The following is a 121,896-nucleotide window of genomic DNA, read 5'->3' as shown; positions in this document are numbered from 1 at the left end:
CTCGTTCCTTTATTCTCGTTTAAAATAATAGCTAATAATAATAATAGCTCACACTTACCCAGAAGTTATGTAATAGGCACTGATTACTTTACAGTTATCATCCCATGTGTCAAGTGCGCAGTGCCTGTGACAGCTCCCGAGGGTGTCAGTGACATCTCCATGCCGACACCCCACCTTAGCTCTGCTTGGCCCGCATCCTGGACCCTTATCCTTCTCAACTCTGCCTCCCAGCTTTAAGTCCGTTCTTTGAGGAAGCCTTCCTTAATTCCAGTGCCTTCTCTCTGTTAATTATTTCTTTTATTTGCCCTGTACCAAGTTTTTTGTATATACGGGTTTGCATTTATCTTCATCATCAGCTTGTGAGTGCCTCAAGGGTAGATTCTGCCTTTTGCCTCTTGGATCCCCACTGATTAACATAATAGGTTTGTGGCGAATGTTTATTGATTGATTAATTCGTCAATCAGTCAGTTTGACAGAGGAGGATGGACTGAAGTGTGGAAAGGATATGAGCAAAGTAGTAGCTATTATTACCCCACCTTACAAATGATGAAACTGAGGCAAACGGAAGTTGATTACTCCTTCAGAGTCATTTAAAACCCTCTGTGCTTACTCTCTCACCAGCGCTCCCTTCCAAAAGGACAGAGCGGGCAGCCCTCTTGTCTCAGGATGCGGAGAATTTCTCATCTCTGTGGAAGGTCTCACTCCCCCAAGGCTCATCCTTGGGCTTCCCAAGACTCACTGTGGCCAACCAGGTGGAAAACTTAGCTGTGCTGAGGCTGGCTGGCCCTCGAGCAGCAGGTATCCAGTCCATCACGGAGGGGAGGAAAGTCTGGGGTCACTGCTGTGCACATGGCTCGCAGGGTGACTTTAGGGGGCAGTTCTCTTAACTACCCGTGATTCCTCTTCAAGACATTAATCCTTTCTAGCTTGCTAGCACCAGCCACACTCAGTGGTCATGGGCTTTTAGAATCAACCGTAGTAAGACATGACGAGCAAGACAGTTTCAGAAAAACCTGGATAATTTACGTGAGCTGATGCAGAACAAAGAGAGCAGAACCCGGAGAATGTTGTGCACAGTAACGGGACCTATTATAGATATGGCTCCTCAGCAATTCAATGATCCAGGACGATTCAGAAAGACACGGTGAAAAAATGCTGTCCATCCCCAGAGAAAGAACTGTTGGAGTCCAAGTGCCGATCAAAACTTACTTTTGTTCACTTCCTTTTTAAAAAGTTATTGGTCTGTGTTTTCTTTCATAACATAACTAATATAGAAACATGTTTTGCATGACTGCATATGGTATAAACTTATCTCCCCTCAGGGAGGGGAAAGGAAAGCAAATTTGGACAATTATGTTTTAAATGGGTGTTAAAAGACTGTCTTTATATGTAATTGGGGAAAAGATCATTAAGAAAGAATTTCAAGTAGTTTCAGTTGCTCAGTGAGAAGGATGTGGGTAGAGACTATATCTATCTTCAAGAAAAAAGACTTCAAACCAGCCTGTTGCCGTTGCTCATTCCCAGTACTCCATTGGCCAGCTCAGTGCTTTTGCTTGCCATGATCTTTGCCTCTGTCTCTCAGAATTTATGGTTTCCTTCAAAACTCAATTCAAGCACCATTTTCTGCTGGAGCTCTTTGCTGGGTCATTTCCCCTCTCTGCCACTTACTAGTGCCTTCCCTTCTCCAATTATTTATTTTTGGCTAATATTCATACAGCTGTTCACGTTGCCCCCACCCACTCTGTCTTAACTTGTGTATTCCCCTGTTAGAATGCAATCCCCTTAAAGGTTCCTTGCTGAGCTTGATTTCTCCAGTTCAGAATGTCTGAGCAGAGCTCATTTTGTACACCCGCCAGCCTCCCACCAGCTGGGCTCACAAACCGAACTTGTCCCTCACAATGACCCCCTGCTTCTCGTCTGTGCCAAATTTTGTACCTTTTCCTTCCACGTGCTTTCTGTTGGTTTTAGATAAATACTGCTTATGATTTTAAGGCAAGCTCCCTTTATCCCTGTGCTCTACAGTGTTTTTAATTGGAATGGGTGTTTTATTTTGTCAGAAGCCTTTTCTGCATCTATTGAGATTATCATATGATTTCTGTTGATTTTGTTCTTGAAATGGTGGATTGTGGTAATAGTTTTCCTGATAATGAACCAATTGTGCATTCCTGGTATAAATCCTACTTGGTCATAATGTATTAACCTGCTGATAAGTTGCTGTAATCTCTTTGCTAAGATTTTATTGAAATTTTTTGCATCAATATAGTAATTATCTGTTTCAGCTCTTCCAGGTTTAGGTATAAGTACCATATTTGTGTCATAGAAGCAATTTGGCAGGACTTCTTTACCCATTTATCCAAATAGTTTACATAGTAGTGGAACTAATTATTCTTTAAATGTCTGATAGAGTTCACTTGTGAATCCATTTAGTCCTGGAGATTATTTTTAGGGAGTTCACTAATGGCTTCAGTTTCCCCCCCCCCCCAAGAAATGGGACTATTTAAGTAATTTATTTCCTTTTCTGTTAATCTGGACAACTTATATTTTTGTAAAAATCCATCCATGTTGGTTAGATTGTCGGATTTGCTGGCAGACAGTTGGGCAAAATAGCTTGTAATCAACGCTTTAATTTCGTTTCCATTGGTGCTGTTTCTCTTTTGATTTTTTGATGCTGTTGATTCATTTCTTTTCTTTTTCTAATCAAATTAACCAAACGTTTATCTATTTTGGTCCTCCCCCCCCCCCCCCAAACCAACTCTTTTTATTAGTTCAATTGTTTTTTAGTTTCAATTTTATTCATTTCTCCTTTGAGTTTCAGAGTCTCATTTAATGGGCCTCCTTGACTCCCAGACAAGCCTCCGTTGCCGCCTCTGTGCCTGCAGTGCCCCCCCTCTTCCCTTCACCTTGGAGCAACCCCATTTCTCTTTCCGCTCTCCACTCTCGGGGGGGGGGGTTCCTGGATTCCCTGTATCCGTGTCCTTATTATGACCAGCACAGAATGGGAAGGCCCCCCAGAGCCCCCAGGCGGGCAGGCCCGTCTCCAGCGCCTCCGCCGGGCTGCCCGAGAGGAGGGCCCTCCCACAGGTGCAGTTGGAGGGTCGGGAGTAGCGCTCGGAGGGAGCTGCTGCCCAGGCGGCGGCCCTCTCTGCCCAGAGGACGGAGCCCGGCGGCTCTTGCCTGCCCTTTTCCAACCTGCCATCCTTGAGCTAGCCTCCGGGCGGACCTTCCCCCGGGAAGTCTCTGGGCACGCGGCGCTTTGCTTTCCTCGCCCAGACTTCTGCAGCTCTGACCGCCCCAGGCAAGCGCGGGCCGCCCGCCCTCTCCAAGCGGCCCAAGGATCTAACCGTGGTTAAACCAGAGGCCCTGATGGTGCCTCCTGCGGGCGGCCCTGGACGCCCGACACCGCCCTCTCCGAAGGCCCCCCTGCTTCCCCGGGTCCGTTCCTTGCCGTCTCCAGCGCCCCCCCCTCCCCCGGCCTCTCCCTGCTCCCCGGGCCCGACGCCTCTGCTGCATCCGCTCCCTCCGGGCTCCGCGCCTCCTCCCAGGCTGCCTGCTGCCGGTCCCCGCCCTCTCAGCGCGCCCCCGGCTGGGGGAGAGGCAGGAGCTGCCGGCCGCGCGGCGGAGGAGACGCAGGCTTCCCGGGGAGGCTTTCCCTCTCCCTCGGCCTGTGGCCGCCCCACTCGGGCCCCAGGGGAGGCCAGGGCCGCAGCCCGGGAGGAGGCCGCCGCGCCCGGCCCGTGCCGCTGCCGCTGCCGCTGCCGCTGCCGGTGCCGAGGGGACTTGGTCCGGGCCATGGACCCTGAGCGTGGACGGCGGGAGCGTGGCCCAAGGGGAGGCCGGGCCCTCCGCACCCCCACGCAGCCTCCGGGGGCCTCCATCTTGCCCCGCCCGGCTCGCTCCCTCCTCATGGTGGGGAGGGCCCCCGGCGGTCCCGCCGCCCGCCCAGATTCGCGACCTGCCTGCTCTGCCGCCCATCCCGGCTGCCCGAGGGCCCTCCTTCCCAGCCCCCCCCCCCCCCCCCCCCCCGGGCGCTGCCCCGGGCCCCGCGCAGGGCCCGACGCCCAGGGCCCAGAACGCAGCTGGCGCTTCCTCGCTGCTGTTTATCCTTCGCGGTCAGAGCTCGCTGACGTCAGGGAGCAGAAGGGAGGGGGCTGGGCGAGGCCACCCGCGCTCGGAGCCACCTGCCCGCAGGTGGGAAGGTGACATCGCAGGAGGAGCCGCGCCTCCCCCGCCCGCAATGTGCGGATTCCTGTCCCTTCCTGGCTGCCTCAGCATTCGGGGGTCCTTCTGGGAGCCGGGCCAGCCGCAGGAACCTGGCCCAGGTAAGGCTGGTCTCCAGCCTCGGGGTCTTCCAGCTTCTGGCGGCCCAGCATGGGCAGGTGCGCCCGGGAGGAGGGCGGAGCCAGGAGAGGAGCGCGCACGCGCAGACCCCGCCTTCCCTCCACGGCTGTCAGTCGGGCGCCCCGCCCCCTTCTTTCCCGCGCACGCCCCGCCTCCGCGGCGCCACCCGCACCCTCCATTGGTCGACGCGCCCGTCGCTCCCGAGCCGGGGCCAATGAAGGCGCGGCACCGGGGGGCGGTGACAGGAGGCGGCGGCGGTGACTACGGAGGCTGCTCCGAGGAGCTGCGGGAGCGGAGGCGGAGGCGGACACAGACGATGTGAGCGGGCGCCCAAGCGGGTCCTGTCGGCGGCGCCATGGGGGCGCCGGGCCCCGGCCCCGGCCCCGGCCCCGGCTCCGGCTCTGGTTCCGGGTGGCAGCGGCGGCTGAGACGGCCTTGAGCCCGAGGAGCCGAGCCCACCCCAGGGCGCGCCCCGCCCACGCCCGCCGGGCACGCGCCCTCGCTCCCGCGGCGCGCCCTCCCCTCTCTCCTCCTCGCCCCCTCCCCTTCCCGGGGCCATGTCGGCCGCGGCGGCTGCTGGGGGCGCAGCGGGCTCGGCCGGGGGTCCGGGCCCCGGCCCCGCGCAGCCCCCGCCCCCGCCGGCCCCCGCGGGGCCCCGGATGCGGCGCAGCGCCGCCAGCTCCCCCACGGCCCCGGGCGCCGGCCGCCTGCTGCAGCCCATCCGCGCCACGGTGCCCTTCCAGCTGCTGCGCGGGGGGCCCAGCCCTCCGGCCCCCGACCCCCCGAGGCCCCAGGGCCGTCCCCGGCGCAGGAGCGGCTCCCCGGAGCCCCGAGGTAAGGGCGCTGGGGGCAGAGGCGTGGGGGCGTGGCCAAGGGAGCCTCCCCTCCGGGGGGTGTGGGAAGGGGAGGGGCTGGCGGAGCCCCTCAGGGATGGGGGGGATGCGCCGCGGGGGGCTTCTGGGCCAGCGGAGCCCGGACTGCCCCTGGTCATACCGCGCTGGGCGGGCAGCGCCGCGGGGGGCTTCTGGGCCAGCGGCGCCCCCGGCTGCCCCTGGTCACACCGCGCTGGGCCGGCAGCGCCCCTGGCTGCCCCGACTGCCCCTGGTCACACCGCGCGGGGGCCCCCTCCCCTGCCCCGCCCCCATCGCCAGCTGCTGCGGAAACTGACAAGCTCCCGAAGATCGGGGATGAATGAATGAAAGCGACGTGATCGCCCTGACAATGGCCACGCGTGCGCGGGAGATGCCCTGTCCCGAGCCCCCCCCCCCCCGGGACTCGCCACGTCGCGCGTGAGGTCCCGCGGTGTCCCTGGGAGGCTTCGGGAGCCCCGGGCCCCCTCCCTGCAGGAGCAGCGGCCGATCCCGGGATCCCGGGCCAGGCAGGCCCGGCTACTCCTGCTGCCGTGACGTCACTCCAGCCGCTGATGAATGAACCCGGCGGGCCCCCTCCCCCAGTGTGGCACCTGGGCAGCTCAGCCTGGGGGAGGGGGAAGGGCCCTGGGCTCCTGAGTCAGGGCCGGGAGGGCGGCGGGCGGCCTCTGGCTCCCCCCTCGCTGACCTGACGGCAGGGGGGATTTACAAGCGGTTTGCTCCCGACTTTGTTGCTTCCCACGGAGCCTTCCCCCACTGTGAGATTGCCCCGTCTCCGGGAGGCGGCTTCACACGTCGGAACGGTGGGGGGTTCTTGGCCCCAAATCCGGGACATTGGGAGTCTTTCATGCTGATCAGCCTGTTCCCCGCTTGTGGGGGTGGGGCCCCAGGAAGACCCCGATTTCCCGAAACTAGGGCTAAGTGGCGGAGCGGAAGGGGAAGGAGTTGGTTTGTTTCTTTCGAAACTTCTCCCCGGTGGCTCTTGCCAGAGGCATCCGAAAGTAAGGCGGCTCCTCCCTGCAGGGGCTCGTGGCTGGGGAGACTCGCTCTCCTCAGACTTGTTCCAGTTGTGGAAAACCAGAACCCTGAAAGGCCTCCAGTTACTGTGAATGAGGGAGTCCCTCGTTGAGATTCCCCTTTGAACCAGGGACCAGATTTTCCAGAATTAGGGGGAAGATGTGACCCCTGGCGCTCTTCCGGTGCCCATGGCTGGACTTGGCTGCTGCGGAGGGGCCTCCCAGGTAGCTGATGGATGGCAAGGGCCGCCTGGGTTCTTTCGTTTTGCATGCCCGGAGCCGCGCGCCTGGCTCTGACGCCTCCCATGGGCTTTGCTGGCTTGCCTTGGGCCTGCACCGAGCTCTGGGACTCCCAGAGAGGTCCGTGTCCTTAGCAGCGTTCCTCAGCCCGGGCCCCATCCGGAATTAGGCTTCTCCTCGTGGAAACGGCCTTTGGGAAGCGAGGCTGCCTCAGGCAGGACCTGGAAGGAGGGGGCTTTGCGGCTGGAGCACGCGGCTTGCCCTTCCGTACTGCTGTGGGCTTATTTATGGCCAGCTCGGGCCGCGGAGCAGGCGCTTCGTGAGTTTGGAGGCGCGACTGGTTCATTTTAAAGAACTCACATGTGTGGTTGGGGGCTTTTAGTCTTTGTGCTTTTTTAGGACGCCGGCATGGGAATGCGTCATTAGCCATAACGTGAACGTCCCGGTCATTCGATTGGTCCTGGCCATTTCCAGGCACCGTCCCAGGAGCTGGGAGAAATTCAGTCTCCCTTTGTGACAGAGCTCCTTGGCTTTCATGCCGGGAAAGCCGCTTCCTTCTCCAGTTTCCACACAATGCAGCATCACGTGTGCATGCGTGTATGCCTGGGTGGTGTGTTCACTGTGCACGCATGTGGTTGTGTGTGCATACTGTACATATGTGTGCGCACGCACACGTGTGAGCACATGCATGTGTGGCCGTGTGTGCACATACATGTGTGTGCATATTGTTCATGTTTGTGGCTGTATGTGCATGTGTTTCCCGGTGACTCGCCCCTCCAGCCCTTTGGAACGCCTAGCACACGAGCCTGGGCACAAAGCCAGCCTGGCACACGAGCCTGGGCACAAAGTCGGTGCTCTCACCGACGCCTCAGGAGGAGGCCCCGACATCCCATGGTGGGGACTGGCTGCTTTGCAGAACTTCCCGCTCCATCCATCCGTCACTCTCTCTCCTCGGGGGCCAGAACACCAAGAAAGGCCTGCAGGCATCTGAGAAAGCTCCGGGAGCATGTTGGGGAGTGGGCCCCGAGTGCCCCCAGCCCTGCAGGGGCGGTGGTCCTTGCCTCCCCTTTGCCCCTTCTTCCTTTTCTCACTCAGACGGCGGACTCCTTGGGGGCAGGAGCTGCCCTCCTCCCTCTCTGTGCCCTTAGCGCAGTGACTGCAAGTGCTCCCTGGAGGCTTGAGCCTGGGGCCGCTTTGCCTGTTGTTCCCGGCTGGGAGCCAAGGGCCGGAAGAGGCAGGCAAGGGGCCGGGGGCCGGGGTAGAAGTGGATCAGGGGCGCTTAAGCAGCCCGCTCCTGGGCAGAGCCGCCAGGGCCCTCTCTTGGTGGTCTTCGGTGGACACGTGGCGCCTCCTGCGCTTTGGACCGAGCCGGGACTTTGTTCTCTTTTCCCCAAGAAGCGACACCCTGGGAGCAGGAGCTTCCAGCTCTCCCATGGCGGGCTTGGGGCCGGGGCCGGAGCCATCGGCAGCCGTCCCCGCGTCGGGCGTCTTCAGTTGGGCGCCTTCAGTTGGTCCCAGCAGGCTCTTTGGGAATGCCCAGCGGGAAGCTCTCGTAGGAGAATCGTGGGTGAGAAATGCAGCAGAGGCCGGGTCTGGGCCTGGGGACGGGCCAGAAACCAGCCTCATCCGGAGCCAACTAGACCCACTTCACCACGTCCGGGTGCCCAGCAGCTTTTCCCTGGCTCAAGCGGCAGAGAATCGACGGCCAGCCTCGGGGATCCCCCGGCAGAGGGGATCAGAAATCGCATGGACTGGCTCAGTCTAGTTAATCCACGTTAAATTAGTACATTTCCTTCCCCAGAGCCCATTCTTGAGAGAAAAAAAGGCCCTGGGTGATCAGACTGCTCCTGCAGGTTCATCTGTTAACTAGCAATACTCCTCACATGGAGATGGGTTTGCCTCTCTTGGTCCTTTGGGAGTGAAGGCCGGCCCTGGCGGGACCCCCGTGCCCAGGCCCCCTTGGCCCCCAGCCATAGGCAGCAGGGACTTTGGACCCTGTCAGCCCACTCCATGTGTGCTGCTTAATTAGGAGAAGTGGTTTTTGCTAAAAATGTCGGGGAGGCACCCCCCCCCAACCCCGGGCACACTGGGTCCCTGCGCTGCCCGGTGGGCTTTCAATCCAACCACGCAAGCAGAATTGTTTTCTTGGGTGGGCCCAGGCTGAGGGGCCCTTCCCCAGGCTTCCCTAGTCTCTCCTTCAGTTTGGACGACTCATTGTGGCCAGCTTTGATGGGACGCAAAGAGGCAGAGGGTGCCCTCCTGGCCTTTGCTTTGGGTCTCAGAAAGCCAGAGCCGCGTCTTTCACAGAAAAGGGGGGTGTCCTTGAGAGAATGGGGCTGTGGTGGAGCCATGGAGACTACTTGTGGAGAGGAAAAGGGCGATGCCCCTGGTGTCGGCTCCACCCCATCAGTTATCAAGGAAGAAGTTGTAGGTGTCTAAACTGTGGCTGGAGGGCCGGAGGCGGCCGGGCTGGAGGTGGTCATAGGGACAGAGGCAGCGGGAAGGCCAGAGGTGGTCAGGATGGAGGCAGCCAGAGGGCCGGCCACAACCCCCTGGAGGCCTCCCACGCCTTCGGGAAGTGGCTCTGGCCACCTTGCCTTCGGTTTGTTCTACTCCTGACCTCTTGTAATGGGGTATTCCCGGGGCCCCCCGCTGTGGGGGAGGCAGACCCAACTCTGAGTCATGGTGAGCCGGCGTTCCTAGACCCCCTACTGGGTCGCAGACCCCAAGCGAAGAGTCTGGCTCCAAGCCCATGTGCTCATGGCCCTGCACTCCCCCTGCCCAGGTTTCCCTCCCCAGATTCTCCTGAGTGGGCACCAGACATGAGGGGCAAGGGCAGGATGGGCTGGCATAACTGGCAGAGCCCCAAACTATGTTGGGGGAAGGAGAGGTTCCTCCAAGCTGGTAGGGAAGGGCCTGATAAGGTGGAGGGAACATCTGTCAGGCCCTGTGAGGTGCCACCTCCTGCCTACCACCCTCTTCAGGGGGCACTTGGAAGAGGGGAGGGCTCTGAGCAAAGGAGGGAAGAGGAAAGGGAGATGGGCAGACAGGAGGTGGAGGTAGTCCGACTCTGGGAGGGGGCCCTGGCAATCCTGGAAATCTGGAGACCCTCCTTAGCCAGGCCCTTGGCTCCGAGTGGCGCCAGGACTGGGGACTGGAGAACCACCTGTTTCTTAGCAAGCCCATGGCGTGGCATGTGGGGAGGCCCCACGAGGTTTTTGTACCTGCTTTTCATGGCCAGCTCCATGGCGCCCATCGCGCCTGCTCGGGCCTCCCTGCCCCCGACCATGGCCTCGCCCTTCTCGGAGCCTCGCCCTGCACAGGCCCACGGTTTCTGAGCCAGAAGTCTCTGCCCCTGCCCACCTGGCACCTGCCAGGGCACGGCCTAAGCATCATTTTTTCCTAGCCCTGGGTTTTAGGGACTTGTGCCCACCGTGCCGTGTGCCAAGCTCTGGGCTAAGTGCTGCCGGAGGTAGAAGGGTGAAGAGGTGCTGGCCCTCTGGGAGCTCGTGATCCCACATGGGGGACTCGGGCCCTAAAATGCCGTCGGCAGGCTACCTTGGGGAAAAGCAGCAGCGGGGGCTTGAGTCATGGGTGGGGAAGGGTCAGCAGGACCTTGGCTGGGCTCGAAGGAAGCTGAGAGGTTGAAAGGAGGCAGGGAAGTGGGGAGGCCGGGAGGGGAGCCACCACGGGGAGGCCGGGGGGCTCAGAGGACGGGGTAGGGTGAGCCATGGCCACAGGGAGGGCCAGACAGACTGTTGGGGTTGCTCCTGGAGGCCAGAGGGGCCCCCCGGTGTTGTGCAAGTAGCTGGTGGGCACGGAGGGGGCAGCCCCCCCGCAGCTGTTCAGGAGTCCAGGCAGGACCTGCCCAAGGTGGGAGCAGCGTGAGAGTGTGAGGGTCCGGCGATGTGGGGACGGGGACCGTGGCGGGACACTCGAGAGTCATTGGGTAGAGAAGGTGACCAGGTGGCTGGAATTAGAAAGGAGAAGAGGAAATCAAAGCAATCTCAAGTAATTATTTTGCTAATAAATTTAGCTCTTTGAGTGAAATGGAAGAATATTTGCAAAAATGTAAATTGCCTAGACTAGCAGAAGAGGACGTGGACTAGCTAAATAAACTAATTTGGGAGAAAGAAATTGAACAAGTCATAATTGAGCCTCCCAAGAAAAAATGGGCCAGATGAGTTTCCAAATAAATTCTCTCAAACATTTAAGGATCAGCTAATTCCAGTATTAAATAAATGATTTGGAATAATAAGCAAAGAAGGGCTCCTACCAAAGTCCTTTTATGAAACAAAGATGATATTGATGCCTAAACCAGGAAGAGTGAACACAGAGAAATCAATAGATGCAGAAAAAGCTTTTGATTAAAAAAACCCCACTCATTCCTATTTAAAGGACTTAAAAGCCCAGGTAGAGATGTATTTTCCCTTCAAATGATAAAAAGCATCTCCCTAAAACCATCAGCAAGCATTATTTGTAATAAGGATAAGTTAGAAGTCTTTCTAGTAAGGTCACCTGTCACCAGTATTATTTCAATATTATATTGGAAATCCTAGCAATAACAATAAGAGGAAAAAAGAAATAGAAGGAATCAAAATGGGTTATAAGTTAAAAAAAAAAAAACTATCTCTTTTTATAGGTGATAATATAATATATATATGGAGAATCATAATAAACTAAAAGTTGCAACAACAATTTTAGCAAAGTAGCAGGACATAAAGTAAACCCACATAAATCATTAGCATTCCTATATGATCACCAACAAACCCCTGCAAGAAGATAGTAAGAGATACCCCATTTAAAATAACTGGAGACAGTAAAAAAACAAAACAAAAAACTTAGGAATACACCTGTGAAAACAAATTCAGGAACTATATGAACAAAATTATTTAAAAAAAAAAACACACAACCCTTTTTATCCAAATAAAGTCAATTTAAAATAATTGGAGAAATATCGTTGTATTTATGGGTAGTCAGGGCCAATATAAAACAAATGACAGTGTTACCATATTCTATTTATTCAATGTCATCCCAATTAAATTACCAAAAAAATTATTTTACTGAATTAGGAAAGATAATAACAAAATTCATTGGAAGAACAAGAAATCAAAAATATCCAAGGAACTAAAGAAGAAAATGTAAAGGAAATAAGGTTAGCAGTACCAGCTCTTAAAACTACACTATAAGCAGTAATTATCAAAACTATCTGGTACTGGCTAAGAAATAGAAATGGAGATTAGTAGAAGAGAGTAGACACCTCAACAGCAAATGACCATAGTAACCTTGTGTTTGACAAATGTAAAGACTTAAGTTTTAGGAATGAGAATTCATTGGGGAAAATTGTTGGGAAAACTAGAAAACAGTCTGGCAGAAATTGGATATAGACCAGTATCTTATGCCATTTACCAAAATAAGGTTAAAATAGATAACTGATCCTGGGTCTAAAAGGACATATTACAAGAAAAATTGAAGAACATGGAATATATTACCTAGCAGACTTATGGACAGGTGAACAATTTAGGAATGCACAAGAAATAGAGCATTGTCCAATATAAATGGATCATCTTATTATTTCAAATTAACAGGCTTATTACAAAGAAAACCAATGTAACTAAGATCAAAAGAAAAACAGAATTATTTGGGGAAAATTTATATATAGTAAGGTCTCATGTCTCAAATATGTAAAAACTTTGCCAAATCTAGAAGAAAATAATCATTCTCTAGTTGTTAAATGAGAAAGAATATGAACAGGTAGATTTCTGATGAAAACAAAATCATTACTGACAAGAGGATGCAAATTAAAACAACCTTGAGGTGTCATTTTGCATTTATCAGATTGGCTAAAATGACTAAAAAGGAAAGTGACAAGTATTGGAGAAGATGAGAAAAATGGGGACATCATTTCACTGTTGGTGAAGTTGAGTTGATGCAACCATTTTGAAGAACAATCTGGAATTATACCCAAACTATTATAAAACCGTGCATACCCTTTGATCTGGCAATACCATTATCAAATGTGTGTCCCAAGGTGATCAGCAAAAAGGAAAAGAACCATGTGTTCTAAAATACTGCTAGCAGCTCTCTTTGTGGTTGCAAAGAACTGGAAATTGCTGAGATGGCCATCTATTGGAGAATGGCTGGACCAGTTGTGGTATATGATCGTGATGGAATACTACTGTGTTATAAGAAATGATGAGCTCAGTAACTATAGAAAAACACAGAAAGACCTGCATGAAATAATGAAGAGAACATTGTATATAGTAACAGCAATATTGTGTTTTTTTCCAATTACACATAAAGATAGTTTTCAGCATTTACTTTTTTTAAGATTTTTGAGTTCCAAATTTTTTCCCTCTCCCCAAGACAGCAAGATATTTAAATATATGTATATATATATATTCATATATATATAATATGTGTATATATATATATATATACATATATATAGACGAGTATATATACATATATGTTGTGAAAGAAAAATCAAAACAGAAGGGAAAAACCACGAAAAAGAAAAAAGCAACAAAAAACTAGAAATGGCCTGCTTCAATCTGCGGTCAGTCTCCATAGTTCTTTCTCTGGATGCGGCCTCTTTTTCCATCCTAGATTGGAATTTTCTTGGATTGCTGGATTGCTGAGAAGAATTAATCTATTGTTTTAAGAACAACTTTGGGCAAATAAGTCATTTTAATTATTATAAATACCCAAATTAACTACAAAGGATCTAGGGAGGAACGCGAGAAAGAACTGATAAATAGCAGAGTGGTTTTACATACATACATACACACACATGCACTAACGTGTGTATATATATATATATATATATATATATATATATATATATATATATACAAACATTTATACACATATATTTGTGTCTAACAGCCATCTGTAGGCTGGGGCATTTGAGGAGGGAAGGAAAATATATTAAAAGTGCACAGCAGAGGAAAGGAAATGTAGAAGGAGCTTTGAAAATCACCAGAGCTACTTACACAGATTTTCAAAAACAGTCAAGTGAAATGTAAATTCGTAGCTTTGTAGGGAATCCTCCTTTTAGGGTGTGCCGAAGGCTTGGAAATGTTCTTTTTTTGTCTATATATTTTAAGTTTGAAATGAAAAAAGTTTAAATTATTTAAGAAGCTGATGAACATGAAAAGAAAGTGAACAGGGAGTCTGGAAGAGGAGGGGCTGGGTGCCAGAGTTTGGGGTGGTCTCATCAGTGGCCAAGTTGGGGTCTGGAGATGAGCAGAGATGTTCCCAGAAGGCTTAGCTGAGAGGTGGGAAGGAGAGGAAGGGCACAGGAGGCCCCGGCACAAAGTCCTGGAGGGTGCCTGCCGCTGGGTCCCGGGGTCCTTTCGGCAAGTCTGGCTCTCCGTGACTCCATTTGGCAGAGGTGTTTGGGGGGGGTTGCCATTTCCTTCTCCTGCCCACTTTACAGATTGAGAAATGGAGGCAGATGGGGGTGCTGGGGCTTGCCCAGCTGGCATGAGTCTGAGGCTTTGTGCCCCCTGGTGCCCCCTAGTGCCGGTAGAGTCCCTGGGAAGTCAGTGCTGGTGCTCCCACTTATCCAAGGCTTGGTATTCCCCCTGAGCTATCCTAGAAGCCTTTTCTCGCCCCACTCCTCCCCTATCCCACCTATCTCAGCTTATTCTGTTCGGACTCGGCTCTGGGTGTGTTGTCCCTCGGCGCCTTCTGCCCCCAGTCCAGGGGAAGGTCCTGGAGGTTTGTCCTTGTGTCCTCAGCCCAAGAAAGTAGATGCTTTATATCGGCTTGGATCCGCGTCCCCTTTCACCTCTGACCTGGCCTCACCTCCGCATTATTTCTTGGACAGTGCCGATCTGGAGAGAATATCCCCTTTGTGGAGGCCGTGGGCCAGTTCCAGATGGGTTCTCCCACATCTTCAGGCCTGGTGGAAATTCTCTCTGTGTGTTTCAATTTTCTTTTTTTAATTAGATTTTATTTTTTATTAAAGCTTTTTATTGACAAAACATATGCATGGGTAATTTTTCAACACTGACCTCTGCAAAACCTTCTGTTCCAACTTTTTTCCTACTTCCCCCAACCCCTCCCCTATATGGCAGGTAGTCCCATACATGTTACATATGTTAAAATATATGTTAAATCCAATATATATATCCATATTTATACAGTTATCTTGTTGCACAGGAAAGATCGGATTTAGAAAGAAGGTAAAAATAACCTGGGAAGAAAAACAAAGATGCAAGCAAACAGTAACAAAGAGTGGAAATGCTATGTTGTGGTCCACATTCATTTCCCAGTGTTCTTCCCCTGGGTGTAGCTGGTTCAGTTCATTATTGCTCTATTGGGACGGATCAGCATCAGTTCATGTCAGTCTCCCCAGGCCTTTCTGAAATCCTCCTGCTGGTCATTTCTTACAGAACAATAATATTCCATAACATTCATATACCACAACTTATTCAGCCATTCTCCAATTGATGGGCAGCCACTCACTTTCTGGCCACTACAAAAAGGGTTGCCACAAACATTTTTTGCACGTACGGGTGCTTTTCCCTTCTTTAATATCTCTTTGGGGTGTAAGCCCAGTTTATGTGTGTTTCAGTTTTCAAAAGTATTTTGTTTTCCAACCACATGTCAAGATAGTTCTCAGCATTCGTTCTTGTAAGACTTTGTGTTCTGAATTTTTCTTCCTCTCTCCCTTACCTTTCCCCTCCCCAATATGTGCAGTTCTTTAAAATATAATTTCACATTTGTCTTGTGCCAAAAAAATCAGGCCAGAAGGGGAAAAAAATCACAAAAAAAGAAACAAACCCAAAGTGAAAACAATGTGATCACACTCAGTGTCCATAGTTCTTTGAAGGTGAATGGCATTTTCCATCCTTGCCTCGAGTCACCACATTGTTCAGGAGAGCTGTGTCCATCAGAATTGCTTTGTATAATCTTGTTGCCGTGTACCATGATCTCCTGGTCCTGCTCATTTCCCTCAGCATCAGTTGGTGTGAGCCTCTCCAGGTCTTTCTGAAATTATCCTGTTGGTCGTTTTTTACAGAACAATAATATTCCATAACATTCATATACCACAATTTATCCAACCATTCTCCAATTGATGGGCAGCCACTCAGTTTCCAGTTTCTGGCCACTACAAAGCGGCTGCTACAAACATTTTGCACATGTGGGTACTTTTCCCTCCTTTAAGATCTCTTTGGGAGTTAATCCCAGTAGAAACACTGTTGGGTCAAAGGGTATATCATTTGACAGCTGTTTGGGAACAGTTCCCTATTGCTCTCCAGAATGGTTGGATCTGTTTACAACTCCACCGACAATGTATCAGCAACCCGGTTTCCCCATATCCCCTCCAACATTTGTTGACATCTTTTCCCGTCACCTGATGGGGATTCTCAAGAAGCTGCCTTTGGGTGTGTCGGCAGAGCCCATGCCCGTGGACCCTCATGCTGTTCACTGACAACATGAGGAAGCTGCCCTCTTGCCTCGGTAGCGTAGCTCCTTTTGGAGGTTTCCTAAACGCAGATTTTTGCATGGAGTGATTTTCTTTTGTGATGATGCTCTGGGTCCAGGGGACCGGTAACCATATGGATTCTGATTGCTTCCAGTAAGAGAGACTTAGGAACGGGCTGATCTCTTTTTTCTTCATTGATCCTTGTAGCTGATGGAAATGATGGGGTGATCAGGAGGCAGGCTTTTCCTGAGAGAGACCCCTGTGTCTGCGTGTGCGGTCAGTGCCGCCGTTTGCATGGCGAGTTTGGTGTAGACGGCGCCATGGCTATGCCATGAGTTTCACTTTTTTCTGTGATTGCTGCAGGCCAGCCTTTGAGCAGAGCGGATGGTGGTCAGGGGTGTCCCAAGAGCAGGTGCTGGGGGCTGTTTCCCAGGCAGCCTCCTCCCTCGCTGCAACAGCCTCGGATCTTACAAAATAACTTTCTTCTCATGGAAACGATCAGGTCCCTAAACTCACAGCTCCAAGGCTGGTATTTCTGCAGTTCCTCGGTGCTTGGCAGAGCCTGGGAACCCTCCAGGGTTTGCTGCCTCAGGAGTGCTCACTGTGCGCCGGGCCGGGCCTGTGACTCCTGGGAGCTCCTGCTGTGCAGTGGCGCTTCGGAGGAGCCGGAGCCCACCGAGGTCAGGGGGCAGCGGGCCCTGTGGCCCGCCCCTTGGGGACACCCAGAGAGACCCTGCTCTGGGCTTTGGCGGGTCCGGGCAGTCCGGCCGATTCTCTGGCCGAGCAGACCCTGGGCTCGGGTGCACCCATAAGCACAGCGCCTGGGGGTTGGGCCTTTCTCGGCCGACGTGGGGTGCCCCTGCCCTGCCAGAGTGGCCGTCCAGCCTCTGCTCTGGCTGTTCCTCCCCCCGCTGGACTCCACTTAGCCCCTAAGCTCAGGAAGGACTTGGGAGGTTTGAGACACAGGCTGACTTTCTGATGCGTCCCAGATGGTGCTCTCTGTCGCTTGCTTTTCCCTCAGCCTCCCTTTGGGGGCACTGTCGAGACCTTTTGTGAATCGGGTCCAGCTTCTAGGGAGGGGATGACAGATGGCCTTTTCATGGGAGAGATGACCTTGGATCTGTCCCGGTTCCCTCTGTGCCGTCCTTAGGTTGGGACAGATGTCCAGCCGAGGCCGGTTATTTTCCTTCCATGGTTTTGGCCGTGCTCCTGCTTGTCAGGGAGGACGACGGAGCTGTGCCGACCGGATCTTGTGCAGCACATCCTCCATGTGCCCAGGCGAATTCTAACGCCCGCCAGACCGGCGAAAGGCCGCGGGCCGTGGCCAGCTTGGGCACGGACTTACTGAGGCTTCTGGGGTTTGGCGAGGTAATCCCCCTGCCAGGTGAGGAGGAGCCACAAAGCGACATCTGAATCTTTCAGATCAAATAATAGTCGCAAAACCAGGAACCCCACTAGGCAGAGCTGAGCCCACCCCACGTATTCAGTCCGAGAGAGCCGAACTTGGCGGCCTGCTGCCCGTGGAGGCATCTTGGGGCTCTCTTGGTGGTCTTGGGGAGCTTGTTCCCCCCCATCCTATAGGGAGGCATCAGCCCCGAGCATTCGGGGCTGAAGCACGGTGGGAAAGTGCTGCAGACTCTTCCCTTTGATGTCTCCAGGGAAATTCATTTCCAGTTGACTGTGTACGTGGGAACCGTCCTGGCAACGGGCATCAGTACCATGGCACAGTAATCACAGTTCCACGGCACCTCCAAGTTCAAGTGCTTCGTAGAAGCACTGTTCCGACCACAGTCACTGTTTCACAGATGATGAGACCGAGGCGAGCACGTTGAGTGACGTGCCCAGGGTGACATCAGTGTCCGAGCCCAGCTTTGGATTCAGATTTTGCGAGCCCCGAGTCGTGGGCCCAGCCCGTATGGGGCAGAAAAAGGGACTTCCAGGTTCTCCGGCGGCGGGCAGGAGCTCCGTGTTTTCTTGTGGACTCAGCAGGCCGGAGTAGACACTGGTCAGGCCAAATAGAAGCAGAGGTTTGTTTTTGCCCCACTAAGGCCAGTGGGTACTTTATTTACTTTATTGGTGCGCAGTGCTGCCCTCCCTTTGTAAGCTTCCTGCCGTGGCTTCCTTTCCTTACTCCTTTCCCAGGTTCTTAGATCTCCTTGTGTTTTCCAGGAAACGGCCTAGTACGTGGTCAGCCGGGATCTGTCTCCTCGCAGGAGCTCTTGGTGGGGGGGGAGGAAGGGGAAGGTGTGCTTCTCCCTGCCAAGTACTGAGGGTACTTCCGGACTAATAGGAACACCTAATATTTTCCCTTTTGACTCATTTGAGATGAGGCAATTCCATAATAATTAGGGAAATATTTTGATTGCTCGATTCACAACTAAATAGAACCTCTAATCACAACTGTAATCAGGAAACAGTTTGTTGTACTGAAGAAATAATTCATGCATAGCCATCTGCATTTCCACTCCTGCATTAAAATGCTCCAATGTCTACTGGAGGGTGAGGAGGCAGAGGACAGAGGCGAAGGTCGGCGGCAGACCGTGGTGGGAGCAGAATGTGGAGAGAAGCTTTGGTGGGAGATGGATTCTCCAGTGTCTCCTTGAAATTATCCCCCCACTGTTCAGATTAATAGAACAAGAAACAGAAAACTTAAATAAATGAATCACAAGAAAAGAAATTAAAGCATAAATGAAATCCTAACAAATACTCCTTAAGGCCTAACAGACTTACAAGTAAATTCTGTCAAACCTTCAAAGAGCTCATTCCAATGCTATATAAACAAAAATATAAAAAGGGATCCTGCCAGTTTCCTTCTGTGATACAAATGTGGTCTTCATACCTGAAGCAAGAAGAATAAAGAGAGTGAGAAAACTTCAGCAGTGCCCTAATGACCACTGAAGCAAAAGTTTTAAATAACAGATTAGTCAAGAAGCTCCAATGGCATCTAAAATCAAGATTATACCAGTTGGGCTTATACCAGGAATTCAGAGTTGTCCCAGTCTTAGGAAAACAATAAAAATACTCAACATAACAGCGACTGCAACAAATAGGATTTCAGAGGTGCAGACTCAACCAAACGTCATGTCTGTCTCTATTTAAAAACAACTACCACACGTGCATAAAAAATGCATCAGAAAACTCAGGACTAAATAGACCTTTCCTTGATGTGGTGAAAAGTTTGTGTCTCAAACCTAGATTTCTATGTAATGAGGATGAGCGAGAAGTCTCTGATAAAATCAGGCGTAAAGCCCAGCTGTCGGACAGGCAAAGAGGGAACAAAATCATCGATTCTTTTGCAAATGGTATGAGGGCTCACACAACCCTGATTCAAGTAAAAATTAATGGTAACTATAACTTCTGCAAAATTACAGGATAGAAAGTAAATCCATATAAGTATCCACCACTTCATTTTGCCAATAAAACCCAGGAGGAAGGCATTGAAAGAGAAATTCCATTCCAGATAACCAGAGAGTAATAAAATAGTGGAGAATCTCCTGAGGAAGATACACTCAGGGATTGCCCGGATGCAGCTAAACAAAGCATCCTTTACAGAAATAAAGGCAGATCGAAAGTCATTATAGGAATATTAATTATTCATGGTTAGGATGAGCCAATATCGTAAAAATGCCAATTCCGCCTAATCTATCTATTCACTGTACCGAAAAATTACTTTATAGAGGTAGAAAAATTGGAATTCGTTTAGACCAAAGATCGGGAATCTCAAGGAAAACAATGAGAAAACAGTAGGAAGGAAAGGGACTTGGTAAGACCTGATGTCAAACTGAACTCTCAAATTGTAATGAAAATGATGTCATGCTTGTTCGCACCTGATCGGACTAGATTCAGTGCGCGTTTGATTGTGGCTTCGTTTTTTGACACCTTTTAGGATTTTTTTTACACACACCCGCCCCTCATTCAGTTATGTATGGGATGGGACTCACAGTTTAAATTACCGCTCGGTGCCGGCCGAGGCAGAGAGCCGGGGACTGACGGTCAGAGTCCCCCGGAGGAGCAGCTTGCTCACGATCGGCACAGACTGCCAGCCAAACCGGAAGCCGGGCTGCCGGCAATGGGATTTAGACGGGGACCTCGTACCGCTCGCTAAGAGAGCCAGGCAGGGCAGGCCAGTGGGGAGGTCACTGTAGCACTCCGGACCCCCAGTGCTAAAAAGGACCCCCGGGGACAGCACTGGGCCGGGAGGAGACTAGTGAGGGGAGTCTCTCTTACCTTCTCTGCTTTGTCTGGTGGCCACTAGTCTTGGGGTGGGGTCTTGGTTGGGGCTGCTGGGTAGAGACCTCTCAGGCAGGGGACAGACGCCAGCCCCAGGACCCTGTCCCTAGGTGGCCCCCGCTCAGCCTTCTGGCCCCTCCTCTCTTATCCTCCTTCACAACTGGGCGACGTGATTCCCCTATTTGTCCTCTGAAATTGTCCTCCTCGTAGAGCTTTGGGGGTGGGGGCTGTCTTGGGGGACAGGGCAGGGAGGGCCACTGTTGGGGGACTATTGTGAAGGGGCTTAATTGGGATTAATTGCCATCACTGGGGGGCACAGCTGTTTGGGGGGCTGCCATTGGGGGGGGCCTGCCATGGGGAGGCCGCCATTGGGGGCTATTGTGGGGGGCTGCCATGAGTGGGCTGCTATTGGAGGGCCGCTGTTGGGGGCCCCTGGCTTCCGGTCGTCTGCTGTCTTCCTCCTTCAGACAGGTCCCAGCCCGTTTGTGTCCGGTTTGTTCTTGCAGGTGACCGGCCCCAGTCTCAGCACGTGAGGACCTCCAGCTCCATCAGACGAACCTCTTCTCTAGATGCCATCACGGGACCTTACCTCACCGGGCAGTGGCCGCGGGACCCCCATGGACCCTTCCCCTTGTGCATGAAAGACAAGGCTACTCAGGTAACGTGTGGGGTTGCTGTGGCTGCTCGTGTGAACCCCCAGTGTGGCCGGGGCAAGAGCCACCAGTCCCCGTAACCCCCCCAGGCCACTCTGGAGCCCTCCTGCGGATCATTTCTTATAGAGCAGTGACATCCCATCACATCCATGTACCACGACTCACTCGGCCATTGTCCGGCTGGGGGGCGGCCACCCGGATTCCCGTTCTTTCCCCCCACAAAGGGGCCGCCACCAACACTGTTGCACATATGGGCCCCTTTCCCTCCTTTAGTCTCTCTCTGGGATACGGCAAACGCGGCTGGGTCAGAGGCCGGATCCGCTCACAGTCCCACCCACATACGTTAGTGACTCGGTTCTCTCCCACCCTCCGACGTTTGCCTGTATCTCTTTGTGCCCTCTCGGCTCGTCTGCAGGCTGGGCCGGGCGGGTTTCAAAGGAAGAATTCCAGGTTGTTAACAGTTAATGGGGGAAAATGCTTTGAATCATTAATACTCAGAGGAAACCAGATTGAAGCAAGTTTGAGGTTGCCTTCACCTGCTAGAGTGAGAGGAGAGTGGCGACGTTGGCGGGTCCGCGAAGGCCAGTGTTCTCGGCTGAGAACTGCTCAGAGCTCCCCCCAGTGACCTTTGGGCACAGAGCGCCAGGGTCCTTTCTGGGGCCGGAGACAGAGAGCTCGGTGGGGGTCCTCCCTGGCCGGCATGGCCGGCAAGTGCTCCCTGGCAAGGGGTGGACGGCCGAAGCTCCTGGGAGGCCGCTCCCCTGCACGGGAGGGAGTGGGGGGGATCGCGCTTCAGGGAGAAGGGCCCCTCGCTGTCCTGGGAGGCACCCGCTTTGTGGGCCCGTGCTTGGCAGGCCGTGTGTCTGGGCCTTGAGGGATTTGTTCTTGTTTTTTATTTGGGAACGAGCATTTATTACCTCCAGCCCAGCCCCATCGTGGGCTCCCCAGCAGGGGAGGGGCAAGCGCAGGCTGCTTGGGGGGGGGGCTCTGTCAGAGCTCCCCAGCAGGGGAGGGATGGGCGCAGGCTGCCTGGGAGGGGGGGTATCTGTCAGGGCTCCCCAACGTCCTCCACCTCCTGCAGCCACCTGGCCAGGTAGTCAGAGGCTCCTACGACCTAAGTGCAGCTTTACTTGAAGCCACTTAGTGCGATTTGGAGAGCTCTGGGGGAGACCCAGGTGAGGGATCGCTTTACCCGCCGGCTCAGCAGCATTTAAACGGCCAGGCCCAGGAAGGTCCCGTCTCCCCCATTGTTGGTGGTTGGGCAGCGGGCGGAGGGCAGAGGACAGAGGGTGGCGGCGATCTGCCCCTTTTCTTTCTTTGTCCGAGGAGTGACGGCTCCTGCAGACTTGGGGAGTCCATTTTCTGACCCCTCAGCCTTCTCTGCCCTCCTCCCTGCTTCGGTGCTCTGTCTCTTGTGTTTCTGGGACGTGGAGGGGGCTCCCCCGGGGACGGCGTGGCGCGCTGGCTGCAGAAATGCTGACGCCTCTTTCTGGGTTTTCTGGTGATTTCGCCTGGGTCTGCTCCCGGGGTGGGAAGCTCTGAGATTGCGTCGAGATGGTTCAGTCTTGGGTCGGGGCCATCTCTGGGGGACACAATGACGGTGACACATTTTTCTTCCGTCAGACCCCGAGCTGTTGGGCCGAAGAGGGGTCCGAGAAGAAATCTCATCAGCGATCGGCATCGTGGGGCAGCTCAGATCAGCTGAAGGAGGTGAGGGATCCCTGTGATGGGCGGGGGGGGGGGGGGGGGGGGAAACAGAATCTCCTCAGCTTCAGTGTCCGGCCCAGCTCCCAGGAAGCCCAGAGAGCTTTGGGTGCCTCTCCCCATTCAAATCCGCCCACCTCCCTTTGGCACTTAGCTGATCTCAGCTTTTTTTCTACACCCCCCTCAAATCCATTCCCATATTTCCCAGCAGAGGCTTTGTTCCTGGCTCTGGGGCCTCAGACAAGGCAGTTGAGCTCCGGGAGCTCCCTCAGCCTCCTCCCCACAAGTACTTGGGCCCCCGCGATCCTCCACTGCCCCCGGGGCTCTGGGAGTTGCCCCCTTGTGCTCCCAGGGTCCCGTGCTAGTGGAGGCCGAGTGCAAGGTTCCCCTCCAACTGGAGGGGCCCGAGGCCTTCTGTGCTCAGGCTCCCCTCTCCTGGGCTAGGACATGGCTCTCACGGCTGCATGGAGTGGGCGGCTGCAGTCTGGGGACACGGCCTCAGGGCCAGGCTAAAGGGACGACCCTCTAGGAGAGAGAGGGGGTCCCCGTCACAGCTAGTCAGAGGGTCCAGGTTCCCTCCTCAGGGCAGGATGCTCAAGGGGACACAGGGGCGACTTTAGGGAACCTTCCAGAGCGGGGGGCGGGGGGGCTGGGGTCAGCCTCAGATTATGAGCGGCGTGATCTGGCCCAAGTCACATGGCCTCTGCCTACCCTGGGGTTCTCTACTAGAAAATGGAGCAATGGCAGGAGTAGTGGCCCCTGCCCTACAGGGGTTCTGAGGGTGAAAGGAAGCTGCCTCTGAGACTGTGTGTCCACGGGCCAAAGAGCCTCTCTGGCCATGAAGGGACCCAAGGGACCCTACCTGCCCTTCACCCACGGCCATGAGGAAGCCCACCTGTGGGAAAGGAGGCCCCCCTGTGGGGAAGGCAGCCTGCACCTCCATGGCCATGACGAATCCTACCTGTGGGGAAGGCCCCAGCTCCTGTTGGTGGCCGCCTCCCCCTTTGCGCTTCTGTTCCTTCCCACCTGGCGACTGCCCCAAACCTTCTCTTCTTGCCCCAGAGACTGTCCCCTCAGAATGGAGGTGGCCCCTTCCCTGCTCAGGTGTGCATTTGAATCCCATCCCCTCCTCCTTGTCCCCAGGCTCCGAGGGCGCCATGACCGTCAGCGCGTCCCATTGACTCCACTCCCTCCTGGCGGCTCCCATCGGGGGTCAGACAGGGAGAGTGGGTGTCTCGGGGTGGCCTCTGGGCAAGAACTCCCGCATCAGGGAGAGCCCCCTCCCCATCCTTGGTTTGATAATTCAGGGCCTGAGGGAGTCTGTAAGTTACTGAATGAACCTGATGGTAACTGGAAAATGTTTTAATAAAATGTGAGAGTGGTGGCGGCAGCGGCCGCGGCCTGGAACCGGAGCCGGGGTGAATAAAACCCTTCATGTCTGCAATAAAAAATGGCCTCCAAAAAAGTACATCGCAAAAGATGGGCCGGGAACAGAATGGCAAGAGTAGGATTGTGGAGGAAGCGGAGCCAGAGGAGTATGTGGTGGAGAAGGTGCCGGGGACTGGGAGCCCAAGGCAAACCCCGCTTGTGGGACTCCCCAAAGGTGCAAAGAGAAAGCCGTATCGGACAGCATGCGAGTCTGAAGGGGAAAGGCGCTGGCTCGGGGCTGGCCACAGAAGCAAAGGAAACCTCTTTAGGGGTCCTGTGAGGGCACCTGAGCCGGCCCCTTGCCTAGAGCTCCTTGGGCTCACTCTTAATGTGGATGCGCGCCCGGACTTGTGTCTGGGGCGAGGTGGGATCTCAGCCAGACTCTGAGTTGTCAGCAGTGGAAGCACCATCTCCATCCAGTGACAGCTCAGCTGGGCCGGTTTTAAGTCAAATTAAATTTAAAAATTAGAGTTTTGGGTTTTTTTTTTTTTGTTTGTTTGTTTTAGTTTGTTTTTTGTTAGGGCTGGTCTTTATTTTGCATCAGCAGCACCCGTGACTCTGAACAGGCAAATACAGCTTTCTGCATCTACTCAGCACTTGGCCCGGAAGAGCCTTTGGTACTATGGGATGATTAACTTCTCCCCAGGAGGGAAAAGCTGGAGAAGCGCGTGTTTCCCCAGAGCACTCCGACACGGGTCTGGGCCTCGGCTTTTATTTTAACTCTGCAGCGGCATTATTTAAAGCGCGGGATTGGGGCCAGAAGTTCTCCAAAGGGAAATCCTGGGAAAGCCCTAAGGGGGCACGGAGCGTCTCACCTGCCGTGCCGATGGGTCCCTCCGGATGACTCCTTTGTACAGTTGCTAGTGCCTGGCCACTCTCTCCCTTACTGTTAAAACAGCACCATGGCCTCGAAGAAGGGCTTCTTTTCCCACAGATATCTGCTCCCCGGCCCACTCGCCGTCTCCCACAGGTGCTCGGCTCAAGGGCAGCAGCTGAACTTGGGAGGAGGAAAGCCGGCTGGGGTCCCCGTTTCTGCCTGGGGGGCTCCCCTTCCACGCCCCCAGGTTGTCCTCTCTGTGGGGCAGAGGCCAGCTCCGGCCTCCCTTCTGTCTGTCCTCGGGGCTTGGGCCAGTGTCCGGCACCCAGGAGGCGTTTCACAGATGTGGGCTGATGGGTTGATTGGTTGGATCTCCCTTCATGCTCCAAAGGCACTGCCAGGTGTGATGGCAAACCCGCGGGCGGCGGCAGAGCCAGGGTGTCCCATAGCGGTCCGGGTGGGGGTTGGGGCTGTCAGAAGGGCTACTGCACCCAGGAGACATGGCAGCAGCAATGGGCCATCGGTGCTGCCGTGGGATCATGTGGCTGTCAGAGCGCCGAAATCACCCAGATTTGGGGAGCTCCATTCACCCGCGTCTCCTTGTTTCTCCAGCAGATCGCCAAGCTGAAGCAGCAGCTGCAGCGCGGGAAGCAGAGCAGCGGCCGGCACGGGCACCGAGACAAGGACCGGCACTCCCCCCTGCACGGTCACCCCGCGGCCGGCAGCCAGACGCAGGTGAGCAGGGGGCTGCGGTCTGCAGCGGGGATGGGAACCCCCCCACCAGGGGAAGCCCTTTATATGTAAAAGTTTTGAAAACAAAATCTTCAGAATGCGGTGAGACTTGTTATTACTTCTGAGTCAGCCTTGGTCATTAGTGGAAAACTTTTAAAGGTTTTCTTTACATGGTGTCCCTTTAAATGTAGTGAAAACTCACAGCTCACACCGTATACTGAGATAAGGTCAAAATGGGGGCCCGATTTACACATAAAGGGTGATACATTGAGCAAATTAGGGAGTATGGAAGTTTCTCTGACAGGTCTATGGGGGAGGAAGGCATTTAGGGCCAAACAAAAAATAGAGAGAGCTTTGTGACATGGAAATGGAGAATTTAATTGAAACAAGATTATTACATTTAAAAAGTTTTTGCATGAACAAAATCAATGTAACTAAGATTAGAAGGAAAGCAGAAAGCTGAAAACAATTTTTACAGCAGGTGTCCCCAACAAGATCTTGTTTTTCAAATATAGAGAATTGATTCGCATTTATAATAATACAAATCTTTGCACACTAGATAAATGGCCAAAAGATAGAACAGGCAGTTTTCAGACAAAGAAAGCAAAGCCATCTATCATCATATAAAAATACTCTGAATCACCATTGATTAGAGAAATTCAAATTAAAACGACTCCGAGGGACCACCTCACGTCTGCCAGATTGGCTAATACCGAAGCGAAAATGACAAACGTTGGAGGGAGCGTGAGGAAATTGGACCACCATTGCACTGTTGGAGCGGTGAAGCGATCCAGCCGTCCCGGAGAGCCGCCCCTTGGAACCGTGGCTCGAAGGTTATCGAGTGCGTCGCTTTTGATCCCCAAATACCTCTGCTAGGTCTGCATCCCAGAGAGAGCATAAAGAAGGGAAAGGAGCCTCTGGACCGTACTGATGGCAGCTTTTGGTTTTTGAACCCGATTCCCCATCAGCTGTTCCACAGCTGGACAAGCTGGTGTGATTGTAAGGCATATTATGGTGTTGTAAGAAAGGATGAGCAGAAAGAGTTCAGAAAAACCTGAGAAAACGGACAGGGACTGATGGGAAGTGAAGTGAGTGGAGCATTGTTATTACTTCTGAGTCAGCCTTGGTCATTAGTGGAAAACTTTTAAAGGTTTTCTTTACATGGTGTCCCTTTAAATGTAGTGAAAACTCACAGCTCACACCGTATACTGAGATAAGGTCAAAATGGGGGCCCGATTTACACATAAAGGGTGATACATTGAGCAAATTAGGGAGTATGGAAGTTTCTCTGACAGGTCTATGGGGAGAGCATTGGACACAGTCATGGGCAATGTTGGTCAGTGAAGAAGGGGGACTGACTTGGCTGTTCTCAGCTTATCAGGGTCCTGATAAGACAGTCCCACGACAGCTCAGGAGGAAGCCTCCAGGAAGGGCTTGAAGGCATTGGAATGCAGGGCGAACCTTCCTCCCTCCCTCCTTCCCTTCCCTCCCTTCCTCTCTTCCTCTCTCCCTTTTTCCCTTCCTCCCTCCTTCTTTCCCTTGGTTTTTCTTCCACAAAATGACTGATAAGGAAATATGGTTGACATATTCTTCTGGGGGACGTCCTCAGACATTCTCCCTCTCTCTAGCCTGTTGTTTACTAGCTGTGACTCCCCTTCTGTGAACTCTTACCCCTGACCTTTGCTTTCCCCACGTCCTAGTTTGGGGTGCATCTCCCCCTCCCCCACTGTTAGCTTTTGAAGGCCCAGACCCCGTCTCCTTGACCAAACATACGTGGTGCTGATGGACGCCGACCCAGAGGAAGAGGGGCTGGGGGTGGTTCGTGCCCCATTTCTGCTCCAGAAGAGGCCGGCAAATCTCTCAGCTGGAGACTGATCTGCGCCCACTGAGTGTTGAACCCTCCAGGCTCTCAGCACTCTGTCCCCCACGTGCTTCCTGAGCCCCATGTGGGCTAACTTGGGTTGGGGTTGGGATCCTGAGAGCGGCTGCAGGGGGTGAACGGACAAGAGGCCAGAGGTGCCCTCCCTGCCCCCCTCCCCCCGAGCTGCCACCCATGCTGCTTGTCTTTTCAGGCTGCTGGCTCCAAGTGTGTCTCCGGGCCCAAGTCAGCCGTCTCCCGGGTGCCCTGCAGCGTCGAAGGGATCAGCCCGGAGCTGGAGAAGGTGTTCATTAAGGACAGCAGCGCCAAGGAGGAAGGGGGCAAGGTGAGAGAGAGGGTGGGGGCGAGGGGGAAGGGGGCAAGAGACTGGGAAAAGGGGGAGACAATGAAAAGACAAGGGGGCGGGGGGCAAAGGGGTGGAGGGGATCTGAAGAGGCTCAGAGTGCTGCAGACAGGTTCCTAGTCATGTCTCTGCTGGAGGCCAGACACTGGGGGCCTGCCCTGAGCTCTGTCCCCAGACAGCCCCATGGGGGAGACTCGCACTTTAGCCCACCTGGCTGGGGCAGAGATGCCTTGTTTGGTGTGGGGCACTCTGAGCCGTGTCTCCTGGGCTCCTTGTCCCCTGTGCCCTTTGTCCCTCAGGCCCCCGTGCCCTTGGCCCCTCGGCCCCCGGGTCCCTTCTCCCTCAGGCCCCCATGCCCTGGGCACCTCGTCTCCCGCTGCCTCTGAAGGCACCACAGGGGAGCTGGCTCCAGAGCACTTGTCCCTTTGGGAAGGATGCACCCGCCATGCCTCCTCCTGTGGGTCCTGGGTGGGAGGTTGCCCCATTTGTTGGCACGGGTGGTATCTGAGGGGTCAGGGGGCCGGTTGTGGGCCAATGGCAGGGGAGCTCTGACTCCCCACCCCCGCTGCTCAAGCAAGTTCCTCCTCCATAAAACCGGGCCTGACTTGGTGCTCCCGAGGCCCCTTCCGTGTCTGGAGCTCCATGAACATCCCCTTTGTCTTGGGGGGAGAGAGCAGGGGCTGCCTTGGGTGGGGAGATGGACCCGAGAGCGTCTGAAAGGGAAGCCTGTTTTCTGAGCCACTCCCCCAGTTGTTGCAGAACGCCCGCCCTGGGCTGGGCGGCATCTCTTGGAGCTCCCCTCTGTGGTGCACTTGGCCACAATCTGTGGAGTCGCAGCCTTGAGCCTCTCCAGCAGCCCCCGGCCTCCACGACGCTCCAGGAGAGCGGACCCTGGCTCCTTGGCTCAGGAAGCCCCTGGCTCCCTGTTACCTCAGGACCCGCCCACTGGGCTGCACCAGACCCTGGTGCAAACCTAGCCTCCGACCCTCCCAGTGGTGGGCCCTCAGCTGTGAAGGGGGTTTGGGGGGCCCAGGAGGCCTTCCCGGCAGCTCAGCCCAGGCCTTGTGTCCAAATACGGGATTCAAAGACTTTTGCCCTTTTTGCCCTTTCTGCGCTTTGGGGCTCTCTGAGAGCTTTAAGATGCCTCCACTTGAAGAGGGGGCCGAAGGGTGAGGGCCGGGTCTCCTGATGAGGCTTTGACTCAGCTTTTCCCCATGAGGGGAAACCCGACTGAGAAGTCCCAGGATGACGCGGATTTGGGGGGATGCTTTCTTTCCGCCGGGACCCAGCTGGGCGTCAGGGACAAAGACACCGAGCAGCAATTGGGGCCCCCGGGGCCTGTGCTTGGTGATGGGTTCACACAGATAATTACACCAAACATGGCAGTGTGGTCTGTAAATGGCCAGGCCCACTTGGCGAGAGCTCCCAGATTGGGCCAGTCAGCCAGTGCTCCCCTGATCCTGCGCTGGGCCAAGCCCTGGGCTGGGAGGAAGGGCCCTAGCAGCCCCTGCCCTCGGGGCCCTCTCCTCCATGAGTAAATCTCTAAACTGAGCCAAAAAGCCCGCAGGGATTTCAGCTCAGGGGCCCGACTCAGGCTGTTTCAGAGATTCGTCTGCCCTCTCTGTGCAATCATGTGGGCAGATCGCCTGGCACCGCTTAGAGTTGGGGCAGTGGGTGTGGAGTTGACAAGAGTTGTACCCCCTGTCCCGCCTCAGTGTGTCACAGGAATGGAGACGAGAGAACAAGGCGCACCTCAATGCTGGAGAAGACACAGTCCCTTTGTCGGCCGGAGGCCCTGAGCAGACGGTGCTTCTTGGGGCCGGCTCCCTGACCGTCCCAGATGTGTGGGGACCAGGTGGAGTGACCTCTTGGGGCGCCGTTTGTGTTCCAGCCCCTGGACGTTCCCGACGGCCGTCGCGCCCCACCGCCCGCCCAGTACCGCAGCAGCAGCAGCGGCACCCGCAGCGTAGACACACAGACGCCGTCGGTGCCGGAGCGCAGCAGCAGCTGTAGCAGCAGCCACTCGCCCTGCGTGTCTCAGGACGGCAGCCCGTGTTCCACCGAAGACTTGCTCTACGACCGCGACAAAGGTGAGGGGGCCGGGCGCTGCCTTGGGCTGAGCGGTCCTCATGGGCACTTCTTTCTCTTGGGGGGCAGCGGCGGGCGCGGGGAGGGCTCTCATAGCTGCGGCGGCCTTCCCTGGATTTCCCGATCCTCTTCTATGTGTGGTGGGCAGCTGTGGCTGTCTGGCCAGGAAGCTCTTGGAGCTGGTGGCTCCTGTTTTGACCTTGACGTTGCCCAGAATTCCAAATGACCATCACCATCGTGGCCAATTTGTGTATTTGTCATGCTTTGGAGTGCGTGGGGGAGTCGGCATGGCTTGGGGGGAAAGCCATTTCCCAAGTAGCCCCCAGAAAATTCATTGGAAGATTGGACTGCTAGTTTTTCTCCATTTCTGATCACTGGTACCTGTGTCATTTCAGGTAAGGGTTCTGTAATGAGATTTGGGCTAGCCTTTCCCTCTTCCCCCAGCCTCCCTTGTCGAGTGACAGAACCCTTCTGGGGTCTGTGTCCTTACTGCTGGCTGCCCACCAGCCCCGAAAGTTTGTTACTGGGACTTACCTTTTATTATTAATTAAAGATGAATGGGAAATTCATCATGATAATGGTAACATGTGTGTAATGTATGCTGGCCAACTTTCTTCCTCGGAGGCTCATAGGAGTCTGAGGAGGCAGCTGTCCTTCCCACACACATTTCAGAAAGCTCTGAGGTGGGGTTCTGAGGCTAACCCTTTCTGACTCCCAGGCTAGCCCTTTCTGGCTCCCAGACTATCCCTTTATGGCTCCCAGGCTAGCTCTTTCTGGCTCCCAGGCTAACCCTTTCTGGCTCCCAGACTATCCCTTTCTGGCTCCCAGGCTAGCCCTTTCTGGCTCCCATCTCTGTGCCACACTCAGGAGCCTCCCCGGATGGCCTAAGTGTATGGCCCGCGTGGCCCTTTGGGGGGGGCAATGCAGGGGACTGGTGTCAAGGCTTGGTGAAGCCCTGTGGCACCCCACTGGACCCCTCCCCCTTCCTCCTGCTGTCCACTGGCTGGCCAAATGTCTTTCGGGGCTGATTAGTGGGCTGGGCACTGACCCAAAGGCCCCGTGGGCTCCTTTCCGGGCAGGATCCTGACTGGACCCAAGGCCAGCGGCATTTCTGCTGGCGTAGTTTCTGCGTTCCTTGGCTCCCTGGGAGGCCCCTTTTCAGTCTGGAGTGTTTTGGGTTTTGTTTTGAAGAGGCTGAAGAGGGGGTAGTCGGTCTCACTGTGCCAGTGACCAGCTCGTCCAGCTTCTCCCTGGCCAGGGTGGGGTTTGTGACATGGCCACCTCCTCCCAGGAAGGCTCCCCGCCTCCTCAGAGAGCTGGCCGCTTGTTCCCACAGCTCTGATGGCCCAGAGCCTTTCTTGACCTCCAGCTGCAGGTGGTCTCCCCGTGCCCCCCAACCCCATTTCCCCATGTGCCCTCTGGGCTTAGAGAGGGCACATGGGTACCCTCCTCCCCCAGGAGCTTGAAATGGCAGCTTTTGTGGACACTTCAAGGGGAGACCCTTTCCTCTGAGGCTGATGTCCCCTGGGAACTGCCAGCGCATCTGGGACGGGGAGTTCTCTCTGGCCGCTGAGTGCTGGAGGGGCGCGTTTAGGAAGGGCTTCGGGAGCCTCACAGGGTGTGAAGGGAGGGAACGGCAGAGGCAGGGTCCCCTCAGCCCCTCTCCCTCAGGAGCAGCTGGGCTCCCCACTGCCCGGCCCAGCTCTTCCTGCACTGGGGACAGACAGGGCGCTCCCCCCTTAGGGATTGTCTGAGGACCGACATGGGGGGGAGCAGTGGGTCGGTGCTGGACTTGCAGGCAGCGTTGGCTCTGGGTGGTCCCAGTGTGGGGGGAATCTGCTCCTCCAGCCCGGCTGCAGCCTGGCTTCCGGGCCCAGGGCGTGAGGCCCGGCCTCGTCCCTGTGACTGGGTCAGGGCTGCTGTAGGTTGGATTAGGCCTGGGACAAAATGGACCACTGGATGCAGGCTGGAGGAGACCCTGGGACTGGCGGGCGGCCAAACCAGACTGAAGGAGCCGGGACTGAGTCCCAGCCATGGCCTGGAGCCCCGGTCCTAGCCCAGGAACAGGGCTCTGGTCCTGGGCGGCGCCGTTTAGGGCCGGGACATGGCTCGCAGGGCCTTGCCCCGGACCTGCCGCTGGCCCGCAGCATCGTCCTCCCAAGGTGACCTGGGAGGACCTTGCTCTCTGCCGTTGGGGTTCTGCCTCGCGCTGGGGCCGCCCTGTCAGGGCTCACCTCCTGCCCCCAGGGGGGTGGTGGTAGTGGAGGGGGTGGGGGGGGGGGGGCAGGCTGGGGATGGAGACGCCATTGGGAGGGAGAGATGGAGGGCGGGGAGGAGGCCCAGGCCACTGGGGGGATGGCGGGGGACCCAGGCCAGCCACCCACGGCCGCCCGGTGCAGGTTCCCGGCCGAGAATGGCTCGGACCTCCCCAGGGGGACTCGGGACTAGAAGCACCAGAGCTTAGCCCGCCCCGTAGGTGCCTCCGGCAAGCTCCTGCATCAGGATGCTGCTTGGGCTCCTTCCAGGGGGGCTAGACTGGGGGAGGGGGGCTGGGGCCAGAGGTGGAGCCCTGGGGCGGGGGAAAGCTGGGGGCACCCCAGGAAGGCCCGAGCTCAGATGCTGCCCCAGGCATCCTGGGATTGCCCTCGGCTCCTCTTCCCCCCGGGGCTCTTGTTTCCAAGGAGTCATTGACAGCATGTGAAAAGATCTTGTGGGCCTTGGGGGGATGGGCTGGAGAGGGGAGAGGTCAGTGGGAGCTGGTCCAGGGGAGGTGGCCATTTGCCCCCTTGTTTTCACCCCACCCTGGGGCTGCCCTCCCTCCCTTCCCCTTGGCAACCCAGTTCACCTCCAGACTGTGCTAGGGCTCCTTGTCCTCTTGCAGGCCACAGTTGGCCATGCCTCGGGATTGCTCCCCCCACCCACTTCTCCGCTGTGGTTCCTAGTGTGTGGGAAGGAGCTGGGGGAGCCTTAGACGCAGCAGTACCAGTTTGTCACATCATCTCAACTGAGCCCTCCCTGCGGGAGATGATCCTTATTTCCCCCTCCCCAGCATGTATGGTCCAAACTTGATCACCCTTCTCAAGCTTCCCACAGTGTTCATTCTGTTTTCCCATCGTCTCTGCCGAGGACTTCCGTTCCTTCTATTTTTCAGAATGTCCCTCTTTCTCCTTCCCTGCCCTCTGCACTGCAGATAGTCAGATATTGATCTCTAGCTGTAATTGTGTTTAGCATTACCACCCCCCCCCCCAAGGTGGGCAGCATCTTCCTTCCTAGATCTTTGTAGCTGATTTAAATGTTTACAATCCATAGAGTAGCCCAGGCCTTCCCAGTTCTTCAGGCAGCTTTCTCTTGTCCTGCTCACTTCAGTACTTCATGGGGGTCCCTCTGTGTTTTTCTAAAATCATCCTGCCTGTCCTTTCTTACAACAGAGTAGCATCCCGTCACAGCCGTGTGCCACGGATTGTTTAGCCGTTTCCCAATTGATGGACAGCCCTTCAATGTCCAATTTCAGTCAGTTCCTAGTTTTATTTAATTCATTAAATGATTTTCTTATATTCCGTTTTATTTATCTCACCTTTAGTTTTTAGAATTTCCTACTTCTCTTACATTAAGAAAATGCACCTTTATACCCTTCTAGGTAACATGTTAGTCCTTCTTTAACCCAGTTCTGATAAGGATGACATTCTACCATTACCAGTCTTCCCCTCCCCAACCCCTCCACTGTACCCTCTCTTCCATTCACACCTCATTTGTATGAGACAGTTGGTCCATTTTACCACTCTCCACCCAGCTTTCTTTTTTAGGATCATCCCATCATACTCAGCTCAACCCCAAGCCTTCTATATGTGCTCTGGCAAACGACCCTAGGAGGGATAATTTAGAGTAGAGATTATATTTTCTCATGGAAGAAGTAAACAGTTTGACTTTACTACGTTCCTTATAATTGGTACGGTATACCTCCTTGTATTTTTCCCAATTCTTGTAGGTCAGATTTTCTGCTCAGTGCTGGTCTTTTCCTCACAAATAACCAAAAGTCCTTTAATTAATTAAATATCCATTTATTTCCGTGCAGGATTATACTTAGCTTTGCTTGGTTGCAAACCCAGTTGACTTGTTCCTGAAAATGTCATGTTCTGTGCCCTTTGGTCTTTTAATGCAGAACCTGCTAAATCTTGTGGTATCCTGACTTAGTTCTACAATATTTAAATCTTTTCTTTCCCTTGTTTGTGATGTTTCTCCTTAAGCTGGAACTTTGAAATTCAACTATAGTGAATGTTTCTGTGATTTTTTTTCTTGGATCGTTCAATGGTAATCAGTGGATTTTTCCAATTTTTTACTTTTTTTTTCATAATTATAACTTTTTATTGAGAGAACCCATGCCTGGGTAATTTTTTACAACATTATCCCTTGTACTCACTTCTGTTCTGATTTTTCCCCTCCTTCTCTCCCCCCCTCCCCCAGATGGCAAGCAGTCCTATACATGTTATTTATTTTACTTTCTAATAATGAAACTTCAGGACAACTTTCCTTAATAATTTTTAAAATATTTATTAAAACAAATAGAAAAATAGAAAAAAGGAAAAAAAACACATTGCCATATGCATAGCAGAACATGAGAGACTACAAAATGTGAAACAATAAATTTCCATTTCAAGAAAGCCTGTCTAGTAAATACTGCACATTGTGTTCAGAGCTGTCCATCTTTGTTTCCACAATTGTAGGCTTTCTTTTGTTCTCCGCTGGGCACTTTTAAAATTTTTTCTCCTTTCCTCCCTCTTCCTTTCCCTAAGAAGGCTGTAACTAAGCATGGATGATATTTATATAGAGAGAAATATATACACACATATATGTACATGTATGTATCTCTAGTCATACACAGCTGTTTGCATATACATTCATATACATGTATGGGGGACTGTACTACATTTGTTTGTCCTGTTTCTCTGAATGTGGATAACAGCATCCTTCATCAAGTCCAAGTATTTTCCTATTTTTCTAAATCTACCAACTCATCATTTTCTATACTCTAGCGGTATTGCAACCTTATACCATCAGGTTATTTCAAATGGTCTAAAGCAATATTTTAACGTAGCTGACACATAGTGTAGTTTCCTTTTTTCTTTTGATTAACTCTTTAAACTTTTTTGACTAAGATCCAGGATTACTACTCCTGATCACCATCATTATGTATATTTCCTTTCCCTGCTGACTCCTCTGCTTTACTTCTATTCTCTCCTTTGCACTGGTATTACTTAACCTCCCCCCCCCCCCCAAGAATCCCTTCCTTATCTTCCTCCCCATCTTTTCCCTCCCTTTTTATCCCATTTATCATTCTCACTGTGAGTAGGATTTCAGAACTATGAGACCTTTTCCCATCTAATTCCCCTTTGTTATTTCTTCCTTTTATATCTCATTCATATAACGCAATTACAAGTCTTACCTCTTTCTACATGGTTTTGCTTTCTAGAATCACTTTATATTCAATTCTATCCCAGTCTTTTTTTTTGAATTGCCCAATTACTAATGATAATCAGGACGTATGGTTCACATTTCTGTTGTTGTTTGCAGTATATTTCTCTATCGTTTTATATGTCAAATTTTCTTTTAAGTGCAGATCTTTTTGCAACAAAATCCTGAAAATCTGACAGTTCATTGAAAGTTTTTTGTTTTTGTTTTCCCCATTGAGGAGCTGGAACCCTGGTTCTTCTGCTCTTCAATATTGTCTTTTAAGTTTGTTGCAGCTAGGTCTTGTTCTTTCTAATGTGGCTTTCTCAGTTTGCGGTTGGTGTTTTTTCTTGCCGATTGTAATATTTTCTCTCTGATTCAGGGCTCTCAGAATTTCATGATAACGCTCCTGTAGGTTTCCCTTGTAGGATCTCTGAGGTGGCGATGGGTGGATTTTTTCCTAGTTCTATTTTCCCTTCGGGTTCTAACCCTTGAGGACAATTTTCTTTAATTATTTCTTGTACTATTGTAACAATGTATTTTTTTATTGTAACTTTCAGATAATCCATTTTTAAAAATTCTTTTATCTTTTTTTTGGGGGGGAGATGTCTCACATTCTCTTCTATCTTTTCATTCTATTTTGTTTTACAGTTTCTTGGCCTCTTATGACGTTGCCAACTTCCCCTCGTGCAGGTCTAGTTTTCAAGGAATCATTTTCTTCCTTAAGATTCTGGAGCTCCTGTTCTACTTGTTTCTTTTCATGAGAAAGCTGCCTCTGGGGCTCCTTCCTGCCCAGGTGGTCCCTGAGGATACCGGCGCCCACAGGGCTTTGCGGAGCTTTTCTCTCCCTGTGCAGCCCCCCCAGAGCTGGGGGGGGGGGGTCTGGTCCCCTCTGGCTTGCGGGCGCCAGGACTCTGGCCTGCTCCGGCCTCTGGCCTGCTCGGGCCTGGGCTGTAGTGAAAGTGCCGCTGGGTTCCAGGCCGTTAAAGGGCGCCTGAGAAGGCCCGGGTTGGGGCCTCCTGTTCACCTGGCTTCGGGGGGCACGGTGACTGCGGGCCGGCGGTCTGGCCTCGGAGCTCGGGTGCCCCTGAGGGGGGAGAGCTCGGGGCGCGGGGCCCCTCGGTGGGGGTCCCGGGGCCCCTCGGGCTTCTCACCGCCCGCGTTACCCTTGCAGACAGCGGGAGCAGCTCGCCGCTGCCCAAGTACGCCTCCTCCCCCAAGCCCAACAACAGCTACATGTTCAAGCGGGAGCCGCCGGAGGGCTGCGAGCGAGTCAAGGTTTTCGAGGAGATGGCGTAAGTACCCCCCCCCCCCCCCCGGGCCCGGGCAGCTTCCCGGCCAGTGGCGGCGGGCGGCGGGGCTCGGGGAAGGGCCGCATGGAGGAGGAAAGAGGCCTGGGAAAGGCGCCCCCCCCCCCCCCCCCCCCCCCCCCCCCCCCCGGGTTCATGGAGCTTTCTGTCCCGCCGCAGGGCCCGCCAGCCCCTCTCGGCCCCTCTCTTCTCGTGTCCCGACAAGAACAAGGTGAACTTCATCCCCACCGGCTCCGCCTTCTGCCCCGTGAGGCTGCTGGGGCCCCTCCTGCCCGCCTCGGACCTGATGCTCAAGAGCTCCCCGGGCGCGGGCCAGAGCCCCATTCTGAGCGCGCTGGCCGTGGAGCAGCTCTCGGCCCGCGTGGCCTTCTCCTCCCTGGCCGACGACCCCGGCGCGGGGGACGCCGTGGCCGAGGTCCCGCCGCCGCCCGAGGAGCGCGCCTCGGCCCAGGGCTTCGTGGCCATCTGAGGGCGCCGGGCCCGGCCCGGGGGCGGGGCCCCTCCGGACCGCGGGGGGGGGGGGGGGGGTTCTCTTCCGTGTGGGGCGCGGCCCCGCCCGCCCGGCGCCCCTCCCCCCCGCATTTTCGGCCGCGCCCGCCCCCCCCCAGAAGCTTCTGGCTGCGCTGCGGGGGCGCCGCGCTGCGGGGGTCGGTGACGCTCGCCATGCCCAGGCCGCCCGACCCGAGCCCCGCGCGCGCCCTCCCTGGGCCTCGTTCCGGGCACTTCAGCTGAAGTTAACTCAGGGAACTCGGAATGTAAATCACAAGGCGAAGACGGGGTCCCAGCCACGCCCCTTAACCCTCCCTCATCCCACTTCCTTGGAAGCGAGAGGGCGAGTGGGCGGGGCGGCCGGGCACTGGGCCGCGGGGGGCGTTCTTCCCGCTGAGTGCCAGGGCTCCAGCAGGCGGGGGCGGGGCCAGAAGGCGGGGGTTCCCCGGAAGTGCCGCCCCCGGCTCAGCAGGCTCCTGTGGCCTTCCCCTTGGAGACCCGCCCCGGCCTTTTCTGGCCGGAGGGAACAAGCTCCCTGCTTTGTGGCCCCCCCGCCCTCCCCGGCTTCCCGTGAGCACAGCCACACTCGGGGCCAGAGGCGCTTCCGGCGGCAGATGGTTCCGGGGGCTCCGGGAGCAGGGGCCCCCGGGTCAGCGCGCGTTCCTGCCGGTCCCCTCCGCGGGGGGTGGGGGCGTGGGAGGGAGGAGCCGCCCGGGATCCTGGGAAGGATGAGGGCTCCCGCCCGCCGGTCACTCCCCGGGGAGGCTCCGCTCCCCGCTCCCACCACCAGGGGCCGCCACCCCCCCCATCCCCGCGGCTATTCCGGCTCCGCCCCAGCAGCGGCCCGGGCTCCGCAGGAAGAACCTCTCGAGGAGCGAGGACGGGCCCTTCTGCCATTTGGGGGGGGAGGGGGGCTTTGGAACCACTTATTCGGTGATGCTGTCGGGCCTCGGAAGGGAGGGAGGGAGGGCCCGTTGGTGGGGCCCGGGGCTGGGCGCCCCCGGGGGCTGGGCCAGGAGGAGGAGGGGGCTCGGCCGGGAGATTGGGCGCCATTCCCCGCCTCCCCTTTCCCGGGAGGAGCCCGTAGTCGTGCTGCCCGTTTGTCTGGTGCATCTGAAGGTTTGGACTCGCCGCGTGGGAGCTTCCGCCGGTCCCCGAGAGCCCCGGGAAGTGGGGCCCGGGGCCTTTCCGAGCTGTCTGGGTCTTGTCCGTTGAGTCCTCTGAATCCCGGGGTCCCGAGGCCGGGCCTTCTTTACGTGAGGACAGATGTGGCTTTTGTTTTGTACTTTTCCAGTAGAGAAATCCCCGTGTCTTATTTAAATAAAGCTATTAGTAAAAAGGAGTCCCGGTGTCATGTGTGGCGTGTGCCTGGGCTGGGGCTGTGTTTTAGAAAGGGCATACAAACTTCTGGGGGACGGGCGGGCATGTTTGCCCGCTAAGGGAACGCCTCTGGAGGTGACTTCCAGCGTGTATTCTCATGGAAGGGTCACGTGGGGGCTCATTAGGTCTCACACTTGCTTTCCCGAGAAAAGCCACGGGATGGACTGCGATGTTTCCTATTTAGGACCTGGTACACACTCGGGGCGTCCTGTGAGAAGCAGAACTCCCTGACTTTATATCCAGAAGATTTGAAGGCTTTTCCTCAGTATTTTCCCAATACACATAAAGATATTTTTCAGCATTTGTTTTATAAGACTTTGTGTTCCAAGTTTTTCTCCCTCATCTCCCTCCTCCCCCAGACAGCCAGTAATTTGTTGTAGGTTAAATATGTGCAATTCTTTAAACAATTTGCTTATTTGTCCTGTGCAAGAAGGATCAGACCAAAAGGGAAAAAACGGGAAAGGAAAAAAGAACAAAAAAGTGGAAACGCCGCGCTTCGATCCACGTTCAGTCTCCATCTCTGGGTGCGACGACTTCCCATCCACGTCCGTTGGAACCGCCTTGGATCATGGCCTCTTGGAAAAGAGGCCGCGGCGTCCAGTTGGTCCTTGTGCCCTTATAATGATCTCCGGCTCCTCCTTTCCCTCCTTCCCCTTGGTCTCCCAGGCCTCCCCGAAATCCTCCTGCTGTCCTTTCTTACGGAACCCCCGCAGACCAGAACTTGCCCAGCCGTTCTCCGGCCGATGGGCGCCAGGTCCCCGCCCCAGGGGGCCACAAGGGGCCCCTTCCTCCCTTCGCCCAACCGGGCCCGGGCGACAAAGGGCTGATTTTTGGGCCTGGTTTCAGCTCTGCCGCGGCCGGATTGCTCCGCGACTCCCACAGCGCTCGGTTCGTTTCCCGCGGCGGCTCCGGAATGTATCCTTGTCTGGAAGTAAAGTGCTTTGGGGCAAAGCCGTCCCTAGGGTCGGGCTGCCGGCCTGGCTGTTGGCTGGAGCCGCCTCCCTCCGGGCAGTCCCGCTGCACCAAGGGCCCGAGGCTCCTGCCCGGCCCATGCCAAAGCGGGAGGGCTGGCGGCGTCCTCCCCTCCCCGGGTCCCCGGCACCCGGCTGCCCACACCAAAGTTCGGGGAGGTCCCGGGGGCTGGGGCAGGGCCAGAAACAGGCCGGCCCCCCTCCCAGGAGCTGCGCAAGGCGGGCAAAGTCACCCCGAGGTGCTCCATTGTTGGGGGGCCGCGGAGGGACCCAGAGATTCTGGAGAACCTTCAATGGGCGCTATCACTGGGGGGGGGGGACGGAACCAGGGCCCGGAACCCGCAGGTGCCCCCTGGCCATGGCCCTGGGAGCTGCCACACCAGGGCCGCAAAGGGGAGCCCTCCCGCCATCCTGCCTCCCCCAGGAGGTGGCAGGCCAGCCCCAGGCCCAGGGGGGTTAGGGTTGGGCCGGGGGCCCCAGGCGGGCTCGTTCTGGGGGGCGGGGGGCTGGGTGGGGCCCTTGGCTTCCCTCCCCCCCCCCCCTCCCCCACTCCCATTTCCCCCCCCTCCCCGTGCTCCCACTAAAGCCCAGGGGCCGCTCCGCTCCTGCGTGGGGGCGGATCCTGCCCTACCCCGCCCCCCCTCCCCGTCCGGGCCCCTCCCCCCCGGCTCGTGCGGTGCCCGGCTGGGAAGGGCCCCCCTTTCCCGGCTCAGCCCCCCCGCCCTCGGACCTGGGCTCCCCGCTCCCGTGCTAGGCGGGGCAGGCGCTGGGATCCGAGGTGTCACCGGGACCGGCCCCTCCGGGCGGGACGTGCCCGGCCGCCCGCCGGTCAGCACCCCTGGTGCGCCCCCCGCCGGGCTCGGAGGGAGCCGGGCCTAGAAGCGGCGCGGGGGCTGCTCCGGCCCCCGGGGGCTCCCTTGTCCCCCAGGGAGGGGCCCGCTTTGTCTCCCTTGGCCGGGCGGGGCCCCCGGGCCTGGCAGCCCTGGCCAAGGGCAGTGCCCGGGGCCGCAGGCGGCGCCTCTGGTCTCTCCGCCTTTCCCCGCTCCCCAGGCCTCCCCGCATCTCCCCGGGTCTCCCCGCGTCTCTCCCGGCTCCCGGCGCCCCGGCCCCCAGGAAGCACCCGCGGCCCTGGTTAAAAGGGCTTCTCAGCCTCCCCTTTTATTGTCGCGGCGCAGACACGACCCGCGGGGCGGCGGCAGTGGCGGCGGGGCCCGCCCGGTCCTGCCCGGGCCCTCAGGCATTGAGCAGCTCGTGCTCCTTGTCCGTCTTCCCCACGGCGTCCGGGTTGGACAGCGGGTCCAGGTCGGCAAAGAGGCTGAACCAGGCGGTGAGATCGCGGGCGCTCTTCTCGGGCTCTGGGGGAGGAGGCGGACCGTCGGCCCAGGGACCCTCCGCCCTCGCCTCCCCCCCTCCCCCGCCCACCCCCAGTCGGGTCCTCCCTCCCTCCTGCCCTCCCCTGTGCCCTCCCTCCCTCCTGCCCTCCCCTGTGCCCTCCCTCCCTCCTGCCCTCCCCTGTGCCCTCCCTCCCTCCTGCCCTCCCCTGTGCCCTCCCTCCCTCCTGCCCTCCCCTGTGCCCTCCCTGCCGGGGAGAAGGGTAACTGCCATTAGAGGAAGAAACTGAGCTCAGGGGCCCGGCCGCTAAGTGCCCTTCGGGAGGGGGCCCTGGGTCATCCAGTCAGGGCTGGAAGGGGCCGGGGTGGGGGGCTCTCCACGCGAGCCTGAGGGCCCTTGCTGGGGCTGGGGGAACCAAGGCCAGGAGGGCCAGGGCCAGTGGAACCCACCACGAGGGTCCCTGAGTAGGCGGGAAGGTCAGAGGGCTCAGTCGCCCCCCCCCACTCACCTTTCACAGGGGCCAAGCTGCTGCTCTGGCTCAAGGGCTTGGGGGTCCCGGCTGCCTTCCAGATGGACGGAGGGCCCCCTGGGCTCTCTCTCCAGCCTGAAATCCCACAAGGGCCCTGTGTTGGGCAGGGCGGCGAGGGTCTGCCTCGCTCTGCACCCGCCCTTTCCTCAGCCCCCTCTCCCGGAGGGAGAGGAAGCCGCCGGCGGCTTCCTGGGCAGGAGGCTCCTTGTTGCCTTCAAGCCGCACTCACCACTTCCCAGGCTTCCTCCAGCCTGACTCCCCAAGGGAGACGACCCCTCTGAGATGATCGTGTTCTCCCTCTTCCCAGGGGGTTGTCTCCCCCATTAAAAGTGAGCTCCTCCAGAGCAGGGATGAGGGTCCTGCCTTTGCACCCCCATTAACTTAGCCTGGAGTCTGGCACAAAGTCGGTGCCAAATAAATGTCCACTGACTTGACCCCCAGCTTTTCTTGCTCTGACTCTGCCTTCCCACCCCTGGCCAGCCCTCGGCTTTCCCTGCTGCTTCCCCTCGGGGCAAGGGCCCAGCTGCCCTGTCCGGCCCAGCTGCCCCATCTGAGCCTGGCTGCCCTGTCTGGTCCAGCTGCCCTGTCCAGGCCCGCCTGCCCTGTCCGGCCTGGCACGGCCTTGGCTTAAGAGATGAGCTGATGAGGGGAGAAAACCTTGAGGAACATTTTAAATCTAATGACCCAGAAAGCGATTCTGATTCTTGTGGCCGTGGCCGTGGGGAGGGGCCTGGGGCTCTTCTGTCCCCCAAAGGCAGCTGGGACACTGACCTTGCAGGGATGACTGCAAGTCATGCATATTCTTGTCCAGGAGCTGGGAAGGGAGGAAACTGGAGGACGCAGGGGGCCCGGGCTCCGGCTCTCCCTGTGCGGACATGGCTGTGGGCTCGGGGATCTGCTGATCCCCAAAGACAGCCGTCCACTCTTTGCTGAAGTCCCCCTCGTCCAGGGACGACGCGTTGAGGATCTCGTTGAGCAGCTGCATGTCGTCCTTCTCACTCACTTCCGACTCCGAGGAACCTGCAAAGTATCCGACAGGCACATGTTCCTTCCGTCTCCAGCCTCCCAGCCTCTGAGCAGGCTGTGTTCCATGCCTGGAAAGCGCTCCTCCCCACCCTCCTCCTCCCCACCCTCCTCCTCCCCACCCTCCTCCAGCTTCTCCTCCAGGCTCAGGCCTTCTGTGGGCCAAGGGGGACTTCCTTGGCTCCGCAGCCCCAGGCCCAGGGCAGAACCTCCATCGCCTTTAGAGCAGCGCTTCCCGAAGACCCCCTGACCTTCTAAGGATTCTCAAGGACTCTCCTCCCCAGCGCCCCCTTTTACAAAACCGTGGCTTGCATCTCCCAGGATGCACCGCAGCAGAAACAAAAGCACCGTGGCACTCTCAGGAAAGAGCTCGGAGAAGGAGCCCCCTCAGACAATCGCCACGGCCCCGCTGTAACTTTCAGCTTCTTCCTCTGTCAGATCCACCCCCTGGAAACAAAGGTGATGGAGCCCTGGCCGGGGGATGCTGGTCTGGGCAAGGGGGGCAGGAGCAAGCAGACCTTGGGCCCTGTTCCACCCCTGGTCCGCTGGCCTGCCGTGGGCGGCACCAGGGGGCAGCAGGGGAATGGCCGCCTGTCCATCCCCAGAACCGAGCTTGCCCAAGAGCCGCTGCCGGGCTCCCGCCAAGGCTGGAGACCCCTCATGAAGGCGGCTGCCCAGGGTGCCGAGACCATCAGGAGAGCCTCAGAGGGGCTTGAGAAGCCCTGGGTGCTACTCTTCTCAGGAGGACCCCTCCCTCAGGCTCGGCTGGGGCTCTTCTTCCTCCCGATGCCGAGGCAGCCCACCCCCACCGGGACTGCCGCAGGGGGGAAGGAGCCTCCGTTGCCTCTGCCACGGCTCCCGCTGTCGCCCACCACGACCAGACGGAAAAGGGGACAGTCATGTCCTCCCTAAGGCTCACTGCGCCTTCAGCCCGCCTCCCTGTGGCGGGGCCCTCAGCCACGCTGCGTCCGCAGCCAGACACAGGCCCCGGGTGTGCGCCGACGGGCCGAAGCCCAGCAGGACCCCAGCTCTTCTGGTGGGATGCAGCCAAGATGGCGTCACACAGGGACGGCCGACTGCCCATGGCTGCTGAACCAGACATGCGTGCGGAGGGCAGGGGCACCTGTGCCATCTGCCTGCTCTCTACTGGTCCTACCACCCCAGGAAGGTCATGGCGGCCTTTGGGGAATGTGAGAGGCACAAGCGCCCCCATGGCAAAAGCTGCTGAGCCCCCCTGGAGAGACTGGCTGGGACCCTCGCCCTCTACCCACGGACCACAGGCAGGCCCATCACGTGCCCCCCGGCACATCCAGGGAGGAGGCCAAGAGACGGCCTTTCTGTCCTGGCTGGGTGCCCCGGCCTCCCCTGCCTCCCACCCGCAGCCCAGTGCGGCGCCCGGGAGGGGTAGGGCGGGGGGGGTGCAGGGACAGGGCGGGGGTACATTGTGGCGCCTGGGAGGGGCAGGGTGGGGGGTGTCCCAAAGGGGCAGGGTGGGGGGCACAGTGTGGCACCCCAGAGGGGCAGGGCGGGGGGTGTCCCGAAGGGGCAGGGTGGGGGGCACATTGTAGAGCCCCAGGGGGCAGGGCAGGGGGGTGCAGGGGGCAGGGCGGGGGGCACATTGTGGAGCCCCAGAGGGGCAGGGTGGAGGGCACAGTGTGGCACCCGGGAGGGACAGGGTGGGAGGTGTCCCGAAGGAGCAGGGTGGGGGGCACATTGTGGAGCCCCAGGGGGCAGGGCAGGGCAGGGCAGGGGGTAGGGCGGGGGGTGTCCCGAAGGGGCAGGGCGGTGGGCACATTGTGGAGCCCCAGAGGGGCAGGGTGGGGGGCACAGTGTGGCACCCCGGAGGAGCAGGGCGGGTGGTGCAGAGCCTCTGAGGGACCTGACCATGGACGGCCTCAGCCTGGCAGCCTGTGCCAGAGAGCTTCAGGAGCCGCCCACGCCTACGTTGGGATGGCCCGGAGGCAGGAAAGCCCTCCAGATGGTCCCTGGTCAGGCCCCAGCACGTTTTGGGGCCCCCAGGGCTCACTGATCTTTCTCAGCCCCCCCAAGGCAGGGCCAAGCTTGGGGAGGCCAGGGCCCAGAGCTGGGGGGGGGCAGCAGAGGCTGGGCCGTCTCCGACCTTCCCCAGCTCAGGTCACAGGCACTGACAAAGCCCCCCCTTAAAAGGCCACTTTGTGCCACTGAGGCGTCTGGGCAGTGCCGGCTCTCACCTGTGTCCGCGGGCTTCAGGTCCAGCAGCTCCTCGATGGCTCCTTGGGAGGGGGAGAAACAAAAGCCCGTCAGCTCCGATTTCCTGAGGGGCCTCTGCCCAACGCCACAACCGGAGCCCGGCCCTTACTCACGACTGCCGGAGCACTGGAGGTGGTCACATTGCCCTTCCAGGGTGGAGAAGCCGTCCTTCCCGTCCTCAGCTGGAATCAGAGCGAGAGGGCTGCTCAGTGCCCCACTGGGGCCTCCTGGGGGGCGCCCGCTGCTTCATGGGGGGCTGCGCATGCCCGGGGAGCTGGGGGCTCTGGGCCACGCTCATGGTCCGCCCCTCCCAGGTGCCCAGTGCCCACAGACACCGTACCCAGGGACTACCTTGGCCCAGAAGGGACACCCAAACCCCTGGGAACATGGCGTGGGTTAGCCTGGGGGGTGTCCCACAGCGGGCAGCGGGCAGGATCTCTTTTTGGGGCATAGCCCGGCCCCGCCCGGCCTTAGGAAGGGAGCCCCTGGGAAGAAGCCCTGAAACACAGGCAGGTGTAGGAATGGGCCCGGCAGACACTGGACAAAACTGGCAAAAGGTTCTGTCCTCGGCTGCCAACCCAGGCAATGGTGAGGACGCCAGGCCCATGTTCCAGGCTCTGCCCTAAGCACCAGGTCTCCACACAGTTACAGTGGCCTCTGCCCTAATGGGGCCTGGATCTGGAGGGACCTCCCGGCTCCTTTGGGATGGCCCAGGCTCTCTCGGGGTGTCCCAGGTTCTCTTGGGGTGGCCCAGGCTCTCGGGGGTGGCCCAGGTTCCCTCGGGGCGGCCCAGGCTCTCCCAGAGTGGCCTAGGCTCCTGTGGGTGTCCTAGGCTCTCTGTGGGTGGCCCAGGCTCCCGTGGGTGGCCCAGGCTCTCTGTGGGTGGCCCAGGCTCCCGTGGGTGGCCCAGGCTCTCTCGGGGTGTCCCAGGCTCTCTGTGGGTGGCCCAGGCTCCCGTGGGTGGCCCAGGCTCTCCCGGGGCAGCCCAGGCTCTCTGTGGGTGGCCCAGGCTCTCTCGGAGGGTGGGCCAGGACCTTCAGGGAGGCCCCACAGCCTGTTCACTTGGCTCTGCAGGTGCCTGGCCTGGCTCCTGCCCCTGCAGCCTCTTCCTGTCCCCCCTGGCCACTGTCCCAGACAGGATGACCGCCCTGGTGTCCTGAGAAGGTGACAGGCTGGCAGAGGAGTGGCTCCCCCAGAAGCATCACTGGGGAGGTTCCCCCACAAGCTCAGTCCCCGGGAGAGGGTGTCCTGGAGGCCCTGGCCCACACTCATCCCTGTCCTGTGCCTCCCGGCATGGGGGGGGGGGACCCAGCAGCCTGGAGCAGTGGCCACCTCAATCCCAGCATCCCCCACGGGAAGGAAGCTCCGGGGGGCTCTGGGGGCACCGAGGCCCAAGGCCGCACAGGCAAGCGGCAGAAGCAGGCTTTAGGCTCCTGCCCCAGCTGCAATCACCCCCCCAAAGGGGAGCAAAAAGGAGGGGAGGAAGCAGGGGGAAGAAGGGGGGCCACAAGCTGCTTCAGGAAGGATCCCCAGAGCACACCTGGGGCGCTCCTGGGAAGGCTCCTCGGGCTCTGGGGCCTTCTTTGTGGCTTGGCTGACCTCCGGAGCAGGGGCCCCCTTCCCAGGATCCCCCCATTCTCCTTTGACTTTTGAAAAACCCAAGCCCGAGCGCCCCAAAATCCAAGGCAGGGCAAGAGCGGCCGGGCCCCTGAGGGGGTAAAGGAAGGCAAAACTTACTCAGGAAAGCGGATTTCTGGTCAGGGTTCTCCACGTCCAGTGATATCAGCCTGCAAGGGAACACAAAGCCCGCTCAGTCCCTGCGATCGCCTAGGGAGCATCTCTTATTAAGCACCTGCTGCATGCGCCTCCCAGCCTCCATCCCAGAAATCTTCCCTCCGCCAGGGCCGGTCCCCTCGGTCTGGGAAACAGGAGGCAAGGAAAGGCCTGGCGGAGGACAGACCCCCCACCCCCCAATACCACCGAAGTCCCAGAGGCCAGGGACTGCTTCCCAGGCTGGGGCCGAGGCTCAGCCTCCACTCACGAGTCTGGCTGCTGGGAGTCCTCACTCTCCGAGCTTTCCTGCTGCGCTTCTTCCTTCTTTTCTGCGTTTTCAATGAGCTTGTTTACGGGGTCCTGTAGGCTCTGAATCCCGATCCCGGCACAGGAAAAGGGGAAATACAGAGATGTCAAAGTGCCCTGGCCGGGCCTGCAGAGCCCAGGGATCCAGCCGGAGCCATGGGCTCCGAGGAAACCTGGGGGGGGGAGGCTCTGTCCTGGGGGCCCCAGTGCCTGGAGGGCTTGGAAAGGGGGAGGAGCCTGGCTCTGCCCTGGGGGCCCCAGTGCCCGGAGGGCTCTGCCCCTGCCCCTGCCCCATGTGGCCAGGAGAGACCAGGGCCTGAAGCTCAGGGCCAAAGGAGAATGGTCAGGCCGTGGCCAGTAACGTCATTGCCCCGACATACAGTGTGTGAGAGTGTGTGCAGAAATATAAAGAAAAACAGCCCCTGGCTTGAGGAATAGCCAGGTTGTGTTAGTGGGGAGCAGAGGGGCAGGGGAGGGGCTCAGGGCAGCGACCCCCGACCTGAGGAGCTGAGGAGGGGCGGGAGGGGCCCACACCCCAGGCCGGAAGGGGCCAGACACGGGAGGCCATGGGGGAGGCCGCCCCGAGGGGTGAGCTCCATTTCAGGGAGAAGGAGTTTGGAATAAACAGGGACATCCCCAGAGCCCAGGGCCAGACACATGGGAGCGTCTGCTTGGAGATCATGGAGCCTGTGGGAGCTGAGGGGATTGGGGAGTGGGTGAGAGAGGAAGGGGGCCCCCAAATACACAGAGACGCCTGCATACTCGGCAAGACGGAGGAGGGACAGTGGGGCAGCTGGGAGAACCTGGGCTGGGCAGTTGGGCCAGAGCCTGCAGGGAAATCTGGAGGGAGAGAGAGGGAGAGGGAGAGAGAGAGGGAGAGAGAGAGAGAGAGGGAGGAGGAGGGAGGGAGGGAGGGAGGGAGGGAGAGAGAGAGAGAGAGAGAGAGAGAGAGAGAGAGAGAAAAGAGAAAGAGAAGAGAAAGAGAAAGAGAAAGAGAAAGAGAAAGAGAAAGAGGAAAGAGAGAGAGAGAGAAACGGGAAAGGGAGAGAGACAGAGAGAGAGAGGGAGAGGGGGAGGGAGAGAGACAGAGACACACAGAGAGGGAATGGGGAGGGAGGAGAGGGGATATGGAAGCCCAGACTCTTTCCCGGCATTGGGATGACATGGGGCCCTTCCTAGTGGACATGGAAGAATCCAGCGAGTGGCTCCTAAGGATGGAACGGACTGGGGTGACTGGGCAGCAGGAGGTGGGGAGAGCAACCCCCACTCCAGAGCCAGCACCCGGGGTACAGGGGAGAGTAGTGAGGGCTTGTAGCAGCAGCAGCCTCTCAGGGCATCACTCCCAGGGCTGCACTATTGAAGGGAGCTCCCCAGACAGAGGAACCTGCAGGCAGAGGAGGGCTAAAGCACCCCGCAGACAGTCTGAATACTTCCTTCCACTGATGTGGGGCAAAGAAGCAGCATCCTTGATTCCAGGAATGGCCTCTATTTTCTAGGGCTTCTTGGGGTATCCCCCGGGACCCCCTCTCTAGCCTGAGCACCCTGGCTTTTCCACAATTCCCTTTCACCTCTTCGGGCCACTCCCTCCACTCAGTACAGTGCTACCCTGTTCCTCTGACCTTCTGAACCTTGAACTCCAACCCAAGCAGGGGCTCGGCCCCCGCTTGCATCCCCCTCCCATTGGCCTGGCCAACACAGAGAATCACTGATTTAAGTAATGGGAGAAACCCCAAAGTGAGCACTTCTTCTCAGTGAATGTTCTCGGTGAGGGCTAACAGGTTCTCTTCCATTTGGAAGTTCTCGAGCTGGGGCTTGAGGGAATCCAGCATCAGGCTGGGGAGTCCAGACTGCCCTTAGTCATTATGAATGCTGGACACGGCACTGTCGGGCCTGAGACTCAGGATCCTCACACAGTCAGGAGCCTCTGAGCTCCCTCCCTACTCCTCCGGGAGGTGATAGTGTTACAGTGGGAGTGGTCGCTGTGCCCCAGATGGATAGAGTGGAGGGGGGGGGGGCAGACGTGTCCTGGGTGCGCCAAGGACGCTGGGAGTGCCGAGCTGCAGCAAGACAGCTAAGCTGAGTGGGAGCGTGGGCCAGGGCTCCGGTGGGAGGCTAAAAGTTCCCAATGCCCACAGTTCTGGGATCGGATTGGGGCAGATGTGGGCCCCGAGCGAGAGCCTGTCCAGCGTTCAGCCAAAATGAGGGACGGGGCCCCGCGTCCTTACCTTCAGCATAGTAAACTCATAGGGCTGGTAGCCTTTGAAACTTTCGTGGATGGCGGCCATAGTGTGGGAGGTTTTCTCCCAGAAGTGAAGCAAGGTGGTCTGTAAAGAGAGAGTCTGGGAATAGCCAAACCCAGGGCACTCCGGCTCCGCCCAGCGCCAGCTTTCGGGTTTGCTGGGTTTGTGCTGAGGGACCCCCCAGCCCGATCTGCCCAAACCCCTTGGCTTGAGCCCGGCCGAGTGGGACGGTCCTTGCGGTCAGTCTGGTGCCGCTGGGTCTCCCCCACTCTTCTCCTGGCTAGCCAAGCCCCCTGCCCGCCCCCCGCGCCAGCGTCCCCACCTGGGGAGCTACCTGATACGTTGTGAGAATGTGGGACAGGAGGTTACATCTGCTGGCTCCAAGGAGGTCCACTTTTTGACAGACGTCGTTCTTGAGCTGGTCAAAGTTGAGCTTGGCGTGGCGCACTTGGGCTTGGACCTGGAAGGTTCACAGGAGACGTTCTTCCGGAACGTGACCGATACAAAAGTAGTCTGAGGATTGTACTTGTGTAACTTCCATAAACTGCTTACTCTCTCGGGAAAGGGAGGCGAGGGAGGGATGGAGAAAATACTAACTTGAAATTTCTTTAAAAATGAATGGTGAGGGGGCAGCTGGATGGTGCGGGGGATAGAGCACTGGCCCTGGAGGCAGGAGGAGCTGAGTTCAAATCTGGCCTCCGACCACTGCTGTGTGCTCCTGGGCAAGTCACTCAACCCCAGTTGTCTCTCAAATAAAAAAGAATATCAAAAATTTTCTTTACGTGTTGCTGGGAAAAAATAGGATACTCAATACTCCAAGCAAAATAAGTATTCTTCGTTCCTTTTATCTGATTGTCATATGGCACGGACATCACACCCCCCATCTTACCCCTTCATTCCTTAGTGGGATCAACGTGTTTTCTAAAATTCAGAGTCCAGAAGGGAGTAATACCTTAGTTCTCCTGCCACACGACAGGTTCAATATCAACAATCCAATAACCCAACTCGAATAAAAAGATATTTGTTAAATGTCTATTACATTGTTATAGGAAAGAAACAGTGGCAGGGAGAGAGTGGGTGGGTGGGACAAGACAGCTGAGGTCTCCAGGTCGAAGAGGAAGGGATGTTCATGGTTCCAGTAGAAGGACCCCAACTCTAGCTTCTGTCACAAGTCCTTACAAACAGATGTCATGCTGTGGAGGGAGCTGGAGGTTCGGGACCCACGGCAAGGATTGGGGAGTGGACCAGCAGAAGCTCCGGCCAGTTGTCACCATCAGTGCCATTTTCCAGTCTTTGAAAAATTGGCATTTGTCTTCCAGCTGCTCTTGCTTATTCTTTAGGTCCCGCCTTACTGAACTCCCCTACTGAAGCTCGACTCCTTCTGACTTTGAGCCTGGGGCGGACTGAGGAAGATGCTATGGACCCATTCAGAGGGATGGCCAGGAGCCATCCTGTCCATGAGTCAGATCCCCTCAGGCTGAACCGGCCGTCCCACCTGGCCCAAGTCATGGCTTTGCTTCAGTCTTTAACTTTTGAAAAGATTTTGCAACTTCTCCATTTCTTCTGGAAGTTGCTCAAATCACCAGAAGAATTCACAAGACTGAGGGAGGAACCCCCCTAACCCCCATGTAAGGAGCGCGCCAGGAAGAGACGACGCCACATCAGCCACTGTCAACCCCCGCTTGCTTATTGAGCTAGAACTCTGTAGAGAAGGGAACGTTAGCAGCTTACTTCTAATTGCCAGGTTGACAGGACCTTCATGTGACCTGACCTCGGAGGAAGACACCAAGCTAACCCACTTTAGTGTGTACAAATCATTCACTCAATCCAAGTCAATTCACAGTGATTAAGGTCCGACTGTATACAAGGCACTGCGTTGGTTACTGAGGAGAGAGCCGTAGCCAATAGTTTGAACATGGCCGACGGCAAAGAAAGCCTACCTCTGGTCACCCGTTAAAGCTGACATCCTGGAGAATTGTGATGGCATGGTGAGCCCACAATCTGTGGGAGACAAAAATCCAGCCCACGGCTTTGCATCCCATTCATGGATGTACAGAGCACGAGCAATAAACTAAAACTGCCTAGAGACCCTTATGGGTGCAAACGCATTTTGACTACTTAGGGATGAGCCATGGGCGTGGGATGAGGTTCCTGCCAGGAGAATGACCCAGGATGGGTCACCCTTATTTACTAGACTGGACCGGATCAGACTTGGTTAGTGTCTGCACCTGACCTGCACTGAGAGCCCAGCCTTGCTTCCGTGGAAGACCCCAAGAATGACCAACTGCTCCTATGACATTCGCTGCACAGAGCTAGCTTCCAAGGGCTGCTGGGAGCCTGGTAGGAGGGCTGGGAGTTGGTGTGGGAGGGCGTGCATGGAAGCACTTCAGTCTCATGGGAGGCTTCAGCACTTGAGAGATCCATGGCTGACTTACATTGTCCTTGGTCCATTTGGGTTCCATAACAGCCCTGGGGGGCAGGTGCTACGATGGTCCCCCTTTAGCAGACGAGGCACTGAGCCTCAGCATGGCGGTGTGGCTTTGGATTCTCTTGGCTGGTGAGTAGCTGAGGAGGACTTGAACCCAGGATTCCTTGCAGCACTACACTCTCCTGGGCGCAGCCTTCTCACTTAACCCAAGCGCAGCAGCACGTGAGAACCTCGCCACAGAGGTACGCTCTAAGTGACATTCAGACCCAGGTCCGGGTGACGCTCTGCAGACTTAGGTGGCCCACCACTGGTGAAGTTGCCTTAGGACCCTTCTGCCCGATGGGACAAGTTGCAGGCCAGCTGCTGTGGAGGCTCCCGGGGGAAAAGTATCCCCAGTGCATCCATCTTGGTGGATGAGGGAGCGGATAAACATGTAACAAGTATCACCTACGAATACGGCCGACTCGGCGCTGTCCAGGGTGCTCTGGTATATGTAGTAGCTACTGTCCCTTCAAGTTTTTAATCTATGAGACAGAGGGACAACTGCACTCACTCACAGTCCTCCAAGATGTCAGAGTTTCCTCTCTCAGGATATAGAAGATGCTGGAGAACCAGGCAGCCCGTCCTCGGCCGTCTCCTCCCATGGCAACTCCCAGTCAGCTCCCGGAACCAATGCTTTCCTCCAGTCACATCATCTCTATGCACTACAAAACCTGCCTGCCTCTACTCAGCCATGCTCAACTCAAGGCCATTTTTTTGTTCTGTGCTCTTCTGGTTTCTGAGGTCTTGGATTCTTTTTTTTCTTTTGAATAGTATTTGATTTTTCCAAATAATATGCAAGGAGTGTTTTCAACATTCACCTCTGCAAAACCTTATGTTTCAAAATTTTCTCTTCCTCTCTCCCTTCCCAGACAGCAAGGAATCCAATATAGGTTAAACATGTGCAATTCTTTTAAACATATTTCCATTTTTAGCCTGCTGAAATAAGAAAAATCAGATCAAAAGGGAAAAATCACAAGAAAGAAAAAAACCCAAAAAGTTGAAAAACTATGCTTTGATCCACAATCAGTCTCTACAGTTCTCTCTGCATGTGAATGACACTTTCCATCACAAATCTACTGGGATTACAGAGAAAAGCCAAGTTCACCACAGTTGATGATCGCATATTCTTGTTGCCATGTACAATTCCTGGTTCTGCTCATTTCACTCAGCATTGGTTCCTGTAGGTCTCCCCAGGCCTCTCTGAAATCCTCCTACTGATTGTTTCTTTCTTTTTTTTTATTTTTTTTATTTTTTATTTAATAGCCTTTTATTTACAGGATATATACATGGGTAACTTTACAGCATTAACAATTGCCAAACCTCTTGTTCCAATTTTTCACCTCTTACCCCCCCACCCCCTCCCCTAGATGGCAGGATGACCAGTAGATGTTAAATATATTAAAATATAAATTAGATACACAATAAGTATACATGACCAAAACGTTATTTTGCTGTACAAAAAGAATCAGACTCTGAAATATTGTACAATTAGCTTGTGAAGGAAATCAAAAATGCAGGTGTGCATAAATATAGGGATTGGGAATTCAATGTAATGGTTTTTAGTCATCTCCCAGAGTTCTTTTTCTGGGTATAGCTAGTTCAGTTCATTACTGCTCCATTAGAAATGATTTGGTTGATCTTGTTGCTGAGGATGGCCTGATCCATCAGAACTGGTCATCATCTAGTATTGTTGTTGAAGTATATAATGATCTCCTGGTCCTGCTCATTTCACTCAGCATCAGTTCGTGTAAGTCTCTCCAGGCCTTTCTGAAATCATCCTGTTGGTCATTTCTTACAGAACAGTAATATTCCATAATTTTCATATACCACAATTTATTCAGCCATTCTCCAACTGATGGACATCCATTCCTACTGATTGTTTCTTAACGAATAATAACATTCCATAACATTCATATACCATCACTTATTCAGTCACTCTATAAATCATGGGCAGCCACTCAGTTTCCAGATCCTCGTCACTTGCTGCCACAAACATTTTTGTACACGCGAGTGTTGAGGTTTTAAGATTCTTGAAGAAGCTTCTGTCATTAGCTTCTTTGTGTCTTCTCAAGTTGCTGGCCTTTCATGTCTCAAACTAGGGGCTCATCATGTGTATTGACCCATATAACTTAGTGTTGAGAAACCTCGAATCCAATTTTATCAGATACAAATACTCAATTTAGCTCTTCTCAGAAATTCAGCAATCCAAGTCGATTCCAAGAGACTTGGGATGGAAAATGTTATCTGCATCCAGATAAATAACTATGGAAACTGAATGGAGATGGAAGCATAATATTTTCATCTTTTTTCCTTCTTTCTTGTGGTTTTCCCCCTTTGATTTTTTTGCAACATGATTAAGATGGAAATATGTTTAAAATGATTGTACATTTGTAATCTCTATCAGATTGCTTACTGTCTTGAAGAGGTGAGGAAGGGAGGAAGGAAAAATACTGGAACTGAAAATCCTACCAAAAAATCCTACAATCCTACAAAAAATCCTACATGTAAAAATATGTAACTAGAAAAAATGAAATACTATTAAGTGGAAAAAAATACTTTAATTTCCTTTCATTTCATTTCTCTTAGAGCTATTCTTCTCAGGCTTCCTTTCTGATTATATGAATGTATGTGTGTGTGTGTGTGTAAGTATATATATGTATATATTTTGTCTCTTAAGTAAACAAAATATTCACACAGGCTTATTATCTGACACACCTCTCATCAATTTGTTTCTGCAAGGCAACGTCTGAGCAGGGGAGAAATGAAGGCAATCATGGGAGGATGTCACCCTTAATAAAGGGAATTGTCCCAACAAATTGAAAGTTCGGAGCCTTCCACGGCATTTCCATTGATGTTTTAATTTCCATTTGGGACAAACGAGCACTGTGAGCAGAGCACTGTCTCTTCATGAAGCAGGAGTAGAATCCAGGCTCTTCACAGGGCAGAACTGAACAAACGTCCATGGATTTAGTCGGGATGTTTCTTTTCCCGGATGGCATTATGGGAGGAGGGGGGTTTAAATTTGTTTGGGAATTTGGACAGTTAACATTAAGAATTAAAGAATGGGAAATAATGTTAATGGGAAATTTTCCCTATTTTTTGGTTTTTTAAATATTGACGGGGTTAGAAAGATAAGAAAGAATTTTTTAATTTAGATGAAAGCATAAACTATGTTTAATAATAAATAGGTTTGTTTAGAGAATTAAAAGGGGGAAAGGAAGAAAAAAAAGTTTGTGATGGCAAGAATTAAAAAAGGGAGATGTTTCTGGGGAAGGGAAAATTGTGTTAAAAATATTGGAAGAAAAGAATTTCAAAATGAAAGTAAGTGGTTAGAATGGAAAGAAGAATTTAAAAGAAATGGTGGTGATATTAAATTAGTTTTTTTTGGGAGAAATTAAAAAGACCTTGAGGAAAAAGTCCCATAGAAAAGAAATTTAGTTGAATGACTGTATATTTTTTTTTTTGTTTTTTTGTTGATTTTTTCCCAATATGAAATGTTTGGATTTTCCATGTTCATATATGAGAGTTGTTTTTAGGGAAGAGGGATAAAGGGGGAGAAAATTTGGAATTTTTGAAGAATGTTCCATTTTTCGACAGTATTTTTTTTTCCAAATATATTAAAGATTTTTTAATTCTTTTGTAAATTTTGTTTTAAATTTTCCTCCCTTTATTTTCCCCAAGAAGAATTTTTAAGAAAAATGTGAATTTTTTAAAATTATTTTTGCAAAAAATTTTTTTTGTTCCTTTTAAATTGAAAAAAGTTGTAAAAAAACTACAGGGAGGAGTTTTGATGTGGGGAATTGACTTGGGGTTTTGGAAACTTGAGTAAGTTTTTTAATTGTAATTGTGTGTGGGAGAGTTAAAGAGTGTGATGTTGATGTGGGATGCCCATGGTTTGGAGGAGTTAGCCCTGGGAATTTGGTTGTGGGGAAGGAGTGTGTTGAATTTTCTCTTACTTTGCCCTTATTTTTTGGGATTTCTCCTGTCCCAGGATGAGATTTTGGGGGGAGAGCCAGGATTGGTGGTTTTTGGTTTTTTTTGTTCCCCCTTTTTGGGGGGGGGGGAGTTTGTTGAGGGTTTCTTAGGGAGGTTTTTTTCGGTTTGGAGGGTTTTGGAAAAAGAAAATGATGATTGGGGAGGGCCCAGAAAAAGGGATGCAATGTAAAATTAAAATGATGGTGGTTGTTGAAAGGGGTTTTGGCCAAGGGAGAATGAAAAAGCCCCATGTATATGGAGTTCCATTTGGGGTTTTGAAGGGGAGTTGGGGAGGGCCAAGAATGGGAGGTTGGAGAGTTTGGAAGGGAGATTTAGTTTTGCCCGAAGATGGTGTTTGTGGGAGAGTTAGGAGGGGGTTTTGGAAAGGTTTTCCCGAATTTTTGTTGGTTAAAGGTTCCCTTTCCCTGGTTTGTGGGAAAAGCCGGGTTTTGGGGAGAGAAGAAGGGACAAGCTGGACAATGACAAAATGAGTGAGGAGGGGGAACCCAAGGGGGGGAAAATGAGGGAAAGAATAATCAGTTTTTGTGTTTTGTCAGGATTGGGGGAGATAAAAAAGAGGAGGGTGTAAGGAATAAGTTTATAAAAATGGTCCAACCCTACCTTTTTTCTTTCCCCCAACAAGTGGTTTCCCGGTGGTTGGGATGAGGGTGGTGTTTTATGTATGAAAGGTTTGGAGGGGGTTTTGGAATTTTTGTTAGTTGAGTGAAGGAACCTTCTGAAGTGACCCGGAAAAGATTTTTGGAAGACCCCAATTGGGGGTGAATGTTAAAAGTGAGGGGATAAAGCCATGAGAGATATAGCTAAAATGTAGGAGTCCCTTTACCATGGAGGGATATTTCCAGTGAAAAGACCTAGGAGTTTTGCCAGAGAGTTTTCCCTCCACAAAGTTTAGGGTTTGCGCCCTGAGGGGATTTTCCAGTGCCAAATTGTGTGATGGTATCCGGATGCCCAAGGGGAGGTTCCCCAGGAGTCCCCTGGGAGGGGTTTTCCCCGGGGAGAGAGAAGGTATTTCCTGGGGTGTCCAATGTTTTGACCCTTTGAGGTTTCCCTTTCCCTTGAGAATTTTTTTTTTTTTTTCCCTTAAGAAGAAAATTTTTTTCCCTTTTTCTTGTTCCCTTTGGGTCCAATTTTTGCCCCATTTGGGGTTTTTGTTGGGGGAAGGGTTGTTTTTTCCGGGTCCATTTAAGATGAGGGACATGAGGATGGGGACCCGGTTGGGAGGAATGAGGCGGTTTCCCCCCGCCCCCTCCCGGAGGCCCCCGCTTCTTTGGGTTACTTTTCCGGTTTGGGCTGACTGAGGTGGCTGGGGGAACACCCACCAGCTGTGAGGGGTAAATAGTTTTGGGGGGCCCCCGCCTCCCCCCCCCGGGCCCAGGCCCCAGACGGCGGAGCCCCCTCCTGTCCCCTGGCCCACCCGGAAGCCCCTCCCCACCCCCCCCCTTTTGTAAGCGCTCGCCACTCCTGACCCCGGCCCGGCGCCTCCCCGCCCAGAGTCCCGAGGGGAGATCCGCCCTCCGGGCCGCAGAGGAGGAGAAGGCCCGGGAAGGAGCCCGAGGCGGGCCTGGGGCCGTGGGAGGCCCCGAAGCGGTCGCTCCCCGGCCCCGGCCGCCCCCGGCAGGAGCCAGACCCCGCGGGCCTCGGGCCTAAGGGCGAGGCGGAGGGAGAAAAGCTCGGGCAGCCGCGGCTCCTCCCGACGCGCCGCTCTCCCTCAGCCTCCCCCGGGAAAAGCCCGGAGGCTCTGGCCGGGCAAGTCCCTCCCCCGGGCCCGCGGGCGCCCGCTCCGGGAACCAGAAGCCCGCCGGCCTCGGGAGCGTTAGCGGCCCGGAGGCTCTGGCCCCGCCCCCGCGCACGCGTGCTCGCTAACCACTGACTGAGCATGCTCAGAGAGGTCACGGAGAACGATCCTCGAGAAGTCTTCTGCCACGAGCCGGTCACGTGCTCGGGCTCCGCCAATCCCTCGGCACTTCGGCCATTGGGGCGGAGGAAGTGCTGGGGCAAGGCTGCCCCCTCGTGGTGGCGCCCGTCCTTGCAGTAGGACGCCTTCAATTATTGCGGCTCGGCATTCTGGGAACCTCGATGACCAGCCCCGAGGCGGAGGAGGGTCCCGAGCCCCTTCCCCCCTCCCCCCCCCACCCCCCCCCACCCCCGCCTCAGCTGGCCGAGGGGCGGACTGTGGGGGCGGGGCGGACGGCGGGGCAGGGCGCCCCCTGCATCACTCTCGGGACGGCCCCTTTCCTTCTTCTGTCAGGGGGAGAGCCTAAGTGAGGAACCGGAGGCGTCTGGGAATTTGGGGACGTAAAACGGATACGCTTAGAAAGTAACCTAAGAGTCAACTTAAAGCACTGTGACCTCGGGATCCATCATCCCTGAACCCGAAACGGATCAAAATCGGGAGTTTCACCGTCTAGTACATTTCAATCCCAAAGCAAATCCCCTCCGCGTCATCCGTGCCCATCCATACCCTCCGTGCCCATCTGTGCCCATCCGTGCCCATCCACACCCTCCGTGCCCATCTGTGCCCATCCGTGCCCATCCACACCCTCCGTGCCCATCCGTGCCCATCCACACCCTCCGTGCCCATCCACACCTTCCGTGCCCATCCGTGCCCATCCACACCCTCCGTGCCCATCCATACCCTCCGTGCCCATCTGTGCCCATCCACACCCTCCGTGCCCATCTGTGCCCATCCGTGCCCATCCACACCCTCCGGCCATCCTGCCATCCGCCGCCCCGCCCCCCAGACACGCCTGGGGCTGGGGAACCCCAGGATCCCTCCCACCCCCCCCCCACCCCGGGGCCACACCCCCGCCTGCTGGAACCCGGGCCGGCTCTTTCCCCGCCTGGCCCCCGCCTCCCTCGGGCGGCTTTTTGGGGGGGGCAATGGCGCCGGCCCCTTCCGGGCCCTGCTTACCCTTCCCCAGCCCGCTTTCTGTTTAGAACGTCAGCAGCACCAGCCCCCAGGCTTTCCCTGTCACCCCGGCGGGAGCCCGGCCTGCCCCCGGGCCGCCTCCCTGCCCGTGGAGAAGGGCATCGGGCCCCCCCCCTTCCGAACTTTCCATCTGCTTGTGGTCCGGTCGGCCCCCACACGCCCCCATCCAGAGAGGCCGGACTGGGTCCGGGACTGCCCCAGCTTCACGGTCAGCCAGGTGTCCGAGATGGCCCGGTACCGGAACGTCTCCACCTCCTGGTAGAGCCGGCACAGGGGGCTCCGCAAGGCCAGCCTGGGGGAAGCCAGGGATGCGAAGGCCCCCGCTGCCTCCGCCCCAGGGATGGGCCGGGGCGAGACCCGCCCGCCCGGAGGAGGGTTTCCCACGCGCCCGGAGCCCCGTGTCCCCGCGGGGGCCGGGACCAGAGCGCGGGAATGACGTCATGGAGGAGCCAAGGACCGCAGGGACCAAGGGAGAGGGGAGAGGAATCTCACCGCCCCACCGCAGGAGCAAAAATAGAAAACAGGCTGGAAGGGCACCCCGGGTAAACCCAGTCCAGTTCAAAGGCTTTCCGTGGTTCCCCGGTCCTATCCTCGCCTCCCTCCAGAGGTGCAGGGAGGGGGTTTTGCCGGGCCCGCCCCTCACCTCCCGGGTGGTAAACCCCGCCGACAGCCTGCCCCCCGCAGGCCCGCCTGGCTCTCCTTCCTCTGAGGGTCGCCCCGTTTTGGAGGAAGAGCCGAGGAGTTGCGACTCCCCCGACCCTTCCCCTCCAGCAGAGGGCTCCTCATGTATCTGGTTTCCCAATGCTGAAATCTGGTTTGGTTTGCTCAGGCCTCCCCAAGGCCCGTTCCCTTGGTCCTGGTGGGAGCCCTCGCCCCAGTGATTGATTAGGAGGGAGAAAGAACGGTGTGTGTGGTGGGGGGAATTTGGTGGTGTGTGTGAGGTGGAGGGGGTGTCAGTGTGAGGTAAGGGAATGTGTATGGGAGGTGGTGTGGAGTGGGAGGATGGGAGGGAAGGGGAGGAGGGAATGGAATGGGGACCCGTGGGAGGGGTTGGAGGTGATGGGGATGGAAACAGTGGGGGAGGTGGGGTTGTAGTGTGGGGGAGGTATTGGAAGTGGGTTTACATGGGGTGTGTGTGGAGTGTTGGTGAGGTATGGGAAGTTAGGGTGTGGAGGGTGGGTGGTGTGTGGGGTGTGGAATAGGGAAGGGACAGGTTTGGTGTTGAGGGTGATGGTTTATTTGGTGGGAAAATTTGTCCCAGGGTTGGGGAGGTAATTTTGATCTGGGTTTTTAGGGATTTTCATTTTAAATTGGGTTGTTTTCGTTGTTGTTGTTTTTTGGGTTTCTTAAGGTTCTGTTTGGGGTTTTTGTTTGTTGGGGGAAGAACCCAACCAGGAAGGGATTTGGCTGATTTTTCCCTCCTTGCTGTGATTCCACTTTTTCCCCCAAGAAAAACTCCTGAGGGAGAGACCCAGCCTTTTCCTAAATTAAAAATTTTTTTTTCTCGTTTTCTTCTGTCGCCCCTGACTGTCTTTCCTTCTGTTCCCCCTTCCCCCAGTCGTTTCTTCCGCTCGCTGCTTGAACCATTCAGAAGGGATTCGGTTTTATTCCTGGCTTAAGAAATTGTTTTTCAAAACCCTTTTTTCCATACACGACCAAAGGGAGAACGACCTTTCGAAACAATTAAATTGTGTTTTTCTCCCAAAGTTTTAAAAGCCAAGATTCGGACAAAAGCCCCCGTGGATTTCAGCATAGATGGCTCTGGCCGTGGTGCTAGTCCCCGCCATTTGCCTCCACGGAAGGTGGAAAGGAGGCGGCTTCTGTGGGGAGAGCGCGGAGGGCGCTGGGCTGGGCTGATGAACCATTCCAGCCAAGTGCAAGGTGTGACTCAGCCAGCTTTTCCACTTGGGTTTTAAGACCTCTGCCTTATTTTCCACACCTTTTCCTTCTTTTTTATCCCACACGTGGATTCTAAAGGATGCATCCGCTTATCCTCTCCTCCCCCTCCCCATGAAACTATAAACTCCTCAAGGGCATCTGGCTCTTGTGTTATCTCCAACACTTAGCCTGGCACATAGTAAGCTCTTAATAAATGTTTATTAACTGACCGATTTTTTGCTTTTGTTATGAAAATAAGAAAAACAAAAATTCGGCAAAGTTTCAGAATAAAGGATGAAGGTTAAATGATCAAGAGTGGGGTGGGGAGGTGACCCCTTCTCACCTTCACCCAGGTGAGGTGAAGGGGCATGGCCCAAAGCCATGAAGGACTCCAGAGGGTGATTCCTGGAAAACCAGGCGGTTGGAGACCTCGGGAAATGTAACCCTTTGAGGGTCCCCTTCTGTCCTCTTTCTCTGTGACCTAAAAACCTGGCAATGCCTTGGGAATTCCTGGATACCTGCTGCAAACAGGCGCTTTCGAAGCCTGTTAAAAAGGGAAAATTATTGAGAGAAGTGGGCTTTACAAGGAAGTATGGGAATTAAAATGATCCCACTTACAATAAGAGGGCCTGAGCAGAGCTCGGGCCAGTGGCGCTTTATTAAAAGGTCTGTGGACCTCAGCTCTTCCTCGTGACCTGAGATGAATGACTCACCCCTCACAGGAGCCTACAGAAGGGGCCCCAACATGACAGAGGCCAATTAGCTTTTTAGCTTTGGACGGCTCGTCGAGGGTCTACTGCGCAGGCTTGGACCAGCCTCTGTCTTCACTGATCTACGTTTATCTTGGGGCCAGCTCCCGGGCAAGACCAATGCACGTTCCTTGATGGTCTTTGAGCTCCAATTGCCATCTTTTTAAAGGCAGCCACGGGCCAATGGCACCGGAGTCGCAGCCTCCATCTTAGTGGGGGAGTGTCCTGAATGAAAGGACCTTGTAGGCTGTGGGACAGAGCTATGCATTCTGGGATGCTGTGGCTCACCGGACACATTCAGACCACTGACCTCGGACCCTGGCCTCCTGATCCAACCAGCTGAGTTAATGGGCGGAGGCTGACCGCTACTAACCCTGATGGGCTAAATTGAGCCAGCTCCGGCTAAGAAAAGTTCCGTCCCCACAATTCCCCTTTTGGTTCAGTGGATGTCATGGAATGAAGGCACAGACCGCAAGAAAAATCAGCCGGAGCTTTTGCTCAGAAATCTGGAAGCTCAATCCAGTGCATGGGGCAGTTCCGGGGGGCACGGCCAGGGGGAGAGTCCCTAACAAAACTTTTTATTAAGGGAATTCCCAGGTCAATACTAAGTCTCGGTTTGGGGCCGATTCTACGGGGAGCGGCCTTTCTTTCCGGCGGCTCGGATCTCACCAGTGTGGGGCTGAATCTGGGAATGGAGTCTAATCTAGAAGCCTCCATCAGGTTTCCTTTCCAGCTGGAGTTCAAGTGCCCGAGAGACTGGGGACCCTGAAGAAAGTCAGAAGCCAGGAGAGAGGGCCAACCGCGTCCACTGATTACGGCTGAAATCCCAAAGTTCTCACGACTTCCCACCTTCTGACAGAGCTGGGAGGACTGGGGGAGAGAGGGGGGCAGGGCGTTTGCCACGGCCAGGAGGGGAATCTTCTTTGCCTGCCAAGATATGCTTGCAATGGCGATTCTGTTTTTCTGGCTTTCTCATTGGGGGGTGGGGATAAGATAGAGGTCAAAGGGAAAGATGCGTTTCTGTCTGAAAAACTTAGTAAAACAAGAAAGGAGAAAAATTAGCCGTGGCCGCTAAGTGGCTTTCTGAATCCTTTAAGGGTTAAGATCTGCATTGTTATTGGCTCCCATGAGCCCCAGGATTCTCTGAGGGCTGAAGGTCCCGGGGGCATCCAGGAGGACAGCTTTACCCGAGGGCTTGTATGGAAGAGCGCCCGGCCCCTGTGAGAACCAGGGCTGGGCGCTTTTCCAGAGCAAACTCTCGGTAGGGACGGAGCGATGGCGGCTCCTCCTCGGGATGGAGCGAGGGTGGCCCCTCCTTGGGACGGAGCGAGGGCGGCCCCTCCTCGGAGCGGCCTGTCTGGCAGAAGCCCTGAGCGTCTGAGGTGGCGAGCCGCGGGACCTCGCCCCCGAGAGTGTGCGGCGAAGGAAGGCTACCCACCTCTGCTGGGAGGAAAAGCACAGAGCCTTCCCCGTGGCCTGCATCATCTTCCCTGCGCGGGTTTTGTCCTGGGAGCCCTGGGAGCGGAGGAACCTCCCCAGCTCGCTTTCTTCTTGGGACAGGACTGAGGGGAAGAGAGACGAGAGTGAGCAGCCCGAGTGGGGGGAGTGCGTGAGCCAAGGACCCAGAGCGAGTCCGGCCCCCCCCCCCAGCCTGAGGATTCTCAGAGGAGAGCCCCGATATCAGGGATGGCCAGCCAGGGAGCCTGGCCCTTTGTTGCTGGGGAGCCCATCGCTGCTCCCTCAAATGGGTGCCCTGCCCGGGTCAGTCCCACTCCCAGGCCCAGCCTGGGCGCTCCAGGGCCTCCCTGCTGGGTCTTCTGTGGGCACCCGGGGTCTCAGGGCCGTACTCACAGCAAATCCTCTTCTGGTAGAGTTCTATGGCTTTGAGGAGCTCCATGCACGTCCTCTGGATGGAGTGGAACAGCTGGGGCAAACACAGGGACAGGGGGTCACACGCTGGACCAGGCGCCACGAGGGGGCTCCCCGCCCAAAGCCCACAGAGCGCGGCCATGAATGGTTCTCCCCCAGATAATGAGAGCAGGGCCCCCGGGGGGTCTTTGTGAGGCTGGAGGCAGGGAGCATGGGCAGAGGGAGCACCAGACAGAGGGAGGATAGGCAGAGGGAGCATGGACAGAGGGAGTATGAGTATCAGGCAGAGGGAGCATCAGGCAGAGGGAGCATCAGGCAGAGGGAGCACGGGAAGAGGGAGCACAGACAGAGGGAGCACCAGGCAGAGGGAGCACCAGGCAGAGGGAGCGCCAGCTCTGGCATCAAGGTGGACTATGGACGGCCATGGGAGGAAGGAAAGGACGCCCCCTGGGAAGGAGGGACTAGGGACCCAGAGAAAGCAAGGGAGCCGAGGTTCCGGACAGCGACTGTGGCAGCTAAAGGGGGAGGGGACCCATCTAGCCCTCCCCCCTTCTCCCCCACCCCCGGCCCAGCAAGTTCCCTCTCACTTCCCCAAAGTGTGGCGGCCTCTGAGGCAGCAGGGAAGTCACACATGGTGGGCAGGGCAGCAGGAGCGCCTCCCAGGGCCACAGACCCACCCCCCCAAGATGCCAAATGGCAACAAATAGAGGCAGCCCCTGGGGCACAAAGGCCTGTGTCTGCCAAGGGCCTTGTGGCTGGCGGCTAAGCTCTCCAAGTCCCTGGGCAAAGGATGCCGAAGGATGGCACAGAGGCCAGTCCATGTGTGGGGGGGAGTGCCAGGCCATGCTCCCCTCCCCCCTCTCTCCTGAGCAGGGGCCCGAGGCAGCTTGCTGACTGGACCTGAACTGCCCCTTTGTGGGCAAGGGCCCAGCCCCACTCCGTCAGCCAGAGCTTTGTTTCAGAGAAAGGTTTCAACTAAACACAACAGTGAGGGCCCAGAGCAGGCGCTCCCAAAAACTGCGCCCTCCGGGGAGTGACCGGTCGGGAGGAAAAAGATGCATTTAGTGACCTGGGGGCTAACCCAGGCTCTCCGAACAGCCCTGCGGTCACTGGCCTTCATCCCTCCCATGGGCTAACCCAGGCTCTCCGGACAGCCCTGCGGTCACTGGCCTTCATCCCTCCCATGGGCTAACCCAGGCTCTCCGGACAGCCCTGCGGTCACTGGCCTTCATCCCTCCCATGGGCTAACCCAGGCTCTCCGGACAGCCCTGCGGTCACTGGCCTTCATCCCTCCTGTCACTGGCCTTCATCCCTCCCATGGGCTAACCCGGGCTCTCCAGACAGCCCTTTAGGTCACTTCCCTCTTCTTTACAGACCCCTGGAGGACTATCAATAACATCCTCAAACTCATTCCCACTAAAGTGTGAATGACTGATTATAGCCTCGGTTTTACCTCCTCTTCAGGAGCATTTGTATCCTTAACAGGAATGAAGACCTTAAGGAAAAGGACCAAGTCCTAGTCCCCAACCCCACGCACCAGTAATCAAGGGGGGAAGACCCCGAAAGGTGGGGGTTATACCTCAGCCCCTTAAGAAACCCAACAGAGTCACTGATTTTTTAGCCAATGCTTGTGGGCAGTTGACCAACAGCTTCTCCTCAGTCTGTAATATTATAAATATATGTGAGAGCAAACATTTTTAGAAGATGGTTTTAAGAAATGATTCCAAGGCAAATGACCATGATATTTCACTCCCCCAAGGATCTGTGGATCTTCCTTCCTTCCTTCCTTCCTTCCTTCCTTCCTTCCTTCCTTCCTTCCTTCCTTCCTTCCTTCTTCCCTCCTTCCTTTCTTTTTTCCTTCCTTCTTCCCTCCCTCCCTCCCTTCCTTCCTTCCTTCCTTCCTTCCTTCCTTCCTTCCTTCCTTCCTTCCTTCTTCCCTCCCCCCCCTCTTTCTTTCTTTTTTGTTGAGACAATTGGGGTTAAGTGACTCCTTCCCTGAGGGAAGAGAAGCCCTTTCTCAACAATGGGGGGTCCTGGGAGTTGCCTCCAGATGTACAGTGTAATGGGGAAATGATCCAGAAGTAAATAACATACAGTGGGATGTAAATGATGTTACCGCACCCGCATTTAGGGTTAGGGATGTGTATGTTGTGTTTGATTCTGACCTGAGAGCTTGTGACTGGCCCGGACCCCCGCCAGGGAGTCCAGAGCCAAGGCCCGGATCCCGGGCTGGCCGGCTCTCTCAGCACTGGGGCGCTCACTGCCTCCTCACAACTATCTGCAGATGTCCCTTAACTATCCCTCCCAGATGGCCCGGCTGGCGGCCTCCTCTCCACTCTCTGATGCGCTTCAGGGTTTTCCATGTCCCTCCCGCCACGTGGCCCCCCATTTAGCTCCGCCCTCTAGGAGTCGTCTGAAGAGCAGAGCTGGAGCATCTCTGGATGCGGCCGGGCACGAGATGAGGCCGGGGCCATTGGGTTTCCTGCCGCCACCTCCCGTCCTTGGCTTGGGGTAAGGGGGCGGCCTCCTGGGGCGCTCCTCTGTCTCCTCACCTGGCACAACTGAGTTTTTGGACACAAGGGGAAGACTTTACACTTGTCCCTATTGGAGACCATCTCTGGATCTCGACTGTGTCCTCCAAGTCTCTGGCCACCCCCGCGTGTCAGCCTCAAACCTAGACGCCCTTTACACAGAGAATGGATGAAAATGTCTCCCGGCAGGACCAAGGACAGAGCCCCAGCCGCCTCTTCCTGGTGGGTTCCCACTTACTTACTTACTTACTTAGCTCCAAGGGCTCCTCCCTGTGAATCACCCAGCCCAGACTCATCCTGACCGGCCCCAGGGCTGGCAGGAAAGGCGTGAATAAGTGCCCGGCTCCATGACAGGCCAGCTTTGCCCAATTTACCACTTTGTGTTCCAACCTAATCCAATTACACTCTCCGGTCCGGCTCATCCTACACCCTCTCTGGCCCCAGGGGATGCCTCTGCCATGAGACAGCTCCATGACTTGTGAGTCCCTGCCTGGAACCTTCACAGCGTCAGGAACCCCCCTGCCTGCTCCACCCCCACAGGGCCCCCCAGTACTGGTCAAGCCCTCCCCCGCTGTCCAGCTGCCAGTAAAATGTCAGCTCCTTGAGACAGGGACCAACTTTTTTGTCATGTTTTCAGCACTTAATAGTATTTGGTGTCCGCTCCCTGCCTGATGCCTTCTTTCCTTGTCCAATGGTCTGTGTCCTTTTGTAAGTTCTTCCCCTTGCCCACCCCCTATGCTGTCAATGGATATGTCTCACCCACCCCATGCCCACCAAAGTCCCCTTCCCCCATGCTTACCAGAGTTACTGCAGGGCTGTGCCCACCCCATGACCCCCAGAATTACTGTAGGGCCCTCTAACTCACCACAATTACCAGTGTTCCTACTAGGTTGTGCCCATCTCATGACCACCAGTTATTGCAGGGATGTGCCTGCCTCACGGCCACCAGAGTTACAGTAGCCCCCTGGCCCACAACCACTAGAGTTACTGTAGTCCCCTGCCCCATGACCACCAGTTACTGTAGTCCCCTGCTCTGCAGACACCAGAGTTACAGTAGCCCCTTGCCCCACGACCACCAGAGTTACTGTAGTCCCCTGCCCCACAACCACCAGAGTTACTGTAGCCCCCTTGCCCCACGACCACCAGAGTTACTGTAGCCCCCTGCCCCACAACCACCAGAGTTACTGTAGCCCCCTGGCCCACAACCACCAGAGTTACGGTAGCCCCCTGCCTCACGGCCACCAGAGTTACGGTAGCCCCCTGCCCCACAACTACCAGAGTTACTGTAGCCCCCTGCCCCACAACCACCAGAGTTACTGTGCCCCTGCCCACACCACCAGAGTTACTGTAGCCCCCTGCCCCACCCACCAGAGTTACTGTAGCCCCCTCCCACACACCAGAGTTACTGTGCCCCTGCCCCACAACCACCAGAGTTACTGTAGCCCCCTGGCCCACAACCACCAGAGTTACTGTAGTCCCCTGGCCCACGGCCACCAGAGTTACTGTAGCCCCCTACCTCACAGCCACCAGAGTTACTGTTGTCCCCTGCCCCACAACCACCAGAGTTACTGTTGTCCCCTGCCCCACAACCACCAGAGTTACTGTAGCCCCCTGCCTCACAGCCACCAGAGTTACTGTTGTCCCCTGCCCCACAACCACCAGAGTTACTGTTGTCCCCTGCCCCATGGCCACCAGAGTTACTGTAGCCCCCCAGCAGCCACTAGAGCTACCGCAGGGGCCCACCCACCTCCAGCTTGGCGTCCAGGTCTGCGTCAGAGGCGACCACATGCTCATCTTCCTTCTTGCCCGTCGCCTTGATGAGGGCCTGCTTTGTTTTCCAATATTTCTGTTGCATCTTATTCACAACCGACTTGTCTTGACTTTGGGCATATTGGTCATAAAACTCCCTGGAGTAGCTGCCGAGGACAGGCCAACAATTACAAGAGGGAGGAAGCCGCGAGGGGACTTCTGGGACACGCGGGCGCCTTCAGGTGCCAACAAGGGTCTGGGCCGGGTAGGAAGGTCTCTCTCAGCCTAGTCATGTGACTAACAGGAAGGGACACGGTTCGATATCTGCCAAAATCTTTTACAGAATGACATTTCCGTACGAGACCTCGGCTTGAGAGCTGTCCGGGACCTCAGGGGTCGAGGCTAAGACCCCCAGAGAGGGGCCCCTCCCAGGCTGACCACTTCCCGGCAGAGCCAGGATCAGAACTCGGGGCTCTGAGCCTCAAGCCCAGGGCTCTCTCCTTTCTGCCATGTTGCCCCTGACGCTCGAGGGACAATGGCCGTGCCCCAAAAGGTGCATATGTAGGGGGGAGGTGAGATGCTTGAGAAGGTCACATTTTAATCATGAAATCTGTAACATTTTAAATAGAGAAAAAGTAACGGGCAAAATGTCGCCCCTAAGGGGGAGCGTCCTGAAAAGCATTCTTTCAAGACTATGTCAACAGACAGGAAAAGAAGTTCTGTGATTGGACGGTCAGAAGAACAGCGGGGCCCGTCCCGCTGACCAAGGGCCGCCTCCGGCCGGGGCCCCTCGCCTTCCTGCTCCGGCCCTTCCTCGGAGGCCTGGACCTGCCCGGGGATCGGGGCCCTGCTGCCGCAGACTGTGAGGCCCTCACCTGCGTCCCCCGGACTAGCGAGCCCCAACTTCCCGAGGCTGACTCCAGGCAAGCTAGGGACTGGCCGTCTAGGTTACCGGGCCCAGGATCCCATTGGCTTAGGAAAGCATTCTGGAACAGTCGGGGAGTGTCGGGTAGGCAAGGAGACTGGGAACAGGAAAGCCCTGGGAGACCCCGCTCCCCCTGAGAACGTGGCGTGCCCCCAGAACCCCTTGGCTGTTCCGCATCTCAGCAGCCAGGGCTCGGGCCGCCCTCACCGCCCGCGTCCCGTCCTCGCCGCTCGCCGCAGCGGAAGGGCCCAGGGCTTCCCGGGACGCGCCTGTCGTCCCCGCCTCCGCCACTGCGGGTCCCTGAGCTGGGGAGGTGCTCCCGAAGGACCAACTGCCACCAGACGCAGAATTACTGGTGACCGACGCTATCATCGGCCTGAACTTGCGTGGAGGAGAGGAAAGCTGGGAACCCCAAGTCCTCCCAGGAGCACTGCAGCCCTTGGGTCTGAGCCGCCCGTCCGTGGCCCCTCTGAGTGCAAGCTCCTCGAGGGCAGGGACCGACCCGGGCCTTTCTTTGGGGCCCCAGGGCTCATCCCTTTGCCTGGCGCACAGTAGGTGCTTGTCTGACTGCATGGGGCTTGTCACAAAGGTGCCTGCCCACAGTGGGGCAGCAGGAGGAACGCACTCACCACTTGTGTCCTTCCATGTTGCCTTTCGCCTTCACTCGCCGATGATTCCGGGGTAGGGGCAGGAGGACATCAACCGGAACCCGCCTGCAAAGAGGGAAGAGCCCTGAAGGCAGCCGCAGGCCCCTTAACTCACTTTTCTGTGAAACCCTGAGCAAAAGCGCTTCTAACTGAAGGGCACTGGGGTCAACGGGAGTCTGGCGAGCAGATGCGGTCTGCATGGGGACCCCCAGCACAGGGGCTGCAGGCACACAGTAGGTGCTTTACAAGGCTTCTAGGCATGGTTGGGACAAAGAATGCCCCAGAGCAGCCCTGATGCAGCCCGGCAGAGAAAGGTGAGGAGGAGGGGCTGGGCAGACGTGGGAGGGGGCGCTCAGAGGCGGGGGGACAGTTTGGGGAGGGACCAAGAAGACCCTGGGCTTGAGAACACAGGGACAGTGGGACCCCCAGGGGGGGACCGGGATGATAATGCTGCCGACGGCTCAGCCTGACTTGAGTTGGGAGCCCTGGTCAAACAAACACTGGACCCACCAGGCTGCCCGGGGCTCCCGCGCTCCTCCCAGCCCCCAGGCCAGTCTCTGCCTGTGGGACGGGCTCACAGGGTCACGCCTCTCACTTGGCTGGCACACAAGCACCCCATCAGCCCCACACTGTAGGGGTGGATCACTGCCCCCCAAGAAGGGGCCTCTCCCCAGGTTAACAGAGAAGGGGGGGCTCCTCTCCTGCCTGAATGAGGGATGTCCAGAGGGAGATAGAAAGGCTGTGAGCCACCAGGAGTCCCCTGCTTCTCAGCCTGGTGCCTCCAGTGAGCCCACCTCCCCCATTTCATTTTTGCTAAGGCACACACCAGTCCCAGCTCCAGACCCTGATGCTGCAAAAGGGAGCCCGTCCCTGCCACAGAGAAGCTTCCCGGAGGGAGCTGCTGTCCTCAGGGGTCTCTGTGGAGAGGGGGCGCTCACCTGGGGCCCAGAATGACACGAGGTAAAAGGCAGACCCGAGGTTAGTCCAGGAAGAAGAGGAAGGCTCTAGTGGGGATGAATCGGGAAAGAGCCAGCCACAGAGCTGAGCCACAGGAAGAGCTGCTTGCAGGGGTGTGGGGACCAGAGAAGGGAGTGGGATGGTCCCTCTAGAGGGGGACCACCCAACTTGGGGCAGTCACCCCACTAAGGGACCAGACTAGAGAGAACAGACCCCAAAGTGAAAACTCGGAGAGCCTGAGCTGCGCCATTCCCCACCGTCCCTACCTGCCTTTGGGCTTCTGGCTGCCCCTACAGAATCTGGAGCGGAACCAGTGTGGGGAGCAGCCGGCAGAGACTCCCCAAATAAGAAACAACGTCCCGAGACCCCTGTCTGTGGTCAGGCAGGGGAAAGGGAAGCCAGACCCGGGGGGCCCCTCCCCAGACAGGCTCAGCAATGCTGTCCCCCTATTTCCCCAGCCCATCAGGTTTGCCCCGAGCACCCCTGGCTTGTTCCCATCGGGCCCCAGCTGCCTCCCCAGCTGCTTCCCCTCTCTTCCAGCTGGTCCTGGGCCCACAGTCACGGATGGCATGTCTGAGCTCAGGGCCCGGGCTCCTAGGAAATGGGCTTGTATTTCCTATAGCCCCTCAGAGGGTGTAAGGGACTGTCTCACTTTGCCTCTGCCCTCCTTGGGCCAACAGAGCCACAGAGACATCCCGAATAGTCCCACGTTGATGTATCAGGCTTTGTTTTAGCAGCTAAATAAATGAAAGAGTAAATCATAAGGAATAAGCCCAAACTACACCTAGCATTGACCGGCTTTTCCAGAACGCATCCCGGTGATTGTTTGGAGGCAGGAGGGGTGCTTAAGGACTCGATCCCTGCAGATCACACCGACTCTGAGAGCCAGAGTCACACTCCTCTGGGCTCCAGCTGCTGGGTTCCTTTTCATTTCCTAATGACATGTTAATCTGGCCCCAAGCGTTGGACCCTAGACCTACCTTGGGGCAGTGGCCAGGGAGCAGGCCCAGAAGCCAGAGGACCACATCTCGTCTTTGGGACAGACTGCTGGGAGACCCTAGGCAGGTCCCGGAGCTCTCAGCCCAGGCTGCTTATGGGTAAGAGGAGAAATCGCAGCCATGGGCAGGGAAGTTCTCCCTTGGGGGTCCCAATGCCTGTGCCTGCCCCCTAATTATCTTATCAAATCTTCCTGGATTTCACTTTTAGTCACTCCCTCCTTACATTAAGTGATTTCTTAAAAGATGGGTAGCTGCCAAATGGAGTCGTTTCTAACCTCTCCCCCAGCCAGGTCCTGTGGACAAGGGACAAATGGCTTCCTTCCAAGGGCTGGCGCCCCTCAGACTGAGACCTGGGCCCTTCCCCCTCAAGTTCCAGGTCATTTTCTCTGGGATGTCTTGGAGGGCAGCCTTCGGACCCCCTGGAGCTTGGCAGAGAAGCCGCCTCCCTCCCTCCCCCCAGTTCTCAGTGTCTCGGCCTGGAAGGACAGGCTGGCCCCCAGGGCCGTTCTCGGGCCCTTCCCGCCCTCCTGCTGGAGACAGCACAGGGCAGGCTCTAACCTCGGGCTGCCCAACAGGGCATCCGCTGGGGCTGAGCTCAGGCCTGGTGTGGGAGGGGAGGTGCTCCCGCCCGCCCGGGCTTCACAGTTCCCTATTGTCCTCTGTGCCAGCCGAGGGCTGTTTCTGGGAACAAAGACACTGTGTGAAGCTGACACAGGATCAGCAGCAGCTGGGCACTGGGCGAGACTCAGAGGGGCAAGACCCCGAGACCCCTGGGGAGCCGGGCCGAGGTTCTGGCCCTGAAGGCCCCTGGAGGCATCTGATGGGGAAGCCCTGGTCCGGGCCCCCGGCCTTCCCAGGAGGGGCCCATCCCTGTGGCCCCTTTACTCAGTGAACCAGCCTGATCCGGAATCTGGGACCAGCTGACATCTTCAGAGCCCAGTGGTCAGAACAGGGCTCCAGCTCAGCCTCTTCCCAGCTGTGTGACTCTGGGCAAGTCACCGCCCCCACGGGCCCATTTTCTGGTGGGGTCAGACTGGCTGCAAGGGTCCCTTTAGCACCAATGATGGGATGAGGCGACTGGCCACACACCCCCAACCCAAGTGGAAATGCTGGGAAGCCTGACCTTTCCCCTGGATCCTGGGACTGACCCCCGAGTCCCACTAAGGGCCAGAAAACCTCCATTGCCCCTGGCCCAAAGGAGGTGGGCCAGAGGAAAGCGCTCCTGTGATCCCGGGCGGGACCCTCCCAGAGAAGAGCTCCAGGGACCAGGGGTGGCCCCACACCCCCCCCCCTCCCCGGGGCATTTCCTGAGCCCCCATGTGCCCGATACCTGGACACAAAAGGAACTGTTCCCTGCCTTGAAGGAGCTTGTGTGTGCGCGCGTGTGCAAAAGCAGGAGGGCTCACAAGCATCCACTTAATGTGTGCCTTAGCAATGCGTCCATCTCAAGCCCAAACCTGGGAGGCTTCCTGGAGGAGTGGAGGAGGGAGAGCATTCTGGGCCGGAGGGGGATGTGGCAGGATCACACACCGAGTACCAGCTCAGAAGGGCAGCGGGTCTGGAGGGAGGAGCCAGGATGCCCGCAGGTGCCCACTTGCTCCTTGCTCCCCATCTGTCTGTCTGCCCCTCAGCCCCCTGGGTGTCATCCCAGCAGCTCGGCCCAGGGCTCTCTCCAAGGCCCGACAATGTCCTTCTGGCAGGATCAGCCTCAGAAGCTTAAAGTCATCAGAGTCCGTGTGCACACAGGTGCGGATTCACACACAGCTCACAAGCAGGCAAGCTGCGTCTCCTGTCCCAGGGCCTCCCCAAGGGTTGGGACCCTGGGCCCCAGCACAGGAATGGGCACAAGCCCCAGGGCTGGACACTGCGCTGTCTGGGCCGGACGGGGGGAGAAGTGGGCCCGGGGCCCCAAGACCTGCCCTGCGGGAGGGGCTGTGAGACCTCAGCAAGCCCCTGGGCCTGGTTACCTCCCCTTCCTGGCCTGTGAAAGTTCCAGAGGTACTTGGGAAGTGCTTCCAAGAACTGTCCATGGAAATGAAATATATATATAAATGGGGAAATCCCATCCCTAAAATGTCCCCCATGTACTTTATGACCAGTGCAGGTATCCGCTCTGACAGGCTCCCAAAGGGCTCTCCAGGCTCCCAAGCTCCCCTTGGGTCCTTCTCCTCACAGATGACCTCCTTCTCCCAAGTTCCCCTTGGGCTCTTCTCCTCACAGATTGCCTCCTACCCCCAAGCCTTGGGCTCTAACCCTAAATGGCAGTTGCCCCATCAGCCCCAGTGGATCCCCACGACCACAGGCTCCCATTTCAAACGACTCAGGCTTCTGCAGCCCTTCCAGACCCGACCAATCCTCCTTTCCAGTCATACAGACACACATGATGGGGGCCCCACGTGCGTCACGTTGGATTAAACCTGTGTGTCTGTGTACAGGATCCTCCAGCCTCCACAGGCCGGCCTTCTCACTGCTGCTGCCACAGGCCCCTTCCTCCGCTCTCCCACCTTGCGCAGGTGCCCCTGACCCACCTCCCCATTAGGCTCTGAGATCTGCTTGCATTTGAGCCCTGCCTCCCCCAGGCCTTCGGTTGCCCCCTCCAATTAATCCCCTTGTGTTTAGGGATTTGTTTTGCACAGTCCCTATGTACCCAGTCATGTGTGTGTGCACCTGTGCCCATTCTCTCCCCCTCCAGAGAAGGGAAGCTTCTCCAAGGCAGGGATTCTCTGTTTGTGGGTCTCCAGGGCCCAGAACAATGGGGGGCTTGTTGGTCTGTGCTTGCCTTGGGTCTGGCCTGTGTGCCCTGCTCCCTGAAGACGCCCCCTCTAGGGCAGAATGCAAGCCCTCTGAGGGCGGGACTGTCTACCTTTGGTCTTTGTATTATCCCCAGCTCTGAGCACTGCTGGGCACATAGTAGGTGCTTAACTGCTGATTCCTCCCACTTGGCCAGGGCTCCATCTAGTCCCCATGGCCTCTGAGGGGAATAGAGAAACAAAGGCAATACAAGGGCCTTTTATTTGGGCGGGGGATCTCCAGGGGGAATCGGGAAAGGCTTGCTGGGACATAAAGGGAGCTGGGGATTCCAAGAGGCCGAAATGGGCAGAAAGGACCTTCTTGGGCCAGACTGGGCAAGGGTGGAGATGGAAATGGAGGGTCATGCGGGAGGAAGTCTGAGGGGCCAGAACTAGAGTGAATGAAGGGGAGACTGGAATGAGGCTAGAACAGGCTGGAGCGGCCCCAGTCACGCAGTAAAGGGCTTCACTCCCTAGCAGTTCTGTGTTCCTCCTAAAGGCATCGGGGACTGGGAGCTTCTGGAGGGGGTAAGAGGAGCTCAGACTCATGCTTCTGAGTCACTCTGGGCACTCGGGGCCCAGGCGGGAGGTGCTGAGGGCCCGCCTGAGACTGGGCGGCCGTGGGCAGGTCCGCAGATGGGCTCCAAGGACCTCGATGCCCGCTGCAGCTCCCTGGCCCTGGGCCCCAGCATTGTCCCCTTTCCTTGGGAAAGCCATTTCTGGGGGTGGGGGTGGGATGTGCCCCCCTTGGAATTCTTGCTTTTTCCTTGGAGACTTGACTCCTTTGACTGGGAGCTCGTGGGGGGTGGGGGTGGGGCGAGCATATCTTTGGCCCTTCCCTGCATGCCCGGTGCTTGGCACAGTGCCTGGCACATAGTAGGCACTTCCTCGATGCCAACTGACTGATTGGGTTCCCTTCTCCGAGAAGCCCTTTTCACCCCAATCCCCGCTGCTCTCGCCCCCCATACCCTGTATCTGTTCCCGGCCCCATTGCTGATTGAGCGGGCTCCTGCCTCAGTTTACACCAGAGGTGGAACCAAGCCCCTTGAGGGGCAAGCACTTGTTCAATTGGGAAACTTGGAGAAGTTGCCCTTTCCTCAGGCACTGTCCTTTCTGGGCCCCGAGGGCTGGGAAATCGGGCCTGGATCTTGAGCCCCGGGCAGAGCGGGCCCCTTCCTGCCTCAGCCGCCTTCCGGAGTCTCTGGGCCCAGAAGCCGGAGCTTGGGGGCCCTGGGGCCGGGGCTGCCCGCGGCCACCAATCAGCAGCCGGCCTCGGGGGCCTCCCTTCTCCCTCCCTTCCTCCCTCCCTTCCTTCCTTCCTTCCCTGGGCTCTCCCCCTGCCCGCACACACCTCGGGCCAAGGAGCTTTCCTTTTCCGGCCAGTGCCCCAGTCCCGGGCCGGGTTCCACTTCTCCGAAGGAGCCCCCCCCCCCGTGACAGCTCGGTCCCTGAAGGGTTTGGACAGTGAGGAGCCAGGGACACCCCCCCACCCCCGCCCCGGCTGAGGCAGCGAGGAGCCGGACACCCCCGCCCCGGGCTGAGGCAGCGAGGGGTCCAGGCGGGGCCCCAGCATCCTCGGCCGCCTCCCTCCTCCCTCCGCCGCGGCCTCTGTCCCTGCCCCGGGAGGCAGCTGTGCTGGGGGAGGGGGTTGGGGGAAGCCTCCGGGAGCCGCCCGGCCAGGCCCGGCCCCATGGGGATGGCCGCCTCCCCCGCCCCCAGCAGAGATGTCCCGCGGCCTGTCCCGGCCGCCCGCGGACCTGCCAGGTGGCGGCAGGTGCGGCGCGTCCACACGGACCGCGGCCGGGATGGCCCCAAGCGCCCCCTGTCCCCCTCCCCCCGCCTTCTTGTCCACCCCCAGCCGGCCCGGAGGCTCCGCGACAAGCCCCCTCCCCGCGCCCCGGCCCCGGCCCCGGCCCCGGCCCCGGCCCCGGCCCCCGACAGAGGAGGGAGCTGGGAGAGACACCCCACCGACCGCAGCGACCCCAGCGCCCCGCCTGCCAGCAGCCGGCTCCGGATCCCCGCTCCCGGCCCAGATCCCCCCCCCCCCCCGCTCCCGGCCCAGATCCCCCCCCCTCCCCCGCTCCCCGCCCAGACCCCCCGCTCCCAGACCGAGCCGCGGCCGGTACCTGGAGCCCCGTGGCCCGCTCTCCCGGCGCCTGCCGGGCCTGCGGCCCTGGGTCCGTCCCGCTGGCGTCAGCACGGTCCCCGGCGGGAGCAGCGGCCCTGGCAGCAGCGGGAGGAGGAGGGGGAGGAGGGAGCAGGAGGAGGAGGGATGTGCGAGGCGCCGGGAGGGGCGAAGGGCCGGAGGGCCGGCCCGGCCAGCAAGGCCCCCCGACGCTCAGGGCCAACCGGTTAGAGAATCACGGCGGGGGAGGAGGGAGAAAGGGGGGCCTCACCTGCGCCTGGCGGGCGGGGCCACCAACGCTGGCTCACTGTAGACGCCCCAGCAACTGTTCCCCGGGAGTCCCCTAGGCCCCTCCCTCGGGCGGCCCCCTCCTCCCTCCCTCTTTCCCTTCCCCTGCTCCGCCAGGTATTCCGGGCCGGGAGTTGCGTGCGTGGGTGCGTGGGTGCGTGTGTCTGCCCTGGCGCATTGCCTGGCACACAGTGAGCGATTAATGACAATGCGCGTGGACTGCCCGGCCTGCGCTCCTGGCCCCAGGGAGGGAGCGCACGGGCTCCTGCTGGGGCTTCCGCGCCTGCGTGCGCGTGGGAGAGTGTGTGAGCCTGAGTGTGTGTGAGTGTGTACATGTTTGTGTGGGTGGGAGGTCGTGCTTATCGCTCCATCCCCCTGCTCTTAACTCATGTAGCTCCTCTCTCACTTTTGATCATTGTCCCCTCTGGGCTTCCCAAGCCAAACACCAAACAGGGACAGAAAAGTGTTCAGGCTCCCATCACATTCTCTTTGATCCCCCTCCTCCTCTTTCTCCTCCTTCCTCCCCCTCCTCCCCCTCCTCCTCCTCCTCCTCTTCCTCCTCTTTCTCCTTCCTCTTCCCCCCTCCTCCCCTCCTCCTCCTCCCCCTCCTCTTTCTCTTTTCTATTTCCCTCCTCCCCCTCCCCCTCCTCCCCTTTTTCCTCCTCTTTCTCCTTCCTCTTCCCCCCTCCTCCCCTCCTCCTCCTCCCCCTCCTCTTTCTCTTTTCTATTTCCCTCCTCCCCCTCCTCCTCCCCCTCTTTTTCCTCCTCTTTCTCCTTCCTCTTCCCCCCTCCTCCCCCTCCTCTTCCCCCCCCTCCCTATCTCCCTTGATCCATTCGCTGGGCCCAAAGGGTCTTCCTGAGAAGGAAGGTGGGGGCTTCTGAGGGAGAGACGAGCTAGAACCCCTCCCTAGGTGGTAGCACTACAGTAGAACAGGGTAGTGTTGCCTGCCAGTGACCGTCCAGCAGCAGATTTGGAAGTGCCCACTGAGCCTTTGCCTTCCAGGCCCGACCCGGACCCCTGCGGTCGAGTTTGGGGTCTGCAGGGGCCAGTTGGAACTTGAGCTTGGCACCCGGGGTCATTTTCTTGCTTGGTCATGGCCTCTCACTTCAAGCCTAGGAAGGAGGGCTCCCCTGTGGACCCAGGAAACTGAAGCGGAGAGAAGCGACTTCCCGAGGGTCCCAGAGCCAGGAAGAGGGAGCCAGCATTCAGCCGAGCTTTCCTCCTGTCTGTGCAGTGGGCTGCAGCCCATCGGGAAGGAACCAGTGGGGTTTGGCCTGGGGATGACGGTCCCGAGAGCCGACAGCGGGTCCCGAGAGCCGACGGGGCCCTCCGGCACGGGGAGACAAGAGCACATGGCCCCGCTCCCGCTGGCCCTGAGCTCGTGGAGGTGGGTGAGGACCATGAGGAAGAAGGACACGGCAGTCCCTCTAGAAGAGCTTTTGGGGGTCTTGTTTTCCCACGGATTTTCTGCTCTCTACAGCCAGGTCGGCCACCCTTTGGGTGTTGTGGATCCTGCTGGCCCTGGGACGCCGCCGCTGCGTTCCTTCCACAACATGCTGCTCGTGGCCTCCATCCCAGCCGAAGGAAACGAGAAGTCGGAGAGAAGGAAGGTTTTTCTCCCTCGAGGCTGCTCTGTGCATCTTCGCTTCACAACCTCCTGCTCTGGACTCACTGAGTTTTGGGCAAGAGTAAGGGTGATGAGCTCCAAGCGAGGACGACAAGTTCTCTTCCTGCTGGAGATCCCTCTGGCCTTGCTGCCCTGCCCCTGTCCCCAAGCCTGAGTGGGACAGGTCCCTGGGCTCAGGCGGAGGCAGAGGCAAGACCTACAATGACCCACACAGGGTTAACTGTGGCAGGGGCCGGCTGCCCGGGAGGCTGAAACAAGAGGCCAGGGTGGTGCCGGAGCCTCCAGGGAGGCCGGCTTGGGTTTCAGAAACTTGCTGAATCACCCCAAGGCCCAGGAATCTAGGAAGTGTGGGTGAACTGGGGGAGCAAGTTTGGTTTGGAGCTGGAAGGAGCTCCAAGAGGTCATTTCTGCCAACTCTTTCCTTTTGCGGCTACTACAGTTGAAGCCCAAAGCAGATTGAGCCTAGAACCCAGAATATCTGACTCGGGTCCGGGGCTGTCCCAGGAGCCTCCAAAACTTAGAACCCAGAATATCTGACTTGTGTTTGGGGTTCTCTCAGGAGCCCCCGACACTTAGAACCCAGAATATCTGACTTGTGTTTGGGACTGTCCCAGGAGCCCCCGACACTTCTGTTTCAAGCCTCAGTTTGAACTAAGTCACAGTACCCTGGCCTCAGTTTGCTCATCCCCAGGAATGGGATGGTTGAGCCAGGTGGGTCACAAGATCACTCTTAGTGCTCCTGCTCTGAGACTGTGTGACTCCTGGCTCGGGAGCCCACGGGCCCGGGCATTCAATCCTGCCCATGCCAGTCACTGGTGTGTGACTTCAGGCCCTCTCCCTTCGCAGAATGGACTAGTATTCTTGGAGGCCCCTTCTGCTTCCAAAGCCAGGTTTCTATGATTGGATCCTCAGCACCTGGCACATAGTAGGTGCTCAATTAGTCCCCGATTGATCGACATAATGCCTGTCACCAATACTTTTGTGTGTGAGTCACCCACACAGACAGAGACAGAGAGAGACAGAGACAGAGACAGAGACAGACAGAGAGGATCTCAGAACAGTCTAACATATTCATTATACATGTGAGGAAACTGAGGTGAAGGCCGACTGTGGAGAAAGTTTCCAGCCTCATTATTTCCCTTTCTCCACGGTCTGCTCAGGAGACTCCCTGGGCTAATGGGCGGCCCCTGCTGATCTGCAGCCTCCACCTCAAGAACCTGGGGGTGGGGAGGGAGGGAGGGAGGAGGCCATTCCCCAGTCTGGGGCCAATCGAACATGGACCCTCATCGTGAGGTCTGTAACTCAGGGGCCCAAAGTGCCACAGCGGCCCCCTGGGCCTCGGGAGCTCGCCGGGTTAATCATTGCCGAGGGGCCGGGCCAAGTCATTACCGAGTCCACCTGGCGACTGCTGCCGTTTGCCGGACCTCACACAACCTGTTCCATTGTTTGCCCGGGCTGCCTGCACTTCCTGCACCGAGCAGAGCCACGGGGAGGAGTCGAGCCTCCAGCTGCCACAGAGGGATCATTGAACTTCCTCGCAGACAAGATGCCGCTCTGATCAATTATTCAGAAGGCAGCCTCCGCCCGGGCAGGCCCAGGGGAGCCAGCCCCGGCAGCAGCCCCTGGCCCGGGCACAGCCCAAAGATGCTGGGAGCCGATTGGGCGAGCCAGGCAAACCAGGATCTAGCTCACAAATATTTGCCTTTGGAGGAGAAGCGCCTTCCTGCCTCCCTCCAGTCAGTCGTGTCCCAGTCTCAATGGGTGTCAAAGGGACGCTGTCCAAAGGCGGGGCCCGCTTGGGATCCCGCAGCTCCAGGGAACGGGTTCTCTGCCGGGCACTGGGCGCCTGGGAAGCCACCAAGGACACTGATGGCATCGTATGCCACTGATTATTAAGGCCGACTCAGGAGCTGGCCCGAAGGCCATGGGCCGGCCCTCCGGCCCTCAGTCGTCACCTCCATTCTTGGGGAAAGTACTTCAGAAACAAGCCTCATTGGGTTAGGGGTAGCTAGGATGCAACACGCCTCTGGGATGAGGTCGTGGGGTGCTTCTAAGAAAAAGCAGCAACCCCCTGAAAGGAAAGACTCCAGAGCTCCAGCCCCTCCGCAGAGACGTGCTACACCTAGACAGGTTGGAAGAACTGAAGGAAGCCATCAGCTCCTTGAGCCATGCTGGCCTGTGTGACCTTCCATTTCCCTCCCCTAATTCAAGCCAGTGACACAGTTCCTAAGCTCCTACTCTGGGTAAAGCAGACAAAAAGAATCCAACAACCCTCCCTCAACAGAACAGAAACAAAGCCCTGCCCAGGACTTACATTCTCGGGGAGGGATAGAGTGTATAGGAATAAGGAAAACCAAAGTGATTTAAGGAGAGAGGGGACGTCACTGATTGGGAACATCTGAGAAGGCTTCATGGAGGAGGTGGTCTCCAAGCTGAAGTCAGTTAGGTAGACATTCTAGGAAACCAAGTCAGGGAGACTGCATTTTATCCTGGCTGTAATAAGGAGCCACTTAGATTTTTGAGGAGACGAATGTCATGGTTAAACCTGGGTATTCAAAAGACAATTTTGGCAAGAAGGTGGAAAAAAGGTACTAAAAGGGAGAGACTGGAAATGGGACAGAAGGTAGGAGGATATTCAAAAAATCTGCCAAGAAGTCAAAAGGGCCAGAACGAGCAGTGTGATTGAGGTAGTGGAGGAGAGGGATATGGGCAATCTTGAGGAGTCAGAGATAGGACTTGGGAACCAACCACATGGCAGGAATTAGGAAGAGAAGAGGATTAAGAATAATTCCAGGATTGCAAAAATTCCAGGATTGGGATGGTGGCTCAACCGAAGTAAGGAGGTTTGGAAAAAGGGAATATACAGGGGGGGAAACATTTGCTTCTGTTTTGAATATGTGTAGCTTGAGAAAATAATGAGCTGCTTATTTGGAGATCTGCCCTGGAGAATAGGCAATGTGGGACTAGAGTTCAGGAGTGAGACTAGGGCTAGAAATTTAAATCTGAGAGTCTGTGTAGTGATAACTAATAAAAAAACCCCATGATTAGTTGATTATATGGAGTTAATGATCTCAGCAGAAAGAGTGGGGAGAATAAGGCTGCCATATTATGGGAGGGCCTACTTGAAACTAGATAGAATAAATTTTGTAGAGGGATCAGTGGTCTCTGTTTAGTGACTTCTGGCAAACGTACAATTCTAGGATCTAAGAAAATGGATATTGAGAGTTAACTAACATCAAGGATGGACAGGGTGTCAGTGGTGCTAAGGGCAAGGGATTCCGGAATATAAGGAAGTTCATATATGGTCAGAACAGGGGTGATAGACTCAAAGAGCAAGAAAGGGTGGCGAGACTAGAATTCATGATGGAGATTAGGTTTAGAAAGGGAAAAAGACAGATAGTGCCAAATCAGAGTTTATATAGAAGGGGAATAATTTGAGAGTGAAGATGGAATAAAAATCATGTTTGTGGTCAACATGATATAGAGGCAAAAGTTGGGCTTGGGGCTTGGAGAACTTGAAGGTTATGATAATCAGAGGAATATCATGACTGCTGGTCATCCTTCCTGAAATCACCATCAGTTGCTCTAAGATCAAATGTTCGCTTTACAAAAGAAATGTGTGGAGAAAAGCAAGCTTTCCAAATTAGGGGGCCCCTGATAATTAGGAACTTGCCTCCTTGCAGTGCTGGCATAGTAACTGTAATGAATGAAGGTCTTTTCTCTGGAAAAAGTGTTCTCTGGGAAGGAAGTCTGAGACATAGGAGGCTCCGTGGGGGAAATGGGAGGTTTGCTACCTGCTGTGAGCCCCACCTAGAGTATGAGGCTCTGCTCAGTTCCTTGGGGAGTGGGACACATGGTGTATTCATTTCCTCTAACCTCTGTTCTAAGTTTCATTCTGTTTTCTTGATCCTATGTTGAGCATTGGGAGTCATGTGCTTATAATGGGAATTGGGAGAAGGACACTGGTGCTGTCATTAGTGAAGCTCCCAGATCTTCTGGTGGGCTCCAAGAGCCAGAGCAGAGAGAATTTCCTCCAAGAGCCCCTTTGAGTCCCATGAGAATCAAGTCACCAACACAAGGGTTACATCTGCTTTTTGTGAAACAGTCATATTTATTCTGAACTCAGAATGTCTAAAGAGGAAATACTTGGAATTTTCATAAATACGGGTTTGAGACTTTTTCTTCCTCCATGAAACTTGCCCTGCTCCCCTCTCCCAGTGCTTAGTGAGCCCTACCTCCTTCTCCCTCCCTCCCATTTATCAGTGTCCATGTTGTGCCTCCCAGAGCAATGTAAGCACTTTGAATATAGGGACTGTTCTTTTGTGATTGTTTCCTCAGTACTAAGGACAGCACCCGTGACCAGAATTTGCAAATGTTAAATTGGCTAGCTGAGGTGTCTCAGACTCCTTGCTTGCTTGTCTCCACTCCATCATTGCTCAGGGGGGAATTTTCTATGTGCACAGAAGTGGGAAGCATTTCCAGCTCCCCAACTCCCTTTTAATCGGGAAAGAGGTCCTGGCTTTAAAGAGATCCCATCTATTCTGCTCATCCTTTAGGATGCCTGACCTTTGGCTTTGAAAAATCTTGGGACAGCCCCAAGTGGATCCCTTGATTGGATCATTAGGGGCTTGTCCTTAGTTTCCTCTGAAGCTTCTGTTTCCTGGAAAAGTCGTGTCAGCTTTTTCTATATATTTACTTTGAGGTGACGATCTTTACTCAGGGTCTGCAGGGGGATTACTGCCTGAAAGTCTTCCAGGAGCCCAACGAGGCAGACATAGTACCAACATATTAAAGTTCTCAATGGAAGACGCATTGGTATCTCATGCATCTTCCCTGACCAAAGGCTGGGATTTTGAAGCGGGCCATTTCAGGAGTCCCGATGTCCTTCTCCGGGTCCCTTCGGATCCGATCTTGACATCTTTGTTGTTGCAGGTACATTTTCCTTTGCCGTTTGAATAGAAAAGTATCCGTGCTTTCACTCCATCCTCTTCCCATTTCTCAGTGACCCATGACGTCTTCCTCAATGGAAAACCTATTGCCGTTTTCCTAATTCATTGAGGGGGCCCTGAGAGATGCCCTGGGAACAGCCTGCGCCAGAATCCGTGGAGCTGGAGGAGTCTGCTGACCTTCCTACTTGGGTGACCGACTGACTTAATGTCCCTGGTCTTTGTCTTATAGAAATGAAGGAACTGGACTCGATGGCCCCTCGGGACCCTTCCAGCACCAGACCCAAGTATCCTGTGAAGCAAATCATTGCAGCCAGAGAAGGAAGAGAAGTGGAGAGGAATCACCCTGAAAAGGTGGGAGCAGAGCCCCAAATAATTCCGTTTCACGTTTCATGCTCTGTCCAAGTTTGCTTTCCTGGAGCTGACTTGGGACGGTGAGGAGTTGGGGTGCCGTGTCTAAGGGAGCAGCTCAGGTCTCTGCTGGTTCTCTCCCTCCCGAGTGGCCACGGCGGGTACTACAACCGGCTGCCGCCCATCCCAGGCCCTGCAGGAGGGACCCGGGAAAGAACCGTTTGGGAAGTGCACCATCTGGTGGCTTAACGCAGACATGACACGGAAGGAATGAAATGGGATTTCCCCCAGGTTTGTGTTATACCTGCAGAAGTGAGACTGATAAGTGCTGGGGAGTGCAGAATTCCAAATGTGCCCAGGACCCTGCTGGGGAAGAGATGAGAGGCACGGGCTGGGGGTCTTGGGAGTGCTCTCTGACTCCGCCCTCTCCTCACCTTCCATAGCCAACCAGTTGTCCAATCTTTCACAGCATCCTTGCCTCTGACCTCTTCTCTCTATTCACGTCAATGTTGCCTCAGTTCCGACTTCCATATCTCTCACCTGGACTATTTCAATGGCCTCTTACCTGGTCTCCTTGCCTCAAGTCTTGAGCCACGCTATAGAGAGAGGAACTGCTCCTAGCTGCCAACATGAGACTCCTTAAATGTCACTCCCCTACTCAGTCAACTTCAGTAGATCAAAAGGCCCCCAGTACCTCCTCCTTCCTAGCTTGTCATGGGCCCCACTGCCCCATGTACTCAGGCTCCAGCCCAGGTGCCATTTCCCACTTCTCATTTGCTCCCAATTTCCCAATCACATGTGCAATCATTGGTCAAATCCTGTTGCTTCAACCTTCGTGTTGTCTCTTGAATAGAACATCTGACCTCTGACACGACCAAGTCCTTATCCACTGCCATCTGGGACTCACCGTATCCTTTGGTGGGCAGCGTGCCTCAAGTCTCTCCCCACTGCAGCCAGCTCTCAGTGACCTTCCAAGGTGTGTTCTGACCATGCCACTTTCCTTTCCAATAAAGTAGCCCAGTTACCTCTGGGATCAAATCCTTTTGTGACTCTTAAAACCCTCCATAAGCTGCCTTTCTCCTCTGCTGCTCCCCCATGTATTCTGCACTGCACTCCAAGTCCCACCTCAGTGCCTTTGTCCTGTCCTGGGTAGCCCCCTGCCTGAGATTCTCTTCCTCCTCATCTCCAGGCTTCCCTCCTCCGCTTTCTCCATGACGATGGCTTCCCTCCATCGATGGGCTCTGCTCTCTCCTGCACATCTCCTCTTTGTACGAGGTGGTTTGTATGCTGCTCTCCCATTAGACTAGGAGTTCCTGGCCAGCAGGGCTTATCTCCAGCACTCGGCACATTGCCCGGCATACAGAAAGCCCTAATAGATGCTTGTTGCCTTGACTATTGCCTTTAAGCTCAGAGAAAAGCCTCCCTGATTGGCTTGGAAAATGCTTTGTGGTCTGAACCCAACTTCTTTCTCTAGCTCTTTATAGATGACTCCACTTCCCTCAATCTGCCATCTGGCCAAACTGGCCTTGTCCCTGTTCCTTCAGCCTGCACGCCATCTCCCACCCCTGGGAGTTCTTCCTTGCCTCTGTCTCAGAAAATCTGACTTTCTTCCAGATGCGGCTCTGGCAGGGTGGCAATGCTTACTCTGGGGCTACCCTCAGAAGCTCTGGTTCCCATTGCCAGGCTGAGAGTCCAGAGTCTGGCTACTTCCCCTCCCCTCAGGGCTCCAGAAGTTAATCTGAGGGCTCATGGGAGGAGGCATTCCAACACTTCATTTCTAAAAGATAATTAAGTGTAACCAGGTAACTAGTGTCAACTGTCTGTGATAAAGGGAAGAACGCCATTGAGGTCTCACTGACCTAGTGTTGGAAACCTTGGAACGCCGAATAATTGCAGATTCTTCTGTCAGGCTGTTAGCTGGTACAGAGCACAGAATACTGGGCCTGAAGTCAGGAAGACCCAAAGGGCAAATATCATCTTAGACACTTACTAGAGGTGTGATTCTAGGCAAAGAACTTCAAGTGTGTATGCCTTAGTTTCCTTGCCTATTAATATGAGGATAGTAAGAGCCCCTAACTCCCTGGGCTGTTAGGAGTGACTGCTAAGCTAAGTAGCCATTCCATAAGACTCCTCCTGCTCCAGCTACCCTCCCTCTTCAGTCCCCTGTAACTCCTCAGGGATTGACTTGGACCTGCCCTACCCTTTCCAGCCACACATAGCTTCCTGACCTCTGAAGTCTCCTTCCTCAATGATTTACACACTTCCATTCCATTATAAACTGTCTATTCCAGTGGAAGGAATACTAGTGAACTTCATCCATGTCCTTTGTGTAACTTTTCACCGAGACCATGGGAACATGCTTGCAGTTATCTGATAAGATGCCAGGAAGTGCAGGGAGGGAAGGACACTTTCTTTGTGCATCGATTAATACGCTTTCTTCATTTCTGACCTGTATTTGCTCTGGAAACCTGGCCAGTTCCCTGAGTAAATTCTCTGAGTAAAACTCTGAGTAAAAGAATGAACAATATTCTCCTTGTTGGGTCCCTTGAGACAGAGTCCCCTGCCCTGGAGGGCTGCTTTGTCTCAAAAGTCACATATCAAAAGAGACTGCCTAGTGTATTGCATTCTTTGTTCTTATCCCATAAAAACCCCTTAGTGGGAAAGGGACTTTGGGATCTTACCCAGGAAGTCCTTGCCTGGGACCCTTCCACCTGGAACCCTGAGGGCTATGAGTGGGATTCCCCAGCCAAGAAACTCAGATGTTGGTGCTTCCCCGAGTCGTGATGATGTATGTTGTTTGTTTGTTTCTTATATTGTCTTTGTTATTATAATGATCCCTGCATCTGTTGGTTGTGTATTATTTTTATGTTAGGGTTTTTCTTCCCCTCTGTCTTGTTTGAATCAAAGTTCTGAGCAGTAAACTTGGACTCCTCCCCTTTTAAGTCTGTGCCTGTTGAATGAGAATTCTGAACCTAGATTAACCTTACACCCAGTGAGTGTGAACCCTTCAACTTCCTTGCCCTCCTCCATGATTCCCCTCACTTGCCTTTCTGTGGCTACTGTCTCTGAGACTGAGGGACTTCCCTGGGGAGATTTTTAACATAACTCACCCTCTGGGCTCTGGTTTCTTGGGTCTGCCTGTATCTTGCAGTACAGACTCTCTGGATCTCCATTCAGATCTCCTGAAGATCTCACCGGTCCCTTTCATAGACTAGAACTCCTAGGCGTGCCCAGGTATACACTAGAATGAGCCAATGAAATAACTCAGAACTCAGTCCCATCAAGAAGGAGTACACAGGGGTCACCGGCACTTCCCAGGACATTTCTTGTGGCCATTAAAGTGAGTGGAAACATTATGTCAAGGAGACGTCATCCATGTCTCATTCCCAGACCCCCATAGGAGTTTCCAGGTTACTCCTGCTCAGACTCCCTGCAAATATAATTAGCCTGCTGAAGTCATTTCCATCAGTCACTTCATCAATAAACATTTATTGAACACCTATCATGTACCACTAGGAATACAAAGAAAGGAAAAAGTGTCTGGCTTCAAAGAAGGCCGGTGAGCTAGCACAATGGATAGGATACTGGCCTGCAGTCAGGAAGACTCATCTTCACGAGGTCAAAATCATAGCTCTGTGATCCTGGAAAAGTCACTTAACCTTGTTTGCCTCAGTTTCCTCAGCTGTAAAATGATCTGGAGAAGGAAATGGCAAGTCCTCCAGGATCTTTTCTGAGAATGGTCTTTGAGGGGCTCACAGTGTAATGAGGAGATAACATACAAGCAGTGATGACCACATAGGAGAAATGGGGGCCAGAGGAAAGGCACATATTAGGAGGAGGAGAGGCAAGTCTTCTTACAGGACTAAGCAGGACCTCGGGGTCCCTCCACCAAAGAGTTAGTTACTATTGCCACATCCCTACCTACAGACACAGACCTAGTGAAGAAGCTACCCTAGCTGGCCCTCCCTTTCACAATTGGGGGAAAGTCTAGGAGTCCCTCTTCTCCTGTCCAAGAGCTGCTGCCCTCAAGCAACCCCCCAGAAACAGGTACAGTTGGGCATGGCCCCACCTATGAGCCCCCAAACTCCTCAGCATCCCCCCAGGATCAGGTGCAGGTGGGCATGGCCCCACCTATGAGCCCCCAAACTCCTCAGCATCCCCTCAGGAGCAGGGGCAGCTGGGAGCAGCTCTCTGGAGATTTTCCATTAAGTTCCCGATCAGTTCTGTTGCTGATCAGCTCCAGTTATTGACTTGGTTCATCTTAGCTCTGCTTCTGACAGCCAGCTTTCTTAAGTAGATCCGTTTTTCACTGTGTTCTGTAACATTCCCATCCCTTACCACTCTTTTGTAATGTAAGCTTTCATCCTCAGATTTATTTTGGGGGCTTAGTCACTGCTTTTATGGTCCAAAGCCTGTAAAGATTTATAGGTTAGCTCTTTTTCGGTTAACCATTTTTTCCCTTTCCATAACATAGCTGCTGTAAAGTCCCAAATTGTTAAGACTAAATAATTTTTGCTCCTAATCCAATTTCTTAAAAGTGCTGGAGCTGCTGAGTCTATTGTTCTGACTTCTTAGTTCTTCCCATGTGATTGCCGTTTATTTCAAATAAAGCATTTCATGATTATACCTGGAATAGGGTAATTATTGAAGCCATCCCTTCCTTTCCTCGGTCCGCAACAAACAGCTTCCACTCTGGATCTGTGTTTCTCAAAGAATGGTCCTCTCAGTGTTCCAATTAACCCTAGAAAGACCCAAATCTTTCCCAAAGAGGTTAGGATGGACACCAGACTAAAGCGAGTTTGGAGCGTTGGGTCAGGGTGGAGAAGGAAAAACAAATCTCCCATATCTATGTTTGTCCAAGACTTGGAATGAATGGCCTCTCAAATTCCTTTCAGCTCGGAGGTTCTATAATGACGTATGGGATAATGAATTCAAGTTTAACAACCAGAGTGATATTTATAAGCCCATTGGAATGGATTGTACAAATGAGATCTGGATTTTAAATTGGCCTCTTCTATTTGAATTTTTCTCTTTCTTCCTTTCTCTCTTAGGAGATAATGACTTTCTCCTCAATCTTAGTTTTCCATCAAAACCTGAGTGACCACTTGACAGGTACGCCACAGAAGGATTTCTTTCCAGGTCCAGACTGGATGATATGTCTCGGAGTTTCTTCCAACTCTGACATTCTGGGGTTAGAAACTGCACCACTGAGCTGTTTGAAGGTCACGATAGGTACAAAAGACAAATGCGAATTCACAGCATTTATTAAGTGCTGACTGTATTTAAAGAGCTGTCCTAAGCATAGAAAAAGATGTGTGAAGATAAATGAAATATGGACAGGAGATGATGAGCCAAACTCAAAATGCCTGCTTAATAGTTAATGGTGATTCCCTCAGTCTGTTTGTTCTTTAGAAGTTTGTAGGGCACCCAGCCTGGCTAGCTGCTAAGGCTGAGCCGGAATGAGTGAGGGAGGCTGGGCCTAGGGCTGGACACAAGAGGGCCTCGAAGATCCCTTTGGTCTAGCAGCAGCTGCCATCGAGGGGGTTCTCCTCGTTTGCCCAGGAACACTGGGATTCCCTTGTGGCCAGTAACTCTTTCGGAGTGCCCAGCATCAGATAGCAGGTGGTTGTTGTTGGTTTTTACAAGTATTGATTAAGTTGAATGTTCAATAGAATGAAATGAAGTAGTTGAGTTGGCAATTCTCTCTGTCTGTCTGTCTCTGTTTCTCCCTCTGTTTCTCTCTGTATGAACAGAAGATATTTATACATTAGAAGTGCAGGGGATGCTCCTCACTGGGGTTCAGTGTTTTCTTTGATATATCCCGTCACCTCTGAACTGACATAGTCCACTGGCTGATCATCCTACCTCAAGGTTCCCCCTTCTTTAGGCCATCCTCCACTAACCCATCAAATTGAGCTTCATAAATCACAAATCTGAGCGCCCCCCACTGTTCAGCCAGTTCTGATGGTTCCCTGTCGCCTCCAGGATCAAATATAAAATCCTCTGTTTTGGTACTTAACTCCCTTTATGAGCGAGCTCTTTCCTAGCTGTGGTGAAACTGAGGCAGTTAATGACTACTAATCATCTTAATTTGACCCCACTCCTTTATTGTCCAGAGGAGGCTGGATTAACCTGGGAACTAGAATCAGCCAATCAGGAGGCAGACTGAGCATCCCTTGAACTGGGCATCCCAAGTTCCTTTGTTTGCTTGCTGAACTCAGAGCTCCCTCTGCTGTACTGGCTCAGACTAGCTCATGCTGACCCCCAACGAACCAAGGACCCGTGGGGGACCCGGGGGACCCCGATGGCAGGCCCTGATGAGGTCATGATGCTATTGCCTGAACCTCCCCTCTGGGGTTTTTTGTCTCTCTAACCCCCTGCAGCTGTACCCACCGTGAGCTCAGTCCTGGCTGCAGATCCCCCGGCCAGCTTGAGAGGAGCAGTCTAATACTGTTCTCTCTTTCTCACATCCAATTCTGGGCATGACTTTTTCTGGTCTTTTTATAGTTTACTCCATCCCCCCTCCGGGAGGATGCACCCTCATACACCCGGACATCCAGTAACCCCGGATGACTAGTTCCTTTCTTTGAATGCCCAGCTCTTACCTCAATGTCTAGCACACAATGGGCATTTCATAAGTACTTATTTGAGCAGAGAAGTGATGAAGTGAATAGAGCACTATTCCTTGAGTCAGGAAGACCCGAGTTCAAATCTTACCTGAGAAACTTAAAAGCTGGGTAACTCTGGGCAAGTCACTTAGCCCTATTTATCCCAGTTTCCTCACTTGTAAAATGAGCTGGCGAAGGAAATGGCAGCCCACCCCAGTATTGTAATGCCGGAGAAACTGAGGCAAGATAGAGATTAGAGAGTTTTTAATATTTTATTTGGATTTCTGAGAGGGAGAGATTTTCTGGGACCAAAGGATCCATTTTTGTCCCAGGGCTGATGTCTTAAAGCATTCAGCAACAGCAGCAGCAGCCCTGAATGTGAGATTCCAGTGAATTATATATGACCCCAAGATTGGGAAACAAAGGCAAGGGGGGGGGAGTCCAGGCAGGGACCATCAATTCGGTTCTGACAGGCTGGGGGTAGGAACAGAAATCTGATAAACTGGGAGTGAAGGGAGTAGTTAGTTAGAGACAGAAAGTCTGGAACTTAGAGATAGGGGATGCCAGTTGGTATCTGTATAGGACATCTGGAGTCTTATCTTTTGGAAGGCCAGAGTGGCCAGATCTCCACAGCCCTAATTATCTCAGTCCTAATGAACAGGAAGGGGTGTTGCAACCACGGGGATTGAGGCAGAACAATTCAAAGAACTGAGACAGGACAACTTAGGGAAACTGAGGGAGGACAATAAAAGGAAACCGTGACACAATAATTTCTTTCCCCCCCCCCCCCAACCCAAATGGTGTCAGGAAGAATTGGACAAAACTCAAATGATTCAACATCAGCAAGATGTTTATTGACCAATTCACACATTCTCCATAATGAGGGTTGAGTCAATGACACTAGAAAAGAGACCCCTCCCCCATGTTTATCAGGGAGGTTAGATTCTTGATTGGGCGATGTAGTTCGTCTTGCCCTGGGAGAGTGAGTCTGGGTATCGCTACACTGATATATAGTCCTTTGTAAAATGTAATAGATATTAATTGGTTTACGCATGTTATTTTAAGAATAATAATTAATCTCCAATAATAATTGGAGATATTTTAACGAGTTGATCGATTTTGGGGCATTCACATGGGTGGTGGGTTCATAGATGATTCTAGGGAAAACTACCCCCAACCTCAGAGTTATACCTGAAAATCTGAGGAGGAGAGGAGTCATGCTACCGTCTGGGGACCCAGCCTTCAAGTCTGCATGGAGTGCTCCAGAGATCTCGAGCCTCATCCTACAAGGTAACATTTATTTTTCAAGAAACAGTCTCCCCACTTCTCTCCACCGAGAACAATGAAATTAGATCAATAGACTTCTGGGCAATGAGCTGTGATGTGCAGCTCATTTGGAAGAGAATGGGAAATACACATTTCCAAAGTTCTCCATTTCTCAACTCATTGACCATCAGTGTGATTGCTGATGAGACAGCCCTTTATTTGTGCATCTGAGAGGTCGCTGATGGCCCCTTAGAGAGAAAGTCGGTCCGAAGGCCCATTAAACTGGGATGAATGACTGCACTGCAGGTGGGAACTGAGGAGCTTTAAATGGTCTTTAATGCTCTGTTTTTCAGCAGCAAATTTTAGTCAAACTCTTTTCCTATTGTTTCTCCAACTTAACTAAATGGGTTTTTGTTCCCGCAGTTCTGCATAATTCCTTGGTGTTTTGCTTTGAACAATGAATGTAATTCAATGCAAGGCAAAAACGAAAACAAACTCAAGGGCTAATGACACACCAAGAATTGAGCTGGTGATTTAGAGGAAACAATCTTTCCCAGGCAATTCCCAATGGCATCGTGTTCCTCCATCTTGAGGAATAATAAGGGGAAGGGGTCCTGCCACTGTCTGCTTTCTCCTTTTATAGATCAGGACCCCTCCCCGGGCCCCAGAAGGTTAAATGGCTTGCCCAATGTCAGAAAGAGATTCCAATCCAGGTGGTCTGACCCAAGTCTGGTTGTCTGACCCCGGTACCACACTGTCTCCTCGTTCTCCCCTCTTCCCTTGTTCACTGAGGATAAGCAATTAACCAAACAAGCACTTATTAAGCACCTCCTATGTGCTAGACATTGTCCTTTGTTGGAGTGGGGAAGATGACAAGTTCATATGTAAATGCAGAGATACCACGTGGCAGGAGGGGCGTTAGCAGATAGAATATGGGGCTTGTGTGGTACCTGAAAGGCACAGAGGTGTGTCATGGAAGGAGAGAAGCCAGTTTGGCCCCTCAGAGTGAAGAAGGAGCCAAAAAAGAGAGACTGGGAAACCTGACAGGACAGTTATATTTCATCCTCGATGAGGGGCAATAGAGAGCCAGTGGGCTTTGCTGCCATCATCTAGGTAAGGGGTGATGAGGGCCTGAATAGGGTTGAAAGAAGGGCTCAGAGATGAGAGATATGAAGGTAAAAATGGCCAGATTTGCCAGCTGGAGATGAGGGGGGGTTGGAGAGTGAGGAACCCAGGAAAATGCCTGGGAAAGAAGGCTAGCAGAGCGTCTATAGCAATAAAGATTGATGTGGTGCAGCCATTGTCCATTTATGATTTGGTATTTTTAACATTCTTTTTATATTTTTAGTTCTGAATCCCTCCCCCATACTTCCTCCCTACTGAGAAGGCAAGCAATATAACAAATATACTTGTAAAAGCATACAAAATGTATTTCCATATTAACCATATTTTTAAAAAGCAGGAAAAGTAAAGAAAGTAAGAAAATTATGTTTCAATCTGTATTCAGAGTTCATCAGTTCTCTCCCTGGAGATAGGCAGAATTTTTTGTTTTTATCATAAGTACATTGGAATTCTCGAATCGTTGTATTGATCATAGTAGACAAGTCTTTCTCAGTTAATGGTCACCACAGCTTTGCTGTTATGGAGCACAATGCTCTCCCACTTCTTCTCACTTTACTTTGCATAAGTTCAGATAGGTCTTACCATGTTATTTTGAGACTTGTCATTTCCCATAGCACAAGAGTACTCCATCATAATCATATATATTACTTGGTGAGCCATTCCCTGATGAGCATCTCCTCATTTTCCAATTCTTTGCCATCACAAAAAATCTGCTATAAATATTGAATGGGATAAACTGAGTGAAGACTTCTCATAAGAATGTAGACTTGACTTGTACCCTAAGTATAACTTGAAACTTTGCAATAACAAGTTGTGCTATAGCCAAAAGTGTTAGCTTAGATAAATATGCATTTCCCTCCTCTTCTCCCTGCCCTTTCTTTGCCACAATTAGCATTAAATTCTTAATATGATGTGTTACTGATGGTAAGAATGTGTCATTGGATAGTGTTCTTTGTGTCTGGGCAGCTTTTTAGTTGGTCTCTGTGATGCTGTTCCAGTGGCAGTGCAGAGAATTTAAGTGTGAGAATCCCCTTCTGGTCAGCACAGGTTCAATGTGAAAGAATTCATGAACCCAAAATATTAATGGCAAAAAGGAAGTTTCACTGGCACTGCAGAAGTCACCTTTGTTCAGAGACTGACTTCCTCAGTGGCAAGGTCCTGGTAGAGAAATGACAAAAGGTTTTTCCACTGAGAAGAGGGTCTCTTCACAGCGGGCAGGAGTCCTGCTATGCCAGGGAAAGAAGTTCTTTGACAAGGCATAATCCTGCTTTGGACATTCTGCAAAGAAATGAGTTTAAAATGGCTCTTTAATAGGAAATCTGAGACTGAAGTTTCAATTGAATGAAATTCCTTCAATGTTGTTACTGGTCCCAGGCCTAGAATACTTGGAGTTTCAAGCCACTCAATATCAGACCCAGATCTCTCAATTGAATGAAAATCACTTTGAAGGCTTTTTCAGCATGAATGGGGGATCCAGTTTCCCAAAAAGATCAATGGGGGGTGATTTGCCTTAGAAAAAGACCAGCCTGGAAAGTATGTTTTCTCCTAGACTCTTTGGAGCCTGGGAGACCCCAATCTCTCTTCTTTTGCAGCTCAAAGGGGATGCAATTTTTACAGACTTAACCCACATCATCTGGGCAGATTTTTAGTCTCTGAGTAGATTTCCACGTCTTAGAATATAAGCCTGGACTTCCAGTCAATGGGTGAAAAGTTAAGAAGGGGGTGGGGCTTCCGTGTTAAGGTCTATATAATCCTGTGTTTTGTAGCTTGTGCTTTGCATTTCTATACTAACACTGCTGTGATTGGTAGCTGCCCTTTCTCATAATAAATCCTTTTTGTTTTTTACCTTGAGAGTTTCTGATTTAAATCTGATTATGGGTCACTGTGTCACACATATATTTTTGCATATGTGGGTCTTTTCCCTTTTCATAATAATTTTGGGATACAGACTTGGAAGTGGTATTGCTGAGTCAAAGAGTACATATAGTTTTATGAGTCCAAATTTTTATCTAGAATTATTGGACCAGTTCACTGCTCCACCATCAGTTCATTAGTGTACTTTACCCTTCCAACAATTCTAATATCAGTTCTGATAGGTGTGAATTGTTACCTCAGAAATGTTTGAATATGCCTCTCTAATCCAATAATGATTTGGATCATTTTTTATGTGACTATAAATAGATTTGATTTATTTTTTTGAAAATTGCTTATATCTTTTGACTGTTAAGAGGCAAATGGCTCAGCAAAATTGAGTATAATTCTTTAAGGGGAAAAATATTCAACGAAATAGAGAATTGTCAAGCATTCTTGATGAAAAGACAACTCTAGCTCTAAGATATCAGAGCAGTTTTCCTTAAGAATTTCTTGACATATGATTTTGTCATAACTTTTAGGTAGTCCAATAATTTTAAAATTATCTCTCCTCAATATATTTTCCAGAAAAATTGTTTTTCTGATGAGATTTTTCATACTTTTTCTACTTTTTCATCTTTTGACTTTATTTTATTGTTTCTAAACATCTTATGTCATTAGCTTGCAGTTGTTTAGTTCTAATTTCTAAGGAATTATTTTCTTCAGTGAGATTTTTGCTCTATTCTGCTTTTTAAGGAGTTCTTTTCTTTAGTGAAATTTTGTACCTTTTTTTATCCTTAGTCCAATTCTGTTTTTTAAGGTGTTATTTTCTTCTGTATTTTTAATGCTTCTTTTACTAAGCTGTTAGTTATTCTTAAATTTTCTTGCATCTCTCTTATTTGTTATGTTGTTATGCAAAGCTCAAGGCACAGCTTTCATGTTGGGTCTTAGCTTTGAGAATCTAGGTGTCTCCTAATAGTAAAAAAGAAAAGTGGTTTTGGATTGGGAATGCAGAGATAATGGCCTGCTTAGTTCCATCCTTTAGGCTTTTCCACTGCCCAAAACACCAGTGACCTCGATGACATACTTAGTTCCAGCTTCCACTCCTAGAAGATGGTAATGATTTTCTCATTGATCATCAGCTTTCCATTCTCAGCCTTGTCAGTGTTCCTTGAATCTGCCACAGTGGAATCATATTGAAACTGGGTGACCATGAGCTCTACCCTTCATCCTTTCTTGCCTTCTCTTGTCTTTTCCCTTCTGTTCTTGTAGAAGTAGAGGAGGCCCTCAAACCTGTTTTATTTTATTTCCTTTCAAGTCATCCCAGATCTGGCAGCTTGCTGGTGCAGAGCTTCTGTGCCCTTAGCTTAAGGGGTGCTCAGCAAGTAAGCATCACTTCTTGCATCCCCAGCTTGGTGGTCCCCGGCAGAGCTTAGGTCTCCCCCAAAGCCCTACAGAGCCTGGGGTTCCCTTGACACCCCAATGCAGCTCCATAGGAGCTCAGTCTCACTTGGTACTTACTCCAAAATGAAAACCAGACTCAATATTCAGCTGGCACGACGCTCAGCATGCCCGGATAATGGAAAGGTCAATTTTCTCTTTTGGAAATGTGAACTGCTTCCCAGGGATTCCTCGGCTGTGCTGTGGCCTGAAAGCAGACTTTTTAATTGAACCTTTGAAGGGGAATTTCTTTAGCCTTTGGCTCTGCTAGTAGTGAGGCGAGGATCTCATGGATCTCCATTCCCATGGCAACAGCTTCTTCATAAGTGGATTGAGACAACTATGGTGATTGCCCCCTCCCTGAGAGAAACCCAGCATCGCTTCTCTGCTTTGGTTTTAAATTTGAGGCAGGACAGCAGGGGGACAGCCTGGAGCTTGGGACCCCATGCTGCTAGTCCCCTCTGAGCTCGTTCTGGCTGCAGAGTGAGCTTCTCTCCAGGTTCTTTGCCCTTCTCTGCAGGCTCTTTGCCCTTCTCTCCAGGTTCTTTGCCCTCCTCTGCAGGTTGAGGGGTTGATGAAACCATCTCAGAAGTTGTCCAGCTTCTCTTCAGCTGGGATCCCAAGCTGAATAAAGCCTATTTGTTTAAACAGAGAGTGACATCTGGTGGATAACTGCACTGGTGGTTTGTTCTTCCTCACAAAAAGGACCATGATCAGGGAGGTGACCCAGGACATGTGAGTGAATTAGATTGGAGGGAGGGAGGGCTGGGCCAGGTCACCCATCTTACCCTCTCTTCTTCAAGGGCCACCTGGGCCCAGTGGCCAGATAGAGATCGGCACGCCTGGAGATGGCCCTGATAACTGCATGTTGATCTTGGCAGAGCTGTGGGGAAACAGAGCAGGGCTCCTGGAGATGCCCCTGATAACTGTGCTATGATCTTCCCAGAACCGGTCTGGTGCTTCTGACCATGGAGATCAGGGCTCCTGGAGATGCCCCTGATAACTGCATGATGATCTTGCCAGAGCTGTTTACCTCAAGTTGAAGTAGTCCCTTTCTAGCTGAATTTCCAACTGAAGAAGAGATTTTGAACGCATCGGCTCCTCTCTTATGCAAAGCACCTGCTGCTGATTCTAGTCCAGCTGAGGTTTTTAAGGCAGGGGGCCCAATGCGCAGCCAAAAGCTGATAGAAAATTTTCCAGTTACGGGGCAGGCAGAAGTTAACCTCTAGGTGTTCAAGGATAACGCCATTGTCCAGCTGTGTAAAGATAAAGGGAACAGATTATCCTGCGGCAATCATGTGGATCTGCGTATGTCTCTTAGTAATTGTCAGCAAGATTCTTGCCAGAGTCCTCCTTAATAGACGGATCCTTCCTCTGGAAGATAGCCGCCTTCTCCAGAGTCAGTGTGGCTTCCGCAAGGACCGAGGAACAGTTTTTGGTGTGTGTTTGCTGATCAACAACTCGGGGAAAAATACCAGGAGCAGAACAGGCCCCTGTACGAGGGTCACCGATTTCCCTCCCCCCCCCCAGCAGAACAAGCCCGTGTACGAGGGGTCACCGATCCCCCTGAGCAGAACAGGCCCGTGTATGACAGCCACCGATCCCCAAGCAGAGCAGGCCCGTGTACGACGGTCATTCACCTGACCGAGGCCTTTGACACTGTTGGTCATGAGGGCTTCCAGAAGCTCGTGGCAAACTCTGGTCGCCTTTGAAGCTCGGGAATATCGTGCCCCGTTTCCCGGCCGGTGCTTGCCCGGGCTCTGGGTAGGGCCGCCGCTCTCCTGCTTTCTAACAGCGCCGGGATTTCTCCCTCTCCTGAGACTTCAGTGCTGGCATCAGCCCGAAGCTTCTGCTCCTCTCGGGAAGGACCCGGGGAGCTGGACCTTTGGCTCTGGGCCCCACAGGGAGGCTGGGGGCGGCTCAGGGCCTTGCGATGGAGCCCAGAAGCTCCGGGCTGGGGGAGCCTCAGGGCAGCCTCTGAGACGCACTTTCAGGCTGAGGCCAGAGCCGGGAGGGAGGACAGTTCCCTGGTGAGCTGGAAGGGAATGTCTTACGGACACATTGGCCCGGATGAGCTCTTAGTTCTCCGGTCTCTGATCTATCATATTCACGTGGAGGAGGCCGGGCCTGAAGATTGCCAAGTACCTTCTCCCCCCGAGTTATGATCGCTGCCTTGTTCGCCCCCAACAATAGGGGACTGACTGCTTCAGGCATTGGCCATTCAAATCCCTGACCTTATCACAGGCTCTCAGCACTTGGACGCGTGATTCTCCAGCTTCTGGGCAGGACATAACGTCAGAGATGATGCCAGTCCCGTTATTACTATCCCTAGAGTGAAACTTTACTTTTAAAACAGGAGAGAACCTGTTAATGAGAGCCTCATGTGTGGGGTCTGAGGACGGGTTCTGATGCTTGAATCGGCCATCGCAAAGGAAAAAGATAGCGCGGGAGAGTCAGAGATGGGTCCAAAATGCAGATTCCCTTGGGTGTTAAGGAGATGAACATGAACTGCCCAAGTCTGAATCAGAATCACTCAGATGGCGGGGTTTTAGGGAGGCTGTTTTGGGGTAAGAAGACATGAATTTGAGTCCTGCCTCTGATGGAAGCTGTGGGACCCTGAGCCAGACACCACTTCTCCTTACTTAGTTTTCTTATCTATGAAGTGCATAAAATAATGTGTCTACCTGACAAGTGTTGTGCAGATTAAGCAAAATTTAGTTTTCAGAGTATTTTGCAAACCTTAAAATTCACATGGAAAACTGCTGAACGTATTGGAGTATTAGAAAAAAACACCGAGGACAAAGTAATGCTGGGACCTTGTCAATATACTGGAGACCTCCTGCTCCTGAGGAAGCCTCTGGACTCTGCTCCCGAGCACTGGCCATTGACTCCTCATGATTCCTCCTGGGCTTACGTTCATCGGGATCAGGAACACTCCCTGATGTTGTGACTTTGCGGAGTTTCTCTGATCTGATTCAGCCAATTCCTGTTCCTGGCCCAAGTTTTAAGGAGCCAGAGAGGAAAATGGCAAGTTCAGTTAAAATCTAGGGAAGATCAAAAATGTTTAAATAATGAAGTTATTAAGATCTGGCACCTCCCCTCGTGTCAAAGATTGTAAAGAGAGAAAGTCATTTAATGCAAAACCATTTTCTTGAAAATGAATATAATGAGGTGGGAGAACAGGAGATGAAAGCAACACAAGCCATTCTCATTAAGGTCCGGGGGCTGACATTTGGTTGTCCTTATTGCATGTCAGATTCCCCAGCCTTCTGTATTTCTCTGGCATGAATGGCAACCCCTTCTGACACTCTCCGAGGACATGGTCCTCTGGGCAAGCAAACTGTTTTCCTCCACAGAAAACAGGAATGAATTTGTCTCTTTATGAAAATGAAACTATTTATATTTCACCTGTGATGGTGACATTCATGCAGAAACTTTGATAAAGTGCCCTGGAACCCTTCTGTGTTCTACAGTGTGTGTGTGAGTGTGGGCTGTGTATGCATTACTTCTCTAGGAAAATCCCCAGACACCCTTGCCCCACACAACTTTGCCCCAATTCACTCATTGACACCATTCTTTCACCAGGTATATACCGAGGCTGGCTGTCTCCTATGGTCTGTACTAGTCAGGAGGGGAAGTGCCCCCGAGACAGCCTCCTTATAACCAGGTGTAAGCTGAGCATCTGCTTGTAGACCATTGGGACAATTTACATATAAGACAACACAGCCAGAGATGACATTTTCTGTTACTACGTGACTGTCCTTACGTGCAGGGGGTTTCCAAAAGAGTAAGTGATAGCACCAGGAGCAGCCCTGGAAGGCTGTCCACCTTTGACAAGAACCAGAGTTTGGTGTCTTTGTCAAAAGACTATTTCCCATGTCTAGGCCCTATTTCCTTCACAAAGCCAGAGAGACGATAAGGGATTGGATAAGAGCTCACCAGTTCACACAGGATCCCTCTTAGGGTATCATGGGCTGAGTCTGACCGGGGTTATTTGCTACTAAATAAGATGGTTACCATAAATGACATGTTCCTGACTAGTGGAGTTGGATACGTTCCAAGAGTTTGCTGGAAGTCTGGCTGTGTAGCCATTCTTGGTAAAGAATCACAGCTTACACTGAGACCTTCTGACTGTTTGTGATGGTGGAGTTGGCTGTAGGGTGAAGGGTGTATATCTAACACCTATTCTTGACTCAGGCGGTCGTTGTTAGTCATGTTCAATCATGTCCAATTCTTTGTGACCCCGTTTGGGGTTTTCTTAGCAAAGATATGATAGTAGTTTTTTATTTCCTTCTCCAGCTCATTTTACAGATGGGGAAATTGAGGCAGACAGGTTAAGTGACCTACCCAGGCAAGTTGACAAGTACAGAAGTCATATTTGAACTTGGGAAGATGACACTTCCTGACCTCAGGTCCCACACTCTATCCACTACACCATGTAACTGCCCCTCCTCTGGTCAGCTCCATTCATAATAAGGTGATAGAAAACAAGTCATTTGACTCAAGTTTAGGAGGCAGCTTTTTGTTTATCATGTGACAAGGCACCCTCGAAATGACTTAGTTTTTTTGGGAAAGAGGAGTGGGCCAAGTAGGAGAGGGGCACAGTCCCTTAGATTGCATAGAACACTGAGAGTAGAAAGTTTGCCTTGGACCATAGCACGCAATGTGCCTTGGGTTGGCTTTGAAAGAGGTCTTCTGGAGTCCCCTATGCTCCTTCCCTTCTCTCCCAGCAGACAAGAGAGCAGAGGTCTCTGGATTTTCTGTCTGTCTCTGTTGGTCTGGTTCTCCTCCTCTTCTATAGGATGAAGCAGCAGGAAGAGCCTCATGGTGCAGATTTTCTGTGGCCATGGTTAGTTAGATATTCTTCTGATAAATGATGACTCACCAGGAGTCTCTTCTTCTTTGTCTAATTTTTGTTCTCTCTCTATTTAGAAGAGAGAAGTCTGCTTGACCTCAGAATCACAGGATCTCTGAGATGAAAGAGGATGAACAAAAGCTCTCTCTCCATGGTACGACCTCATCTACTGGGAGATCAAGTTGGGCCATTGGGGGAAAAGATATTGATGTTCTCCTTTCAGAAATGTTTGTACTTTATATTTAAAGAGCCTGTCATTCCCACTGTAAAGTCTGTCAATAAACACTGATTCAGTGCCCGTCATGTGCCAGACACTTTGCTAAGTGTTGGAAATATAAAGAGAGGCATGAGACTCTTCCTGCCCTAGAGATGCTCACAGTCTACAGATGAATCCAGAGCATACAGCATGAAAAGGAAATAATCCTCCGAGGGAGGGTGCTAGAATTAAGGGCATTCAGGAGATGCTTCCTGGAGAAGGGGGGATTCCAGCTGAAAGCAGGAAAACGGAAGGTGGAAAGAAAGAGTTGTCTGGGCACTGGGGACAGCCAGTGCAGGGCCCTGGAGGAGGAAGAAAGGGTAGCTTTGGACATATCTGTATTGAACTAGGGATTTTTGTCAAGAGCTCACATATTTCATTTTTCTCAGGGGGAGGGCAGTGTGGGCAAGTCCACATCCTCTATTTTCATGGTGTAAGGGAAGAGCACAGAACGATATTCTATGGCCCTGAGAGGCACAGCCTGGCTATTCCTTGGAATCAAGCCAGTCCCACCCAAGCTGGTGAATGCCTAAGACAAGAGTGGCCAAGATCTATGGGCTGTGTCGGGCTCCTCTCTCTTCAGCCTCTTGTCCGCTGAGTGGGGAGCCAAGAAACTAGCGAAGGGGCTTCGGTTCCCAAGAGAAGAGTTCCTTCTCGGACTTGTTTTCCAAGTTTCCATGACAAACTGCTCTTACATGGTGGCTGCCTCGACAAATGGCTCGGTGTCTCCAGCGTGGCTCTGTAATTAAAAGAAGATGAAGAGATGCGTTCCGGCACTTGAAGCCACAAATGCTCCTGTTAAGATGAGGAGTTTTTCTGTCTCAACCTACTTTGCAAGAAGTTCCTGAAAAATATTCCTTGTCATCCAAAGTTTTCCCCTGTTTTCTTTGCTCAAAGGCTGCTGACTTAAAAAGCAAAAGCGAGGATGATCCTGTCCACCATCTTTATTATGTAGCCATATGAATTTCCATGGAAGTCCCACACTAATGCTCTACTGCTGTGCTCCGCAGGGAATCCCCACCATCTCCTTTGTGGCCCCTCCCAACTCAAAAGGAGATACTTTCAAATATAGACTTGCTGTGCCCATTTTCTCAATAACTACTGAGCATGAGTATGTTCATCCACAAAATGAGAGGTTTGGACGAGCTTAAAATCCCATGATTCCAAAGGGTTTAGGGAGAAGTATGTAAATATCTAGGATACAAAGACATGAAGAGAGATTTAGGCCAAATGCCTTAAGGGCCATTTGGGGAGGGGGAGATCCTTTCCAGCTGGGGGACTGAGGGCAGACTTTATAGAAGAAGTGACATCTGAATTGGGCCTTAGAAGATACAGGGTCTTCAACAATTGGAGATCAGAGGTGGTGTGGGAGAAAATGATGAAGAACCTGGGGAGATGGCCCAATCCTCTCTGTCACGTCTCCATATAAAGTATGCCATGTACAAGGCATCTCCCTTCAGCTCTGCAGGGACTGTGTCTTCTGACGATATTCTCGTGCTGCTCAGAGGGGATGACTTTCAGGAGATTTCACTGGGCATGTGGCTTATATCGGACACGGACATGGAGTCTAATTTCTCCTGGGCGTTTATTTCTGCTCATCTTGTGTGGGTTGTTCCACAGTGCTCCTCTGACCCAAAGAGGTGGTCAGCCATGACTTCATTGAACCCGAGGCTGCAAAACTTTTCTCCGATTCCAAGTTTTGGCTTTATCTGGGCTTCCACATTTACCTCAGGAGAGGAAGGACAGCACTGGTATTCCTCTCAGATTAGAAACAGCTCAAAAAACATTACTTTTTCTCTACCTCTTTTGAAAAATCAAAGACCAGTTAATCAGATTAGGGAAGAATGATCCTTCAGCAGCTTTTTGCCCAAAGGGAGTGGGCTCTCTCTGTTTCTCCTAGTTTTAGGTGGGATGGACATTTTCTTTCCACAAGGAGAACCTTCAGGCTTTCGGTACTTTAAAAATGATATTTTATTTTCCCCCAAATTAAATGTAAAAATAACTTTTTTCATTTCCTCCCCAAAGTTTTGAGTTTCAAATACTGTCTCTTTTTCCCTCATCTTCCACTTCCCTGAACTGGTAAGCAATCTGATATATGGTATCTATATGTAGCAATGTAAAACATTTCTATATTAGTTTGTGCAAGAAGACAAGAGAGAATGAGTGAAAATAATATGCTTCGGTCTGTCTTCAGACAACATCAGTTCTTTATTGAAGACAGACAGCATTTCGTCATCACGAGTCCTTTGGGATTGTTTTAGATCATTGTATTGCTGAGAACAGCTAAGCTGTTAATGGTTCATCATACAATCTTGCTGTTACTGTGTGCAATGTTCTTCTGCTTCTTATCACTTCATTTTGCATCAGGTCATGTAAGTCTTTCCAAATTTTTCTTCAATTATCCTGCTTGTCATTTCTTACAGCACAATATTTCATTACAATTATATACCATGACTTTTTCAGTCGCTCCCCGAGTGATAGACATCCTTTCAATTTCCAATTCTTAGCCACCACAAAAATCTGCTATAAATCTTTTTACCTGCTACAATTATTTTTGCACAAATAGGTTTTTCTTCCTGTTATCTCTTTGGGTTATAGACATAGTAGTGGTATTGTTGGATCAAATGATAAGCATGGTTTTATATGTCCTTTGGGTACAGTTTCAGATTGTTCTCTAGAATGTTTGGATCATCAATGTACAATTCCAACAGTCATTAATGTCCCAGTTTTCCCAATCCCCTTAAACATTTATCAGTTTCCTTTTTTTTGTCATATTAATCAATCTGATAGGTGTGAAGTGGTATCTCAGAGTTGTTTTAATTTAATGGTATCTCAAGAGTTGTTTAATTTTCTTTAATCAATAGTGATTTAAAACACTTTTCATAGACAGCTGTGATTTCTTCATCTGGAAACTGCCTGATCATCTCCTTTTACCATTTATCAATTGGGGAATGATTTGAATTATTATACATTTGACTTAGTTCTCTATATGTTTGAAAAATGAGGTGTTTATCAGAGACACTTGTAAAACTCGCCCTCCTCCCAGTTTTCTGCTTTCCTTCTAATTTTAATTGCTTTGGTTTTATTTGTGCAAATTTTTGATTTTGTATAATCAAAAATATCCATTTTACTTTTGTAATGCTCTCTATAGTTTGTTTGTTCCTAAATTCTTCCCTTATCCATAGATTTAATATATAAGCTATTTTATGTTCTCCTAATTTCCTTATGGTATCATCCTTTATGTCTAAATCACGTACTCATTTTGATTTTCTTATTATATACCTAGTTTCTGCCATACTATTTTCCAGTTTCCCCAGCAGTTTTCGTCAAATAATGAGTTTTTGTACCCAAAGCTTGGATCTTTGGGTTTATCAAATACTAGATTATTAAAATCATTTTTTACATTGTATTAGGAATCTAATGGATTCCACAGATCCACTACTATAGTCTTAATCAGTACCAGATTATTTTGATAATTATCGATTTATAATGTTGTTTGAAATCTGCTATAGCTAGGCCATTGATTCTCATGATATTCTTGATCGTTTATTTTTCCAGATGAATTTTGTTTTGCCTTTTTCTAGCTCTACAAAATAATTTTGGGTAGTTTGGTTGTTATGGAGCTGAATAATTAACTTAACTTAGGCACAATTGTCATTTTTATTATATCGGCTCAGCTTTCCCTCCATGCACATAGGGTATCACATCCTTACCTGTGGATGCTCTACCCAAAGAAATGTCAATTTGAATTGTTGGAACCTTGAAAGATTTCTTGGGGTTTACAGGCTAGATTTCATTCTTAAGGACCATACCTCAAACCCAAATCACTCTGCCTCTCTCTCACTCATTGGCCAACAATACGTTCCAGCCCAATCCTCATTTGGTCATTTATTCTCCGAGTGAGTATAAATAGCAGTTGTTTCTGACTTAGCCAGAAACCCTGAAGGTCTTCCTTCTTAAGTATTTTATTTCCTGTTCTGTTAATTTGGGCAATTAAAAATGTTGTAAATATTCATCCATTTCATTTAGATCGTCAGATTGATTGGCATATATTTGAGCAAAGTTTTGGACCCTTTTAAAATCTGAGCTTCCCCGAGGATGACACCTGTTTCAGAAGCCTCACTTTAACTTTGGGTTAGAGATTCCTTGGGGCTCCTGGCTTAATTAGCATTGCTTGATTGTACTAAGTTAGAATCAGTTTAGGGGATATCTTCCCAACAGATTGTAGAGGGAAGATGGAATATAGACTATATGAAGGAAAACAAGGTCAGATAAATTCACTGCAACTGAAGCCCAAGATTTCAAAGAATATAAACTTTTATTTCCTGCTTCAAGTGACATTCTCTTAGAGGAATAAAAGGGGATAGGTATAGGGAGTGGACTTGTCATTCCACTGAGACGGGGAACTTCCAGGAAATAAATTTCCTCTACCAGTGTTGATTAGCTCCTTCTCTATTAACTTGCTATCTGAATATTTTTTAGAGGCCTGAAAGGATGTCCACTTGTCCAAGGTCATCCAGCATGTATCCGAGGTGGAAACTTCACTTAGATTTTCTTGTCTTTGAGTCTAGCTCTCTCTTGCATCTCACTGCTTCAGAGATAGAGGGGGAGGCAAAGGGGAGGGGACACGACTGAAGGAAATGGAGAAAGAAGATAATGTGTTTAACTTTCAGGCGATGTTCTAAGACAGTCCCTAAATGAGTACTTGGCAGCAGAAATGGCTTCCCCCCCATCTCCGTGACACGGGAAGAGTTATTCCCAAAGCAGAGCCAATTCCTTTCTATCTCAATATTCACTTTTCACTTCTGCTAAAGTTTTGAATTCTGATTCTTCTTTTCCCCAAGAGGATATTTCCAACTGTCTCCAATCAAGAATACTTGGAGGCTTCTTTTTATTGCCTTTTAGAGAAATGCTTTGTCCTCAACTTCCACTGTGAACATTTGGGTTCGCCCAGCTGCATCTAACTAGAGCTCCCAAAGGGAGGGAAAGGCAAATACAGAAATTGATCCATAAAGTAGACATGGCATTTATTACTTGCCATTTGGGAAGTTCCTTCACTGCCTGCACTCTGGCTAAATGAGCCCCTTAGGCATGTGAGCCTGGTCATCTGGAAAACCTCCAGGATGTGAGGAATACTTCAATGGAGGGTTGAATGGTGTAATCTAGGATGAACTTGCCTGGATGTCATGGTGGGCTGTGAATGGCAAACTTCACATTGCCCAGTAACCAGCACTCCATCTTGTTAAAGCCCACCCCTTTCCCACCCACCTCCATTGCAGTTCATTTAGCTCTTGCTTTCAGAACCTGAATTGCAGTCTGAGGTCAGTAAAGTTTGATAAGTTAATTGATGTCCACCGAGATAAGATGAGCTAAGTTATGCTCTCTCATTGTATCTGGAGGCAGGAGAGCAGCACAGGTAGGTCCCCAGGTGAGGCATTATTTTCCCACATCTCCCCCACTCCAATCCATCCTCTTCATCAGCTGCCAAAATGATTTTTCTAAAGCAGAGGCCTGACCATGTCACTGTGATACTCAGGAAACTTCAGTAGCTCCTTATTACCTCCAATATCAAATGTAAATTCTCTGTCATATAAAAACCTCTTAACAATCTGTCTCCTTCCTACTTAAATCTTAAAACTTTTCTCTAGTCCATACACTCTAGGGATTTCTGCTGATTTACTTGCTGCTCCTAGAAGATGGCATTCCTTCTCCTGTCTCCACACCCCTTTATTAGCAGTCCCCCTTGTCTGGAAGGCTCTCCTTCATCCCTTCTCAAATAAGCTTCCATCCACTCTGGATGTAGCTCTATGAACTCCATCATTTGCATATTGTTTCCCTCATTAGAACATGAACTCCTTGAGAGAACGGACTGGATTTTTTAGCCTTCCTTTGCATCCCCAGTGCTTGGCACTGTGTCTAGCCCATAGCAATAAGTACTTATTTCTTATGGCAAATGAAAGTTTTTGCTTAACCCTTCCCCCAATAAAAATGAGGAACAAAGAGTAAATGTACAAAGCTAATGGCTTTGCGAAAATCACCCATATTCCATCATGGCAGACTTTGCTGTCCACGGGAGCCTCTTACATATATGGCATGAGGAATCCTTTTCTTCTTTTTAATGAAAATTTTCTATTGGATGAAAGAGACAGGTCCAATTCAGTGGCAGCTGTGGCTTCCAGAGCTCTCATCCCATGCATGAGAAGGGGGTCAAACAACTAGTCAGAAGGAGTTTAAAGAGGTCTTTTTGCTGGCCCTGAGGCAGGACTCTGTTCCTTGGTCAATAATCAGGTTCATGTTGCAGGCAGTTCCACCAGCACACCCGAGTTTGCAGCCACAGTGGAGCAGGGACCCCCTGCTGCTGCTGTTGATTCCGTAGGGCTCTCTCCTGGTTTGCTGGGATCCCAGGCTGTGCTGTTATGGTTGCACTGAACCTAACTGTCCTCCACTCTCAACCTGGTACAACAGCTCTTTGCTTCAGAGTTGTCTCTGACTGGAAAATTGTTTTACTCCATCCTTTTTGTGAGTTCTGCTGCTCTAGATTTTGTTTAGAGTCGTTATTTAAAGGTTTTTGGAGGGACTTGTCAGGTCCCTGCCTTTACTTTGGCATCTTGTCTCTACCATATCAAGGGAAATACAGTTAGCAATTGTAACTGTAAAAAAATTAAACTAGCTTCTTTGATAAAGGTCTCACTTCTCAAACATATAGAGAACTGAATCAAATTTACAAAAAATAAGTGCTATTCCCCAAACGACAAAAGACAAAAACATGACCACTTTTCATATCAAGTAATCAAAGCTATCTATAACCATATAAAATGCTCTGACTCACTATTCATTGGAGAAATGCCAATTCAAACAATTCTGATATACTGCCTTATATCTATTAGATTGACTAATAGGACAGAAAAAGAAACTGACCAGTATTGGAAGGGATGTGGGGAAAAGGAGACATTAATGCACTGTGGGTGGACCTGTGAACTGAGTCAATCATTCTTTTTTTATTAAAACTTGTTATTTTCAAAATATATACATGGATAATTTTTGACATTGACCCTACAAAACTCTGTGTTCAAATTTTTCCTTCCCTTCTCCCCACCCCCCTCCAGTCAGCAAGTGATACAATATATGTTAAACACGTGCAATTCCTCTATACATTTTCCACAATTATTATGCTGCACGGGCAAAATCAGATCAAAAAGGAAAAAAAATGACAAAGAAAACAAAATGCAAGCAAACAACAAAAAGAGAGAAAATATTATGTTGTGGTCCACGGAGACCCAATGTTAGGCTTGGCCCAAACCCAGTCTCTCTAAATGGATTTTCCAGACCCCTCTGCACTGGTGTAGATGCTCTCAGTGCTGTCTAGTCCAGACTCTTATAGATGTACACATATTCACAAATACATGCACAAAATCACAATACACATCCACACACAAAAACACACATACACAATCACAACACAGTCACAAACACACAGAAACACATGCACGTACCATACATACACATTCACAAATACATGTACACATTCTGCACACACATTCACACACATACAAAGTACAGTCACGCCCACATTCACAGACATTTGAACACAATCCTGCACATAGTCACACACATGTACACACATTCACAGCATAGGGACACAGTCTTGCACATATTAACACACATGTACACAGTCATGCACACACATTCATAGACACAGAGGCACAATCCTGCACATATTCACACACACATGTACACAGTCTCACACACACACACATTCCCAGACCCGGGGACGCAGTCACTTTCCCAGGGCTAAGCTCTGACAGCAGGAAGCGTGTGTGTGGGGTCCCCGGACACCCCTGGGGGGGATGGCCTTGGGCCTGGAGGACTTGGGAGCCCACAGCTTGCCTGGTTTGAGGTGAAGTTTTTCCAGGTGAAGGCCTTCTCCCGGCATCATTAGCTTTCCATCAGGCAGACACCTGTGATTTATGTAGTGGGTCCTTTGTCTTTTCCCTCTTCCAACTTGTTGCTGGCTGAGCAGTTCCACGTCCCCGGGAGCCGGCCTCTCTGACAAAGACGGAGCACCCCGACAGCCTGGAGGGAGCAGCTCCACGCTCCCATCTCAGCAGAAGTCAGCCGGGCGCCATTTAAAAGCAGCCTCATGTAAATGCCCATTCTGGTTGTGTTTAGGGGACAGATTGGCTCTTTTCATGGCTGCCCCTGAGGAGTGAAGGACAGTGAGAAGGAAGAGCCCCTTCCTGAACCCCCTCCCTGTGCCTTCCCTTCCCCCCACCCCAGCACTGTTTCCCCCAGTGTTTATGGGTGACTGAGCCCCCCTCACATTGCTTGCACTTAATGGAAGTAGTTAATATTTGTAACTGATTAAGTAGTTAATATTTGTCATTGATTTCACTTAATGAGGTGAGCCATCATTGTCCAAGATCCCAGCCCCTGGGGCTGCCGGGGTCCTGTTTAAGGGTCTTAGTACATTTGAGCCAAACACCTGGGAAGTGCCTCTCGGCCCGCACCTTGGACAGGGACACAGGCGGCCCCAACCTTTTCCCTTGAGCCAGGTTAGGGCTGTCCCTGCTATGGTGCTGAATAAGTCTCGGCTTGCCCCCAGTGCTAGTATCTGAAACTGTCATCGGGGGTCACTATTCCAAGGCAGCTTGGGGGGGGGGAATAGCAAAAAAATCGGATCAGGCTTCAGGCCAGCGCATGAGCTATCTCGAACCCCAGTGTGTCAAGGATGAGGAGCGCCTTGGTTGCCTGTCCAGAATTGGGGGGGGGGAGTGTTTTTTCAAAGCCTTCTTTTTTGTACCTTGTTTCTCTCATCCTGGATAGATGGAGCTAGTCTGAGACAGGCAGCCCTGGCTTGCTCTTTCAAGCCGTCTACTCTAATTGTATGACTTCACCAATGAGGAGTGCACTCTAGTTAGGACAAAGGCACTGTCCCATGGAAAATCAGGGGTGAAAATCAGGGTCCCACAGGAAATCAGGGGTGAAAATCAGGGTCCCATGGAAAATCAGGGGTGAAAATCAGGGTCCCACGGAAATTCAGGGGTGACCAGGGCTAATTCAGGTTTAGGCAGAGAACACTCCTTTGGGCTCCTCTGGCTTCATTTCCCTGCAGGGTTCTCTGCCGTTGGGTCAGCAGAGAGAACAGGCTGGGAGTGAGACATAGAGATGAGTGATGGCTGAGTTCCTGCCCTCCCTCAGCTCCCAGTGAGATGCCCTATTTCATCATCATTTTCTCCATTTTCCAGATACTGGCATCTATTGTTATATCGAGATGACTGGCATTCGTGTCTAACGGTCTCGGCTCAGCCCGGATGCCCTCTATGGGTGCAGCAAAAGAACGAAGTAGCTGTTATGTACCATTGCAAGGTCACAACTTTCTAGGGCCTGCCAAAGAGTGGAATACTGAATCCCTGGAGTCTTTCAGTGTTCCCTCCTTCCCTCCACTCCTTGGTGAGCATTGTCCTGACCTTGGGACTAGAGACCTGTAATTGGCTGCCGTGACCCCTCCCACCGGGGGCTGCAGGGAGCCATGGGGTTGGCAGTGGTGTGGATGACGGAAGCCCCAGGGGATGGTCACTCCAAGGCCCTGGAAGCCCTGAGCCGGAGACGGCCAGAAGAAATCCCGAGGAAGACACGGGCAGAATTTGCATCGCCAGCATGGACCAGCACTTCAGTCTTTCTTCCATGAGTTCCCCAGTGAGGAAAAGTCTCCTCCTTACAAGCTTGTTCACCTTTCTGAGTTAAATATTTGCTTTGGCTTTTGAGCTCCACTTTGATAAAATCTGTTAACCACATTGCTAATCCGTGTATATCATTGTTCAAATGAAACAGAGAGGAGACACCGGGGCAGAGTCTGAGCAGACAGGGAGGCGGTTTGCCAGAAACCTCCGGCTAGGGTCTCAGCTATGGCCGAGAGGTTCCAGTTACTCCTTTCCTGGAGTAGAACACTTTATGGGGGCTCTCCTAAGGGATGGGGCAGCAGGGGTGAGGCTGCTGCACTAAGGCAGGGCCTCTGCCGTCTTCCCAGGTTTGAACTGGAAGGCAAGCCATGCCCAGAGGATGGGTGTCCAGGGAATGAGCGGAGGGGCAGGGTGTCCAAGGGCAAGGGTAGCCAAGCTCACAGAACAGCAGGGGTAAAAGAAGGGACTAACCTCCTGCCTGCCCACTCCAGCCATCTTCTGAGTCCAGGTCCGTCATTCTTTGCCAAGTTCCTGGGCTTTTGCTTCAATACAGCAGGTTTTCAGATGCCCTGAGTTGCTTGTCTAAGGTTCCTTCCTGCCTTTCGGAGACCCCAAGGGGCCTGCACTGATCCACTTCGGTGCTTCCTTCATAATCCTACAAATAGAGACAGCTGTGAAAGGCCCTTCCAAAGCAGGCCTGCTCCGGACAACTCCTGGCCCCGGAGTTTTGGTGGCGACTGAAGGAAGCCTGAGCGCCGGCCAGGGTCCCAAGAGCAGCTGAGCTGTAACACCGGGACTCCAGCAGCTCTTCCTGGAGCCCCTCTCTGGTAAGAACAGCTTCTTTCTACTGGTTTGGGTTGAGCAGTCTGGCAAGGAAGTATGTTCAGCCAATCAGATAACCAAGGCCGGTTAGGCCAGAACTGCCTAAACAGGATTCCTTTCATGCCCAGGGATCAACACAAACTTCCTTATGCTTTCTGTGGCATTAGAGTCAGCAACGTGCTTGTAAGTGTTTAACAACCAGCTCTCTTGCTAAAAATATGTGCACAATACATTGTAAATTTTAACAAGCATTATTATTATTTTCTCCATTATTTGCTGAAGTACAGTTAATCAACACAACAAAAAACCCAAGCCCTGATTTGTAGTATTGGCTGATTTCCAAGGTATAAATGCTGCCACTGAACATTAAACAATTGGCTTTCTCTTGAGAGTGGTTCTAGCACACACCTGATTATAATGGTCTCTAATGATTTCTAATGCAAAATATTTTGCAGCAATAGTCAATTATGATGTCTTTGAAATTGCATTCCTTTGAATAGATGCACTTTATCCCTCCTAAACAGGGGAACTTTTAATGTATTCCCTCTGACTCACCACTGGGATTCTTTGTTTAATCCATTCATTCCCATTCACTTTATTCCTTCTTAGTTGGAGTTCCAGTATATGCCATTCTTCCGGGCAGCTTTGCATTATTTCTTAGATATTTCCATATATTTCTTATGTTCTCCATACTTGTCGATGTTAATGGCATTATGTTTATGTACCAAAATCGTCTAATTTGTCCCTTGTTAGATATTTAACTTGTTTGTGGTATAATGAAAATAATATTGTTGTGAACATTTTGAAGAGGTAGCTCATGTGAATGAAAGAAACAGGAAGGAAAGAGAATAAAGAAAGGAAGAAAGAAAGGAAAGAAGAAAGGAAGGAGGGAAAAGGAAGAAAGAATGAAAACAAAAAAAGACAAATAGAAAAAAGGAAGAAACACTTTTCAGGCACGGACCAGCAGTGGAGTCTGTGGATGAAGATTATGATTATTTTGTTAACTTTGCCTGCCGCCATATTGTTCTCTAGAAAGATTCCCCCAATACTGAAAGCCTGGCTCTATTTCTCTAGAGCGCCTCCAGCATTAATTTTTAGACTTCTGTAGGATCTTTGCCAGTTTAATGGACATGAGGTTGCCCCTCAGAGCTGCTTTAATCCATATCTTGTTGATTAAGGATGACCGGGAACATTCTGGGACAGAGATTTGACCTGTACATTTCTCAGGGGTCCATGGCTTCAGTGAGGAAAGGCTGTAGTTGCACAGTCAAAGCTTGGGCCTGTCCTAGGTTTTGTGCAAAGAGCAAAAAAAGGCTGGACTGAATTAGAGGAGTGGGAATCTGTTGTTTTTTCAATCTGGGACCATTTTTTCTATTTTAATTATGCCATTGTTTTGTTTTGTAATGGGGAAAAAACCCCAACCACCTTATAAGTGTAGTGAAGTGATCAAGAAATTCATCTTAAAAAACCAGGAGGGTTTCACCACCCTAATGGCCTGAGATTGTGACTGAATTACTTTAAAGATGCCATCAACAATCCCAGTAACTGTAGGACTGTGTTTAGCTTTTACAAAGTGATTAAAAAACCAATAATCCAGCGAGAGGAGTGATGTCAGGATTAGCAGCTCCATTTCGTAGATGACATTGAGCCCAGAACTGTGGTTTGGTAATCTCTGAGCCAGGACCCAGGGCTGCTGGATTCTCAGACTTGGGCTCCCAGGGGTGCCATGACTAGAAGGTGGGCTGAAGAAGCCTATTTGGTGTAGGTTTGTCCACAATTCTAAGGAACTCCAAAACCCTGGCCAAGAGAGCTTGTAGGAGGGGCTGAATTTTGGGGACTGCTCCAAAGGGCCGGGGTACTTCCTTAGAAAATTTCCAAGTCTGGACACTGTCCCTGGAAGAGTTAACATCCGTGAGAAATATAAAAGATGCTCTGAAACGGCTGCTGCCAAACTTGGGAAGCTGATAGAATTATCAGAGAATTAAATCCAGATAGATGGCTGTGGAAAGAAATGAGGTACACAAACCCTGGGCAGGGCCAACTGGCCCACGCTCCACCGGGGGCTTTGTCAACAGAGCAAGACGATTTTTTAAATCAAGCCGAAGAAAATGAGAATCGGCCTCTTGCAGCAGCTGCAGGTGGAAGGGATGTTTGTGGACCTTTCGGTCAGAGCTCTTTGTTGCTGAAAATGTGCAAAAAGCTGCCGCTGCACTGGCACGGTAGTCTGGGCGGTGGCTGGACTGACTTGCTGGATGGGGGCCGGGGGACACTGCCTTTGAGCCTTGCCTTTAGCTTGAGTGCCCAAGTATGGGCATATTTAGTATTTGGATAGTTCCTGCTGCAGCTCAAGGGTGGGGTGATGGTGTCAGGGGGAGCCGTCAATAGCAGGAAGATGAGGGAGACCAAGAGCAGGTGCAATTAAAAATGTCTGTCTGTGCTTTCTTTCAGTGATTTCTGGTCCCCTCCAGGTTTCAGTAAATAGTCTCGAAGAAAGGCAAATCCCTACCTGCTCTCTATACATGAACAGAACCAAGAGAGTAAATGACCCTCATCTTTCTTCTTGTCTCCCCAATTCTCTCTCCTCCCATCTCCTTCCCCTTCTGGCTGCTGGCCTCCCTTGTCCTGTCCCTGTGCTAGAAGCACTGAGGACTCCACAGAAGGATGGTGTCTCAGACGTGGGCTTTGCCTGTGTTCCAGCCCTAAATGGGTGCTCATGATACCACCTCAGGCAGCTTCCCTGGAGCTGATCCCACAGCACTCTCCCCTTGGCTGCTGAGGGGGGCTGAGCCAGAGAGACAGCTGGCAGCAACGGCAAGGAGGGACCTTTGGGTTGGGAGTCAGTTTCCCCTCAGACAATTTTAGGTGCTGCAATGGATTTTTCTGAAAGCGATGTGAGGACAAAAGAGCTTTCTGTCTCTAATTTAACAGGATCTGGAGCCAGAGTGAGGCCCTGATTAAAAGTCACCATGACCACTGCTAACCCCAAACATATATGTGCATGTGCATGGACACACACACGTGTCTCCAGTGTGTTGGAACCTGCAAACAGGTTTAGTGTTAAGGGACAGGTCAGTGCTCCAAGAGTCTCCACAGCCTCTCCACCGCATGTGAAGGAGCTGCAGGGCAGCCTTTGCTGACACAGGTGTTGCTTGTGGACTGGGAATAAAATAAATTGGAGGCAGGGGGAAGAGGAGAGAGGTCAGACAATGCAACGGCCTCTCAGAGAGATCAGAGAACAGCAACGGCCTCTCAGTCTCCTTATACCATCCTCTCACAAGAGGATCCATTCCGGGTTGGATCTCCAGCAGCCACTGGCAGGTGGCTCCCGTGTATTCCAATAGTTTAGGATCTGAATTCTAAATATGAATGGTTCTGGGTTTTTTTTTTTTTTGAAGCATGGAAGTTATTCCTTTTTTATCTTAAAGGCTAATATTTTCCAGTCCTACAATGATTTTACTGATACCATCCCTAGTTTAGTGTCTGGGGAATTATCCAGGATGTATCATTAAAAAAAAAAAGCACCATAACAGGAAAGATACATCTGCCTTCCAATCAAAAGACAGGCATTTATTAGTATGGACATGTGCGCTGTCCTAGGTACTGGGGATATAAAGGAAAAAAAGAAGCAATCTTTTCATAGAGCTTTCTTGTTAGGGAGTGCGTGTGTATGTGTGTGAGTATACGTATGAGAGGACATGTGGACATGTGCATATAAAATGAATACAAAAGAAATGCAAGATCACTGGGTCAGGGGTGGGAGGGAAGCACGCTAACTTGCGGTGAAGGACAGGGGCAGCTTCAGCAGGTTCTCCAAAGGAGATGGTGTTTGAACTGAGGCTGGGATGAAACTAGGGATTCTCAGAGCCTGAAGTTCACCTTCAGGTCCATTTTGGGATGTCTTTGTCCTTGGTGAGGGATACAGAGATGCTGGAGATGGCATTTTCACACTATGGTCAGGCCAAAAGCCAGCACAGCCTCTTGGATAAGAAGTACTTTTTTTTGGGGGGGGGCAATTGGGGTTAAATGACTTGCCCAGGTCACACAGCCAGGAAATGTTAAGTTTCTGAGGCCAGATTTGAATTCAGGTCCTACGGACTTCAGGGCTGGTGCTTTAGCCATACACCAACTAGCTGCCCCAAGAATGGATGACTCTCTCTTACTATTGCTGAGAGTCTCTGGCCCCAGCCTGCTCTCTGACTTGGGGTTAAGCTTCTTTTGAATTCCATACTATTAGTTTTCTATCTTCTCAAACCAACCCAGGCTCCATCCACCAAAATCCCAAGGAATTATGTGCATCTAGCTGGAGAACCCCTCAGTCTCCAGGATGTTCTTCGGTGTCACCAAGGAAGTTATTCTGGGCCAAGAAGAAACACCTGAAGCCGGCAGGACCACCCACCCCTGCCTTGACGCCCTGCCTTTTTGTGCATCTTGCAAGCAGCAGTCTTGGTAATTTTGGGTAGCTCCCCTGCCACTGACATGCTTGGCTGGGCTCCATCCATTTGGTTTCTTGAGGGATATTCCTTGGAGGAGATCAGAGGAATACAACTGACCACAGGTGAGTTGGAGCACAGGATCTGACTCATCATTGCTGAGCCTTATGTATCAGTGGCCACAAAGAATGCAGAGAAGCATGGGAGATTTACTTGAACTGATGCAGAGTGAATACCTGTTAATAAAATACCTGTTACCTCTAACAGTGCGAGTGCAAAAGCCTCTTCAGTGAAGTCCAGGGAGGAATAAATATCCTGACCGAATCTATAGAGCAGCTTCTCCCTTCTTTGGCAGAGAGGCTGGTGGTCTCTGGGAGCGGGGGGAGAATAGTGCAGTCACCACCAAGTACACTCACTATGTTGCTCAGTTTTTCTTAAGTGCTTTTCTTTGTTGTAAGAAGTGACTCATTTGGGGTATGTATAAGGGGTAATGTGGATTTGACTAGTGTAGGAACAAAAGACATAGATAAGCTATTTTTATTCTTCCAAATTAAAAAAACATTTTTATTCAAAATTTCCAGTTTCAGAGTCTCTTCTTCTTTCCTTCCTTCCTTCTCCCTTCCCCCTTTCCCCTTCTGTGAGATGGTAAGCAATCAGATATAGGTTAGACCTGTGCAATCATGTAAAACATTTCCACATTAGTCATTTTGTACAAGAAGACACAAACAAAGGAAAAAGGGAAAATGAAAACTTGCCCGAATAGGCTGTTTTTTTAAGAAGAAGGAATGAAGATTGTTTAATGTTTTAAAAGCTGAACACGTCATGGCCTCTCTCTGTACCCCTACAGTAAAGCCGATTCAACCTTGAGCCAGGGTAAGCAGGCTGTCTGTGGGAAGTGGGGTAAGATTGTGTGTCAGAGCGGGAGGTGAAAATGTGACTTCCGAGAAGTCCAGGACCTTGCGGCGTGTCCCCCCATCCCCATCCCTCACAGCCACCATATTGGCACTATGATGCATGGCCCCCAGCTCTGACCTTGCCGGTTTGCCTTTGTCACATAAACAGAATAAGTCAGAGCTGTGGGCCTGGCCACCCACCATCAGGCAGCAGAGATAAGGGGTGACAGCAGCGGAGGAAAAATGGCCATTAGGGCCAAATGCCTCCCATATTTCTGAGCCAGTGAGCTGAGGTATTTTGCAGCTGCACTGTTACAGGGAAGAACTATTTCCAGGAAGGAGGGAAAAAACCTGTTTCTATAAAAGAAATTTTGTCATTTAGCTAGAATCTCCGTGATGGGCAAGAACAGAGGGCCTTAGTATTTGCAGAGTCCTTCACAGAAACGACCTCATCAGAGCTATAATGGACTATACATATCATTATTATTCTCATTTTATGTTTAGGAATCACTGAGGCTTGGGGAACTTAGGTAACTGGCCTGAGATTGAATAGAGGAGATCTGGGATTGGGACCACGTCTTTGTCAAAGGTCCCAGTGTTTTCCACTTGGACGGATCTATGTCAGACGCTCACTTTGAAGGGGAGGAATTATCTGAGGGCTAAGCCATGCCCTCTTTATCCTGAGAGCAACAGTTTAATTAGCTAAGCAGGGGAAGATGTGGAAAAACAGCTTGTTTTTACAGGCTAGATGCTAGGGGATCCACTGGCTTAAGCAGATAGAGTTCAGGACTCGGGGTGACACGGGACCCAGCGAAGGACCAGTATTCTTCTTGGGTGTCATTGTGCTGCCCCTAGTTTCTACGACAGTGTTTCCAGGTGCCCTCCCCAAGGTCCAGAATTACCAAGGGCCCAGTTCTAGTTTGGTTTCAGGGATTTCAGTGGGTCATCATGGTGGTAGAAAGCCCTGGAAAATTAAGAAACCTAATAGCAAGTTTTCACCCATTGAGTTTGATAGAGTTCTTTGGTATCTTAAGTCTTTCCCAGAGTGACTTGAGTTCAGAGGTCGCCCCTATTGACTGAAAATGGTGGCCCTCAGGAGAGGAAGACAAGGCCAAAGTGTGAACCCGGAACTTCGCGTTCTTTGAGAAAAATCTTCAAAGGAGGCTGGTCAGCCCCTGGGATTGCATATGTCACCTTGGCTGCTTTGCTCCTTGGAGACCTTTGGGATCCCTTCACAGTAATCCTAGATATGAGGCCAGGAGAGCAAAGATGCGGAGTGATGACTTGTCACTGTCATCGATAGGAAGAGAGAGGGAGAGAGTGATAATGAGAGTCCCGGAAGAGAGAGAGAGACAGAAACAGAGAGACAGACATAGAGTGAGAGTCAGCCAGAGAAGGAGAGAGAGGGAGACATAGAGACCAAAACAGAGAGAAAGAGGCAGAGAGATGGAGAGGCAGAGACAGAAACAGAGAGGCAGAGACAAAGAGAAGGGAGAGGAAAGAGGGAGAAAGAATTATGGTAACATTGCTGCCAGCTGAGCCTTATCCTTAGGTTTGAGGAAAGCTTTCACTACCCAAGACTACTGAGTGGATACAGGAGTGGGATGGGTCATTTTTTGTTTCCTCTCTCTTTTAATTAAGGGAGTTCAGGATTTCAGCTATTGAGAAGTAAGTAGGGAGTGGGATAATTTAGGGAAAAATTGTCCCAGGAAAAAGCAGAGTACTTTTAACTGAATAGCTAGTAATCAGTAGCATTTAGGGGGCAGCCACTGTGCTCTCGGGGATGAGTCTGGAGCCCATGAGCTGGGCCTTCCAATGGGCCTGGGAAGCCAAGAATAGACGTCTAAGGCCATTTTCTCCTACGGCTCCTCTCTGACTCCAAGTTCCTACTCAGCTTGGCCTTCTAAGGCAGTTTGAGGGGCAAACCTCTTCTAATCATCTCCATTTGCACCCACCTTCTTCATCATTGACAGGCGGCTTTGGCCCGAAGATTGCTTTCCTGCCTAGAAATAAAGAATGGAATCTACACCGAAAACCACCTGAAGAACTGGAGTTGCTAAGGCAGAGCTAGTGCTGGGAGTAGGTTTTTCTCGCCACATTTCCACTGGGTGACTTGGTACATGGGCTGGAAATCTACTCCTTCCTCTCAATCACTCAATAAACATTGATTAAGGATCTACTCAGTGTCACACATGGGGAAAAACAAGAGACAAAAACCTTCCATTTCTACCTCCATGGAGCTTTCATTCTGTTTGGGCCTGACGTTGTCTTCGAAATCTCAACTCCAAAGACAGGATGTCTTTCATGCTGAGGTGCTGCCCACTTCCTCTACCCCACATGTAGTTTCTTCACTGGGGCTCAGTGACCTAAGGGCATAATGTCAGTAGTCCCCGAGGGGAAAAGAAGCCCCATTCCCACTATTTCTCTGGAAGTGGTTTTTGGACACTCTAAATGTACTCTCTGACCTGAACAAACGTTCTAAAGAGTGGTTTGGATATCAACCAGGGCAGCCTGCACCTGTGGGAGAAAGAAACATTGAAAAAATTGGGAAATAGTCCTGCAAGTTTTCCAGCGTATGAGAAATGTAAAGAAGAAGCCCTGAGATTTGACCTCCTCAAAGTTCTGGTACTTGAAGAAAAAAATCTGTTGTAATTAGAGAGAGCAAAGGAGAAGATAGCTTGTGACTTTAGGGATTTAAAAAAATAATAATAGCTTTTTTATTTTTCAAAATATATGCAGAGCTAGTTTTTAACATTCGCCCTTGCAAAACCTTGTGTTCCAATTTTTTTTCTCTCCCTTCCTCCCACCTCCTTCCCTAGAAAACAAGTAATCCAATATAGATTAAACATTTAATTCTTCTAAACATATTTTGATATTTGTCATGCTACACAAAAAAATCAGATTAAAAAAGGGGAAAATGAGAAAGAAAAAAACCAAGCAAGCAACAAAAAAGCTCAAAATACTATGTTGTGTTCCACATTCAGTACCCATGTTCCTCTTTCTGGATGCAGATGGCTCTGTCCTTTATAAGTCTTTGGAATTGACCTGAATCACCTCATTGTTGAAAAGAGCCCCATCTATCACAGTCGATTTCTTGTACCAAGTTCTCTTGGTTCTGTTCTCTTCACTCAGCACCAGTTCATGCAGGTCTCTCCAGGCCTCTCGGAAATCAGCCTGCTCATTCGTTAGGGACTTTCTAAAGGAGGTTGGGTTTGGTGTCCCCTCTTGTGGGGGTACTGCAGGTCTTTAAAGATACTCCAGATGAGCACTGCTCGTTTGTCTTCACTCCTTTCCAGAATCCATGGGTTAGCTTTTCAGCAGAGGCGAGCCAGGAGATGTTTGGGAGTAAAATCCTTTGATCTGGTCCTGATTTCTAATTTGATGAAATGTGATCCTAGTATGCAGTTACTCATCACCCTCCCCACCCCCCACCCCAACTCAAGCATTGGAGCTCTGGGAGAATGGCTCAGAAGTTGCCGGCTTCCAGGGTTGCTTCTTCTGTATTTGTAGATGGATGCAAAGGTTACTCTTGACAGTCTCTTGGTGCTCTACACATGTCTTTCGGTATACAATATTGGGGAGTAGCTGAAACTTGACCATCCTCTGCCAGTCACTGGACTGGTGAGTTGTCAGTGCTCAGGCTTTCTACCTTAAGCTCCTGTGCCTCTTATGGATCCTTTGATTTTCCTTTTCTGACCCAGGAACATTTGAACACTTGCTGGAAGATGTCAAGTGAGCAGGTTTTTGAAGATGCCCCATCCTCTTCTGGATAGCTTTGTTTCAGATGTTCTTACCAAACTGATCTATAGACATTTAGTCCAATGCCTGGAACATAGTAGGTGCCTAATATATCTTGATTTCTCTCTGTCTCTGTCTCTCTCCTCTCTCTCTCTTTCTCTCCCTCATTCTTTTTCTCTCGTTCTCTCTCTTATTCTTTCTCTCTTTTTCTCTCTTTCTCTCCCTCTTTCTCTCTCTCTCTCCTCCCTCTCTCTCTCTCCTTTCTCTCTCTCTCTCTCTCTCTCTCTCTCTCTCTCTCTCTCTCTCTCTCCTTCTCTCTTGTTCTCTCTCTCTCATTCTTTTTCTCTTGTTCTCTCATTCTTTCTCTCTCTTTTGTTCTCTCTTTCTCTCATTCGTTCTCTCTCGTTCTCTCTCTCACACACCACACACACACACACACACACACACACACACACACACACACAGCCTATAGCCATCTCCTCAGCATGTCTTCCCACTAAGCTTCATTCTCTCCTCTAGACCAAATTGTGTGTCTCCTGCTTTTTCCATGTGACAGCCCTTCAAATACTTGAACACAGAAATTATGTCCCCCTGAGTCTTTTCTTCTTTAGGTTAAATGTCCCCATTCCCTTCTAATTGTCAGAAAATAAGAAATTCCCAAGAGCAGAAACTACAAATTCACCAATTAAGCATCGTGGCATTGCCCGGAAACAGCCCCAACAGCTCTTCATTTATAAAGTTAATTGGATTGAAATCCAGCTAAGTCTAACCTGTAGTAACCCTCTAATTGCTCTTTCGACCTGGAAAATATCATTCAAAGACCTCGAGCTGATGCTTTTGGTTGACAGGTCAGTGCTTGATCTGGGCCTTCTGGGGAGGCTTCAAACTGCCCCAAACAGCAAGATAACACAGGGTGACAGCAAAGCCATTTCAAGAAAAGGATAAAGAAAAGTCTCTGCTTGAGGTCCTGATGCTTGCACTCTGCTCACCTGAAGCTCTTATAATGTGTGCGAGCAATTAGAGCCTTCACTGGCTTTGTTAAGGGCTGGCCGAGCTTCCCATTTGGTGCCCAGAAGAATTGCAGCAGAAGACTGGAGAGTTAGATCCTGGCCCCAGAATCATGAGAGCGGTATTTGGTGTGTCTTCACGATGCCAGCCTGTTAATTCTAGCCTGCATCTATTCACAGAGCCAACCCTTTACTCAGAACTTCATCACCTCTTTCACTGGTCTCGCTGCTTCCAGCTGATCTTCCACAATCACCTACAAAGCCCAAATCTGAGTTCCTTCCTCAAGAACTGGTGGTGGCTCCCTGTTATCTCTAGGTTTTATAAAAGAAAGACTCTTTTTGTCATTTAAAGTCTTTCATAGGCTGAGTCCAACTCAAATTTCCAGGCTCATTTCACATTATTCTCCTTTATGTACTCTTGCCTTTTGCCAAATAAAATTCTATATTTACTTTTAAAATAGAACCAACATTCCCATATTCAAGGAACAGAAATGTGGTTTGCATGTGAATCCATGCATCTTTATTCCAAGAGCTTGCTTTAAAACACATACGATGTATGTTTATAGTCCACATTCTTTGAAGAATTCATGCTTATCTGGTTTTTTTCCTAACCTTCCATTTCCTTTTGTGCATTTTCTTTTACATGTTATATATTACATTGTATTATGTCTGCCTGTAGCCTTCTTCAAAACCATTGTTTTGCAATCTCTTCATAGAAAAAAAAAGAAGAACAAATAATTTGTCACCTCTATGTTCAGGGGGTGGGCAGCATGTCTTAGTTTTCTGCCATTAGGATTATTGCACTGATCAGAATCCTTAGTCTTTCCAAACAATTTTTCTTTATTATATGGTTGTTGTTGGAGACGTTGCTCTCTTGGGTCTGCTCATTCACTATCAGTGCAGAAAAGTCTTCCAAGGTTTGAGTGAAACCATCTCTCACAGAACACTAGTTTTCCAGTGCATTCATATCCAATAATTGATCCAGCCAGTCCACATCGATGGTTACTCCCTTACTTTCCAGGGTTTGGGGTTAGTTTTGTTTTTCCATGTTTTTCTTTTAAATTGAAGGGATGGGAGAGAGAAAATACATGTTTAAGTGAAACAAGTTAAAATGGGAAAAATTAGGTATATATGAATGTAATAGACCTTTGAGGAAGGTTCTTTGCCCTCACTGGGGAGATTTCAAGTAGGAGCTAGGGGAGCATCTATTAGGTCGGTTACAAAAAGGGTTCTGTTTCATGTATGGCTTGAATAGATGGTTACATTGCGACCTCACTAGCTCCTGAAATTCGGTGATTCA

The 121,896-nt window shown here is 52.5% G+C and overlaps 3 protein-coding genes and 1 long non-coding RNA gene across 5 annotated transcripts; 2 read left to right on the top strand and 2 right to left on the bottom strand.

Annotated features, from left to right (window-relative positions):
• Positions 1–4,836: 4,836 nt before the first annotated feature.
• GLCCI1 (glucocorticoid induced 1) lies at positions 4,837–37,053 on the top strand. Of its 2 annotated transcripts, none has more exons than XM_031940749.1 (8): positions 4,837–5,172; positions 20,639–20,790; positions 22,409–22,495; positions 25,350–25,469; positions 27,539–27,670; positions 29,580–29,778; positions 36,396–36,516; positions 36,691–37,053. In XM_031940749.1, the coding sequence occupies exons 1-8, from the start codon at positions 4,896–4,898 to the stop codon at positions 36,998–37,000; spliced, it is 1,398 nt and encodes a 465-aa protein (XP_031796609.1). In that variant the 5' UTR covers positions 4,837–4,895; the 3' UTR covers positions 37,001–37,053. The 2 variants fall into 2 exon arrangements, with proteins under 2 accessions (XP_031796609.1, XP_031796608.1); XM_031940748.1 differs by having other exon boundaries at positions 25,347–25,469.
• Positions 37,054–37,485: 432 nt separating this feature from the next.
• LOC116419566 (proline-rich protein 2-like) lies at positions 37,486–39,619 on the bottom strand. The gene is made up of 2 exons (XM_031940287.1): positions 39,424–39,619; positions 37,486–38,270 (listed from the first exon to the last, which is right to left on the bottom strand). The coding sequence occupies exons 1-2, from the start codon at positions 39,617–39,619 to the stop codon at positions 37,486–37,488; spliced, it is 981 nt and encodes a 326-aa protein (XP_031796147.1).
• A 922-nt stretch (positions 39,620–40,541) lies between these two features.
• ICA1 (islet cell autoantigen 1) lies at positions 40,542–75,560 on the bottom strand. The gene is given in 17 exon segments (XM_031940747.1): positions 40,542–40,726; positions 41,212–41,307; positions 42,004–42,252; positions 44,466–44,507; positions 44,598–44,666; positions 46,222–46,271; positions 46,526–46,626; positions 48,789–48,887; positions 49,138–49,286; positions 51,405–51,424; positions 53,232–53,245; positions 58,355–58,490; positions 62,264–62,387; positions 62,677–62,749; positions 66,973–67,141; positions 68,529–68,612; positions 75,417–75,560. Coding segments are annotated over 16 exon segments (1,530 nt in total). The 5' UTR covers positions 68,546–68,612; positions 75,417–75,560; the 3' UTR covers positions 40,542–40,604.
• A 3,762-nt stretch (positions 75,561–79,322) lies between these two features.
• LOC116419645 lies at positions 79,323–110,183 on the top strand. The gene is made up of 3 exons (XR_004229913.1): positions 79,323–82,263; positions 82,510–82,631; positions 109,272–110,183. It is a non-coding gene; the product is annotated as an uncharacterized LOC116419645 (long non-coding RNA).
• The last annotated feature ends 11,713 nt before the right edge of the window (positions 110,184–121,896 follow it).

Source organism: Sarcophilus harrisii, chromosome 5 (assembly GCF_902635505.1).
Source record: "Sarcophilus harrisii chromosome 5, mSarHar1.11, whole genome shotgun sequence".
NCBI lineage: Eukaryota > Metazoa > Chordata > Mammalia > Dasyuromorphia > Dasyuridae > Sarcophilus > Sarcophilus harrisii.
The sequence above is the reverse complement of the archived record's forward strand: the minus strand, read 5'-3'. Positions and strand labels throughout refer to the sequence as shown.

Excerpts from the sequence above, each read along its gene's own strand:
- LOC116419566 (XM_031940287.1), bottom strand. The coding sequence starts at position 39,619 with ATGGAGCACCTCGGGGTGACTTTGCCCGCCTTGCGCAGCTCCTGGGAG. Across the intron at positions 38,271-39,423 it reads GCAGGAGCCTCGGGCCCTTG|AAGGCCCGGCCTCGGGACCC; the intron begins GTGCAGCGGGAC and ends CCTCACGTAAAG.
- GLCCI1 (XM_031940748.1), top strand. The coding sequence starts at position 4,896 with ATGTCGGCCGCGGCGGCTGCTGGGGGCGCAGCGGGCTCGGCCGGGGGT. Across the intron at positions 20,791-22,408 it reads TGAAAGACAAGGCTACTCAG|ACCCCGAGCTGTTGGGCCGA; the intron begins GTAACGTGTGGG and ends TTCTTCCGTCAG. Across the intron at positions 22,496-25,346 it reads GCTCAGATCAGCTGAAGGAG|CAGATCGCCAAGCTGAAGCA; the intron begins GTGAGGGATCCC and ends TTGTTTCTCCAG.